This window comes from Lissotriton helveticus, chromosome 12 (assembly GCF_964261635.1).
Source record: "Lissotriton helveticus chromosome 12, aLisHel1.1, whole genome shotgun sequence".
Lineage (NCBI taxonomy): Eukaryota > Metazoa > Chordata > Amphibia > Caudata > Salamandridae > Lissotriton > Lissotriton helveticus.
In genome coordinates, this window is record NC_136073.1 from 93,760,032 (window position 1) to 93,904,210 (window position 144,179).

At 44.8% G+C, this 144,179-nt stretch overlaps 1 protein-coding gene across 1 annotated transcript; it reads right to left on the bottom strand.

Annotated features, from left to right (window-relative positions):
* Window positions 1-6,988: 6,988 nt before the first annotated feature.
* Window positions 6,989-88,745, bottom strand: LOC144797922 (extracellular calcium-sensing receptor-like). The gene is made up of 6 exons (XM_078668724.1): window positions 88,341-88,745; window positions 16,942-17,772; window positions 15,707-15,934; window positions 10,800-10,923; window positions 9,840-10,700; window positions 6,989-7,026 (listed from the first exon to the last, which is right to left on the bottom strand). Exons 1-6 carry the CDS (start codon window positions 88,743-88,745, stop codon window positions 6,989-6,991), a joined length of 2,487 nt encoding a protein of 828 aa, XP_078524850.1.
* Between the last annotated feature and the right edge of the window lie 55,434 nt (window positions 88,746-144,179).

Genomic DNA, 144,179 nt, shown 5'->3' on the forward strand with positions numbered 1-144,179 from the left:
GCTCTTGCGGTGCAGCGATAGGCGGCTGCGACAGGACTCTCAAAATGGCGGACGGCTCTTCAGATTTGGGCGTGGTCCACTAAAATGGCCCTGCGACACCTTGGAACTCGGACGCTTGTCTGCTAGAGCTTGGGCTCCATTCTCGAAAGCGTCCCCTCAGCCTTGAAGATTCTACAAAAGTCTTGGGGGCCCCCGACTCCCGCAGGCTTCTGGTGGGGAGCGGCTAGCATGATTGCTCGTGGAATGGCCACGACGGAGCTACGAAATGGTGGTGCTCTCATGCTAACGCCAGCTTCAGTCTGAAACATCCAGAAACACTGTAGACTACCAATTCGATCAGTTCCGGTAGCGCCCCAACGTGACCCGGTAGAGAAGAACTTGCCCTCCCCTCTTTGACTGATGGTTCTTGTTGCCTGTCCCTTCTGTTATCATTTAACAGAACTATTTAGCCTGCTGAAAGGGGATGTGTTCCGACCGCTGGTTGGTGGAGACATTTTGACTATATTCTGGACCTGCGTTGTCGCGTAATGCGTCATATGACGTGCCGCGTTAGCGCATCCGGAAGTGATCCGGGGCGCGGCGCGCAGCGCGTAACGTAAGCATAACAGGTCATGTGACTTGGTAATAAAACTTTTCATTGGTTCATTTTACTTTTCTTATTCTAATGATGAAAGGCTTGGTCATATGACCTAAAAATTACGCTTTTTATTACTTTCGAACATTATTTTTTCTTAAACATATGTTATAATGTTCCTGGTTAATGTACTTTCCCGGAAAATTTACAACTGTCCTGCAAGTAAAATATATTCATTTTTCGAGAAAAAGGGCGTTTCTTCGTCCCATGACGGAGCCGTTGAGCAAAAGAGGGTCGGCCTGCTGTCTTAGTCGCCGATACGCCTGAATATGAGATTCTTATCGATCACTTTATGTTGCAGGAGTAGAAAACACAACAGCCCTTGACCATTTATCTTTACTGCGTTCCTGCGTATTATACCTTTTACCCTTCATGTAATTGGACTGCTTTATTTCACTTGCCTTTTACTGATTCTAAAACAGTGACTATTATTAAAAACTTTACCAATGTAAATACTACTACCATGTTTTCTTTTAAAAACCTTTATTGTGAAAATGTCAGTATACAAATACGGGCCTATAACCACGTGGGCCGGCCACAGAGCAAACTGTAATCGTATATGATGAGTAGACATTTACACTGTAGAGGAACGTAACGGGCGGGCCATTAGGTTGCAAGAACTAAGGTGTCTAACAGTTGCGGAATCGGTGGACGTACATTTTATAATTAAAATACGACAGGGCCAGTTACAATAAAATTATCTAGATATACATTTGCGGGCAAGTACCATGGGTGACGTTAATTCGAACTTTCAATAGTACAGTAATCAATAACACATCAGAACTTAATATCAATAGGGATGTCGAAATATTCAATCAATTCTCGTCCCCGCCCGCCATGTGCTTCAAAACTGCATACGTATCTCGTGATATCAAGGTTGTGCAACCAGTACACAACAAGGAGTTACGAGTCCCATTTATTCCGGCGCCATTTTGGGCGAGGACGGGCAGGTCCAGGATATAGTCAAAATGTCTCTACCAACCATCGACTATGATGATGTTCATATGCTGTATTTATTAGAGTAACACTCATCTGTCCACATGAAATTAATTTGCCACAATCTAAACATGTCATTTTAATCTTTCCAAAGTTCTTCTAAATATTTGGGACCGTTTCCCTTGCCTCTGATGCTGTCAGTGCCACTTCTTTGATGAATGTACTGGCAGGTCGGGGGTTCTCCTCCAAATCTGTCTTTTATGCAGTACTATAATTAATCGGTGCCACCTCTCCATATGACGATGGATGGTATAGTTACCATAACTATATTTTTTTTCGGTTCCTCTGGAGAGTACATCGTGGCAGATGAAGCGTGTAACGTACCGGGCATTTACCTTTTTTTGCATGTAGAGGAAAGGAAAAAAAATTCGAGCGTCCGAGTTCTAAGGTGTCCCAGGGCCATTTTAGTGGACCAGGCCCAAATCCAAAGAACAGGCCGCCATTTTGAGAGTCCTGTTGCAGCCGCCTGTCGCTGTGGCATCAAGAGCGGCCGAAACTCAGCTGAATGGCAACTGAAACGGTAAAGGGGCGCCCCACTACAGCAGACGAGCCTCCACCTGGGAAGGCCCGTTCACGCCGCCTCCCCCCCCCCTTCGGGCACCCCACGCTGTTATTCGGAGCAGAATTGTAGGATGGCCACACCAGTGCGGCAACTTGCTAGACACCACCTCGGTGCCAACCGAATCTCAGCGCCTTGTGGTGTCTTCTATTCAGAAAATATTGTTGTGCTGCCTTCGACCTATTCGCCGCAAGTGCGCACGCAACTCAGCTGCATAGCGAGTGAAATACCAAGGGGCGCCCCACTGCAGCCGAGGAACCTTCATCTTGGGGGCGACGCACAGCATCACATTGCTTTCCAATGCAGTCAGATCCTCAAACAACCCCCACTGACTGACGCGAACTCACAGGCCAACGGAGCGCCCCACGCCGACTTTCGGCGCAGCATTGTAGGATGGCCACACCAGTGCGGCAACTTGCTAGACACCACCTCGGTGCCATCCGGATCTTGGCGCGTTGCGCTGCCTTTGGCCCTATTCGCACATCGGTCCGCTACTGACGCCACCTCACAGGCCAACGGGGTGCCCCACGCCGACTTTCAGCATTGTAGGATGGCCACACCAGTGCGGCAACTTGCTAGACACCACCTCGGTGCCATCCGGATCTTGGCGCGTTGCGCTGCCTTTGGCCCTATTCGCACATCGGTCCGCTACTGACGCCACCTCACAGGCCAACGGGGCGCCCCACGCCGACTTTCAGCATTGTAGGATGGCCACACCAGTGCAGCAACTTGCTAGACACCACCTCGGTGCCATCCGGATCTTGGCGCGTTCTGCTGCCTTCGGCCTATTCGCACATCGGTCCGCTACTGACGCGAACTCACAGGCCAACGGGGCGCCCACGCCGACTTTCAGCATTGTAGGATGGCCACACCAGTGCGGCAACTTGCTAGACACCACCTCGGTGCCATCCGGATCTTGGCGCGTTGTGCTGCCTTCGGCCTATTCGCACATCGGTCCGCTACTGACGCCGCCTCACGTGCCAATGGATTTTCTACGCCTTTTATACCCTATGCCGCATAACAGGTCATGTGACTTGTTTATAAAACTTTTCATTGGTTCATTTTACTTTTGGTTTCCTAATGATGGAAGGCTTGATCATATGACCTAAAAATAACACTTTTCATTGGATGAAAACTTTTTTTTTTTCCCAAACGATGAAAGCCCCACCTTGTTTCTGGATGTTTCAGACTGAAGCTGGCGTCAGCATGAAAGCACCACCATCTCGTGGCTCCGTCGTGGTCATTCCACGAGCAATCATGGCAGCCGCTCCCCACGGGAAGCCTGCAGGAGTCGGGGTCCCCCAAGACTTTTGTAGAATCCTCAAGGCTGAGGGGACGCTTTCGAGAATGGGGTCCAAGACCTAGCAGACAAGCGTCCGATTTCCAAGGTGTCCCAGGGCCATTTCAGTGGACCAGGCCCAAAAAGGAAAGAGCCTGCCGCCATTTTGAGAGTCCTGTGGCAGCCGCCTATCGCTGCACCGCAACAGTGGGCGCAACTCAGCTGAATGGCGGATTTTGACACAGTGGACCAAAAGCGGACGGAATGGCAACTGAAACGGTAAAGGGGCGCCCCACTACAGCAGACGAGCCTCCACCTGGAGAGGCCCGTTCACGCCGCCTCCCCCCCCCCGGGGCGCCCCACGCCGTTATTCGGAGGGCGGCAACTTACTGGACATCACCTTGGTGCCATCCACATTTCAGCGCGTTCTGCTGCCTTGGAACTATTCGCACAACAGACCGCTACTGACGACCCACCCCCCGGGACGCCCCACGCCGGATACCCAAATCAGTGCGGCACCCAGGCAACATCACCTGGGTGCCGTCCAGAAATCTGGACGTTGTGCTGCCTTGGGACTATTCGCACAACCGACCGCTACTGACCATTGTTCCTTCTTTTTCCCTAAAAATGTTTAAATGTTTTTACTGTTTTTGTTTTGTTGTATATATTTATAAGTTATTAAAGTTTTATAATCCTACTACTTTGTTGGAGTGCTATATATTTTTAATGTGACACATAATTGTAAAAACTTTGATGTACAAAGAGTCATCCCTGGAATCTTCCGCTTCAGGCTCGGTCCCCTCCCCAATCACAATACAGGAGGGTTTTCAGATAGTAGGAACGCGTGTGGTGTGACGGATCTCATCGGGTGTGGGCCTTGATCTGCTATAACTCCTTTGAAGAGGGGTGATTCTTTACAGCTGGGGCCATAAACTACATCTGCAGGGCTAGCTGATAGCCTGGGACCGGCCTGGACAATCAGACACCGAGGAAGAGGAGTGTCAGAGGGTGCGGTAGTGAATAGGGCGAAAGGGAGGTGTCGGGCGGGCACAGGGTGTGATTCTCAGGGAAGAGCAGCGCAGATGGGGGGAGGTTTATTGCCCATGCATAAGACAGAGAGCGGGGGTGACCAGTGCCTGGGGGAGATGCTTGCGAGGGTGGGGAGCCATGCTAAGGATCGACAGCGTGCAGAGAGTGGGTCTGGTCAAGGCATCTAAAATGGCTGCCGTGCACGACAAAAGTGTGGCATTTGAAAAAAGGCAAGATGGCGCAGACAATGTTTATCAACACTTCCTGATTTCCTTCGAATCGAACGTTAACAGACGTTATCTCTCCCACACTACCGGTCCCCCTGGGCTTAAACGCCGAGATGGTAGGGACTGCATCCCGTGGAGATAGGCCGAGACGTCACTCAGCAGAAAAAAAAGAAAAAAAAAAGTCTATAAACATACAATAAGTTAAAAGTCAATCATTCTTGTTTCCTTGTAGTATGCTCCCAAGTCCGCTTCCCGTTACGCGAACCGGGCGCACCACACCAAAAAAAACGATTTTTTTTTTTGGGCCCGCGGGGCCCTTTTAAAACCTCCACATCAAACCTAGGGGGTCAGGGAGGATCTATTATGCCCCCTTATGGTCATTTGCCCCTTCGCTTTGGCCTCCTCTTGTCTCTCGATCCTACCGAGAGACAAGATGGCGGCCGCTACGGACTGTTTGGAATGTTTACAGACGCCGGAGAGCCAATCAGCTTCGCTTCGCAAAGCTCCGTAACGCGAAAAGTACGCGAAGCGGAGCGCTGCCCGGAGCGCTGTTACAGAGATATATCTTTTTTTGAACGTTAATTTCTCAAAATCCACTGGAGCACATATATTGAGACCTAGCAAAGGCACATCGGGCTACCAGTCCCTACAATTTTGCCAAGTTTCGTGCAAATCCATTCAGCCGTTCGATTATTATAATTTTTTTTTTTTTGCCCCGCGGGGCCCTTTTAAAACCTCCACATCAAACCTAGGGGGTCAGGGAGGATCTACTATGCCCCCTTATGGTCATTTGCCCCTTCGCTTTGGCCTCCTCTTGTCTCTCGATCCTACCGAGAGACAAGATGGCGGCCGCTACGGACTGTTTGGAATGTTTACAGACGCCGGAGAACCAATCAGCTTCGCTTCACAAAGCTCCGTAACGCGAAAAGTACGCGAAGCGGAGCGCTGCCCGGAGCGCTGTTACAGATATATATCTTTTTTTAAACGTTAATTTCTCAAAATCCACTGGAGCACATATATTGAGACCTAGCAAAGGCACATCGGGCTACCAGTCCCTACAATTTTGCCAAGTTTCGTGCAAATCCATTCAGCCGTTCGGGCTAAAAGTGAGGACAACCGCCCTATGGAAATTAACATGGGAAAAACGCGTTTTGGGACCCCCCTTTTTTCTCGGCCCCCCCTTGACGAACCCCCCCCAAATTTTAGGGGGCTGCTCAGAAACAAAATGTTCCATTTTCCTGAAAATTTCAGCCAATTCCGTCCACAAACGCCAAAGTTATTAGACATAGAATTTTCAAAAATCCCATGGAGAAAAAATCCTAACTATATATACCTACTGGCGACTGCCAGTAGGTAATATATATATATATATATATATATATATATATATATATATATATATATATATATCACAAAAAGAGACAAGGTTGCCTTTGTAGGAACACCACACAGTTGGTAAGTATCTCCGTAGCTTTTATTGCAGGCTGCAGGCAAAACTTACACTCTCCTCCCAACAACCGCCAAATGCATTTCGGGCCACTGCCCTTGTTCACTGGCTCATTCAAAACAGTCCTCACAGCCAGGTGGACTAAATACCAAATACCCCGCCCATCGTTGCTTAGTGCTTTATGGGTATGGAAGTCCTTTCCCATTAATCCATGTGGATGCTGGACGGAAAGCTTGAAATAAAATTGTACTCCCCATGTGGGTTACATGGAGGAGAGACGTCGAAGTTCCTGCTCGTTTTTTGCCAGCAATATTGGATTTACCAACACCATACGGCTCTCAGAGTTTCAAGTGCCATCGGTCCGCTGTCATCGCGGCAGAGCGTCCCTGCGACGAGGCACGCCGCAATTAAATCACAAAAAGAGACAAGGTTGCCTTTGTAGGAACACCACACAGTTGGTAAGTATCTCCGTAGCTTTTATTGCAGGCTGCAGGCAAAACTTACACTCTCCTCCCAACAACCGCCAAATGCATTTCGGGCTCCTGCCCTTGTTCACTGGCTCATTCAAAACAGTCCTCACAGCCAGGTGGACTAAATACCAAATACCCCACCCATCGTTGCTTAGCGCTTTATGGGTATGGAAGTCCTTTCCCATTAATCCATGTGGATGCTGGACGGAAAGCTTGAAATAAAATTGTACTCCCCATGTGGGTTACATGGAGGAGAGACGTCGAAGTTCCTGCTCGTTTTTTGCCAGCAATATTGGATTTACCAACACCATACGGCTCTCAGAGTTTCAAGTGCCATCGGTCCGCTGTCATCGCGGCAGAGCGTCCCTGCGACGAGGCACGCCGCAATTAAATCACAAAAAGAGACAAGGTTGCCTTTGTAGGAACACCACACAGTTGGTAAGTATCTCCGTAGCTTTAATTGCTGCGCTTATACTTTGCTCTGTGATGTATAGTTATGACACCAAAAATTATCAATCTCGCCCTCTAGTGGGCCACATATACATGAGTGAAGAACTTTATGTTCATTTGTAAATACAATTGTAAATAAGTTGAAATCGTAACTGCAGCAGAATCAAATTGGGACTTTGTATGGATATGAAAAAGTTTTTTTCTTAAGTTTTTCTTCCGTTAATGTCAATGTAAATATAATAACAGCTTATATGATATAGAAGGATATGATGATTAGGTGGAAACTAAACCTCACGTTGCAACAATTGAGCCCACTGGAGGGCAAGAAATCAACCGAACATATCATGTATATGTGGCCCACTAGAGGGCGAGATTGATAATTTTTGGTGTCATAACTATACATCACAGAGCAAAGTATAAGCGCAGTAAGTGGCACTCTGTATAATGGTTGTAACAGATTGTAAATACCAAGGGACTACGTTATCCACAATCCTCTACCATTGACAGGAAGTGGTGGTATGTCATGTGACTTTGCACAAGAAACACCTTATAGGTGGTTGTAAGTGGAAGAGTATTGACCGTGATCAAGCCGTCTGTGAACGGTGAAACGCGTTGGTAACTGCAAGAAACTGTGGTGCAATAAATAACTGAAAAAGGAAAAAAGATCGCTCGAGTGCATTTTCATTACCTGCAAAGGTGTTTTGGAAATATATATATATATATATATATGTGTATATTTTTTTATTAATGCGTATGTATATTTTTATTTATATATATATATATATATATATATATTACAATATAATAGTTTTTGTACAGACATAAAATATTAAATATGGAAATAATATTAAACTTTCTTTATGTATAACCAATTGAAATATGCAGAAAGGATTGTGAGGCAAAATCACTATTGGCCAAAGGGATTCTTTCTGAGTATCAATTATAATCCCCATTAGAATTTATCAGTGTAATTATACATTAGGCTATTCTTAATAAATTCTTCATTTAGTCCACTACTCACCCAGGGAAATCTAAAGAGATAGCCATGTTCTTGAATGTTTAAATGTCTGGGTTAATTTGTCTTTTTGATTGATCCTTACTGCATAACATCTTCAATACATTGGTACTCTACAAACTGACTAGTTTAATTGCTTTTTTTTCTGACCTGCATATGTAAAGCCACACGGATCTGACACAATAAACATAACATTTCTTGTTATACAATTTGTAAAATCATCTGATTTGATCTTAGGCTGATTCATCAACTATTCTGCTTTATACTGATAAATTTACAAACTTTGCCTTGCCAACTGCAAGGGAAATTTCCTTGAGTCGTGTGCAGTTCTTATATTTTATTGATGGAAAACAGATAGGATGCATTTGGTAAGAGAGTATGCACTAGAATGTCTCTCAGATTTCTATTTCTTTCATTTACTGTTAGGAGAAGTTTTAACATTTAGGACTTAAATAACATTTAGGCTTGGCTGCTTCCGATTAATTTGGTTTGTCACAGTCTTTATAGTAGGATTCAAACTAGATATAAAGAAAATGTTGCTGTCAAGTTCTTCCTGTTATTGTTTTGTTTTTAAAAAGAACTCTCAAATATGGTTGTTTGTCCTCATTTTTTCAATTCTTAACTAAAGATTTGGGATAACCCCTGTCCAACAGTTTCGATTATAAATGAGTGCATTATGCACAAAAACATAATGAAGGTAAGCTTCTTATTACTGAAATTGGATAGTAACTACTGAAGTGTAGAAACACATCCCTACCTGATAGTTTTACATAAAGGTTTATGTCTAATTTCACCTCATACGGCTTAATACAAATATTAAAAAGAAAGCAAATCTATTTTCTATAAAACATGTATTCTATATATATGGCACATTGATTGATCCACTCCATAAATAGCTCCAGTTTGTCTTCATTCTCTTTCCATGTAAAGAAGATATTATTGATGTAACAGTGCTACCACTTCATACATGGAAAAAAATGGTGCTTTTTAATCAAGGGTAAATCATGTCACAAAATTATCTACATTCATAACTGAAAGGAAGACCAACTCCTTCAAGATTAATCTTGAGAACTCACAGTATATGTAGTTGTTATTATTCGCTGCAGAAAATAATCCACATATTTAGATAGTGGTTCCACAATACTATTAATTATGGAATGTATTGGCTGATATGGCTGTGTGAATTGATCCTTGTGGCTATTTAGAAAGCCATACAGTTGGGAAACAGTTGGGGCTGAATTATTTAGAAACAGAAATTACTTTGAGGACAACCATTCTTTCTACAGTGGAAACCTCTCTCCATAATTTCAACAGTCTGATAATAAGATCAGTATTAATTTTCAATGAATTTCATGCCGTCTTCTCTGATGGTACAGTGGTTCGTGGAAATGTCAACGAGTTAGAAGAGCTAACATTTACATCTTGGAAAAACTTATTTTTAAAAGCCAGAATCTCTATACCAACTTTTGCAGAACTAGGAATACATCTGGATGGCCTATGTAGGCCTTTCAAGTCTAAATGTCTATTATGCAAAATGTCATTTAAAAACCCCTTTTGTATGATTTCTTAAATAGGCGTTACACATGCACAGCGATTTGAAAATGATATCTGACCTAGGCTTTCTCCACTTCTGCTAAAATATATATATATGCATATTTCTTTTTCTCTTTCACTATTTATTGTTCCCATGACCTGTCATGGCCTTCCTACAAGATGGCCTTTTGAATTCATCTCTGGTCTCAAAAGGATGATGTAACATTTGGGGAAAAATATACAAAACACCAATGACAAGCTGGATGTCAAAATAGCAAATATCTCCATGGCTACCATGTACTTGCCCTTGGTGCTCAGGTAGGCTGGAATAAAAGAGATCCATACACTGAGGAAGGCAAGAATGCTGAAGGTGATACATTTGGCTTCATTAAAGGTGTCAGGCAGTTTTCTTGCTAAGAAGGCAACTATGAAGCTGATCATGGCCAGAAGGCCAAGATATCCCAGCATGCACCAGAAAGCAAGTGAAGAACCTTCATTACATTCTACTATTATGATCCAAGGCTGGGTATGGATGTTATTTTGTGAGAAAGGAGGGGAGATTAATAACCAGGTGACACACAAAATAGCCTGAAGGATGCTACAGATAAAGATTATCATGTAAGACAGTTTGGGTCCAACCCATCTTCGCAATTTACTGTTTGGTTTAGTTGCATTGAAGGCGATGACCACCATGATGGTTTTGGCTAAGATGCAAGAGACACAAACAGCAAAAGTGATACCAAATGTAGCCTGTCGGAACAGACATTTGTTTGGAGTTGGGTATCCAATGAAAGTCAATGAGCAGAGGAAGCACACAATGAGAGACAGGAGCAAGAGGTAGCTCACTGAACGATTGTTGGCTTTCACAATGGGGGTGTTTCTTTGATGGAAGAAAATTCCAAGAATGGCAGCAGGAATCATGGAAAATATAATGCTGATTGCTGCCAAGATAACTCCTAGATGTTCATCATAGGCGAGGAAGTCCACATTCTTTGGGATGCATTCATTGTGATTGTCGTTGGGCCACTGATCCCAAAGGCATTTGGTGCACTCCAATGAGTCTGAAAGAATAGACCCCAAAAAATCAAACCTTGCTCTTGTTATTTTGATTTTGTAGCAAATAAGATATTTTGGGTTCTTTTGCAATTTCATCAACTTACCAGTAAGGTTAGAAACTTCCCCTGGAGGGCAGGGTACACACTGGAAACAGCATACAGGTTTTCCTTCTACTGCAGATTTCCAATAGCCAGGCAGGCAACTAGAACTGCACACTGAGACAGGGACCTCAGCATAGAAAAGTAATTGACATTATTAGAAAAATAAATATGTAAGTAATGCTTTGTCAAGGTTGATCCTATTGAGCTTTGATATGATTACCCAAAGATGTGTGACCACAGTGTAAATCTTGATCAGACCACTGGCTGTAACACCTTTTATTCCAATGTCTGTAAAGATCCTACATATCATATTTTTGACTATCACTCATTGTGATTGTGGATGGATGTGTTGCCCTGGCAGACAATTTACTCATAAAGGACCAGATTCACACAACATTTTCTTTTCAGTTTGCTGTCTTCATGGAAATTCATGATAAGTCACACCTTGCCTTAAGTAGGACACAACTACTCTGAGAAGAATCTTTATAAATTAGTAACATAGCTAATAAATATTTGTGTTATATCACATTGCATTGAAGTTATTATAAAATAATAAATCATTATAATATTGCCAAACTAATTATGGGGAATCAGAGTAAGAAACTGAATGTCACAAATTAATACAGTCAATATTAATTCACGTTTTATCATAATGACTTATATGTGATGTTGCTTCTTTTATCATAGAAGGTATTACCTGGGTCCAAAGAATTACATTAGCCACAACGATTTATTGGTATGTTACATGTCAACCTTGATGAAAGTGTGGAAATTAAAAGGCAAAACAATTAAAAAGCACCAGCAAATCTACGCTTTCATTCCACTTTTCTAGTAGACTACAGTTTGTTACCTATATAAGTAGCAACAGAACATACAAGTCAATACCCCATTTATTGCCTGAATCACAGGACTCGTGTTTGTGGTGGAGAACCAATGTTTAGGGGCCATTTTGCTATGGAAAGTGTTAGAGAGCTGTGGTGATACTCCACTACCTTTACAAATTTATTAACACATCCTGTGGCATGAAGCCTTCTAGTGGTTGAATATCACAGGATTATGGAGCATACTTAGAAAGTACAAAATGCCTCTGACAATTGTTTTTTATGTTGGAAGGTGTCACTTCCTGCACAAAACAATCCTGCTTGCAACATGACACTAGAGTGATTGCATTTCCATTAGGCAACCACAAGTACACCAGCAATGGCAAATGGCAGTAATGTTCAATATATGGTAAATATGGTGAATTCCTGCCCTTCCAACTCGCATGCATCACAGCACGGTGGCTTGCTGCATTGTGTTGCATGAATGATAAATATAGCCCTTTGTTTCCACATTACCCAGAAATACTATTGCTGCAGGGTTGGCTAGATTCACATTCAGTACCCACTGTATATTTGCAGGGATGTGAACTGATTTCCTTCAACGCTTTTTTCCAAGAGTCAGAATCGAGATAGAACCATCACTTCCATGAATGTACATTTGTAGTCATAATATTATCTTCCTCTTTACATTGTGTAAATATTTATTGTTATGCCTTGGGCAGTCAATCTCTGAACTAAATGGTAGCAAGAAATATAAGCAGAGCCTCACAGTGATTGATTAATCCAAGGATAGTTTATGGCCAATATACCGGCTTTGGTTGGATAAAGTCCCTGATCCAGAATTTGACAGATGATACTCCGTCCAATAGGCTGGCTGAGGATATTACCTCTGTCATCCTGATGGACTACTGTCCATCAAATTTAGAAATGAACCCTGGCCCAGCGATCAACTCTGTACATTATAAGCCAAGTCAAGTCAAAACCACTTTATTCGATTAATTAAAATCATAAAAGTATACTAAACATTAATAAAACTATCTAAAACATGTTTGAAAGGTCAATTAATACAATTTCAGTCAAAATGACAGTTAAAACCCATTAAAAAAATAAAAATAATTACACAATTTCATTTCCATTCAAGCCCAACAATCCATTATTTGAATACATGATACAGAATATTTAGCTTCCAGCGTTAAGAGTCCAATCTTGATCTCCTAATTCTTATAGATGCAGCCAGAAAACTGGCGATACAGTACATAATTATGGGGGTTTCCATCATTAGCAAAAATAGCAATGCGGACTTATACTGCAAAAATCTCATCTCTTTCAGCATTGGTTTTACAAACCGATTCCGGGGTTCGGAATACCAGGGGCAAAAAAACAAAAAGTGTGCAGTGTCCTGGACGGACTGATCATCACATTTACATGGAGTAGAATTCTCAAGCCTACACCATCCTTTCACATCCCAAAGAACCATATGGATTTGATTGAAACGGAATTTTGTTAGTAACCATCTATGGAAAATGCCAATACAATTACGTAGGGGGCACACTCCGGGGGGAGATTAATAAAATTACTTCTCCTACTTGGGGCGGCAGTCGGATCGGTAACAGGCCCTGGCTTTGGGTGTACTACTGACCTAACAGGTGGAAATGGGGGTGGGACAGAAGGACCAGGGGATTCTAGATCTAACTCTGGTAGACTGTTGTGAGGCATGCGTTTTTTTAGCCACCTTGGCTACCTCCTTCCCACCACTCTCAAGGGGATCTATTCTAGTTGAGGGGAGTGGGGGGTTAAACTTATCTATATGGGCTAGCTGTTTCTCTAACAAACCTCCTAGTCTTTTTACCTCAGCGGTAACATTATCCAGTTTGCACACTAGAGGTTGGAGAGATTCCGCTAGTTTTGATTCGAATTTGGCTTCCAAGGTACGAATTAACAAGCCAAATTGATCTGGGCTCAGAATTATGTTTGTCTCGTTCTTACCCTCCAAAGTCGCAGTTGACTCAGGGGAGGTATGGTTATCTGGCAGATGGGTATCTGCCCTTCTTTTATAAGTGTACCTTCCCCCCCCTTTTGATTTGCTGCTTCCTGCAGTTTCTAACAGGTCTAGTGTGTATGTGGGCACGTACCACCTCCTCCTCCGAATCCGAGGGAGACTTGTCAGGAACTTCTATATCTGGAGCCCGGTGAATCAATGCTTCTACTGCGTTGGTTACCTCGGGTCCGATATCGGTGACAATGTCAGTCTCAGCAAGAACCTCCAGGGCGGAAAGACCCTCCATAGATTGATCCTGATCTGAAAGATTACCTCTACCCAGGGAAGCCCTTCTGTCATTATTGATCTTATTTACCATTTTTACTAAAAAATTGTCAATGGATCCCGCCCCCACAATAGCCTTGTCCTTCTTTGACCCCGGCATGAAGACTCGTATACTGTAATGAGAGCTAACCTATGCGCAGTCTAAGTCAATGGACTAAACACCCAATGTTAATGGCGCAGCAGTTACAATTAGTCATTCAGCACTTCCAGTCACTTTACCGAGGAAATGGAGGTCACCGGATAAATTGCACAGGGTCTCTGGCCCTGCCCTGCCTCCTCCTGCCCCTGACGGCCACAGACGGCCCGCCCTTTGCCCGGGCTTAGCCCCGGGCGCTCCCACGGGCGCGACTCGCGGGGCGAGATGGCGCGGGATGTTAAATATCGCCTCCTGGCGCTCTGCACCCGTCACAGGTGCGCCGCCGTCCCCGAGGCTTCTGGGGGATGTAGTGCCATTCCCCTCACAGCTGCCCGATGGCGTAGAAGCAACCCGCAACCGGGTCGAGGTTCAGGGAGTCTCCCAGTGCTCCCTATCTGCCAAAATCACCGCCGTTTCCCTCACGGCTGCCCGATGGCTTGGTGAGTCTTTGCACCCCCCATTATAAGCAACCACCATCACATTTTGCAACATATTTCGTGCATAGCCAGCCTATATCACATTTTTAAATAGTTTTTGTTATATAAACTGTGTCAGAAAAACAAACAAATTAATAATCCACCAAACCCTGCAATTTGTCTCCTAGTGTGTGGGGGCCTTATTTTGGTTTTCTGTCCTTCACTGCTAGGTTTTTTTCCTGGCAGAGACAGACAGAAGAAAATACAATTCACCATCCATTCCATATAAGTTGTGCAGTGCAAAGTCTTTCCTCTGACTGCCCTAATTTCATTGGTCCATTGAAGCAAGCATTTCTTTGACAGAGTCAACAGTAGTTCTTTCAACTGAATATTTAAGGCCCACCCATCTCTCAATTAGGGGGGTGGACCGAGAGTTTGGTACCACTTTTGCAACTGAATACCTTGTCTGCCAAACTCTAAATCAGGTTGTGTCAATCCCAATTATTGTTAAAGGACATGATGTCAGTTGTGTCCTGCTGGAATAATGCTGCCTTCATGGGTACATTGTGGTACTCACAGGGTTGGACCCTGTGATGCCCTGAAGAAGAGCTGAGGGGTACAGCTCGAAACTAGTTGGCTTTTCACTAGGGTCCTGTCCTGTTCTCATAATAGAATCGGCTCACCTAGTGAACCACCCCACTTTTAATATATCCGCTAGGAGCACGAATAAAGTTTTTTCCAGCCCATTAGTAGGATATTTTTAACTCACACCACTCCACTCACTTCCCCCTTTTTTCACATGACACCACACATAGTCTACAAATAAAAAGTGCTCCTACGTAGTGCCGTTAGTTGTAGCACGCCTCAACCCACAGCGGGTTGGGAAGCCCCTATGATGAAGCATGTCATCGTGAGGAAACTCCGATGAGTGAGGGGACTAAAGAAAAAAAGTTTTTACCCTCCACCCTCCCCCTTTTCCTTTTGAGACACATCCAACGCTGAAAGTGACTCATTTTTGTAAGCTAGGTGCTTTTGATCTGATATCTCGGATTGTTTTTGTACAGATAAGAATACTAGACATACTGTAGAATATTTTTTGGGTTGCATCGGGAGAAAGAGAGAAAAGGTTGTCATTGTACACTGGTTTATTAGTAAGATTGTGGGTGCTGGGTACAGTTTCACTGAGACAAGTCTTGATGTATCCTGTGCCTTACTTGTCTGCTGTTTGTAGGCCACTGGATTGTCCTGACATTGATTAGAAGGGACTCTCCTGGAGGAGCACTGGAGTAATAACCACCAACTTTCACATGGGTTAGGGTGTCTTCTTCATTCATCTGCCAGTTGATGATATCATACTGAGCAAGAGGATTTCCACTCTTGTCAAAATCCACTGGATCCCCTGTGGCTGTCTTATAGTGCACATTCTGGATGTAGTGAAGAAGCTGATTGACGAAAAAGTTAAATATAATTCACAGAGCATTCCAAAACAGTCAGCCTGAGCTACATTAGTGGTTGACATCATTGCTAGTACATCTTTTTATATATTTCTGTTAAATGGGTTTCAAGAAAACTGATCAAATTCTCAAAGTGTTTGACTTCACAAATTCCTCAAATATATTTATTAACTTTGGAAGCTTTCTAACTGTGAGGTTGGAAAAGTTAAAACAATTGGAGCAAACATGGGGCCCTACACTGCATCAGGAACAGTCCTCCTGCCATGTCATTCAAGGAGCTCACCACTCTGCAACAGTTTATGTGTTTTTTTTAGTGATGGCAAGATCAATCTTATTTTCGACTTTTGGAAGTCAGTGGGGCAAATTTCTGGCAGCATGGAAAGAAATTTGTGCGAAGCCAGATGACAGAGTCTGCGTCTTTGAACTGACACTGAGATGGCATGGCAATCAAAACACTGTTTTCCAACTGCATAATGTCCTCTCCACTTGGGTTGGGACTTACAGCTTTAGACAATATTGGCCTTGGATTAAGCCTGTCATTTTGCACTTACACAAAATCTGCATTTTTCTGAATTTTGCCAAGTACCTGTGCATGACTAAAATTCCATCCGTTACTAGGTTAAAGCATAAGTATATCTGCTATATTTGCAATTAAGGTCTCATGGTAAAATCATAGCTTGTTATGCCTTCCTCCATTGACCACAATTCACTGAATATTGTACTACAGAATAGTGTCCACGGAGGGCTTGTCAAAGTGAATATATTACAAGAAGTTTGACTGCATATATACATTATTTTGCAAACCAGCACATGTATTTTGCACAAAGGTCCATTTGCAAAATGTGTTTATTTCCAATCAGCAAGCAGTTTAAAAGAAAATTGCTGTTGATTATGGCTACATCTACGAAATGACCATTATTAGGTATACAGGGCCCTATCAAAGCAAGACAGAATTATTGGCTTGAAATATTTAAGTAAAGAAAGCACATTCTTACCTGCCATGGTTCAAATTTGAAGATCTCTGCACAGCTTGCCTGGAGGAAAGGACCTTCCCCTTGTTTGCAGCTCAGCAGATTGTGTAAAGCCATGGCAATGGTGTACACAGCAGTGTAGACATTGTAGGTGACTCTTAAACTGGTAGCATCATTGTAGTCAGTTTGGAGGGTGTCCAATTTCTCTTCACCTGTGCAAAGTTTGGTTTCATTGTTCCAGGGACCTATGTGAACCATTTGGTCCATCCACTTACAGTCAAATGCTTGTTCCCAGAACACCCTGAGTAGAACATCATTGGAAGATCGCAGTGGGAGGATGCTGTTGAGAAATTCATCAAAACCAGGCATTTGACCACTGTGGATTGCAAAGCCAATGGTGCCATTGAGGATGTTGGAATACTTCTTTTCTAATAAGAGAGGGGAGGTTGACCAAGACTCACTGGCAATCCAGATTTTACCAGTCACATTTTCTCTCCATACCTCTTCAATAATAGGTAAAATTTCTGAGTCAAGTGAGAAGATGACAATGGCGTTGGCAGTTGTATTCTTAATCACGCGTACAATGTGAAAAGCATTTCTGTCGGCTCGGCTCAACATTATGTTTTCAGAGAAGGCAACACAAGCCCCAGCTGAGTCAAGCTCCTGCTTTAAGATTTCAATGCCCTGCTGCCCATAGTCACTGTCGTCAGCCAGAAGCCCAACCCAGGTCCATCCAAAATGTATCAGCAACTGTGCTAACCCACGGGATTGAGAGTCATCACTAGGAATCGTCCGAAAAAATGCTGGGAACAGCTTCCGATCACTCAAGAGAGGACTTGTTGCAAAGTAGCTTATCTATTAATAGGAGAGAACTTGCAAGGTGTTAGTGAGTTTACCAAGGTTTAGGGACCAAAAAACAAATTTTCAAAGCTTCTTGAAATTAGCGGATTTAATATCTGACTCCTTGTGTTTATAGACACTGATGATATACCAACAGTTAATGGAAATTAGGAAGTGATAACTTAAACTATAAAGTCAGTGCAAGCTCATTGCTGTTAGTGGACTTTGTAAGCTGTTTCCTTCCTCCTTCTGTGGTACCTTAATTGCCCTGCAGGTTGGTAGTGACATATATAACATTGTAAGAATAGAGTTTAGCATCCACAGTTAGTTGCATTAGGGCTCAATGTTTGAATCTATTTTATGGACACAAACACTCCGATTGTGAGTTTACAACCGTCTAATAGGGTTTTTTCATATATCAAAAACATTTTAGGAGTCTATAAACATGTAATAAGTCCTTAAATGGAATTGTAACTCCATACCGATGTATTATTTGAAAGACACATGTTGTAGATGCCCAGTCCAAATTCCAATTAATGTTTTGTGACCAAAATCCAGTAGCCAAACATTGCAAAGTTACAGACTCTAGAGCTGGTGTGATAACCCATTCATAAAATTGTAGGGGTCCCCTTGGGGACCAATGACCACACCTAACCAAACATTTCAAAATAGGAAATGCAGCCATATTTTCTTGAAAGAAAATTGGCTGCAGTAAAAGGAAGCTTACTTTATTTAAATATCACCTCAGATATTGTGGTCTGCTGACCCTAGCAGGCCACCATTCTTGTGAGGTCACCAATCAGAGTGAGATAAAATGTGTAACCTGTCTCACTCCTATTCATGTGGTAGCTCAGATTACAAGCCACTTTGAATTGGAATTTTTCAAACAGACCAATTTAAATCACACTCAGAGCAGGGGAAGGCTTGCTGTGCTTAGAACCCCATCTGAGAAGGGAATCTGTGCTGAAACCTGAATATTCTATTCTATTTTATTCTATTCTATTCTATGAGCACTTATGTAGTGCATAGATACCCATAGGCATCCCAGCACTGTTAGTGCTGCACAGAGGCTTAGGAGGAATGTACAGATATTCATTAGAATAGAGACAGGATTTCGATGATCTTTGACAAGGGAGGCTCCTTACCAATTGAATAGAGAGAGAAAGGGAGACTGTTACACAGCTTGGTTGTGTTATATGAAACAACTTTCCCTCCAAATTTTGTTCTCTTAATAGCAGATATCTTAGACAAATGGGTGTTAGTGGAGTGCAGTGATCACCCAGGAATATAGGGAGACACCAATGGCTGAGTGATTGAAAGCCCTTTAACGTGCAGTGCCCTATGGATGATACAAAGTGATTTAATTAATATACTCTTTATCTCAGGTAGCCTGTGGAGGAGTAAAGCTTGTTGGGCGGATTGAAGTCTTGGAATATTGCGCAGAGTATGAACAGCAAACTTCTGTATTACCTGCAGTTGCTTTATTGTGACTTTGGGCACTCCCATGTAGAGTGAATTACCCTTATCCAGGCAAGAGAGGATGAGCGCCTGGACTACAAGCCTTTATGAGGTAGGGGGAAGAACGGGAAAATCTTGTGCAACATCATCCACATGCCATAACAGATAACGGCAACTTTTATGGCTTGTGAATCAAAATTGATAGACTTATCCAGCCTCATACCTAGGCTCTTTATGGCTTATTTTGGAGTCAGGGGGAGATTTAGGAAACTTGGGCAGGCCAAATTCAGGAAAGAATTGTATTGTTACCCAGGAACATAAGCTAAGTTTTGTCTCCATTTAATTTGGCACAAGATCGCTTTATCCACTTTGTAGGTGTCTCAAGGAAGGGGACTAATCAGGTGGATGCTGGACCATGATTTTGGGTGAGGGAAAACACCTGTTATGTATCGTCGCTGTACAATAATATTGAAGTCCCAAGGGGAGGACGATATCTGCCAGGGGTCTCATATACAGATTAAAAAGAGTAGGGATCAATAAGGAACCTTGGGGTAGACCACATTTATGGGGGAGGCTGTCTGATGTACAGTCACCCTAAATAATCTGAAAGGTTCTGTCTTCCAGAAAGGACTTACGCCAGGCCATCAATTCCAGTACTCTCTAATATTTCTGCAAGAAGGTTGTGATGTACAGTGTTGAATGCAGAGCTGTGGTCTAGAAGAATTATTGCTGATGACCCCCCCCCCCTTGATCTAAGACTCTTTTGTCTTCTTCCACCAATCCCAGAAGAGCAGTCTCTGTGCAGTGATAGGGCCAGAGGCCAGTCTGTGTGGAATGCAGAATATAATGCTTCTCAAAAAAATCGCAAAGCCCTGAATTGGTATGTTTTTTCAGTATTTTACTTAACCCAGGCAAAAGATATATTGGGTAGTAGTTTGCTAGATCAAGAGAATCCAAATTGGGCTTTTTTCGAAGTGATTTAACCATGGCGTGCTTCCACGCCACAGAGACATAGCCTGAGGTTAAGGAAAGATTCACCATTTCAAGCAGAGTAGGGAGCATCACTTCTGCCCCTTTGGCTAAGATGCATAGTGGGGCCAGATCCTTAAACAGCCTGATTTAATTTTGCCCCAATTATCTAAGAGGCTACCTGATGTCAGGCTGGGAAAATAAGTCAGATTGCTAGGATTGGTAGCCGGCCCATTTTCTTTTGGGCAATTGGTATTGAATTGAGAAGCAAGTTGGAACGTGTCATAAATAGTCAGAATTTTCCTTTGGAAGGGATGTGCCAAGTCACTGCACTGTGCAAACTAGACTTCCGAATTGGGACCGGAAGATGAGGGCTCTAAAAGGGTTTTCACTACACAAAACATTTTGTGCTGGAATTGGTTGCGCCATTGATGTTTATCACAAAATATGCAGCATGAGATTCGTAAATTCTAATAGTGTCCCAACATTTCTGTTTGGAGTACTCCCCATAGTCTCTTCCCCAAACCCTTGATGCCTTTTTGTAAACATGTGGAAGTTTCCATAGTTGAGGGGAATACCAGAGAGCTGATTTATCTTTGGCACTTCTACTATCAGTTTTTTCAGAATCACTGATTTAAGCGTGGACTCTAACCACAAGGAAATTTGGTCCTTTGCTACAGTAGAGTCAGAGACTCGATAAGGTCTGGAATTCTTGAGTACTTGTGTCCATGCTTCCATGGGCAATTTAGACTGTGCTTGCTCTTTCCAAGGGACTGGAATGGGTGTAGTGGTGGCTGACCTGAATACAAATTAGGCAAAATCAAAACATGATCAGACCAGGTGACATGGAGTGGAACTAAAACCTGTAACATATTATCCATAGAAAAACAGGTTTGCATAGGTGGTACTTCTCATGGGTGGGTCCTGACACCCTTTGGGACAATTAGATAGACATCAGATCCTGCAAGAACCCTGTAGCTTGGGCATTTGCTGGCTGCTCCAAGTATCAGATTAAAATCTCCTATTAAGGAGCAATTTGCTCTAGTAATGGCCAAAATTGATCCCACTTCCGGATGGGAGTGGAGTAAATTACCAATTGGCCTGGGAGGTCTATACAGCAAGATCCCAGAAAATGCAATTACAGAAAAAAAAGTAATTGCAGAAATGGCACTTTTGCAATCTGGGATATTTATGGGTTCCATAAGGCAGATGAGTTCTTTCTTAAGAGTAATTGCTAATCCTCCCCCTTCTTCTTCTCACTGTCTTTCCATAAAATATAATATCCTGGGGGGGGGGCATAACCTGAAAGGGGCCAGGTCCTGACTAAGCATGGGGTCAGGTTTCTATCCTCACAAAAAGCAAAGATTTCTAGCTTGGGAGCAGGGAGCAATCTACAGTCGATTGAAAACATACAGCAACTAGCTTTATTGTGTGTTTGTTTCATTGGGTCCTACAACTTGGAAAAGAACAAAGAGCAGTTTTTACTGGAGGTTTCTCCCACACTGGGATCAACTGAGTGATGGGAGTTTTTACTAACATTCCCTTGTAAAGCTAATAGTTGAGGGGAAGACTGAACTTGCTTACTTACTGGTCCCGTGTCCCATTTGAGCAGCATGGCCTCTAATTATATACAATGCACTCAAGAGGCTGGAGGGCTAACCAAGATGGCGACTCACAGGGTGAACAAGTGCAGTAATACAGCAGTGCAAACAAAGATTTAAAAACTATTTGTTTTGAAAGTACTGTTATTGTTTTAGGATTTTTATTAAGCACATATATCACCCGAGGGTCTCAAAGCGCTAGCCTAAACCCAAGAACATAGAAGGAGAAAGAATGAAGGGAGCAAGCAGAGAAAGGAGGGATCAGAACAGGCTGGTTTTAAGAGTCTTATGAAATATTCTGTGTGGGTTTCCATACATAGATCCAAAGGGAGTGACTTCCACTGGGTGGGGGCAAGATATGAAAAAGATCTCCCACCATTCCTGGCGGTATGGATCTTAAAAGGGATGAGAAGAAGTTTGTTGGTGGACCTCAGGGTTCTGGTGGGTGTTTACCAGATCAGTTTTTTTTCTTGCAAGATAGTGCGGTCCATTCCCATGAATGGTTTATGGCCCAAGCTGTTGTTGTTAAAGATGATACGTTTCCTAATGGGAAGCCAATGAAGAGCTCTCAGGCTTGGTGTCGAGTGGGATTGAGATTGTAAATTTAATACAAGTCTAGAAGCTGTATTTTGAAGGACCTGTAATTTGGTAAGTAGCTCCGCATTAATAGAGACCATTAGGGTGTTTCCATAGTCTAGCCGACTGATGATTAATCCCTGAGCCAGCGGCATCCGATATGCCAATGGAACCCATTCGAAAATCTTATGGAGACCTTGTATTAGTCCATAGAAAATGCCCGTCACATGATTAACATGGTCAGTCATGAAGAGGTGGTTGTCAATCATCACCCCAAGGTTACAAACCACCGACTTGGGAAATGGACAGGGGCCGAGATTGGGAGGCCAGAAATTACTTGACCACAGGGTTTGAGCTTTGGCAAAGAGGATAATATCAGTCTTGCTGGCGTTTATTATTTTTTTGCAGAGTTTTATATAGCGCGAACTAGACTCGAACCAAATCAGATATCAGAGCGCTTTACATAGCACCAGTTACGTTACACGAGGACACACATTCATTTTAGGTACGGGAGATTAAGTGATTTGCCCAGAATCACAGGAGGTTTTTGGCGTCGTTACTGAGACTCGAACCCAGATCCCCAGGTCCGAGGTCGAGCGCCCTAGCCGTTAGTCCGACTCCTCTTGCAGATGATTAGTTTGTATCCAGATGTGTATGTCGGACATACACTTCATAAATCGGAGTTTGGTATCCGTTGGATCTGGGCCTAGCGTGATTAGTAGTTGTGTATCTAGCTGGGGGTGCCATGTACAGATTGCAGAGCGTGGGTCTTAAGATAGAACCCTAGGGGACCCCTTGTCTATCAATTGGCTGCAGGAGACAAAAGTACCAGCGTGTACATTTGAAGCTTGATCAGTAAAGTAAAAACACAAGATTAATACAACTTTGTTTACTCCCCAATTAGCAGCAAACAGAGATTCCCCCTCTGTGCGATACTAGTGGTGCATCTGTGCATATACATGCCACCCAAGAAGCTGGAGCACTAACCAAAATTATGACTCACAGAATGAAAAAGTGCATCAGTAGTGCAAACAAAGAGTGTATTATTAAATGGCTCTCTTCAAGCCCAACATTATATGTCGGTGTTTGATCTGTACTATACGCCAGCTAAACTAACAAAATGGAAGTCAGGTCGGGGGACCTACTGTAGCCGCAGTAATTTAAATGCTGCAGATACGATTCATGTTTTTTTCCTTTGTCCGAAGCTCTCTAAATTTATAGGAGATATTGAGAGATATATTAAGGAAAGCTTGGGCATTGTGGTAAATTTAACGGCACAATTGGTCATCTTTGGTGTGGAAGAAAGTATACTGTTTAAAAGGTCGATAGCAGAAGAAGCTCTTGTTTTTTTATGCATGTCTGTATATAGATTCTGTATTACTACGCAATGGATAGATTCGGAACCAACACATTTTGTAAAATGGCAAGCGAAATTGCTATCAATATACCACCTTGAATCATCTCTGTATAAACTTAAGGGTATTAGACGGAAAATGTTCGGGCATAAATTATGGTTACCAATAGAGAAATGGATGGGGCAGTAAGGAGTCTGATGATGCTCATATAAGTGTACTTATTATTTCGCCTCTTGCTGTTTGTGCTCTACAATTCATGGATTAATAGTGTATTTACTTTGGTACTTATTTTCTTGTCTGTCTGCTGGTATCAAATCTCAATAAAAAAAATAAAAATAAAAAAAAAGTAGTGCAAACAAAGGTTTAAAAACTATTTGTTTTGTAATATTAAAATGACTCACCCCCCAGTTAACAGGAAACAGAGATTCCCCCTGTGTACGACACTAATGGCGCAATCTGCACACCACCTCTCATTATATAGAGGCTGCCCAAGAACTGGAGCACTAACCAAAACACTGATTCACATCATGAAAAAGTGCATAGTACAGTAGTGCAAACAAAGGTTTAAAAACTATTTGTTTTGAAAGTAAAAACAAAAGATTAAAATGACTCACTCCCTCCTCCCCAGTTAGTAATACTTCATGAAATAACAGATTCAGGTGACCCAATCCAATCATGGGGTCAGTCTCCTGCCCTTCTGAAGGTCTGCCAGCCGGCTCTGCTGCTGCTAACATAACCTGTGTGGCAGTTCACAGCCATCCCAATGAATTGAGATAAGTTGACAGAGAGCTACAGCAAGCCCTCATTGCCCCTCAACAGGGACACTGGGGAACGGAAGAGCCTGCACAACAACTATCTATTTGTAAGGGCGGGTTTAATTTCCTAAGTTTTTGCTGGGTCTTCTTTTTTTTGCTGAGTTTGGAGTCTGCATTGCAAGCACACTCACTTTCTTTGTTCATCTTTGTGGGAGCTACAACTACCCTGTCCACCATCATTACCCTCAGCAGTGTCAGTGTGAGACTCACTCTGAGACTTCATTGCTGAGGAACAACACTGATTTGGCTTGTGCACTAGCCATTTACAGCAGTTCAAATGTATTCTGCTTTGTACATCGGTGTGTCTCTTGCGTTAGTGGACCCACACACAGATTGTCCTTGATGTCTAGACATCCCTTCAGTAGATGTTCCTGTGCCCCTTGAAAAAACATTGACAAGTCTTATTTGCTACTCGAATCAGTCTTTTTCAAGCCATAATTAAGCAAAATAACAGAACCGGTAAAATATGATTTATACAATACTTTATAAATGGGAAATACTCAAGAATATGCTTAGCTTATGAAAATTTACCCAGACTAGCATAGAGTCACTGATCCAACATAACAGACACCTAGAAGTCATTTCAAGGAATATTTATGAAAGATTGTGCCTCCCTTGCACCACGCAAGGGTGATGCAAAACCTAAATGAGATTTAACAAACCACACAAGGCCATCCAGTGTTAAATCAGGAGTAATACAAGCCAGCACAAGTTGTTGCCTATCTTTACTCTGCCCCAGGGGGTGCCCCATGGATGGAGTGTGGGTGGTCTCACATATCCACCCATGGATTTTGACACATTCCCAGATTTAACATGAGTGTCAGACTTGGAAAAACATCAAAATGCTATGCCTTCCCAGGGAAGGCATTATGACAAGAAATCTCTTTAAAAACATGATACATTTAGTTCATCAAACAATAGAGCAAATGACATACAACATATCACATAAGCATGTTCTTAAATTGGCCTGATTGCACAGAAGATAATCCACAAGTGCAAACCATAGATAGCAAGCACTGGCCATGCCAATTGGTTTCGCCATATTAGTGTAATATGAAAATATGTCCTCGGTGTGCAGCTTTAGCGGCTGGTCCTAGCACCATGATGCCATTGGAGAACAGTTTGTGCTTTATCTATACTACTATTAGAAAGAGAGAACTTTGAACCTTTGAGGCGGGTAAACTCAGGAACCACAGCACCAATCCAAACACCCGATACATAGTTGTAATTGTCAGGGTCTGCAGATGGACATAGGCTATATAAAGAAATAAAATATACGTTCTTTAAAATATTTACGATTAAAAAAAAAGTAGTCCCTTTGAAGTAGCGCCGGCCGCGACGTGCGTGCTGACATCAGGAGCGCGGGGAGGAGCGGCGTACAGGAGCGCGAGGAGGAGCGGCGGACATGAGAGCGGGGAGGAGCGGCGGACAGGCGGGGAGGAGCGGAGAGGAGCGGCGGACAGGCGGGGAGGAGCGGCGGCTGAGGTAGGTGAAGCGGCCCGTGTGCGGCTCATTGGGGGCCTTGAAAGTGGTGGGTGCGCTCCGGGGGACCCACCGACAATGTCGGGGTGGGCGGGGGGCCTGAAGTCTGAGACAACTTCGGGGCGGGCGGGGGCCCAGAAGCCGAATTGCTCCCGGACAACGTCGGGACGGGCTGCTAGTAAATGTATAAATAGTAATGTTTTAGAATTTGCTTGTGGCAATGCTGATGGCAAAGGTGCAAAAGGATATGTTACTGGATCAACAATACACAGCACTGAGATACAGCCATAGTAGGGAAACAGGACAGGGGTTCACAGTAAGTGCAAAGCTACAACAGAGAAAGGCTGTGATCAGACACAGCACACTACAATAGTAGGCAGCAGTAGTAATCTTGACCTCACCACCTGGTAGTCTGCCGTAAAAAGTACCTGCGGGCAAAAGAGAGACACGACTGAATGTGTAAACGGGCACATGAGCAAAGCAAGTAGGTGGAAAATCAACAGTAGCTTTTAGCATGTGTTTGCTAACTGCCGCATTTTCTTTCCTAGGTGCTTCGATTATACAATGTAAACGCTTGGGACAGTTTAGGAGTTGGGGAGCTCCTTTTTTTGGGCATCTTCCAGAGGAGCCTCAGTCCCTGTGTAAGTCAGGGTACATTGGAAATAAAATGAGAACCAAACTCCAGCAACTTAATGAATGCAAGCCCCGAGTTAAAAATCTGCAACCGACTGATCTACGATAGAGATATTTCCAACTGAATAGGAGTACGCACAGAGTTGAAACAGGACTTGCAACACGGCACGGAAAGGGTTACCTCGAGAGAAGCAACACGCCTGGCCATTTATCTGTTACAACAATTTAGAAGAATGTGAGAATAAACCCCAACTGGTAAAACATTTGTGCATGCCGCCGCGAACCAGCCAACTGCTGGATAAACACCAGAGGCCAAGAAGTCACCGTGGAAAGTTTGATATGGAAGCACACAGGTCTAAATGCCATGCACGCAAGAAGCTCCTGTGATTTATATCGAAATAAAACACTATACACAAGACGAAAACTTGTAAGCGGCACCCGATCCGAGCACAAGATTGTGACACGACGCCGATAATTCTATCTTATTTCCCTCCCCCTCACCCACCCCCTACAACTGGGAGTTTCAATGAAGTTCACAAGCAAAGCTTTCATTCTGCAGGTTGCCTGGCGATTCTAATTGAATGTACGAATGACCTTCAGGCAATAACATTATTACTCCTGCCTTTGGGCCTTCTATAGCCTCTATTCTTCAACAGATACCTAACATGACTAACTTGGGTGTTAGTGGTCACAGTTGGGTGCGAGTAACTGCCCTGATTACCATTCAACACTAGGTGAACTAGAAAATCCTAGTCCATGTTGGAGTGTTTCAAGCATAGAATGATTACTACTTTCGTTGCAAATGTTTGTAATAATGTTGTATGTATGTAGGAGCAGTACTGTATAGCATGATGAATGTTTGTAATAGATCAGACCAGCATTGTATATCTTATATTGTGTATTTTTATTTCAGATTGTATTATATTTGGGACACTATTTTTAATCCTGAAGAAGGTTTTTGGCTGTGAACTTTATTACGCCTTAACCGAAACGCGTCGATGCAACCTTTTTGGGTGGAGAAACTCTAAGTCACTAAGGAATGATTTTCCTATAACTAAGAAATCAAGTATCTAAATTTGAGTAGGAATTATCAATTTATTCGTTCTATTGTTCTCTCACCCAATTTTTAATTGGAACTATTTTCCTATTTTTGTTGTCCCTTTTGTTGTAACATGATTTTCCGATGTATATAGAATGTTTTATTCACTCTGTTTTTAATATATACCAAAATAAAATGTACATGCTTTGTATGACTGCTTCATGTTGATCATTATCTGCTCCTAGTTTATGTTTTTGTATACAAGTGTTTACTGTGGTTTATTTAAAAGTTCACCCAAAGGGGAAACTTTACTGACATTTTGTCAAATCCAAAAACCAATGTGTTGTATATACCGGTCCCCTTACAAAGGAGCACGCCTGTAATAACCATAAACTCACCCTGCATGGTACATCTGTGCTGCCCGATCTATCTTGTGCAAGGGGAAATAAAGTTTTAGAATACAACATCTTGCTGACAATGCCCCCTGCCCCATCACGAGAAAACATACTAGAAAAAGCAGTCAACTGCGAGAGGTTTGCAGCACGCCTGGATTATTCCTTAATTATCTCTCGCTATTCAGTGAGTCCGGGTCCAGGCTGCACATCGCAGCTGATTGGCGGCAGGAGCTCAGGGTCATGGCCTCTGTGTCAGCACACGCACGCGTCTGGAAGTCACCACTGCGGACATAGAGAGGGGGTGCTCTGGGCAAGAGCCATGGGGCAGAGCACACATCCGAGACCCTGAAAGCAAAGAGGCAGTGCTATGGGGTGGGTGCAAACGCTGCGGACGAACCCACAAAGAGTGCAAAGCCATCAACCAATCATGCACCAAACAAGCACTGAAAATGCAATATGACTCTTATTTACGAGACTGCACTGTCTAGATCTAGAAGTGTCTAGGTCTGCAGGGTGCTCAACCAAATGTCCCTAAGGTTTCTAACAAAGTATATGCAATTAATTGCCAAATGCTTTAAATCAATTAAATTCCTAAAGTAATCAACTTAAACGCTCAATTCCTTCAAAAAAAGTTTTTAGTTCATTATACCTGAAAACATGGTTTAACAGAGCATATCATAAATCATTTCAGCAAAATCTGCTTTGGTATTTGTACAAATACCAAAGCAGATGAGATTTTGCTGACATTTAATTGATTTAAAGCATTTGGCAATTAATTGCAAATACTTTGTTAGAAACCTTAGGGACATTTGGTTGAGCACCCTGCAGGCCTAGACGCTTCTAGATCTAGACAGTGCTGTTGAGTTTCACGGGTTGTGGGCACAACCCTCAGCAGGGTTGCTCCCTAACATATAAAAATTGAGTATACAATTGATCACTGATACATATAGGAGTGCAGGTCACACATTTACAGAGCTCTCATTTACGAGAGACATATTGCATCTTCTACAGAAGGGTGGGCGTGAAAGAACGCATGGACAGGAGGGGGTGGGGGTGCTGCTGGCCTGAAAAGTCGCGAACTGCAGGATGGAACAGGAGGAGGCAGGGAAATGAAACTTTTTTAAAGGTAATGGGGCCGATAGCTGTGGAAGAACAATAATGGCGACATGGCCGTCAGGAGGCAGGATTAGGTTTACATAAGACAATCAGCATGCAGCATTTACGATTGCGGCCAATGACAAAGATAGGCAGAAAGTGGGTGGAGCTTCCCCCTCTATAGTTGTATACAGCATCTTTCGTCGAGACAGCGCCTGCGCTGCTGCCTAGCCGAAATCTAAAAACCTATGTGGTCCACCTTGCCTAATGGTAAGGTTCATGCATATCATAATGTAAATAGTAGCTAACGCTAAGTGCTGTCACAGACCAAGCAAACAATTGCCAATAAAAAGGAATAGATCAATACGTTCATTAGTAGACATAGTAACAGGCGAGGATAAAAGTGATGGATTATTTGGCTAAAACATACCTACAAGGACATAACATAAACCGGCTGATGGCAACAATGACTCCCTCACTGCAGCACTGGTGCCTGTGCAAACCATGCAGTGTCCTAGACCGCAACCATAATAGTACCCCACTACTCGGGCAAAATACCTAGTTAAATACTGATCCCGCCCACTACATAAAAAACTAAAAAGATGCAGAACTCTGATGTTAAAGTGGAAGACCAAGTCGGTTCTTAAACACAGCCACTGCCAATAGGAATCTGCTTATACAAAAAAACAGCCATTTTGCCTATGTTGTCGAACACAGTGGACAACAAAATAAGATATGTTCTATGGTGTCTAATCTGCGGGAACAAATGGAACATGATCCCTTGTCACTTGCTTTGAGGCTCGTCTTGTGTGTAGCAGTTTACCACTACAGTGCCAACCCTAAATTTGATGAAAGCATATTCACCCACTGTGGAAGGACCTCATCAGAATAGGGACCAAACTGAGGTGAAAATGTAATGGACAGAAACCTCCCAGTAAGTCTGGCAGCTTTCTTTATACACTCACTATTTATGTGCTCCCAAAATATTTTCTTCACAAGACGCTTTTTTCAAGGCAGAGGGACTGGTCCACAAAGCTTCCAGGCCAAGCCTTAGGAGCCATTTTTAATGTGGACTAGCTAAGGAACAATCATGTCCCTATCCAAAAGAATGAGTGCACAAAGGCCTTGTCTATCCGACTCAAGTTCAGGGCATGACCATAGCCTAACCAAGTATACCAAAGGTCTCAGAGCAGCAAAATCGCCAATACACTTTAAAGCCACGTCGAAAAACAAGGAGATTAGAGGCATGGATTCGGGAGGAATAATATGCATCGTATAAAATATTTTTCCTCTGACAGAAAGACTGTCCATAGAACCTGTGCCCCAAACCCCAACCCCATAAAGGTCAGCCGACTGGAAGGCAACCTTATAAACTGACACTACTGCTCTCTGGTTAGAATCCCTATGCATACTTCTGATAGCCGTTAATTTATGTCATAAAATAGCCCTGTACTTCTCAATATGTGATGACCATGTCATGGAACTGCTGGACCTTATACCAAGGTAATCGAAGTGCTTGACCTCCAAAAGTGCCTCAGACTTCAGTGTTAAGTTCCTACAAAAGGATCAGTGTGGCCTTAGAGTCATGAATGTGGTTTCCATGCATTAACCTCGAGCCCCTTATTTCTCCAGAACCACTGACATGTATTTATCAAGTTCTGAATGCCCATAGGTGTTCTGGAGATAAGGAGCATATCATCGGTGAATAGCAGGCTAGGGACGGCCACACCACCAAGTTTATATGCGTCATTGATGTAACCACAAAGCTAATTAAACGTGCCATTAATATAGAAGGAAAACAGTGTTGTTGGTAATAGACAGCCCTGGCGCACCCCCCATGTGACGTTAATCCTGTCCGCTAGTCTCCCGTCCCTACCTCAACAAATCTGGGCAAAGTTGTTCTCATGTAACCTCTCCAAGATTCCTACAAGCATTGGAGGAACCCCCATTGACATGAGAGTGGTTCAGATATTAGCACTAGGGACTAGATTGAATGCTGATCTTAGATCAATGAATGCAACATATAGATGATCTTTTAGAACTTAATGTACTTCCAGAGTATTAAGGAAAGTCTAATTATTTTATCCACAGTTCTTGCCTTGGATCTAAACCCAGCCTGGAACAGTGAGAGGACATCAAAGCTGGTAGCCCACGTCTGAAGTTTGGACAAGGACTGGTGGCAAATCACCATCTGCAAGATGTCTATAATGCTGATAGGCCTGTAATTACGTGGTTCTGATCTGGCATCCTTTTTAAAAACTGGAATAATCACTGCTCCACTCCATGAATCAGGGAGCGGAGCACCTGCCATGATGGAAGTGGACATGGTGTTAATGTAAGGTAACTAAGTCGTGTATGCATATGCTATGCTAATACATCCCCACGCGAGGCACTCCTAATGAAACAAAGTTTCAAATTGTAAATCCAATACGTTTTTATTGGTTCAATAAAGTTGTTCTTCAAAACAGGTTTGACATTGTCTTCATATCAAAACATTCATATAGTTTCCAAATGAGGAACAATCAAATTGGTAACTCCAATGCATTTCGGGCGGAGCCCTTTCTCAAGGAGTTCTGTAAAGAAGACGAGATAAAGTAAGGGTAGGATAAGGAAGGTGAAAACGCGGTTATTACGTTAAAAACGGGGGTGGTGTTTGTATACAAAACGGGGGTGAATGAAACATGGGCTGTCATGAAGTCATTTGCTAGAAAGTTAACGTGCCGATCAATAGGTGATAGTAAAAGATGCTGTGAAATCATTTATAGCTAAAACGGTGACCAAAACCAGTGCTCTCACCGAAGGGTGCATAATTACTAAAACGAAAAGCGGAAAAACGAACAATAAACGCTAGAAGCAAACTTAACATGCAAAGCGAGTTGTATACAAACACCACCCCCGTTTTTAACGTAATAACCGCGTTTTCACCTTCCTTATCCTACCCTTACTTTATCTCGTCTTCTTTACAGAACTCCATGAGAAAGGGCTCCGCCCGAAATGCATTGGAGTTACCAATTTGATTGTTCCTCATTTGGAAACTATATGAATGTTTTGATATGAAGACAATATCAAACCTGTTTTGAAGAACAACTTTATTGAACCAATAAAAACGTATTGGATTTACAATTTGAAACTTTGTTTCATTAGGAGTGCCTCGCGTGGGGATGTATTAGCATAGCATATGCATACACGACTTAGTTTCATTTAACGAGTGTTTTGGACGGAAACACAACCCACGAGTGCACCCATAAACTGCCAAGCTAACCTACACCCGTTTAACATCATTGTTGTGCATCACTCACCACCATATCGATTGTTAATGTAAGGTACCCATATCTCGATCTCAGAATGGTACACCTCACCAGGAATAAGGTCTAGCCTTGGTACTGTCCTCGGTTTTAGAGATAAAATTGCTTCCTTAGTATTCTCCAGAGAAAAAGTAATAGCATCAAGCATCATTCAATTTGTCTTAACCTGTGCGTGTAAGACAGGGAAATAAGGCACCTGGAGTTGGGAGAGCATAGAATAAAGATTAATAGAGTGTTTAACCCAGATCTGTGGATGAATATGATGGGCAGTAGAAGTCTGAACTTTCAAGCTGCCATGGGCAAATATATGCCAACAAGAGGGAATATCCTTCCTTTTGGAAGCTTCTAATAGATCCTGCCACTTGTTCTCATCCCAACTCTTCATACTGGCCTCTAGCACCTTTTTGTACAGGTTCCTTGCCTTGCAAATCTGCTGGGGGCACAGAGATCTAATGGCATTTAGTAGATTTGATTTGACTTGTCTGCAGTCTCAGAGAACTAGGGGGCAGATTCATAGGAGGTCCTCTTATGACTGCTGGCACCCACATCCACCTCAAAAAGACAGTTTAAGGAGGAGAACAAGTGGCCACGTATAATAGTAATGAGGATGCCATCTATATCAACATCCACTTATGGAGAGAGAGCGAAACTGTAGAGATTGTAGATAGAAGCAAGCCGTGAAGGACAAGAAATACTTTTAGTCCACTTAAGAGCCCTCATGGAATTTCCAGTGATTACATTCCCATGCAATCTTGACTGATCCAGAATCTCATACAGCCTTTCCTTAAGTGTTAGGTGGAGAGGATTGTGACCAATCTGTGGCCTAACAGTAACAGAAAAGTCTACCAACCATTGCCATAAGTCGAGAGATAACAATATGTAGCTGACCCTACCTTTGGTTATGCCGCTGATGAATTTTAAGCCCTAATATAGTCAGAATCTGTCTTGCCATTATAAGTCCGAGTCCTGTGGGCAATAGTGAAAGGGCCAATTGCACAGCCATCACATGGCATTCTTTTAAGGGGCAGAGTGCTCAATTCTGGAATACCCATGGCCGAATTCTCTATTTTTGTTACCAGCGAGATGTAGTCCGGGGGGCTCAAAACTGGTGTTAAAATCACCTGCGATGATAAGCTTTGGTTTGTACGTTAAGGACTTTAGGTGATTGTCAAGGACAAACAGTATAGGCGAGGGACAGTTGGAACACGCACTGCAGTTGTAGATGTTATAAATGTTCAAGCCCTGACAGACAACCCTAGGACATCAGATGACTTTCTTTGGAGAAGCTCAATATTATAATTGGGAATTTGACCCATATCAGGAGGTTCCCAGAGGAGCAACCAGAGGAAGAAGGGAGTGCGCCTTCTGAAAAGGTTATAAAGCCAGATCTAAGTAGTGGCTTTAAGGCCTAGGTCTCCTGGAAGAGGCAGAGATGGAAATAATCAATTAAATCACCCAATAATAAGTCAATGAGCTTTCCTTGTAAGCCTGCCAAATTCCAGGAGAGAATCTGCAATTGACCCCCGTGTTTTGATCGATCCAGTGCAGTGCCCAAAGGAGAGTCCCTACCTTCTAAAACAGCATCTGCCTCTGCTGCCCTTGGGGACAGTAAAACTATAGGGGCAGCTTCGATATGCAGAATAGGGGTACCTTGTGTTACTGCAGATTGCAGTCAGTCCACACCGCTCAATGGTCGTTCTCTTCTAGTGGCACACTCCCTTGATCGTAAATCACTGCCATTAGTGTTGCCAAACACTAGCTGAAACCTAGTGTCTGTGGTGCAGATATCTTGTGCCTCAATTGACAGCAAACCATCTAAGGTCTGTCTGAAGCCCCATGAGATGGTAATGATGTCACATCACTCAAGCTCTAGGGAGCATCTAAGGGCACTCAGAATATCTTGCTTAATGATCGACTTACACTGTTAGTTGCCCTTTAACCAAAGTAAAACTTTATTGTGGTGCAGAGATTAGCTGTCCTGAAAGCATTTTCTCCCCATTTTCGGTACATTGATTATTTATAAATTGTAGTGACCCTCACTAAGCCTCAGCTCGATTGGTTTCTCTGGACAGGTAAAGCCACAAGTGTCATTAAACATGAATACTGCCTGAACACCTCTTCTATAGGACAATCTAGAAATACTTGGGGCAGTAGTTTACTAGGAACTGCTAGACTAAAATGACCAGCTGCATTATGTCTACAGCTACAGATCCCCTTAGCAAGTGATCCAAATTGCCCTCCCTGAAGCTGAATGGTCAGAGGTAAAGGATCAGAATATACTGGTACTGACCTTCCAGTATCTAGATCTTCCCTGGTTCTAAACTCCCCAGACATAGCAGGGATAGGGGGTGTAACATGTGATGACAGGGACAGACTGACTACCGTTCTTTGCTGTAAATCTCTGGAGCTAGCATTTGCTTTGCAATATTCAGATTGCATTCCAGGGATTCGACCACCTCTTTTAGACTATTTCTTACAAGTTAGTTGTTGCGTCATGTGATAGAGTTGTAATGCTAGCCACTGTGCCTCAGTAAACAGCTACAAAACACCCTCCCATTGCACTTTCGATCAGATGGGTGCACCTGTTAGAACAAACCAATAACGATTATAGTAGGGGTGCAGGTGCAACTCCAGGGTGGGGGTCTCCATCTTTGCGATGTTATGTGCAGAAGATATGAATGTCTGTGGTTTCCTTCTGCCAGTGTGTACCCTATTGGGCTTCTACCCAAAACGATTCATGAAGGGTGACTTTTGCACTCTTTCGTGAACTGTGAGTTGCCCTATGTGTGGAAGGGTTTAGTATTATCTCACCCTCCTCTATCATGTCGTTAATTTGACTGAGGGTGCTGGAACCTCTGAACCTCCTAGCGCATTTGTTAGGTTTGTTGGCAGAAGGAGCAGCATCAGCAGCTTTCTGATTGCCCATATCCATCAGCTGGTCATTATAAGATGTGATAGCAAACAGTTCCCACCTGAATGAACTTAAGAGTCACTATACCACCCGTCCCCTGGGGTTAAGTGGTCCTATCGCCCACCGTTTACGCAGAGTTTGCTCATCCCAATAATCTAAGTATGCACCCAGTCAATATAATGATGCTGATGGTGTGGTACCAGGGGCAACCACATGTCGTACTAACATAGGTTTGTGAATGATGCGTTGTGGGCATTAAAGTTAATCTGTGTGAATAGAGTCAGGCAATAAACCAATCTTTATAACTGCTCAAGCTGCGCTTTACCCGTTTATGCCACCACAGAGACAAGCAGTCTAGCCCAGTATACTCTGATGGCACTGATGGAGCAAGGTGGCAAGACAAAATTTTGTGTACCCCTTGTAAAGTCAATGTTCCATAACGTTAATATTTACTAATGGTATGTTGTGTTAAATTAATCAACCATAGAGTAAGTTCAGTGGCGGCTGGTGACATTTGAAAGTGGCGGGCGTAAAAGTTGTGGACGGCGCACTGTGGCGAGCAAGCGCAGCCAGAAAGCATGAACGCATCAAGGGTGCACCTCGCATTTCTTCACATGACCCTTCTCCTGATGCCTGGTGGGACAGACATTAAACAGACTCAAAATAACCTCGAAATAAAGCTTTTTTTTACTTGACTTGGAAATGTATATCCGTGATCACCGCAAATCATAAAAGTTATTCTCTTCTCTATGACAGGTGCCATTGTAAATGCTTCCGCGGCTAAAATGTGGCATTTATCCGACAGTAACGCCTGGGCACTCGCATTTGGTCGGAGATCCGGATCTGATGCATCATGAGAGTTAATCTGTGGAAACATACTTTAAAACTTGTATTTGTGAATAAATTGTTCGCTGGCTAGAAAAGCTGTACACTCAAATCCGGTTAAATAATGTATGTCTCCACGGGCCACGCAATCATCTCAGTGCTACGGGGAGCACGAGCCTCAAAGGCAAGACATCGGCCCACAAAGACGAACACACTTTAGGACTCACTTCAAAGTCAAGGCACTTTCTCCCCTCCTGTCTCCGTCTCGTACGGTTATTACAAACACATCTCTGCTTTGCCTCTCCTCTCCTCCCCCGGAAGCGTTTGCCCTCTGTGCTCCAAGGCAACATTTTACTAAAACTTGGCTCCAGTTTTAACTGTAGGTTTGCACAATAAGAGACAAATGCGTTTTTGTGAGTTATTTCAGCTTGAATGTGTTGTGGCCAATGAAACTAAACAAACATTGTATAAAGGCAGAGACCTGGGTGCCAGGCAATATGGGTAGGGGGGTGGAAATGGTGTTGTCGCGCTGCGGAGAGGAGGAATGGGGGGAGGCGGGATAATTTTAAATAAAATAATAAAACAAAGTCAATAAACTTAACTTACCTTACCTTCCCGCCTTCAAGTTAGTTCCGACTCCAGACGTCCCGACTCCCGCGCCGTCCTGTTCTTGAATTTGTCATCACGCAGGAAGCCAGGCAGCCTCCCTCCCCTCCACCACAGCACAGCGCTGTGATTGGTTTGGCCGGCTGCCCCAACACCACGTCATTTCTCTGTATGCTGCAGCATACAGAGAACAGGGAGAGTGGGAGGGGTTACTCGAGGGCAAGGGGGAGTGGCTTGACCGCTGTTATTAATACAGTTAATACTGTCTGTTTGGACAGCCTCTCAGGCTGCCCAAACAGACAGTATTAACAATAGTGGGGAAAGCCACTCCCCCCTGCCCTGGAGTAACCCCTCCCACTCTCTCAAGCAGAAACTTCTGCTTTTTCACAGTGCGAGAAGGCAGAAACAAATGGTAGTTCTCTACTATTTGTTTCTGCCTTCTCGCATGGCGAGAAAGCAGTGAGGTGGCGCCCAAACGCCCCCATGGAGGATCCGCCACTGAGTAAGTTGCATACATTTTTATACACGGGAATACTAATTTTGCCTGCATGATGCTATAAAATTAACTAATATGTGTTGTTATCGTGTTGTGAATTAATGCACAGCTTAGATATAAACAAACACAGCTTAAATGTGCTTATTGTACACGTTTTGTGCTAAGAAGTGGTCGGATATGTAAGTATAAAGCGCATTTACTTAGCTTATTTGCTAGGTAACAACTAATGGGGAACATTAGTATGGTGGTAGGTAAACAGAAGGGTTTTAATTCCATATTTAACATGAATTTGTGTTTGTTTCTATGATAGTTCCAAAAGTGGCCCCTGAGGCCTGTAAGAAAATGGCTGCTTGGGTAAACTGTGAGCGAAAGCTGGACAGCGCAGGCACGCCTAAAGAGTGAATTGCCTGTACTCGGTTCAAGGATACCATGCCCCGGAACTTAGGATGGGTGCCAAACATGGACGATTGAATGTTCTGGTCCTGGGAAAAAGTCCAGAAGTTGCAAGTGAAGGAAGTGACTAGGCCATGGACTGTCCTAAACAAAGCCCCTTTATTTTTCTGCTGAATCATTGTGAAGATGATGTTGTAATAGTGAAAAGATGCTCAACCACCCCAAATTGTCCAATCAGAACCCGAATTGATAATGTTAGATACTTTTTAGATAGATTAAGTTAGGAAATTAGTGTATAAAAACCCCTGTTTTTGTCTAAAAGTCGTTGCTTTTCGGATTTCCACTTGAAGTGCTGCCCTACTAAAGATCGATTCCTGGATGTAAGAGAATTCTAATTCACTCTTTGTGTGTTTTTCAGGATATTAGGATAAGTTGAGGGTGTTAGTTAGGGATGTTAGGAGAGATTGAATTTGGAACTATCTGTTCTTTGCTAAACTTTTAACTGATTTCCAAATAAATGATTTTTCCTGAGCTCTAAATAAAATGATCATTTTGAAATAAAGCTTAAGATTTAACTGAATAAAGAATTAATCAATTCCTAAATGACAGACATATTAAAGTTTTGCTTTTAATAAAATTGGGAAAATGGAATTTTAAAGCTAGTCTTGTGATTTTCCTACGCCTAATTTTCTTTCTAGCAGATCCATTGCCACTATGGTGGTGCGTCTGAATAATTAAATGTTTGAATAAAAACATGGTAAAGTGTAATAAACTGTAGGTGAACATAATAACTGATTAGATAGGTTTTAGACATTGCGATTCACCAAAAGCCCTGAAGCCAAGTGTAAGTGAACAGAGTAAACGTGTAGTGTTATGGGCCCCACTGATGAACGGTTGTGTGTTTAAAGGTTTCAGGGAAATGGTAAGTACTGATTAGAAACGATTTTTGGAGTCCCTCTGTAGCAGTTATATCTTGGTAGCACAGTAGTGGTTGCTAAGGAAATTAGCTAGGGTTATGTATAAAGTGCTATATACAAATTGATGTATAGAATTATGACTAACATATGATGAGTTCGTATTACGTTATATGTAGTTTTGAAAAGGCTTCCAAGTGTTGAGTGAAGCTAGTGCCTCTGTCTGCAGGCAGGGGAAGTGTGGCAAGTAAAGTCGCACAGTGCATTGGTCTGTTTCAAAAAAGGAGTATCGCCGAATACTGCGGTGGTATTGTCGCATATCACTGCTTAAGGACATTAGGTGTGAAAGGATAAATGTATAGTGAGGACAGCCTATGAAATCTTAGCCTTCAAGCACAGGGATCATTGCGTATCCTGATTAAAACTTACTGCTGGGAGAGTAATAGGACTTAATCCGAGCTTGAAAGAAGGGTAAAGGAGCGGCGTCTACTTTACTAACCATAGAGGAATTCTGTGGTGGGTTAGATGGAAGCGCTGCCTACTGGTAAAACAGAGTTTATGTATATATGAATAGGGTTTTCTGTATGAATGTGTGTAAATGAAATTGCAATACGCGTTCTGGTGAAACTCTGGGATTGTCTCTAAGGAGGTGAAAAAGATCTCGGTATGTGCTTTCCTGGAGAAACGAGTTTGTTATTGCCTGATAGAAGGGTAAAATAGGGTGGTGCTATTTTATCAACGAGTCTAAAAATTCTGAGGAGATAAGCGTTGTCTACTCTGGTTACAGAATACTTGTGTGATTGAGAAATCGATCACTTTATTAGCGAAACAGGCAAATGGTATTGTTTTGTTTAAGTTACTAACTGATTTTGTAAAATACTTTGTATATACGGCTTCTTGAAAAAACCTTGTAAAGGAGGGTCAGTCTACGCTGCAGAAGCCGGAGCGCTGGTGTTGTCAAAAGTGTCACGCTGGGATTGGTCCTCGTGACCGAGACAGAGTATGAGCTGATTGGTTCATCAAAAAAAGCAGCAAAAGCTATTGGTTAAGCACTATAGTGACGTATCGTGCTGTAATTGGTACATTAGTGCAAACCGCGCTGTGATAGGTTGGTGTTACGGAAACAGCAATAGAATAGTAGCGATCTTTTGAAAGCAGGGACATTTACTGAAAATGTCATACTACTATTATGATGATGACAAGAAGAAACCTTCATGGTTTAAAAAACTGAAGAACATGTTTGTAAAGGACAAAGAGGTAGTTACGAGAGAGGGAAAAATACTTCCTTCGCCGAAGACACCTGCTTCTTATATGATAACGAAATATGGTCACCATACGTGTGTTTGGGTGGAGAATTGGGTACGGTATACCAAGGATGATGGTGTGTTAGCCTTTCCAGAAGGAGGATCTTTTGATTTGGCAATCTTGCGAAATTTGAGAGACAAAATGATGAAACTTGAACCGAGACCTAGACCAACTCAGTTTGAAGCATTGGTTGAGTCGGAAGATGAGATGCATGAAATGGAAAGTGAGAGGTTGAGCAGGCATATCAGACCAAGAGTTAAAGGTCGAGATTGATGGGGAGAAACCCATGAGACTAGAATGCGGAGATGGAGGAATGGAAGCATGTGTGATGGCATGTATCCAGTCAGATTGGTATAAGAATATGAGGGACAGAAATGCACAGAAAAGTAAAAGAATGTTGAATCGGGGAATCAAAGCTATGGTGAAAGAGAATCAGAGGATGCTGTATTAGAAGAAATATTAAATAGGAGACCGCCACCATATCAACCAAGTTCTTTATGGACTACCCCGAATGCCCCAATAGCAGAAGAAAGAGTTAATGAAACACCAAGACAACCATCAAATTTCTGAGATTTCCCTGAGAGAGTAGAGACAAGATATGTCCCAAGTACACAGATAGGAGAAGCTAGAATTACAGGTACTCCTGTACAGAGTAAGGACTCACATAAAATTGTGCTAAGTGCTGAAAGACGAAATGATGTGCAACCAAATATTTCTGATTATGAACGTTGTGCACATGAACTGATTCAAAACCTTACTTAAAAACATGGAAGCTGTAACTTTCCCAGTAACAATAGGACCTGTGATACCAGTATTTGAAAATCAAAGAATAAAAGAACCAAGTTTAACAATTCCGTTGCAACAGAGTTTGCAAAAAGTAAAAGAGAATATTTATCCTGATTTGTCAGAAATAAGGCGCAATGTAAACGCAAATCCACCAGAATTGACTTTTAATCAAAGTTCATTATGCAGATAACTGACAGGAACAGAATCTGACTCTGCAACCCCAGAGAGAAGTGTAGACAAAATAGATTTAACACAAACACCTGTAGGACCATCAGATAAAGAATCAACCCCCAGATGCATCAAAGTTATGTTTTGCGAGTCCTTAATAGTGAATTTTAAGGATTCGCTATGAAAGACTCGCAAAACGGGATTCATGTAGGAATCGCAAAGTTATTTGCGATTCCTACTGATTCCTTATTTGCGATTCGCTAATTGCGAATCGCAAATAAGGAATGGCTTTCCCATTCATTCCTATGGGCCTAAAGGTACATAGGAATGAATGGGGAGTCATTCCTTATTTGCGATTAGCAATTAGTGAATCGCAAATGTGCCGCAATTTCAAGGGTTATTCAGAAAAGGGGGTGGTGATGAACAGAGTGCCTGAATTAAGCAGACCACTTTTACCCAGTCCAAAGATCAGGGCTTGATCCATCACCGATTTTTAGCTCACTGCACCATCCCAGCTCAGAACTTGGCTATATGCAAATTAGTCTGTTCCTGTCCCAGTGCATGATGGGAACAGGGCAAACCAAACTACCAAGCCAATTCTTGTACTGGGAAGGAAACAAGCTTCCGGAGACCGGTTTCTGCCATTTCAGGCGTCGTCGGCCCGGCTTGCTTGAATCCTGATGGTGCAATGAGCAAGGGACTCACATCTGAGTATACCCTTCCACGCTTATGGTGGACAAAATGATTCAGAAAAGGGGGTGGTGATGAACAGAGTGCCTGAATTAAGCAGACCACTCTTACCCAGTCCAAAGATCAGGGCTTGATCCATCACCGTTTTTTAGCTCACTGCACCATCCCAGCTCAGAACTTGGCTATATGCAAATTAGTCTGTTCCTGTCCCAGTGCATGATGGGAACAGGGCAAACCAAACTACCAAGCCAATTCTTGTACAGGGAAGGAAACAAGCTTCCGGGGACCGGTTTCTGCCATTTCAGGCGTCGTCGGCCCGGCTTGCTTGAATCCTGATGGTGCAATGAGCAAGGGACTCACATCTGAGTATACCCTTCCACGCTTATGGTGGACAAAATGATTCAGAAAAGGGGGTGGTGATGAACAGAGTGCCTGAATTAAGCAGACCACTCTTACCCAGTCCAAAGATCAGGGCTTGATCCATCACCGTTTTTTAGCTCACTGCACCATCCCAGCTCAGAACTTGGCTATATGCAAATTAGTCTGTTCCTGTCCCAGTGCATGATGGGAGCAGGGCAAACCAAACTACCAAGCCAATTCTTGTACTGGGAAGGAAACAAGCTTCCGGGGACCGGTTTCTGCCATTTCAGGCGCCGTCGGCCCGGCTTGCTTGAATCCTGATGGTGCCATGAGCAAGGGACTCACATCTTAGTATACCCTTCCACGCTTATGGTGGACAAAATGATTCAGAAAAGGGGGTGGTGATGAACAGAGTGCCTGAATTAAGCAGACCACTCTTACCCAGTCCAAAGATCAGGGCTTGATCCTTCACCGTTTTTTAGCTCACTGCACCATCCCAGCTCAGAACTTGGCTGTATGCAAATTAGCCAGGTTCTGAGCTGAGATGGGGCAGTGAGCTAAATAACGGTGATGGATCAAGCCCTGATCTTTGGACTGGGTAAGAGTGGTCTGCTTAATTCAGACACTCTGTTCATCACCACCCCCCTTTTCTGAATCGTTTTTGGCCACTATAGGTGTGGCAGGGTATACTCAGACATGAGTCCCTTGCTCACTGCTCCATCAGGATTCAAGCAAGCTGGGCCGACGAGGCTGAAATGCCAGAAACCGGTCCCCGGTAGCTTGTATCCTTTCTGGTGAAGAATTGGCTTGGTAGTTTGATCTGCCCTGTTCCCATGATGCACTGGGCCAGGGACAGACTAATTTGCACATAGCCAGGTTCTGAGCTGGGATGGGGCAGTGAGCTAAATAACGGTGATGGATCAAGCCCTGATCTTTGGACTGGGTAAGAGTGGTCTGCTTAATTCAGACACTCTGTTCATCACCACCCCCCTTTTCTGAATCGTTTTTGGCCACTATAGGTTTGGCAGGGTATACTCAGACATGAGTCCCTTGCTCACTGCTCCATCAGGATTCAAGCAAGCCGGGCCGACGAGGCTGAAATGCCAGAAACCGGTCCCCGGTAGCTTGTATCCTTTCTGGTGAAGAATTGGCTTGGTAGTTTGGTCTGCCCTGTTCCCATGATGCACTGGGCCAGGGACAGACTAATTTGCATATAGCCAGGTTCTGAGCTGGGATGGGGCAGTGAGCTAAATACCGGTGATGGATCAAGCCCTGATCTTTGGACTGGGTAAGAGTGGTCTGCTTAATTCAGACACTCTGTTCATCACCACCCCCTTTTCTGAATCGTTTTTGGCCACTATAGGTGTGGCAGAGTATACTCAGACATGAGTCCCTTGCTCACTGCTCCATCAGGATTCAAGCAAGCCGGGCCGACGAGGCTGAAATGCCAGAAACCGGTCCCCGGTAGCTTGTATCCTTTCTGGTGAAGAATTGGCTTGGTAGTTTGGTCTGCCCTGTTCCCATGATGCACTGGGCCAGGGACAGACTAATTTGCATATAGCCAGGTTCTGAGCTGGGATGGGGCAGTGAGCTAAATAACGGTGATGGATCAAGCCCTGATCTTTGGACTGGGTAAGAGTGGTCTGCTTAATTCAGACACTCTGTTCATCACCACCCCCCTTTTCTGAATCGTTTTTGGCCACTATAGGTGTGGCAGGGTATACTCAGACATGAGTCCCTTGCTCACTACTCCATCAGGATTCAAGCAAGCCGGGCCGACGAGGCTGAAATGCCATAAACCGGTCCCCGGTAGCTTGTATCCTTTCTGGTGAAGAATTGGCTTGGTAGTTTGGTCTGCCCTGTTCCCATGATGCTCTGGGCCAGGGACATACTAATTTGCATATAGCCAGGTTCTGAGCTGGGATGGGGCAGTGAGCTAAATAACGGTGATGGATCAAGCCCTGATCTTTGGACTGGGTAAGAGTGGTCTGCTTAATTCAGACACTCTGTTCATCAGCACCCCCCTTTTCTGAATCGTTTTTGGCCACTATAGGTGTGGCAGGGTATACTCAGACATGAGTCCCTTGCTCACTGCTCCATCAGGATTCAAGCAAGCCGGGCCGACGAGGCTGAAATGCCATAAACCGGTCCCCGGTAGCTTGTATCCTTTCTGGTGAAGAATTGGCTTGGTAGTTTGGTCTGCCCTGTCCCCATGATGCACTGGGCCAGGGACAGACTAATTTGCATATAGCCAGGTTCTGAGCTGGGATGGGGCAGTGAGCTAAATAACGGTGATGGATCAAGCCCTGATCTTTGGACTGGGTAAGAGTGGTCTGCTTAATTCAGACACTCTGTTCATCACCATCCCCCTTTTCTGAGCAATTTCAAGGGTGGCAGGGTGTCCAAAGGACACCCTCTTGCACCCCTGAAACGGTAATGTTTCCTGGTGTTTCACACACACATGTCCCAAGGACATGTGTGTGTGTAATATACAACTGAGGAAAATGCACGAAAGTGCATATTTCTAAGTTTTTGCTATTTACCACGTAGTTTGAATTCGCGGTAAATAGCGGCCCCAGATTGCGAATTCGCAATCAGGGAATAGTCCATGCATTGCATTTAAGGAATTGCAATTTGCGAATCCTTAAATGCAATCGCAATTTGAGAACTCGCAATTATTTGCGAATTCTTAAATTGTGAGTGCATGAACCCTTGATGCATCTCAAATGCCATTTTTGCGGGCGCAAACGGGCGAATTTTGCGATTCGCACCGTTTGCGCTCGCAAACATGCTTGATGCATCTACCTGCAAGTGAATGGATTAAAACCTTAAAATTAAAAGAGCAGGAATCAAAAGTGTTGAATGTGGCTAAACTAAAAGTAGATATGGAAGAATTAATAATTGAAACAATTGGGACGGACAGATTAAAAACATACCAGGATGATGAGCTCATGTTTTTATGTAAAAGCATAACATGGAGAGCTTGTGATAATCTGTTTGTTCTCTCGATGGGTGGAATCTTTCCCCACACGAAGAAACGACGGATTAACTGTTGCTAAACTGTTCTTGCGTTAGATAATACCACACTTCGGGTTTCCGGTCAGACCGAGGCCCCCATTTTCAAAATGAACATATGCAGATGATCTGTGAAGCTCTGGACATTTGCCAGAAGCTGCATTGTGCTTACAGACCTGAGGCTTCAGGAGTAGTTGAACAGGTGAATGGAACAATTAAGAACAGAATTGCAAAAATGTGTTTAGCAACAGGACTAAAGGGGCCTGGTGCCTTGCCACTTGTCTTAATGACATTAAGAAGCATACCTGACAGGAAAACTGGATTAAGTCCACATGAGATTTTGATGGGCAGGGTGATGAGACAGGCCTATGTACCAGTTGATAAGTTGTTGACAATTAATGATGACATCATACTGGATTACTGCAAAAATCTGTCTGATGTGGTAACTTCTGTGCTCCACCATGTGGGAACTGAATCAAATTCCAAAGAGGAAAATCCAGCTCATTATCTAGTCCCTGGAGACTGGGTTCGAGTGAAAGTGCATCACAAGAAAAATTGCTTGGTACCTCGGTGGCAGAGGCCACGTCAAGTTATCTTGGTCAGTACTACTGCAGTTAAGTGTGCTGGACTGAAAAGGTGGGTTCATGCTAGTCACACCATTCGTGTGCCTGAACCTGAATACCCATACGACGGTGAAAGTACAACTGACTCTGATTCTGAAGCTGAACCAGAAAACACTCCAAATACTGAAGATCGACAGGAACATCGACATCTGGAAGTATCAGAAGCCAGTTCTGCGTCTGAAGGTGAAGGTGAAAGGGAGATTGTGGAAATACCAGATTCAGAAGATGAACCCGAAGATCGAGAATCGGTAAAGACAGATACCAGTAAAGACGCAAAAGAAAGTGAAGAGAAAGCTGTTGGAAAAGAGAAAAATAAAAAGCAAGCTGAAAACTCTGAAAGCAGAACGGAAATCCTGAGACTGGGGAAGAGGAAGTAACTCACGATAAGGATGAGATTCCAAGTACCAGTTATGAAGGTGAAAATAATAATCAATGATACAGCTGAAGATACTGAAAGTGAAACTGATGACAGTGCAGACGAAACTACATTAAGAAAAAGTCAGAGAAAAAGAGCTTGGAGAGTGGAGCATAACATAGTAGAGCCAAAGACTAAGAAAGTCTGCAAAGGAGACAACTGGCCTAAAGAAAACGGTGGATTAAGATTTAAAATAGTGAACAAAACAAAAGAACCAGAAGAGCAAGTGAATGAGATCACTAGCCAGAAGGAAACACTGGGAAAGAAAATAGTGACTATTCAAAGGCCAAAAAAGAGTAAGACGTCCGAATCAGAGGTATTAATCACCTGAGTGGACTGCGCCTTCGGCCTGGTCACCCCCACGCTCCTGTGCCTGCTGCCGCTGCCGCAGCCCCAGCCTCCCGAGGGCCGCCGAGCCCACACCAGCGTTTCCCGCCGCCCCAGCCTCCCGAGGGCCGCCGAGCCCACACCAGCGTTTCCCGCCGCCCCAGCCTCTCGAGGGCCGCCAAGCCGGCTCCAGCTTTTCCCGCCGCCCAGCCCGTGGCCCCGCCCCCCGACAGCCGATTGGCTCGCGCTCCCGCTTCCCCGCAGACCCTCCCGACCGGCTCCCTTCTTATGACGTCCCCAGAGCGACCGCGCAGCGGACGCGCGCAGCGGGAGCACCGATTGAGCGCCGAAGGTACGCCAAAGGTAAGCCCGTCTACGCCCGTCCGCGCCTGGACCGCGCCCAGCGCCAGGACCCCTGGCCCCCGCAGACCCCAGCCCACCCGCCGGACGTACGACGCCGCCACCCTCAACGCACTCAACGCCGGCCGAACCCCTGGATGCTACCGAGCCACCCCGAGACGCACCCACGGACCCTTCATCTGCCAGTCCTGCAAGTTCTCCTGCATCTGGACCTGCACTGCACCAGCGTCCACCAAGCAGAACACCAGCAGCAACCACCTGAAGTGCATCCTGCTCAACACCCGCTCCGTCCACAGACACGCCGTCGAGCTCTGGAACCTGCTCGACACCACAGACCCAGACGTCGCCTTCCTCACGGAAACCTGGATGAACGCCTCCTCAGCGCCCGACATCGCCATCGCCATCCCGGACGGCTACAAGATCATCCGGAGAGACCGCGTCAACCAGACAGGAGGAGGCATCGCCATCATTCACAGGAACACCATCCGCATCACGACCAACACCGACGACACCATCGCACCCGCCGAACACCTGCACTTCCAGATCCACGTCAACCCCAAGACCACCCTCAGAGGCACCCTCATCTACAGACCCCCGGGACCACGCACACAATTCAGCGAGGACATCGCCGACTTCATCAGCCCGCTCGCCCTCCCCTCAGCCGACTACATCCTCCTCGGGGACCTCAACTTCCACCTGGAAAACAACGACGACCGCAACACCACCACCCTGCTGGAAAACCTCGCAAACCTGGGACTCAAGCAGCTGGTGACCACCCCCACCCACCTCGCCGGACACACACTCGACGCCGTCTTCTCATCCAGCAAAGACATCGCCTTCAGCCACGCCACAGGACTCCACTGGATGGACCACAGCTGCGTCCACTTCACCTTCAGAAGAACGACGATCCACCACCACCAGCAACAGGTTGCCCGAAGAAGCTGGAACAAGATCACAGCCGACCAGCTCGCCGCTTCCCTGAGTCAGCACCCTCCCGCCAGCTCAGCGAACCCCAGCCAGGCCGCCGACAACCTCACGAAGTGGATCAGCAACTGCGCGGACGAACTCGCCCCTCTGAGGACCCCGCCCAGCAGACCCGGCAGCAAGAAAGCCCCATGGTTCACCGACGAACTCAAGAGCTCCAAGAAGAACTGCCGAGCCCTCGAGAAAGTCTGGAGAAGGGAACCAACACCGGACAACATGACCACCCTCAAGCTTGCCACCCGGAAGCACCACCAACTGATCCGCGCCACCAAGAAAACAGCATTCAAGGACCGGCTGGACAACAACGCACACAACTGCAAGGAACTCTTCAACATCGTGAAAGAGCTCTCCAACCCCAACGCCGGAAACAACGACATCACCCCATCGCAAGACCTCTGCAACTCCCTTGCCTCCAACTTCCACAACAAGATCGCGGACATACACAACAGCTTCAGCATTCAACCATCACACACAACGACCGCAGCAACGCCGCCCACCACCACCCTCCGCTCCTGGACTCCGATCAGCACCGATGACACCGTCCGCATGATGAACTCCATCCACTCCGGATCTCCAACCGACCCCTGCCCTCACCACGTCTTCAACAAGGCCGACGCTGTCATCGCACCCCACCTGCGGGACATCATCAACACCTCCTTCGACACCGCCACCTTCCCGGAGAGCTGGAAGCACGCCGAACTCAGCGCTCTACTAAAGAAACCAACAGCGGACCCCACCGAACTCAAGAACTACCGCCCCATCTCGCTCCTCCCGTTTCCAGCCAAAGTCATCGAGAAGACCATCAACAAACAGCTGGCCGCCTTCCTCGAGACGAATGGATCCCTCGACCCCTCACAGTCTGGCTTCCGAGCCAACCACAGCACCGAGACCGCCCTCATCGCTGCCACCGATGACATCCGAGCCCTGATGGACAACGGAGAAACAGCGGCCCTCATCCTCCTAGACCTCTCCGCGGCATTCGACACTGTCTGCCACCGCACCCTAGTGCAGCGCCTCAGCAACGTCGGAATTCAGGAGAAGGCACTGGAATGGATTGTCTCCTTCCTCGACGGAAGAACACAGAGAGTCCGTCTACCACCGTACAAGTCAGAGGCCACCGAAGTCATCAGCGGCGTCCCTCAAGGATCCTCGCTGAGCCCCACCCTCTTCAACGTCTACATGAGCCCCCTCGCGCCCATCGCACGCCAACACAACCTGAACATCATCTCCTACGCCGATGACACCCAGCTGATCCTCTCCCTGACCAACGACCCCGCTGCTGCCAGAGCCAACCTTCACGAAGGGATGAAAGATGTAGCCGAGTGGATGACGACCAGCCGCCTGAAACTGAACTCAGACAAGACGGAAGTCCTCATCCTGGGCTCCTCGCCCTCCGCCTGGGACGACTCCTGGTGGCCCCCCGCCCTGGGCACCGCACCCACACCGACAGACCACGCACGCAACCTGGGCTTCATCCTGGACTCCTCCTTCTCCTTGACCAGACAAGTCAACGCCGTCTCCTCGTCATGCTTCAACATCCTGCGCATGCTACGGAAGATCTTCCGGTGGATCCCCATCGAGACCAGGAAGACGGTCACCCAGGCCCTCGTCACCAGCCGACTGGACTACGGCAACGCCCTCTACGCCGGAACCACCGCCAAGCTCCAGAAGAGACTCCAGCGGATCCAGAACGCCTCAGCCAGACTCATCCTCGACATCCCCCGACGCAGCCAAATCTCCGGACATCTGAGAGACCTGCACTGGCTCCCCGTCAACAAGAGAATCACCTTCCGTCTCCTCACCCACGCACACAAAGCCCTACACGATCAAGGCCCGAGCTACCTCAACAACCGCATCAACTTCTACGCTCCCAAACGCCACCTCCGATCAGCCAGTCACGCCCTCGCCGCCGTCCCCCGCATCCGAAGAACGACAACAGGAGGAAGGTCCTTCTCCCACCTGGCCGCCAAGACCTGGAACTCCCTCCCGACCGACCTGCGCCTGACCCAAGACCACCTCTCCTTCAGGAAGAAGCTCAAGACCTGGCTGTTCGAGCAGTAGCAGCACCCCCCCCCCCCCCAAGCGCCTTGAGACCCTCCGGGTAGGTAGTGCGCTCTATAAATGTCCTTGATTGATTGATTGATAGGTGCTCAAAATATATGATATTAAAGTAAAAAGTCTGAAGTCCTGTAAGACGAATATTGTAAATATAGGAGAGGTCGGAGTTGACAAAAGGTTGAAGAAAAACTTGTTAGAAAAATTTAACTATAGTATATTTTAGAATAGGATTGACACAAGGTTGAAGAAAACTTGTTAGTGTACTGAGTGGTGTGCAACTTGTAAGTGACATAAGGTCGAAGAAACTGTGTTAGGGGAAAATGGCAAAGAATAACCATAAAATGAAATGTTCTATTTTTAGAAAATGGTGTAGATGTTGTTCAATATTTATGGGATTGTTGATAGTATTGTGGGTAATTTGGGCTATTGTAATTCCTTTCCAAAGCTTTTTAACGAAATTAAAACAGAATGTGAGTTCAAACAAGCCAAGTGAGAAAGGAAACATTCATGAGACTCATGTGTACAAACCAGAGTTGCATCAAGATAGGTCAATCAGTGATTTTACTAAAAACACCTTTTCAAAGTTGTTACTAGAATACATTAAAACCATGAATGTTGATGACTGCTATGTATGTGTAAAATTGCCAGCATCAGTGTCAGAAGGGGTGACCTATCACCACCTTCCTCTTACATATGGAGTAACTTGTAGTGTAATTTCAAGTTTATTTTATCAGACAGGGAAATTGGAATATCATTATTCCAATGTAGATGAAATATTTGCAAAATTAAGAATTGATGGAACGTTGAATAAAAGAAAACCTGCAAAGGAAATGGGAGAATATTTCTTAGAATTAGATGAGTTGACACATGAGTATGCTTTTAACAATAACTTGACATGCACAGTGAGAATTGAAGAGAAGGCATTTTTAAACATGATTGAGGAAAGAAGGATTGCTTACAATCGAAATGAGAAAATGAAACATGCAAAATTTAAATATTTTACATTTAATTATGAGAATATTGAGGATAAGAATGTGAATGTAGCCATTAATATAGATGCTCCAACGTTAGAGAAATTTTGTATTAGAAGAGACAATTCAATGTATGACAATTATTTTGTGGGTGCAAGTCAATGTCAAGACACCTATATAATTATAGAGGGTTGGGGATTTAAAGGAGGAGATGATCCTGTTTTTCCTAGAATTTATTTTATTTGTGGGAATAGAGCTTACTATACGTTACCAGACCATTGGTACGGGACATGTTATGTGGGTTTGGTTTTTCCTAAAAATGTTCATGTAGACAGAAGTACTAATGGAAAGCATGGGATAGGTAAAGTTCTAAGTCGAAAAAGAAGAGAAAGTGTGTTAGAAATAATAGGTGATGTATTTGGAGCACTAATACCAGAAGTGGGAATTTTGTTTAATGCAAATAGAATCAGAAAATTATCCACAAAAGTTGATCGATTATCAACAGACACAGCAGGAGGATTCCTGATGGTCAATACTGAAATGGTTGCTATGAGAGCTATGGTTATGCAAAATCGACTTGCCCTTGATATCATTTTAGCAAAAGAGGGAGGAGTCTGTGGGATTTTGAAGGTGCAACATTGTTGTACTTATATCCCAGATAAAAGTCAGAATATTGAAAAGTATATTATAAATATTACAGATTTGCATAAAGAAATTGAACCACTGGAGGTTGAAGGTGTCCTTGAAAGGCTGGGTAAAAGTTTCTCAGCAATTAAGCATTGGTTCCAAGAAATAGGTAGTTCAATTATAGGTAAAATACTAATACCGGTAACAATTTTAGTGATAGTAATTTTTCTAATAAGATTATGCTTTATATACAAAGGTAGAAGAGGTTTTAGAAAGTCAATAAGAAAAAGGAATTAAAAGCAACAGGCAAGAAGGAGAGAAAAGAATGAAATGGAAATGGAAGAGATAAGAGAAAAGATTTTCAAAGACTCAAAGGAGAAAGAAACTAAAGTGTAGATGACACTAAATGGAAGAATTCGAAACATGTTCTGTTAAATTTTTCAAAATTTTGAGAGATGTTTGGTGATAAAATCACCAGATGAGGGAATTGATGGAGCAAGGTGGCAAGACAAAATTTTGTGTACCCCTTTAAAGTCAATGTTCCACAACGTTAATATTTACTAATGGTATGTTGTGTTAAATTAATCAACCATAGAGTAAGTTGCATACATTTTTACACACGGGAATACTAACTTTGCCTGCATGATGCTATAAAATTAACTAATATGTGTTTTTATCGTGTTGTGAATTAATGCAGGGCTTAGATATAAACAAACGCAGCTTAAATGTGCTTATTGTACACGTTTTGTGCTAAGAAGTGGTCGGATATGTAAGTATAAAGCGCATTTATGTAGCTTATTTGCTAGGTAACAACTAATGGGGAAACATTAGTATGGTGGGAGGTAAACAGAAGGGTTTTAATTCCATATTTAACATGAATTTGTGTTTGTTTCTATAATAGTTCCAAAAGTGGCCTCTGAGGCCTGTAAGAAAATGGCTGCTCGGGTAAACTGTGAGCGAAAGCTGGACAGTGCAGGCGTGCCTAAAGCCTGCAAGTCAGAGTGAACTGTCTGTGCTCGGGGAGGTTCAAGGCTACCTTGCCCCGGAACTTAGGATGGGTGCCAAACATGGATGATTGAATGTTCTGCTCCTGGGAAAAAGTCCAGAAGTTGCAAGTGAAGGAAGTGACTAGGCCATGGACTGTCCTAAACAAAGCCCCTTTATTTTTCTGCTGAATCATTGTGAAGATGATGTTGTAATGGTGAGAAGATGCTCACCCACCCCAAATTGACCAATCTGAACCCGAATTAATAATGTTAGATACTTTTTAGATAGATTAAGTTAGGAAATTAGTGTATAAAAACCCCCGTTTTTGTCTAAAAGTCGTTGCTTTTCCGATTTCCACTTGAAGTGCTGCCCGACTGAAGATCGATTCCTGGATGTAAGAGAATTCTAATTTACTCATTGTTTGTTTTTCAGGATATTAGAATAAGATGAGTGTGTTAGTTAGGGATGTTAGGGGAGAATGAATTTGGAACTATCTGTTCTTTGCTAAACTTTTAACTGATTTCTAAATAAATGATTTTTCCTGAGCTCTAAATAAAATGATCATTTTGAAATAAAGCTTAAGGTTTTACTGAATAAAGAATTAATCAATGCCTAAATGTCACACATATTAAAGTTTTACTTTTAATAAAATTGGCAAAATGGAATTTTAAAGCTGGTCTTGTGATTTTCCTACGCCTAATTTGCTTTCTAGCAGATCCATTGCCACTATGGTGGTGCGTTTGAATAATTAAATGTTTGAATAAATCCATGGTAAAGTGTCATAAACTGTAGGTGTAAATAATAACTGATTAGATAGGTTTTAGACACTCCACCAAATGTTACAGCATTTCTCCATTGCGATTCACCAAAAGCCCTGAAGACAAGTGTAAGTGAACAGAGTAAACGTGCAGTGTTATGGGCCCCACTGACGAACGGTTGTGTGTTTAAAGGTTTCGGGGAAATGGTAAGTACTGATTAGAAATGATTTTTGGAGTCCCGCAGTAGCAGCACAGCAAGGCAAATGTTACCACAGATAAATAAAATGGTAAACAATTAACACAACAGAAGGAATGGGTGAACACACCACTGGAACAGTGCACATCAAATTAGTGTTTATGGATTGTGGGTAAAAATGCACTTCACAGAGTCACTCAATTTAATCCATGCAAAGATGTACGTGACTCAGCAGAAGCAAATGGTCTTCCCTCGACCAGATAGTGACCCAGAAGATTGTAGGCACAGGGAGGGGATATGTCAGATAGATAATGAGGACAGTACCTTAAGATGTAAAAAATAATGGTCCTGTAACCGCAGTGAACATCCAAGGCCTTTTTTAGATTTTGGCAGGATTGCATTGGAGTGTGCTTTTTTGGTGGTCTAACCGCATGCCTACCTGGCGATCCCCTCACCTGATTACGAGGCTGGATTTCAATGGGAGAGATGACTGCCACAGTCCCGCCAACTCTTCCAGAACTTCGCTTCCCACCCTGACAGCGGGGTGTACGGCCGTTGGCTGGAGACGAGCTAGGACTCCCACAGTGAGTATTTAGATGTGGGCTGTTCCTAACGGAATTACAATGGGAATCCCACCCACTTCAAGTCCGCGGAATGGCACAAAAGTGAAGATTATAACTCACTTTTTTTCGGGGTACAGTATGTGGTTTTGTCCATTTCACCTTAATCTATGCCCCCTATATACTGCTGTACTTTGACGGCTACAGACCAGAATGGAATCAAAGGTAGGTGTCCATGCTGTATGCGGGTATACATTGCATGATGTGTGTAGGTTAGTGGAGTGCGAGGTTGTATGTACACATATGCACACTACAGATATCCTACAAACATATGTACACATAAACAACATATATATTATTTATGTATAAAAAAACATACTTACCTGTCTGCCCCACACCGCAGTCGCCCCCATCCGTACTCCGCTGTTAGGACACTGCCAACCCATCAGGATCATCCAAATCGGCTCAGTGGTATCCTGCCTGTATCAAGATGGCAATGGCAGGATCTTCACCAGCATAGGATCGGTGACAATTGCTACGGCGGTCTTGCCTGTATCACATATACATTTAAATATGGCGGGTGGAAGACCGTCGGCTCGGTGGAGTAATCAGTCCCCCCACCATGGCGGGTCGGCGGATGGACTACGAAAATCTAAATCAGCCCCCATAAGTCGTAGGACCACAGGGTGTGGCCCAGCCCAGACTTTTTCAGGCTCTGATGGGTATGGACGGGCCAGCATTTGACCTGAGATTTGCCGGCCCATTGGTATGCTCAGGCACCAGTGCGCAGGCTTGCCTTCTGGCGTGTGGACTGTTGGCGGCTTGACTCCCCAGATCCTGGCTTGGACTTGGCATGAAGTTCCACCCCGCTCGTGGAGTTTGCTGATTTTTTCCGACTCCCCGCTCCGTGTAGGGTGTGTAGCTTTCCATAAACTCCCCTCCACATGGCATAGCAGAGTTTTTCTGTCACTCACACTCGTCAATGTTTAGTTGGCGAGTCAGGAAAATCTTGCTCCAGACCACCTCCCAGTGGGATTTCTCAATGCAGGCAGTAGTGGATGGCCATTACCGCTTGAATTGAGAAACCTTCCATTCCTGTTGAGGAAGCTGCTGCTCGAGTAGGACATTTAAACGAGTGGCAGAAAAAAGCAGTACCCTCTTGCTCTGTGCATGGTGCAGTGGGTGCTGATTTTCCAGTGAGGAACAAACACCTGGAGCTAAAAATCAGCTCAAACGCCATTTCCTAATGCACTCTGATGCTTGTGGAACTCCACGTAGCATGGCAGCGTATTTTGGTCACTTCTCAGAAATCCGCATAGCAGATCTCCAAAAACCCCATCCAGGTCTAGTCCTGGTAAGGTCCAAAGATATTAGTGACCCCAAGGCTTGTCTCCAATGTACTCCAGGGAGCCAGATGCATAGGAGTTTCTAACGCTGCTGGAGGAGGCCAACCTCCTCAGGCACCGATGTGCAGGCTCACATCCTAGCGCATCGACTGTTCGGGGTTTGAGTCTCCGGGGACTGGTAAGGTCCACAGTGATTAGTGACTCCAAGACTAATCTCCAATGATACCCCTTGCAGTTGTGATTTAGTAATGGAGGATGCAGAGTCATGAGAAATGAGCAAGTTCTGAAATGCATTGACGCTATATACAAAGGAATATTCATAGAGAATATTTGTTTTTAAAATTTGTTAAAATTGTGACGTGAACTGGGAAGAAAGAAAATAAGAAAATATTCTAAACTATTTAATGTGTTCAAACTCCTGACTGGTCTAATTTTTTGTGAGGCAGTAGGCATAAGGAATGGAGCAAAGCATACTCAGACAGTTAAGATAAAATGCATAGACATTTAAATATTATGTTGCTATACCATTCAAGTTATTAAGTACTTCTTTCCTTGGGCTACCGCTTAATGTGAGTACCGCTGCATCACTGTGGTAGCATTTCACGGAATTATTAGTCAGGTTCTATTACTCAGCAAATATGAAAATGGCAGGATTGAGGACCCATATAACAAAGTGAAGACTTTTGCAACCATTGAATTTTCTAGAAATATTGTCTGAGCAGGGTACAGAAAAAAACACCAATAAAACTGGTGGGGCTACCTATAAAAGGCAATCATGAAGAGTATATGTGTGCAAATGTCTGGGTTATAAGTTGTGCTTATAAAATATTTTCAGTTTTTTTCCCATACACAAATGTGCTTGGTGAAAAAAGGACTGAAGAAAATCCTGTGAAAACAATGTGGAAGCAGAGATTCAGCACATGGTTTTCCACTGCACGAGTAAAACCTTGTGATCCTACTGGGAAATGCTCTGTAGAAACATGGATATGCCCAGTACTAGATTCTCGGTAAGGAAGATTCTGTGCGGATTTTCTGACATAATTTATCAATGAATTCTGATATTGGGCATGAGTGTAATAAGCTTTCATTTATGCCCATGTACTCAACAATATTATACAATTCAAAGAGCTGCATCTAAGAAGCACATATAAATCCCACTTGAGGAAATTAGTCTTTGGATATGTTCTATCTTGATATAGCATTTGTTTATAGGATTCTTGTATCACCTATATAATTGGAAACATAGAGCCTGATTCAAAAACTGCATTTTTTGGAATGTAAAGTTGTACTACAGTAGCAGTATTCATGAACTAAAAAATGCAATTCACAAACTTACATGCGTAAACATCCACCTTCACCTCTCCTATATTTTCTTTGTTGAGAGCTATGCAAATGTAACTTTACTACTTAGGGGCTAATTATGATGTCGGTTGGAATTCCCTCTGACCAACATCGTCGCGGATGCGGAGCTGATTGACCTCCGTTCGGTGGTCCTGAAACGCAGTTAGGATTAGGATGCCCGAAACCGCCCTCAGCACAAGCTCCCATTGTGAAATGGAACTTTTTGTACATCCCTGCACTGTGTGGCAGGCACCTCATGGGATGTGAACCTTAAGGTCAGGGGGCCCTGCTAGGGGCCTCCAAAGTTGCTCTCCGACAGCCTTTCCATGTCAGAAAGGCCAAAATGTGACGACTGTCAGAAACTGACATCATAATCTTGACTGGGGAAACGTTGCCTGTTAGGAATTATGTGCAGCTTCTGACTGGCCGGTTTACACTCCAACCACCGACAATATAATTTGGTGGTCGGAATGTTAACCAACGATGTTCGTCGGTAAGCCTCTGACGAATGGTCAGAGGGTTACTGACCGACATCGTAATATGGCCCCAAGTAGTGAATGTGGTGGGGGTAGTAGAAAATGTACACCAGCCCAGATTTCAAGTACAGAAAGCCACTCCCCGGTACAGAAATCCACTCCAATAATATATATATATTCACTGTAAAAACCATAGGTTTCAGGGGCGTTATATTTAGTTGGACATTTCACTTGTACAAAACCATAGAAATTCCCCCGCTATAGTTAGTTCAGCTAACTATAACTCACGCACCCGGAATGCACTGCTGATGACGTCACATATTACATCACTCATGACATGGTCATTGACATCACTCATGACATCACTGATGACATCTCAAATGACATCACTGATGACGGAGTGGCAGGCCTCCTCCCACCCTAATGTAACCATTGATACACACACTCAAAAATACAAAATAACATTTTCAAAGCAATTGACATTACAATACCAGTTACAACACACCTATTCATTAATTCCAAGATCTACACACACATCCACTCATTCACCAACAGTCCCTATACAGTCACTCATACATGTACTCACTCATCATATGTACTCAAACACCTATACATCCTGCTACACACCGCCATTCATCCATAGAGTTACTCACACATAGTCACACATGGAAACAAAGTAACAAACATCCATTTAGTTGCAAATACAGTTATACACACACTACCACACTTACTTCTACAGAAATGTACACATACTTACTCTCTTAAACAATCACTTATAGAAACACCTGCTTATTTGTACAGAACCTATTCCAATCTCTCACTCACATATACTCACTTATATACACCAATACTCACATACAGTAGTTTAAAAAATATGTAGTTACTCATAAAGACACTATTGAGACAGTCATTCACTCTCTAACACACCCATACACACACTCATCTGCCTATACAGTCCTGCACACATGCTGTCTTTAACACATACAAACAGTGAGTCACTCATTCATGCATCTATGCACTACGTACTACCCCCACCAAACCATACAGACACTCATACTGATACTCAAAAAACAAACTAATAACCCATATAGACACTCATATAGCTACTCACAAACCCATGCAGCCACTTATACACAAAGTGAGAGACTGATACAGATATTTACATATTTAAACAGTACTCACTAGTAACAACTGACCGGAGCTGCACCCCCTCCTCTCCAGCTCATTGATACTCTTATGGGTGAGTACCTTGCTTCTCAATTCCGAATGATTGATTGATTGATTGAATTTATGTTGAACCCTGTCGTATAAGGCCTTTGACCCCTTGAAATAACACCAATGAAACTCAAACCTGCCCCACAGCACCCTTTAGAGACATCATAGGGATCATCAACCCGTTGTAAGGGAGGGGCAGGGTATTCCCTAATTTATATTGACAGTAGACCAACAGAAATATATCGAACAAGAGTGCATTTCATACCTATATCATGCAGTTTCTTACAACAGATATGCTAATTTGCCCAGGGAAGGCTGGGGGACAGTGAAGCATATATGCATAAAATCAGGAGGTGGCGTGTTATGAAATTATGAACAAAAATATGCACACACTACATCCATAATTGTTCCTATGTTTTTCCAGTTCTTAACCACTTCGACGCTGATGACGAGCTCAGCTCGTCATCAGTTGCGCTGCTCGCACGCTGATGACGAACTGAGCTCGTCATGTAACGCGGCTTTTAGAAAAAAAGCCGTGCAGCGCGAAAATAGCCGCAGCGCGCATGCGGTTAAACACAACGGACATGTAAGGAAAGAATAACTTTGAGAGATGAAGACTTTGTGTTGCACTTGCCTGAGGCATCCTGTATAGACCCAAAACATGAGCCATGAGGATTGATCGCGTAGAGCCAGCATCACCCACAATCCCTGCTAGTGGCTTTTGTTTTAGACACCGATAATTAGCAGCTGAAAATCTTTGTCCAGTCAGTATCCTCAGTGTTCCCTCGAGGGCAAGTTGCGGGGCAAAGCAGCAGTCATAAATCTCAAACCCCAAGGTGACATTTGGTAAAAGATCTGGGTTTCGATTGATCTCTCCTATGGCGAAGAGCATGGCTTGGAGCCACTGATAGTTCTGGTGTCCAATCCTAGGTTGTGAAAAACAGTGGAACCATATTTATTGACCTCAAATTTAGAAGATGTTGCAGAAAAAGAAATATTTATGAACGCCTTAGTTATGTCACTCACAAGTTATTAAAAGATATGAAGAAAAGACTCCCAAGAACATGATGAGGTGGAAGGCTATTGCTTTACTTATTCATGAATCCTCTGTATAGTTAATTTATTCACCAAAAACCTCTTACACTTCTTTTTTGTGCTATAAAAATATATGCCTCTTATTATTTACTTATCAGTTTTAACAATGAATTGATAAATAAAAATCTACTTGAAAAGTATTTATTTCTTAAGTATTCACCCCTTGATGTCTAAAGACGTCAGATCAAAATCTTGGCAAAGCCACTCAGGCATCTTTCTTCCCAGTCCTGTCTTATCACTTTCACATTTGGCTGTGCTAGTACAGTTTTCCCTCAAATCCATGGATGCGAATTTGTAACAGAGTAGCCTGTATACCTGAAGGTGGCATATTCTATTTAAAGCTGTAGAGCACATTTATCAAGGGTTTTCATTGCCAATCAAGGTCACTTTGCACGGCCCTAGGTGGCTTGGTTAATCCCGAGTAATACAGAGCAGCGCTAGTCACTGCCTTGCATTACTCTGACTCAGGGAAGTGTCTTTGAGTGAAGTGTGGGTGTTTCCATGTATCCACCCATAGATTCTAGTTTTCCCAGATTTATCAATACTGAGAGACCTGGGAATGTTTCAGAATGTAATGCATTCCCATTTTTGGGCGTAACAAGGAGAACTATCTTAATTTATCCTCATTTCTTTTCTTTCGACGCACCTGTAGAAAGGTTAAACCACCTCAGTATTGTTTTTGTCCAGGAAGGTGTCCCTTCCTGCACAAACACAATCCTTTCTTGCATTGGCACTAGGTAGCAGTTTGTGATAGATATGGTGCCTTCCTGCCCTATCCCTTTCATGCAGCATAGCACAGCGAGATGTCTGGCTGCATTGTGTTGCTTGAAATAAAGATAAATACAGCCCTTAATGAGGATATGCTTACCCTAAGTCATGATAGAGTTGGAAATGTTCCCACAAAAACCATCAAATGATTTGTAGAAACAAAGTCATGATAAAGACGATGGAAATTATTAACTAATCATGATAGGGTGGAAAATCTGCCCACAAGAAGCATAAAGTGAGTTACAGTAGCCATGTCCTGATGAAGTCCATGGAAATTATGGTGCAGCTGAAACGCTGCATCAACAGGTTTGAGAGGAATCTGTGCTGATACATCCTATTTCGTTAAGAGTGTACAGCAAGCAGGAGCCCAAATGGGAATGTAAACAGACAGGATTGTGTGGAAAGATGTCCGAGTGGTTTTTCCAAGACTCTGATTTGATATTTGTCGACTCGGAGGCCTGCGTTGTTTGAAAATATTTTTTTTGTAAAATAAGATTTGTATTGATCAATTTATTTGTTAAACTGATAATAGAAAATAAACAGAGACGTACTTTGTAGCACAGAAAATACTTTTGAGCCGTTTTGGAGAACAAATTAAATAGCGCCAAAACAACACACACAATTACAGTAGTAACACTACACCATAATAACACATCAGAAATCCAATACATCAACACAAAAAAGACACACACCATAATGACAATGTAATTCAAAATCAGACCACAGCACACACAAAACACGTGCCAATACAACACAACATGATCATTCAAGAAAACATCAACACGATAATAATAAGAAAGCACTAATACAACACACTAATGCACTAACATAACACACCAACGAAAAACACACCAGCACCACATAAATCAACATACAGCAAACCCAAACGTAACATTCACAAAAGTATCAGAATATTGAAACAATGCAGCATAAAACAACAAGGACTGTGCTGTGTATTACATTTTCCCGGCTGGTTATCTGCACATGCCCTAGTTCTTTGAAACAAAACTTAACAATCGTTAATTTGCCCCTGCGTGACTTCGCTGCTCTTAAACCTACTCCTTTCTGCCCCGTCCTATGTTTACAATTTTGCTCGCAGCTCGTGTTTTTCAATGATGGCCCCTATGGTAGCTTGAATGTCATTTTTGACACGCAGAACCAAAGTTGCCTTTTTGCCTTAGGACTACCCTAAATATTTAATGTGCCTCGTGGCTAATGATATAATTCACTATACCTTGGTACACATGCTACTATGCATTCCTTCTCAGGCGCATCCTGGTGCCATCTTGCTCACCTTGTAAAGCGCCATGACATCTTCTGGTGTTAAGAAGCGCTATATTAAAACTTAAGTACATTCAAAATAAAGCCTACTGGTGCAGGTCTAAAAATGCACCTCTCAAGCCTGTCTGGTGTCTCCGCAGGGAGGATTCGTGTTAGAAGCCTTACTCCTGGCCTGAAGCTGCCTCCCCTATGGAGACCTCTAACATGGCTGAATTGTACGGTCAGTATCGAAGAACAGGCACAGCACAGATAAAGAGAAAATGTAATGTGTTTGTAGGTTACTAATTCATCTCATCACAGATAGTGTATTTTTACTTCTTCACTAGCCATTATTTCAGGCTGTGATGGAGGGGCCCAGCCTTTAGGCCATGAGTTCTCACAAATAACCCTGTGCTGGGGAAAGCCCAAGGAGGGAGACAGGGTGAGGTAGGGGTTCATGGGAACAGAAAAGAAACACACACCTCCTCAAAAGATTAGAAGGAAACGTTTTCTTGGAAGTGTGTTTGCACATTTGGCTGCAGCCTAACTCAGACTTTGCGCATTCTATAAAATATTTTAGGTTGATAGTCTATGTTATACTGCGTGTAATACATTTTTAAACAAATTACCTGTGTATTCACAATGCTTACTATCATAGGATGGGACCTAATGGCACTAAAAATACTCCATTTCGTTTCCCCAGTGCGCCAACAATGTTTCAGGATAACAAACCCTCCGTTTACACTGAATTCTGTAGAGATCAAACTGCCCTTTCCTACCAAAACAATATATTTCCAGATATTAGTTTAACTTACATACATTTTTTTTCTAAGATGTGAACATTACAATTTATATGCAGTTCCTGTAGGTTAAAGACCAAGAAAATGTTTACAGAACAGTTTGTTCTTTTTAGCTACCTGACACTCTGGTCACCTACTCACACTCGCTAACTCTGCCCTGATTTACTCCTGTTTGTAGTTCCCATGCTATTGCTGTGCACTTCAAGACTGTTCAGGTAAACTATCAGCCATGAGCCGGTTTTCCTTGCTGAAAGTAAAAGCTGAACTAGAAGTAGACACAAAGGGGGAGATCTACATGAAAGTGCCGCTGGGTGGCACCGCAAGTCCTTTGTCTGCGCCACGCTGCGGCACTTTCCAAGCACAGAAATGCAACATATTTACAAGAATATGTTGTATTCTTGTGCTCTCCCCTGCACTGGTGCACAAACAGCTGCCAAGCGCCGGCACAGGCACCCTTGCACCATGGTGCAAGGATGCCTGCGCCATGGGGAGAATATTTTTGTGCAGGAAGGGGCACCATCCTGCACAAAAATAATCACTAAAGGCTTTTTCCTCTTACAATGCGTGCTGTAGAATGCAGCACGCATTGAAAGAGGAAAAAATAAGGCGAAATGAAAACATTTCTCCTCACACCTCTAGGGTGGCGTAGCATTCAGACGCATCTTCAGATTTACGATTTCTCGTAAATCTGGAGATGTGTCTTGTTCCATGGGTATTGCTTGGGAACACCCACAGCAACACCAGCCGCGGCCCGTGGAGAGAGTAACGGTGGGGCAGGAAGGCGGGGAGGGGGAGGGGCAGGGTGGAGGGTGCTAAAAACCGGCATATGGATAATGGCAGGTAAGTAAACAGTTTAATTAATAAAACGAATTTCGTAGCGCGCATTGCATCGTATTTTGCGATGCAGGGCATGCTACGAAATTCATTTAATTAATTAAATTGTTTACTTACCTGCAATTATCCATATGCCGGTTTTTAGCACCCTCCACCCTGCCCCTCCCCCTCCCCGCCTTCCTGCCCCACCGTTACTCTCTCCACGGGCCGCGGCTGCGCAACACCCATGGAACGCACCTTCAGCGCAAAGTGCTGCATGTGAAGGGGCTGTATTTACAGGGAGAGGAAAAGTCATGCCTTGTAAATATGGAGGAGCCCCTTGCACCACCAGTACGTCACGAAAAGGGACGTACTAATGGCGCCGGGGGCTTGCAAATCTGCCCCAATGCCTATATCCTGAAGATCACAAAATATGTAACCTTGTTACATCGTTTTCTATGATTTCTGATTATGTGATTTGCTTCTATAACAATTTCAGCTTGTTCGATGAGCAGGAAAGTCTAACTTGCAAAACAAGCTCAAATGACTATACAGAAAAAGCCCAGAATCACAAACGTTGCTTGATTAGCAGCAACAAAATAAAATGGAATTCGAGCAGCCTTATTTCTGAGCTGCAGTTTACCATGTTCCCAGAATAAGGTTTGCGGTCGCAATTAGAGTTCTTCCGAGCCTCCAGCTCAGACATTTGTGGTTCAATTGTCCACTGCTTATGAGGGAACCAAAAGGAACTTTAAAATAATGTTCTATAAATGTACTGTATCAAACCGATGCAATTAATATACTTACGTCAAAGCAATAGGATGGAAGAATTAAGAAAAAGGCTTTACGTATTTAAGTCAATGTTAACATTCATCCGAGACTGGTCCAACCTCACGATTGTCTCTGCTGCCTTTACAGGAAATAAATCACGTGTGATGTGACACTAGACTGACGATAAATGGTAAATTGCACAAGTGCAACGGGTGGTCGGTTTCAGGGGTGAGCTGTGTTCAGATTCGAGACAGTAACAAAGGTTACAAGGATACAGTCGCAGTATTGTTGAACGGCGTGTGAGCACAGCGCCTGGACACCTCATTACAGTGGTAAGTGTTAACGAGGCACTAGCCACAGAAAACAAACGTGTGCTAAGAACTGCTAAGAGGAAGTAATAGCTGGCGCGTCAGTGGATGAGAGATGAAAGTTGGGTGATATTCAAAGTGTTTACCAAATATAATGAAGGCTAAAATAATTAATCAAATATAAGATATGATGTGTCTACGAAAGCCTTTTTCACAGGGAATCGCAAATTAACTTTATTGAGTGTATCTGTAATTTGGAGTGAAAAGAATAGTTTAGGTCCCTCGGTCACTGGGTGACATAGAAGTATGTTCTTGAATGAGCATACAAATGTAAATGTATTTATTTTCATAATATGCTATCACGATCATGCTCCCAATATAGGTGAACTGTTGAATGATATCGAGATACAAATAGATCTGACAATGCTCCTCCTTTCTGACCGACAGCATCTCCTGTGATTTCAGTTGTGGTGCCCTGCAGCACAGCAGCTTTCCCAGGACAGAGATCCTATTAGCAGCTGTCCTGATGTAAATCATTATTATTGCACATCTCTTGCAGCTCCCATACAACTCCCTTGATGTTCCAGCCCTGTGACCTACACAAGCCACTTTTGAATTGCCTGCAGCACACACTGCTAGTTCTTCTCCAGCATCCCCAGAACACAGGTCTGCCAACCAATTTTAACTCTGACCTGAATCATATGCTGTCATTTCAGCCATCAACCGCACACACAACCCTGACAATGCATCAGCCCTGACAATGCATCAACACCCTGCTGCAATGCTAACTTGCCCATCTAACCCAATACTGAGCTTTCCGCACTACTCTTCTTTTCATATAGATTTCAATTTTTTTCTGGGGCTTCACTAATCTCACTAGCAGTTCTTCCCTTCCATGCTATATTGAATAAAACGGCACGCCCTGATTTCCACTTACAACCTAACCCGCTGTCTCGAATGATGTAGAAGCTCAAACAGCCCACACCAAAAAATGACAGTGGGGAGGAAAATGTATGAATCTCTTACTTTGCACAAGCAACGGGTGAAGGTTGAGCGATGAATGTGGCAACAGGGTAGGCATTGGGCATGTGGACTGGAAAGATCCCTCCGATCTGGATGTCTCCCTCTTCGTAGACCCCGGACACTTGGGTGCTAGGAATCCGGCACTGAGGCATCAAACCCTGGCCAAGAACCAGGCAGCAAACAAGGAAGAAGAGGAGAGTGCTCCGGCACTGGAGACGGTCCAGACAATAACTTAATGACGTCATTTGATCACCATAGGTGCGCCCAAGACCAAGGTTCTCTGCACGCGGTTTTAACAAGACTATTCCTTTTATGGTAACTGTGGTTAACTGCTCAATTGGAGAAAAAAGAAAATTAGCATTTGGAAAATGTTAATGCAAAATGTTCAAAACGTGTAATCAAATCGAGCCCACATGAAGGATGAAAGATTTTTCAAAACAATTTAGAATATACAGTTCTTTATTTCCCAGCATGCATCCCATTTTATCTGACATCAAATATTGGACACAGCTCCTTTAAATATTAACTGCAACATATAACAATAATATTAACCTCATACAAAGAAATTGTAACATTGAAGAATTCCTATTCTAGAGAAAAGCCAACCAGGAAGGTAAAAGAGTCTTCAGCTTCAAATCTCTTTTACCACGGTTCAAAATGGCAGCCACTGTCATTTGTGTATGTGTTAACATCCCTCACACTGCTCTGCTGACGATAATGGAACTGCTTGTCTCCCTGTGCTTTTATGCTGTGGTGCCATGCTCTAGGGAGGAAAAAGAAGATTGCAATTGAGAGGTAGGCTGCTGGTTAGAGTGATTGCCTCAACTTTTTTAATTAAAGAAATTGACAATTCCTCATGAGAGGTTAATTGAAGGTCAGTACCATCTGAGACTTTGAAATCCTCTTGAAAGGGAGCATTTGAGCTCGTCTCTTCGGTTGTTTATGAAGGCAGCCATTAAACCCTTGATCAACAGACCCATCTAATAAAACAGTGCTGGTTAGAAACAAAATATATTTAAAACATGTTGAACCATCGTCTATGAGTGGCAGATCCACACAATATATAAATAACTCTCAATAACGTAGACCCAAATTTATTACGATTTTACGTTGGGGTTTCATCACCCTTTTATTGCTGCAGCCTTGACACAAAATGCATTTTTGTATTTACACAGCCACACAAATTCCAATTTAGATGGATTTGCAGGGCATTGTAAAAAAAAAGGAATGTTTCGGGACCTTGCGTCATGTAGGTGTTACACGGGTGGTGCTTGGGTGCCCCAATGCATCTACTTATGTATTCTGACGGAAAACCATATTTACAGACTTGTAAACATAGATTGCTTCAAAATGGTCTGCCTACCTGAGGCAAGTGTAATGATATGAAATATATTTCATTCTCCTCATCTTTAGATCTAACGTTAGCCAAGACCTTTTGATTTCCCTAACAGTATATGTACAATATTCATACTTAAAGGGGCTTTCGGCCAGCCCACTTCATCCATTGGTCTGTTGTTCTGTCAAATGCAAAAACAACAGTTGATGGACAGAATGCAGAACAATGTCATACATTCACCACAGTACAGAGATATGGCCTAAATCCATCGTTTTTTTGCTCATCACACCACCCCAGTTCAGACATGGCCATAAGAAATCAGCCTTGACCCTGTGCCTCATGGGAACAGTCCAGCCCGAACTGCCAAGCCTTTCTGCCCTGGACCGGAATCAAGCATCCTAGGACCGGTTTCTGGCTATCAGCCGTCTTCAGCCAGGATAGCTTGAATCCAGTGGCGTGGATAGCACGGGACTCACGTCTGAGCATACCCGTTCCACTCGGGGTGACAAATGCAAAGACAACAGTTGATGGACAGAATGCAGAACAATGTCATACATTCACCCCAGTACAGAGATCTGGGCCTAAATCCATCGTTTTTTTGCTCACCACACCACCCCAGTTCAGACATGGCCATATGCAAATCAGCCTTGACCCTGTGCCTCATGGGAACAGTCCAGCCCGAACTGCCAAGCCATGTCTTCCCTGGACCGGACTCAAGCATCCTAGGACCGGTTTCTGGTTATCAGCCGCCTTCAGCCAGGATAGCTTGAATCCAGTGGCGTGGATAGCACGGGACTCACGTCTGAGCATACCCGTTCCACTCGGGGTGACAAATGCAAAAACAACAGTTGATGGACAGAATGCAGAACAATGTCATACATTCACCCCAGTACAGAGATCTGGGCCTAAATCCATGTTGTTCTGTCATTCACAATTTGCTACTGAGGTTCCGTGACAATTGTAAGTGATGTTTTCGACTCGCACGAATATGGTCGAGTCTGGTATCTAAGAACCGCAAATGACGAGTTTAGTAAGTGTGCGCAGTTTCGCTGTGCTAACTTAAACCGTTCGTTTAATATGTGGGTTTTTCATCTGTACCCACGGGTTCCATCTTAGATACGGCATCCATTTTGTCTCTTGCCCTCAAGTAGCCAGCGAACGGACACTGTCCGCTTCGTTACCCTGGGACTCTCAAGATATTTGTGGAAGACACATGTTCTTTGTAAAAATCTTTTACGATGAGTGGGATGATACTGTAAGGCAGATGGCCCCGCTTGAGGCTCATCTTGCCGTGCCGGTTTATTGTCTCAGCCGTGCATCTCATTAGGCACGTCCCTTTGATGCCTGTATCTCGTGTTTCCCGATACCTCCCCTTTTACACCCTTTTCGATCTCCCCACTGTCTCCATCTTCCTCTGCACCTGTCTTTGTCCCTATTTCGATCTGTTTTACTGCCGATTGGAATTCACTAATGTTGGGAAGATGGGTTTTTACAGTTGGGAACCGCCAAATGTTTCCGCACTTATGTTCCGGACCTTATGTGTACCAAAGTGACCAAAGCGACCCCTCTGAGGGATAATTATGGGAACCAGGTTGTAAACTTTTGTGTACCATGTTGTCCTATGAGTAAATTCTGTATAAAAGGAGCGCTCCACAGAACCAATTTGAAGCAGTCTCCCCAAGTTGCACGTGTTGTACTTGTTGTGACTTCTGTGTTCCCTGCAGTAAATAAAACCTTGAATCTTTGACGCCGAAGGAAGTGTCCCGTGTCTCTGTAGTTTGTGCGCCGAAACAGGTATCCCATGAAGGTTATAGGTGTTGTTCCCTGGCACCGCTGGTACTGTTAAAAGTCCAGTCCTTCAGTTGGCGCCCAACGTGGGGCGACTTCAGCGGTACCGGTCCAAAGCCTGATGATCGTGAGGAACTTCGTGTGAAATCTCCGAGGGAAGGTGCACCCCGCTTCATCGATCCTGTTGTCGAAATAAGTGGCCCGAAGTTTTTCCCTGCGAAGATTCCCGCCTCCTGACGGCTGCGACGGACCGATGCCCTGACTGTCGACCTGTCTTCGACGCCCGGCGTAGACCTTATGTACAAGCGAGACGATAGACGGGCCTTCCTGGAGACGCCATTGAAGTTCTGAGTTAAGTATTTGTGGGTCGCTCCCAGTCCTTAGTGGTTGTTCTAGCTTTTGAAAGCTTTGTTGTTAGCCTTTAAGGCTTTGTTGTAATAGCTCACCGAGCTTTGTAATAGCCTCCTCAGGCTTTGTGGTTAGCTCTCCGAGCTTTGTAATAGCCTTAAGGCTTTGTTGTATTGCATGGTTCCATTGCATTTGTGGTTCTTAATATTGGTTCTTAGTATTATTTGACAGTTGCAATTGCCAAAAACCGAGGGTTTTGACTTACACGAGGTTTCATTGCTTCGATAATCCTTGAAGTTTGATACTAGGTTAGTGTGCACGATGCCTAGCCATAGTGGTTTGTTTCGTATTTTCAAATGTTGCGCAATGGATTCCCGGTTGGAGGACTCGTGTCCGATACCTCCAGTTGGAACTCCGATACATGATCTTTATAGTCGACATGGGGTGGGTCCTATAATATATAATGATTACTGGGTCCGTTATACAAAGAAAGACGGTGACCTTAGATGGCCACCACATGGAACTTTTGAACTTTCGATTTTAGATAATCTTGAGGCTAAACTATTTTTAAAGAAAGCTAGGCCAGCTATGTTTGATTCCTTTCGGATATGGCGTAAAGAGGCCAAGCAGAAAGAAATCAAACAACTTAAAAAGGATCAAAAGCAAGAGTTCGTTCCTGTAATGCAAGCTATAAAAGAATATAGACAAGACAAAGAAGAAAAGGACATGGAAATCTCTACTAGATTGCATCACATGAAAATAGATAAATGTTACCCAGTTTTACCGAATAAATCAGAAAAGAAAGAAGAAGATTTGAAGGAGGATTCCTTGTTATCATATTTGATGAAATCACCACCTCCTTATGTACAGGGTGCTACTGCTCCTGTAGTTGCTCCTGTAGTACCTCCTGTTGTACCTCTTGTTGCTCCAGCGGCTGTGGGTCAGCCCGCTGTTAACCCTACGTTTGTTTCACCACCTGTTCTCGTTCCTACTGCTCCTGTACCTGTACCTTCGCAGACTGTTGTTTCTGCTACTCCGACTACCTTGTCTGTTTCTACTATGCCTTCTTTCACTTCCAGTGTTGTTGCCCCTGTTTTTCTTTCCCCTTCTGTTCGTAAGCGTGTTCCTAACTCTGTTGCTACCCTTTATTCACCTCTTTCTGGTCCGTTATTTTCGTCTGATTCATCTGAAACTCCTCAGAGACGGAGTCAGATCCCTAGTGGTAGGGAGAAAGAGACGTTAGTAACAATGGCACATAGGTGGATAAGACATCCTGCTAATTACACTCCACGTGTGGTCTTTGATACGTTTTCTCAGTTTAATGAGCCTACGCAGAGATTCGTATTTGAGGAGATGTGTAACTTTTTGAGGGAAGAGTGGTACAATGATGATGTAGATAATGTACCGTCCGACATAATTGAACTTCAGAGTCACTTTTCAAATGGTATGATTATAGGAGACGATGTACGACGTGCCGTGGAACGCTTATTAGCGTTCAGACCCACAGCACATTCTCGGGTGTCATTAGATGATACCACTGAGAACTGGAAAGCGGTTCCTGGTCAGTATCCCATGAGAGAGGTTCCGCCACTGTGGGTGCCCGGTGATCCTAATGCAAACCCTCCGGTGCTACCGCATTTTCGAAGAGTGTGGATACATCTTCCATGGAAACGATCAGAAGTTTTGCAAGTGAAGCAATCCTTGCCTGATCCGCGTAAAAATCCGGCTGGTTATTATAAGGAGTTATCACAACTGATAGAAGCTTCTATTATGAACCTTGCCGACATCGACATGTTGTTTGGCAACGTTGTACCGCAACCAGTTTGGGCTAAAATTCGTCAAGCCAACCACGCAGTTGAATTAGGGGGTGATTGGGCTGCACTGCTAGCAGCTGATGCATTACAAGTCGGTGGGGCCAAGCTTGAACAGTTGATCTTGGATTTGCCTCAGAAAATAATTACGCTCATGAAAACTCTCATGCCAGCGATGAAGGTGAACTGGGATAAGTTATCAGCTTGTAAGCAGAAGAAAGACGAGAGTGTCTCAGATTTCTTTACAAGGTTTGAGGAAGCGTTTGTCGACCACAGCGGCCAGGACATGGGCGCTGAGGGAGGCCAGCGGTTATTCGTTGACAAATTCGTGTCGAATTTGTTGCCTGAGCTATGCAACAAATTGAAGAATTCAGAAAGTGCGTGGGCAGTTTCAACCCCTGCGCAAATACTAGCAACGGCCCAGTATTATGAGAATAGGGAAAAGGAAGAAAGTGATCGTGTAGAAAAGAAAACTAAGGAGCTCAAAACGAAGGTTTTGTTGCAGCAAGCATACCCTCCACGATCAAACCAAAATGATTCACAACAGCAGTATCGACCACGAGCACAGCTCGATAGGACACAGCCGCGCTCTGACAACTTTGATTACAGATCTTCACTTGGGTATAATCAGTGCGCATATTGTAGGAAAGAGGGACACCTAAAATATGATTGTCTTGCTTTACGAGACCATCTAAATGGTGTGTCAGCACGAGGAAATCGTGGCGGTGGTCCCCAACAAGCACCACGTGGTAGAGGTCGTGGTTCATCACACAATCAGAGTGATCGTTATCAAAATCAATCAGACGCAAATAATTGTTTTGACCAGCGCAATGCGGGGTCAGTTCGATCTGCACAGTATAATGTGGATGATTATTATGCAGAGCTTGAGACTGTTGTAAATGACCACTACTAGGACAGCCAACGACAAAGAGAGGGAGTAGTGTCAGTTCCGGTCGATCAGAGTGGGCCTTACGTTGCAGTGACTACATCGGGTGTAGTTGAGCCTTTTCTGTTAGACACTGGTGCGACGAAAAGTTCCATCATGCATTCGAAACTCCCTGGAGCACCTTTGTCTGGCTTAACGAACGTTTCCGTTGGATTCTCTGGCGCCCCTGTTAGTAACCCAGTCTCTAACCCTTTGCCTCTTATGATTGGACCTCGTGAGCTAACGGCTCCACTGATTCTATCTACAGGCTGTGGTGAAAATCTTTTGGGCCTGGATTTGTTGAAACGATTATATGCAACATTGTATTGTTCCCCCGAAGGAGTGGAGCTTACATTAGGACGGAGAGTGATCTCTCCCATGTATTTGTCAGTCGATAAATTCCCACCGGAATTAAGTTCCCTCCCTGCGTCCTTATGGGCCACAGGTCCTAATGATGTAGGCCTGTTAGACATTCCACCCTATGTGATTCAATTGAAACCAAATGCGCGATTACCGCGTTTACCTCAATATCGTATTTCTCTTGAGGGCGAACGAGCGCTGTTAGCAATCGTTCATGATCACATTGTAAAAGGTGTTGTTGAAGAAACTCGTGGAAACGTGTGCAATAGCCCTGTATTGCCGATTCTGAAATGAACTGACTCAACTAAACCTCCTGTGTATCGCTTTGTTATAGATTTGAGAGAGGTAAATAAAATAGTAGTTCCGCAATTTCCTGTGGTCCCTGACATTACGGCCTTACTAACAATGATTCCGGCAACTGCCTCCTGGTTCACAGTGATCGATTTAAAGAATGCTTTCTTTAGCATCCCAATTGCAGAGGAAAGCAGAGACCTATTCGGATTTTCATTAGGTGGTCGCAGTTTTAGGCTAAAACGCGCTCCACAAGGCTATTGTGAGAGTCCGTCAATCTACAGCCAAGCACTTAAAGGTCAACTTGATGCCTTTGTATTACCAACGGGTGCAGCTTTGATTCAATACGTGGATGATCTTTTAGTGGCAGCTGATACAGAAGCTATTTGCAAAACGGCTACAGTATCACTGTTACGCTATCTACATAACTTACACCACAAGGTGTCGCCTTCAAAGCTACAGTATTGTTGTCAAGAAGTTACCTATCTAGGTCACTTATTGTCAAAAGAAGGGAGAAGGTTGACCCCAGAAAGAATTGCAGCGATTTCCCGAATGACTGTGCCAAAAACTCAGAGAGATGTTCGTGCCTTTTTAGGTATTACGTCCTATTGCAGACAATGGATTCCAAATTTTTCATTGTTGGCGAAACCATTGATAGCCCTTACGTGCAAGGATGTCCCATCCCCAGTACCTTGGTCTGAAGAATGTCAGAAAAGTTTTTCGGAATTACGTGATGCGCTGTGTTCGGCTCCTGTGTTGGGTACCCCTGACTACAGTAAGCCGTTTACACTATACGTTCACGAGAGGGATGGTTGCGCGTTGAGTGTTTTGACACAACCTTTTGGTGGTAAGCAACGCCCATGTGCCTACTTTTCTTCGACTTTAGACCCAGTAGCAAGAGCTCTGCCAAGTTGTTTAAGGGCAACAGCGGCAGCTGCGGCGTCCATTCGACAGTCCGCAGGTCTAGTCATGGATAATATGCTCACGGTAATGGTTCCGCATGCAGTCGACACTCTATTGAACCGAACGAAAACTCAACATCTGACAAGTGCAAGATTGTCTGGATATGAGTTGACGTTGCTGGCCAGTCACATACGGATAAAACGATGTAATGTGTTGAATCCAGCAACATTGCTGCCGATCGACACAGAATCAAGTGATGAAGCAGTACATGACTGCTATCTCAAAACTGAAGAGGAAACTAAGGGTCGCATTGACCTAAAAGATACTCCATTGACAGACCCCGATGGTACTTTGTATGTGGATGGTTCTTGTTTCAAGTTACCGAATGGTGATGTGACAACTGCGTATGCTGTAGTTACATTGAGAACGATTGTGGAAAACGCAAGGTTAAGTCAGAATTCGGCTCAGGCTGCTGAGTTAATTGCTTTGATGAGAGCGTGTGTGTTGTCTAAAGACAAACGGGTGAATGTGTTTACGGATAGTCAGTATGCATTTGGTGTGGCACATAGTTTTGGACGACTGTGGAGAGAGAGAGGATTCCTTACGTCACATGGCACGAAGATTCAGCATGGCCAGCTCGTGAATGATCTTTTGGATGCACTTACGTTGCCTAAGCAAGTGGCGATTGTTAAATGTAGTGCGCATCGTAAGGTGACGGATGATGTTGGTCGTGGTAATGCGTTTGCGGATGAGACTGCTAAGGAGACTGCCCGGAACCTTAGCACTCGAATGTATGTGACGAGTTCGGTTAGGTGGCCTGCAGAATCAAGTATGTGTGAAAACACTATCGAGAGTGTGAAAGTAATTCAGAATGAGGCCACCGAGACTGAAAAGACGAAGTGGAAAGAAAGTACGGGAAAGTTGGATGCGAATGGTTGTTGGATTGACTTATCGGAACAGAAAAGATGGATGTTGCCTGATGCGTATGTACTGGCTGTTGTGACTATGGCACATGGGTTAGCACATATTAGCGCGAAAGGTATCTGTAAATTGCTGTTTCCTGTGTGGAAGAATGATGGTATTACGAAATGTGCTGAACGCTTGGTTAAGAATTGTATGATATGTATGTTGTACAATCCTGGTAAGGGAACCCCAACTCCTTCTGGTAGTTTTGCTCCCCCTTCATGTCCCTTTGAGGTGATCCAATTGGACTTCATCCATATGGAGCGATGCAATAACCTGAAATACGTTTTAGTTGTTGTTTGCGCATTCTCCCGATGGATTGAGGCCTATCCTCTCAAAGACAATACTGCTTTGTCCACTGCGAAAATCCTACTGAAGGAATACTTTCCTCGGTATGGAATGCCTAGAATTGTGTGGTCAGATAACGGAAGTGAGTTTGTGGGGAGTGTAATGAAGAGTGTGTGCAAGGGCCTTGGAATTAATCAGAAATTCCATAGTGCCAATCATCCTCAGTCAGCCGGTTTGGTTGAAAAGTACAATGGCACCCTTAAACTAAAACTAGCAAAGATTCAGGCTATGACAGGTCTTTCGTGGCCTGACGCTTTACCCTTAGCATTGCTGTCAACAAGGGCAACTGTACACTCCCGAGTAGGGCTCAGTCCCTATGAAATAGTGTTAGGTCGTCCTGCCAATGTTTGGGGGGTCCCTAGACCGGGTGCCTTTTGTGATCTTGAGTATCCAATGTTGATCGATTATCTTCATGACTTGACTGCTAAACTGAGGTTAATTCACCAACAGGTTCACGAAGCATTGCCGACACAGACGGAGGGTACAGGCCACCAGCTCCAGCCCGGAGATTGGGTGGTAACGCGAAATTTTTCGCGCAAGAACAATTTGGATCCCAGGTTCACTGGACCCTATCAGGTCCTCCTTGCCACGAGAACTGCAGTTCGTCTTGAGGGGCGGAAGAATTGGGTGCATGCCACCCATACCAAGAAAGTCCCCATCCCGTTGCCAGCAGACTCGTGGGTGAGGAAAGGCATTGCATCAACTGAAACCGAAGGATTGCCGACGTTTGTACCTTTCAGCGACGCACAACCTGTCGGAGAATCCTCAGTGCAGCAAAAAGGCATTGTTGAACACTTGTCATCAGAAGACTCAAGACCAGAACATTCAGCTGATCAACAGGGCGTTGTCCCTTCAACGGATCTTTTGTTTAACGAACAGACACGTCCTGGGAAAACCCGATATTTTTTGCGATCCAGCACTAAAGACTAATAAAAAACCCCGTTCTGTCCCTTGACAAGTGCATTATCCCGTTTTCCATGATCAGTTTGAACACTCATACTATTGTAATTATTTTGTACATATTCATTGAGCTTCGTTCCTTACACTTTTTTTTTTTCCACAGCTGAGAGACATTGATTTCGCATATATATATATATTTGTGAAATAAAGGCCGTAGGGCCGCGCGCGTACTTCCTTCTGGTTAGTAGGTCTTGACGCTAGGTTAAAGACCGTCGGTTCCTGGGAACTCCTAGGAATTGACTATTGCTACACAGAACGAAGTGCGTCAAGAAACGTTGCGGACGGTCATAGGGAATGGCATTTTCGAAGCTGATGGACTTGGAAAGAGCTCAAGCACAAAGATTCAAGCTGCAGCAACTCAGTCGTACCAAATGTTTTGTGTTCCAAATATTCGTACTGTTTGTGACTGTTTCTGCGTTATCGGCGGGTGGAGTATATTACACGATGTCTTACTTCTTGCCTTCTACCATACCTACTCCTACCCCTGACCTTAAACTCACCTCCACTGTTTCTCCTCATTCTTTTCACATTTTACCTGAACACGAGCAGGCTAGACGTGCAGAATTCCGCAACAATTCCTTTATTCAGCTCCTTCATCAGCATCAGTTAGTGGTTAACACTACTAATTGTTGGGTGTGTGGGTTGATGCCGCATACTACGGATAAGGGAATTCCATATCTGGTGTTACCGTATAGTTCCCAAGGGTCTGCTCGAGCATTTCAAACAATGTTTCGAAGCGCACTGGGTTTCCACCCCATTCGAGAACCACGTTCCCCCTACTCTGGTCCTACCTCGTACCAAAAATCTTTGTCTATAGCAATAGAGGATTTAGATAGTGATATCTATGATCCCTCGCTTATCCCTGAAGAAGAGGTACAAGCCTATAGGGTCCTAAGTAGAGGCGAATATAGTGTGTTCACTGGTGAAAAACAGCTTAAAAGCTCGCCTCCGATATGGGTCGTACCCCACATTGGCAATTTTTGTTTAATAGGTCGCGGCCGTAGATCGAAAGCCCGACTTGGAGAGAGTGCTTGCACTGAAAATTATATTTTGCCAATGGTCTCGTCCCCTGTGTTTTTGGCTGCCAAGGGTACATACTTTATTTGTCATGATCGTGCGTATGCATGGTTGCCCTCTGACTTCATGGGCTCATGTTTTATCGCAAACTTGTTGCCTCCGACGTTTACTGTAGATGCAGATTATCACAAAAATAGAGTTGTGAGAGGCGTAATTAGCGAAGAGGATACTGCCGGTCAAGAGGCAGGAGACTTTTTCAAGGGTTTCCTCCCATTTTGGGGACCTATGGTTAATAGTAGGAACCTGAGACAGTTGACTCGAGTGGTAGAATCGACAGCTAATATTACTGCCAGTGCCCTTGGTAATATCACCACAGAACTTCAGGCGGATAGACTTATGATGTTACAAAACCGTATGGTTTTAGACGTGATCTTAGCAGATCGAGGTGGGGTATGTAAGGTGATCCATTCGAGCTGCTGTATTTTCATTCCTGATAACGCTCCGACTGTCTATCAAGCCATCTCGAAGTTGCATAAGATCTCCGAATCCATACACGTGGATGTAGGGGATTGGACGCTACTTGGATGGATTTGGGGCCTGATGTCGACTTGGGGTTGGAAGATTCTGATGATCATTGGAGTTGTTGTAGCGTTCCTGTTCACGTGTTGCCTTTATGTGCAGTGTGGTCCTGCCTTATGTGGCCTCTGTGCTACAACGTGTATGAGACAGACACCTGTTACCAAGGGGTCTCGGTTGGACAGAGCTATGCTACAGCAACATCTCGATGGTCTGATGAATATCGAATATGATTCCGACTAGTGCTTGCCTACATGAGGGCAAAAGGAGCGTCTGAGGTTCCGTGACAATTGTAAGTGATGTTTTCGACTCGCACGAATATGGTCGAGTCTGGTATCTAAGAACCGCAAATGACGAGTTTAGTAAGTGTGCGCAGTTTCGCTGTGCTAACTTAAACCGTTCGTTTAATATGTGGGTTTTTCATCTGTACCCACGGGTTCCATCTTAGATACGGCATCCATTTTGTCTCTTGCCCTCAAGTAGCCAGCGAACGGACACTGTCCGCTTCGTTACCCTGGGACTCTCAAGATATTTGTGGAAGACACATGTTCTTTGTAAAAATCTTTTACGATGAGGGGGATGATACTGTAAGGCAGATGGCCCCGCTTGAGGCTCATCTTGCCGTGCCGGTTTATTGTCTCAGCCGTGCATCTCATTAGGCACGTCCCTTTGATGCCTGTATCTCGTGTTTCCCGATACCTCCCCTTTTACACCCTTTTCGATCTCCCCACTGTCTCCATCTTCCTCTGCACCTGTCTTTGTCCCTATTTCGATCTGTTTTACTGCCGATTGGAATTCACTAATGTTGGGAAGATGGGTTTTTACAGTTGGGAACCGCCAAATGTTTCCGCACTTATGTTCCGGACCTTATGTGTACCAAAGTGACCAAAGCGACCCCTCTGAGGGATAATTATGGGAACCAGGTTGTAAACTTTTGTGTACCATGTTGTCCTATGAGTAAATTCTGTATAAAAGGAGCGCTCCACAGAACCAATTTGAAGCAGTCTCCCCAAGTTGCACGTGTTGTACTTGTTGTGACTTCTGTGTTCCCTGCAGTAAATAAAACCTTGAATCTTTGACGCCGAAGGAAGTGTCCCGTGTCTCTGTAGTTTGTGCGCCGAAACAGGTATCCCATGAAGGTTATAGGTGTTGTTCCCTGGCACCGCTGGTACTGTTAAAAGTCCAGTCCTTCACTACTGCCCACTACAGCATGCAGCATGGGTCAGTGCTTCAGCCTACTTCACCCAGGGCTAACTTCACTTTGAGTGACTGCATTTTGCTCTTTCACAAGGAGCACATTCACACACAAGGTAGTTCTTTTCAGTGTCAGTGTTTTTGTTTTTACTTAATTATTACTTTAGTGTTGTATTTGCGTTTAGAGCCTGATGTGATAGAAGAATGCTTTCTACCTGCTCTTCAATTCACTATCAACCCCTTTACCGCAGCGGCAATACCGCTGCGGTGCGGCGGCTTTGATGAGTGGGCGGGGCAGCGTCGGACAACCGACGTGCGAAGGAGTGCGCGCGACGGCCATTGGCCGACAGAAGCACGCAACGGGTTAATGTCAGCACAGGGCGCATTCCAACTACATCAGTCCCTGTCTCCTGTTAATGCTGCAAATTCCTTTTGGAGTGGCCTCTGATTATCTGACTACTAGTAGTTCACAGCATACAAGATTGTGTTCATTTGAAACTTGCTTAATGAAGTTAACCTCCTATTACTCTGCAGTAAATGAAGAGCATGTGTTGCTGCTCCTGTACGTCAAGCAGGTATATATTTTAATTTAGGACTACAGTGATACTTGTAAACCAATTTAGTCAGTATGTGCTGCTTATATGCGTTTCTAGTTTGATTTCAGCTCTCTTTAATGTCATGCTTGTATAGAGATTTAACTAATATTTTACTAAATAATATAGTGAATCTATCTATCTATCTATCTATCTATCTATCTATCTATCTATCTATCTATCTATCTATCTATCTATCTATCTATCTATCTATCTATCTATCTATCTATCTATCTATCTATCTATCTATCTATCTATCTATCTATCTATCTATCTATCTATCTATCTATCTATCTATCTATCTATCTATCTACCTACCTACCTACCTACCTACCTACCTACCTACCTACCTACCTACCTACCTACCTACCTATCTATCTATCTATCTATCTATCTATCTATCTATCTATCTATCTATCTATCTATCTATCTATCTATCTATCTATCTATCTATCTATCTATCTATCTATCTATCTATCTATCTATCTATCTATCTATCTATCTATCTATCTATCTATCTATCTATCTATCTATCTATCTATCTATCTATCTACCTACCCACCTACCTACCTACCTACCTACCTACCTACCTACCTATCTATCTATCTATCTATCTATCTATCTATCTATCTATCTATCTATCTATCTATCTATCTATCTATCTATCTATCTATCTATCTACTTTATTTGTCATGATCGTGCGTATGCATGGTTGCCCTCTGACTTCATGGGCTCATGTTTTATCGCAAACTTGTTGCCTCCGACGTTTACTGTAGATGCAGATTATCACAAAAATAGAGTTGTGAGAGGCGTAATTAGTGAAGAGGATACTGCCGGTCAAGAGGCAGGAGACTTTTTCAAGGGTTTCCTCCCATTTTGGGGACCTATGGTTAATAGTAGGAACCTGAGACAGTTGACTCGAGTGGTAGAATCGACAGCTAATATTACTGCCAGTGCCCTTGGTAATATCACCACAGAACTTCAGGCGGATAGACTTATGACGTTACAAAACCGTATGGTTTTAGACGTGATCTTAGCAGATCGAGGTGGGGTATGTAAGGTGATCCATTCGAGCTGCTGTATTTTCATTCCTGATAACGCTCCGACTGTCTATGAAGCCATCTCGAAGTTGCATAAGATCTCCGAATCCATACACGTGGATGTAGGGGATTGGACGCTACTTGGATGGATTTGGGGCCTGATGTCGACTTGGGGTTGGAAGATTCTGATGATCATTGGAGTTGTTGTAGCGTTCCTGTTCACGTGTTGCCTTTATGTGCAGTGTGGTCCTGCCTTATGTGGCCTCTGTGCTACAACGTGTATGAGACAGACACCTGTTACCAAGGGGTCTCGGTTGGACAGAGCTATGCTACAGCAACATCTCGAGGGTCTGATGAATATCGAATATGATTCCGACTAGTGCTTGCCTACATGAGGGCAAAAGGAGCGTCTGAGGTTCCGTGACAATTGTAAGTGATGTTTTCGACTAGCACGAATATGGTCGAGTCTGGTATCTAAGAACCGCAAATGACGAGTTTAGTAAGTGTGCGCAGTTTCGCTGTGCTAACTTAAACCGTTCGTTTAATATGTGGGTTTTTCATCTGTACCCACGGGTTCCATCTTAGATACGGCATCCATTTTGTCTCTTGCCCTCAAGTAGCCAGCGAACGGACACTGTCCGCTTCGTTACCCTGGGACTCTCAAGATATTTGTGGAAGACACATGTTCTTTGTAAAAATCTTTTACGATGAGGGGGATGATACTGTAAGGCAGATGGCCCCGCTTGAGGCTCATCTTGCCGTGCCGGTTTATTGTCTCAGCCGTGCATCTCATTAGGCACGTCCCTTTGATGCCTGTATCTCGTGTTTCCCGATACCTCCCCTTTTACACCCTTTTCGATCTCCCCACTGTCTTCATCTTCCTCTGCACCTGTCTTTGTCCCTATTTCGATCTGTTTTACTGCCGATTGGAATTCACTAATGTTGGGAAGATGGGTTTTTACAGTTGGGAACCGCCAAATGTTTCCGCACTTATGTTCCGGACCTTATGTGTACCAAAGTGACCAAAGCGACCCCTCTGAGGGATAATTATGGGAACCAGGTTGTAAACTTTTGTGTACCATGTTGTCCTATGAGTAAATTCTGTATAAAAGGAGCGCTCCACAGAACCAATTTGAAGCAGTCTCCCCAAGTTGCACGTGTTGTACTTGTTGTGACTTCTGTGTTCCCTGCAGTAAATAAAACCTTGAATCTTTGACGCCGAAGGAAGTGTCCCGTGTCTCTGTAGTTTGTGCGCCGAAACAGGTATCCCATGAAGGTTATAGGTGTTGTTCCCTGGCACCGCTGGTACTGTTAAAAGTCCAGTCCTTCACTACTGCCCACTACAGCATGCAGCATGGGTCAGTGCTTCAGCCTACTTCACCCAGGGCTAACTTCACTTTGAGTGACTGCATTTTGCTCTTTCACAAGGAGCACATTCACACACAAGGTAGTTCTTTTCAGTGTCAGTGTTTTTGTTTTTACTTAATTATTACTTTAGTGTTGTATTTGCGTTTAGAGCCTGATGTGATAGAAGAATGCTTTCTACCTGCTCTTCAATTCACTATCAACCCCTTTACCGCAGCGGCAATACCGCTGCGGTGCGGCGGCTTTGATGAGTGGGCGGGGCAGCGTCGGACAACCGACGTGCGAAGGAGTGCGCGCGACGGCCATTGGCCGACAGAAGCACGCAACGGGTTAATGTCAGCACAGGGCGCATTCCAACTACATCAGTCCCTGTCTCCTGTTAATGCTGCAAATTCCTTTTGGAGTGGCCTCTGATTATCTGACTACTAGTAGTTCACAGCATACAAGATTGTGTTCATTTGAAACTTGCTTAATGAAGTTAACCTCCTATTACTCTGCAGTAAATGAAGAGCATGTGTTGCTGCTCCTGTACGTCAAGCAGGTATATATTTTAATTTAGGACTACAGTGATACTTGTAAACCAATTTAGTCAGTATGTGCTGCTTATATGCGTTTCTAGTTTGATTTCAGCTCTCTTTAATGTCATGCTTGTATAGAGATTTAACTAATATTTTACTAAATAATATAGTGAATCTATCTATCTATCTATCTATCTATCTATCTATCTATCTATCTATCTATCTATCTATCTATCTATCTATCTATCTATCTATCTATCTATCTATCTATCTATCTATCTATCTATCTATCTATCTATCTATCTATCTATCTATCTATCTATCTATCTATCTATCTATCTATCTATCTATCTATCTATCTATCTATCTACCTACCTACCTACCTACCTACCTACCTACCTACCTACCTACCTACCTACCTACCTACCTACCTACCTACCTACCTATCTATCTATCTATCTATCTATCTATCTATCTATCTATCTATCTATCTATCTATCTATCTATCTATCTATCTATCTATCTATCTATCTATCTATCTATCTATCTATCTATCTATCTATCTATCTATCTATCTATCTATCTATCTATCTATCTATCTATCTATCTATCTATCTATCTATCTATCTATCTATCTATCTATCTATCTATCTATCTATCTATCTACCTACCTACCTACCTACCTACCTACCTACCTACCTACCTACCTACCTACCTATCTATCTATCTATCTATCTATCTATCTATCTATCTATCTATCTATCTATCTATCTATCTATCTATCTATCTATCTATCTATCTATCTATCTATCTATCTATCTATCTATCTATCTATCTATCTATCTATCTATCTATCTATCTATCTATGCAACCCACCCCATGCATGCATCCCTCTCTATCTAGCTATTTATCTGTGCAACAATCTCTATCTAGTACTCTTCTGCCTACCTACCTACATGTTTGGTGGTCTATCTACCAGTCTGCATGTCGATCTACCTATCTGTCTAACTAACTACTCATCTATCAACCAATCAGTCTGTTTACATACATGTCCCTTCCGCCACAAAAAAGTATCATGATCACAACGCAGTCACCCTTTTGATGTGTTGCAAGGGGGTCTGCATTGGCAGTAGTTTGCCACAAGTACAGAGCAGAACCACATCAATTCTTCGAAAATATGTTGCAGTTCTGCTCTCTCTCTTTCATGCAACGCAGCACTTGCTGCACTGCGTCGTTGAAAAGCTAGTAAATACACCCCTTAGTATTGATAGACAACATACATCATTTCACCTTATTACATGCCAATTATTTCAAGGATCTAAACCAGAAAATGCTTGCCTTACTGGAAGCAGTGATGATCACTGCCAACAGGTGGCCCTGCCTACCTCATCTGGTCTATTAATTACAATAGTGTCTGTATTACAAACACTGCTCCACAGGGGCTCTGTATTTTTACAGAAGAAGACTCAGGCACTTGTTCCGTAATACAGATAGGATTGGTACCAATAAAGTGCTGACACTATTTTTAGGGGGTGTTTCCTCATTAGCACAGGTGTGTTGCCCATGCTATTGAGGGCGTAGCCCCATGAAAATGAATTGAACAATTAGCTTCCACGCCCTCCCCTTATTATGAATGTGGGTAAAGAGGCAAAGAGTCATCAGGAGGCACACTGATTGTTTTGCACAAAATCGTGGTGCGAAATCAGTTTTCCCCCCTAAGTGCAACCCAGCAAGGGTGGAAAAGGTGTCCCATGGATACCCCAGATATCCCCCAGCAAGCAGGAGCAGTCAGTCATTGCACCTGCATGTAGGAGGAACTCTGTCTTCTCTTTAAATCGAACCACTTGGTATTTCAAAATTGTGCAGCCATAAGGTGCAAGTTTGTGGCTTCCCTGGGGGTAGTGCCTTACTTGTAATAGTCAAGTCAAATAGCTTTATTTCGATATAAATATCATAAAAGCATCAGACAATACATCAAATAAGAAGGAGAGAAATACAGGCTATTAAAATTGATAAAATATGACAATACAATATTTTAATTTCTAATTAGAGCGATAAAAAACTATGAAACATAATTAAAAGTGGAATGTTTCATGTTTTATATTGGGGACAGAGTATAGCGATTCAAGATACAATTGTCCTCCTCATTGGTTTCGCTGTACATGTTCACAGAGACTCTGGATCAAGATCATCTTGCCCTTCGTATAGCACTGTGCCTGATTATCCAGGCATGACCCAGGAACTTGGTGACTCCACAAACAAAGAGGGTTCTCGGATCAGATATTAAAATGCTTAAGGCAACTTGATGGTCGAGAGTGCCTAGTTGTTTGCAGATCGGCACAAGCCACCTAGATCTAGAGCTTGAGTAATCTGGGCAAGCAAACATAAGATGTGCATCATTCTCTTTGGAAGTCCCACAGGAAGGGCATTCTTCAGTAGTCTGATGAGGGGGGACGCGACTTCACGGTAAATTTGCGGACTGGAAGTGAGCCAAATCTGAATTGGGTATATAATGCCCTGTCCCTTGGGATCTGAATTATATCCAAGTAAGGTTCGAGGCCTCTAGATAGTTTGTGCTGGAAGAATTCTACCGTAAGCCCCCATGTTTGGGTTATTGAGGTCTCTAGCATCTATCCAGTCCCAATAGATCTGTTTGAGATCTACCTTGCTTGATGGATTTTAAGGGTAACAGGATTCCTTAAGGCCAAGGGTTATCATTAGTGCCTTGAGATTGGAAATACATTTGATCCCCTTGTTGGTGTCCATACCCATTAATTCTGTGAATGCCTCTGCATAGTTAGCGAGATCCGGGCTACTCCTAAGGTGGGCCCAATAAAGGAGTGGGCGAAGTTTGGCCAGAGCTTTAAAATGGCGCCTGCCCAGGTAGTATATCAAAGGGGTTAGAGGGATGCCCTAAGGTAACATATTCAAGTCCCTAAAGAACTTGTGTTCTGACCTACTAATCTCATTGAGGTTGTCAAAACACCATAGCTCGGCGCCATACAGAGCCGAGCTAACTGCCTTTGCTCCATACACACTGAGTACCGGGGCAACAGGTCTACTAAATGATGAGCGATGTTCTATGCTCAGTGCCCCGGTAGCGCATTTGTGATTCAGGAGCATTTTATCAAGATGGGGTCTCAACTGCGCTTTTTCTGAGAGGCGTATCCAAAGGTAATCAAAGGTGGTGACTCTCTCTAGGTGAGTCCCCTCTAAAGTGATGTTATTCCTGAATGATTTGTGAGGATTGAATGTCATAAATTTTGTTTTAGATGTATTTATGATCAACCCCCAGATGTTACAAAAAATTTGGAACCTGTTCAAGAGTTTTTGCTGGGGTCTTAGAGATCAGCAATGTGTCATCAGCAAACGGAAGAGTCGGTACCTTGTTTCCTGCCAGGGCCGGGGCATCAGCTGGCATTTCTTGCAAAAAGCTTACCACCCCGTTCACACATAAGGAGAACAGGGTGGGTGCCATCACACAGCCCTGCCGAAGTTCCCTGTTTACTGGAATCTTTTCGGTAAGCTGCCCTTGGTACCCCCATCTTATCTGAACATAGTTACCCTCATTAAGCCTTACTTAGAGGTTAAGAATTGATGGAGGGATACCCATGTCTCGCAGTGTTTCCCATAACCTATTCCTGGGGACCAGGTCAAAGGCAGTCTTTAAGTCGATAAAAGTGAGATAAACACTACGTTTACCGATCACTACCACTTTCCAATAAATCAAGAGGAGCCTGATGACCTGGTCCACTGTTCCCATGTTGGACCAGAATCCTGGCTGGTATTGAGAGAGGATATCCTCCTCCTCCGCCCCTGATTGATTTATCTGCAATACAACCCTACCAACTATCTTCTGCATTGAATCTATGAGGCTAATTGGCCTATAGTTGGAAGAGTCCTCCCTAGCTCCCTTCTTTTAGATTGGGACTACCTCCGCACCCTTCCATGATTATGGAACTGGACATTCTCTGGAGATGGAGTTAATAAGAAGGAGGATATACTCAGTCCATTTTTCCCGATCATCAAGGAACAGGTCTCCAGGGAGGCCATCTGGTCCTGGGCCTTAGCAGGCACTATCCTACTTATGGCAGACTCGACTTCATTCGGTGTGAATGGGTCACTATCGCCATTCCCAAGATTAGTTGGGAAATGGGCGTATTGTCTAGCCACACTAGCGCCGTTAGACCCGGAGGAAAGTTCACCAAAATGGTCGTGCCAGACCCGAGTTGGGATGTGATTGGAGATTTGGTCTACTTCCCCTTTGTTTGACCTTCTAACCAGTGTCCAGAAGAGGTTAGTGTCCCTTGCTAAACTGGCATTTTTGAGATCTTGCCAGCGGGTCTCATCCCAATCTAGCATTGCTTGGCGCTGGGTCTCTCTGTATTCTTTCCTTGTGGCTTTAATGGCTTAGCCATTCTTGGCTCTGATAGCTACTACCAAGGCCTTCCTCTTGAGTCTCACTCTTTGGTATACCAGGATTGTGGTCTTCTTGGTTGTACTACAGACTTAATAGGCATGTTGGGCACATAAATATGAGTGTTGATCTGTTCAATAGTGCGTGTATGTATAGTGAGAGCATTAGTAGGCCCAGCTACTATTCCTTCTCGTAGCTCGTTGGTGTTCTTGTGCATTCCTTGTCTAATGGCTTCTAATTTTGCGTCTTGTAATCCAATCTTGTGCCATTTTAGGGCTCTTCTAGAGTTTGAGGGAATCAGCTCTTTAGTCACAGAGTGCATGAGGATGGTTGATGTAGGGAAAGGAAGTGCCCATGGAAACCTCATGGACATGCAGAGAGGATTGTGATCGCTATCAGTTGTGTTTCCCACCTCCATATCTAAAACATACCCCCAAAATGCAAGGTCGACAAGGATATAGTCAATACGAGATGGGCAAGTTACTCTATTGTAAGTGAAGGCTCCCTGGACATCTGACTTGGTCCTGCCATTCACTGTCCTCAAACCATATTCCACAGCGAGTGCATTTAATTGGATAACCACTTGTGACCATCTTTTTACCGGAGGTATAGTTAGTAGGGGAACACCCCATTTTTGATCATCTTCCTCCATCCCTATTATGTCCTCTGTGCTAAGAGGCTCAAAAGTGCTGTTAAAATCACCTTTGACTACTACTCTAGAATGGGACAGAAAATTTGACAAGCTTTGTTCAAGGAGTATAATGGTGGAGGAGACTTTACCCCCAGCTGTTCCCCTCATGTATACATTGAACAAATCCATAATTTCCCCCCTTTGGGCCCTTAATTGTAAGCCTCATAATGACTGGGCTAAAGGTTTGATGATTGGAAATTCTGCATTTAAGGGCAATTTTGACCCATACAATCAGCCCTCCTTTGGGGCTTCGCTTCCCTATGGTGGTAGCTGGAGTATGATAACAGCTGTAGCCCGGTTTATATAAAGGAGCCAGGCTCCACGTTTCTTGGAAAGCGCAGATGTCATAGCCCTCTACTAGATCATTCCAATGGGGTAGTGGTATTTTACTACTAAGGCCAGCGAAGTTCCGGGAGATAATTTTTAGCTGCTGGGAGAGGGATAGATCTTGAGTTATTACTGTAATGGGTTCAAGAGGGGGGATTAGGTCATTTATTTATTTATTTATTTATTTATTTTTAAGATTTGTAGAGCGCAACAAATACCACAAGTGGTGTCTCGGCGCTGAGTTAACAGAGAAAAAGGCAGCACTCCCTGTAAATTATTGAGTAAATAGCCATGTCTTCAGTTTCTTTCTGAAAATCATCAAAGATGGGCTGCTTTTTATGTGGGTAGGCAAAGAGTTCCAGAGTTTAGATGCGGCCACAAGGAAGCGTCTGTCTCCCCATGTGACCGTTCTCACCCGTTGAATACATAGAGCCGCAGAAGAGGCTGATCTTAAGACTCTGTTAGGGACATATCTACACAGAGATTCCCTGAAAAACTCAGGTCCCAAGCTGTTTAATGCTTTGTAGGTTATGCATAAAGCTTTAAATTTAGTTCTCTTCCTGACCGGGAGCCAATGAAGTTGGTGTATAATGGGGGAAATGGAAGCAAACCTTGGGGTTTTGGTCAGAATTCGTGCGGCTGCGTTCTGTACCATTTGTAGTTTGTTAAAAACCTGCTCCTGGGCATTCAACAGAAGCCCATTACAGTAGTCCACCTTGGACAACACCAAGGAGGACATGAGGGTTTTTCCAGCCGATAGAGGAAGGAATGGTAACAACTTTTTCACCTTACGAAGCGTAAAAAAGGATGAGGATACCACCGCGTTGGCGTGACTGGTAAAGTTTAACTTGTTATCAAACAACACTCCCAGATTTCTGACCTTCGGAACCGGGATAGGTGGATTACCCATCTCCGAAGGCCACCAAGTTGGAGACCAAGATGGCTGTAGATCTCCAAACACCATTACCTCAGTCTTATCAGTGTTTAGTTTTTTAGCAGTTCCTATCCATCCATTGACTAATTGCTCTCATGCCTGACTGGAAGTTAGCTGCGACCTCACTCCCGTTTTTTCTCACTGCCAGCACCAGTTGAGTGTCGTCTGCATACGAAGTCACTCCTATCCCAAAGGTTTTGATGACCCTCGCCAAGTCCGACACATAGATGTTAAAGAGTGTCGGACTTAGCGAGGATCCCTGGGGGACTCCGCAGGGCAACATAAAGGTCGGCGAATAGAAACTTCCCATCTTTACCGAATGCTCCCTGTTCGACAGAAAAGAAGCCAGGAGTTCGACAGCTTTGCCCTGTATGCCCATGGCGGTGACACGGTCGATCAGAGTGTTATGATCGACCGTGTCAAAGGCCGCTGAGAGATCCAGCAGAATCAGGACTGCCGTGCCACCCTGGTCCATGATCTGTCTGATCTCCTCAGAGGCCTTTATAAGCTCTGTCTCCGTGCCATGGCCTCCTCTGAGCCCAAACTGGGTGTTGTCAAGCATGTTGTTCTGGTCAATGTAGCTCGCTAGCTGTTTATTTATTACCTTTTCAAGTATTTTGGCAGGGAAAGGCAACCCTGCTATCGGACGATAGCTTTTTAGTTCTGAGGTATCAAGAGTAGGTTTCTTCAAAAGTGGCTTTATTATAGCTGATTTCCAGCTTTGAGGGTAATTCCCTGATTTACAGGTTGTATTGAAAATATTTTCCAATATTGGGGCCACCACGTCGATGGATAATTTTATAATGGCCGGTGGACAGGGGTCCAGAGGAGAACCCGACATGGTGGCTTTAATGAGATCCTTTATTTCTAGCAGGGATGGAGGGTTAAATTCAACCAAAGAGGGAGTAGTGGGTGATATGTTGTTCAGTGAGCTCGAGGGTTCCACTTCTGTAATGTTATTAAATTTGTCAAAGATTTCTGTGACCTTAGTCCTGAAGAAATCAGCCATTTTGATACAGAATTCTTGATTCGTATCTAAGGTTGTGGGAGTTGGAGTGTTTGATAATATTGCCACTACCTGGTATAGTTGTTTGCTGGAGTTCTGGGCCAACTCTATTTGTTCGCAGAAGTATCTGCTTTTTTCCGTTCTTAATGTCTTTCGATAGCCTGACCATTTATAGAGGTGTAGTCAATGACCAAGGGAAGGACCTGTGACGGCTGCACTATCCGGGTCACATGTTGTAGTCAATCGTTAGATTCTAATGAAGACGAGACTCTTATGGTCTCTGTCAGGTGGTCATCAATTGATCTTTCTGAAGGTGGTGCTACTGGAAATCTCCTAAGCTGTATTGCAGAAGAGGTAGCGAAGCAGGTGCGAAACTCAAGTAAGAAAAGGTTTTCAGTCAGGTCAGCATTAGTCAGGGTAAGCTCAATATGGTCCAATGGTTGTGTGCGTGATGTACATCTCCTGGCCTTGACAATATCCTCCCGTATGAGTGAGCGGCATCCCCCGACGTGACAAATCCAGGGTATTGACTTATTGATTGGTGAATCCTCGCTTTCATAGCCAGCCACAACGTTTAATTTAGAGACATTGCCCATGAAAACTTTTTTTGCTTCTAGATAAGAGGTTTGCGATGGATAATTCCTTTTTGGAGGATTAGCAATCATTGGGCGCATTGGTATTGGTGTGCTTAGAGAGGTGGTACAGTGTACAGGGGCTTGCAAGGAGACTGGGTTCCAAGGACAAGATTTTAAGGCTGCAGGCTGTCCTATGATGGGAGATGGAGATACTTTATTATGCATTAATGGGGGGAGTGCAGATGATCTACCACCTATATAGTTTCTTTTATCCTGAGGAGAGGGATAGGTTTGCTGGGCCTGTGGGTGCTGTAATAGGGCACAATGGGCCAGATGTATAAAGATACCATTTTGCGATTTCCCAATTGCAAATCACAAAGATTTGCAATTAGGAAATCGCAAAATGCCATATATCAAAGTGTGTGGAACACCTTTTGTGATTCCTATGCAGTCACAAATAACCTACCTCATGAATATTAATTAGGTAAGACGCAATTTGCGACCCCCAATCATGAAGATGGTAGTCTGTTGGAGTCAGTAGACCCCAATGTTAGACCACAATGTCTGTGATCACCTTTAAATAGAGCAATCGTTTTTTTTAAATGCAGCTCGTTTTCCTTAAAGACAAATGGGTTGCATTTAAAAAAGAAAAATGAAAATATTTATTTTCATTTTTTAATAGCAGGCAGTGGTCTGTGGAACTACTGCCTGCTCATAAAAAATGGTATTACAAACACTCATAAAGGGGAAGGGGTCCCTTGGGGACCCCTTCCCATTTGCAAATGGGTTATCACCTACTTGAAGTAGGTGGCGAAATGCGAATGTTTTGCGATTGCAATCGCGGTCACAAAACATTCGTAGATACAGATATGATTCAGTATTAGGAAGGGATGCCCTAAACACGACCCTTCCTAATACCGAATCGCAAACCCAAATTACGATTCATTAACAGGTTACTGAATTGCAATTTGGGGTTGATACATTTGAAAGGCCTTTCTTCCATTCGCATAAAGGCCAATTCTGCGAATAGGCACATTTGTGAGCAAAAAAATGGCACATACATCTGGGCCAATGTTCCTGTTTGCACCCATGTACATGTTTAGTGGTGTGTCGTGGCTCAAACAGGAACAGCTTGCCCATTAGGTAATACAGTGGAAAATTGATTTTAAATTCAAGCATGTAGAACCAAATTCAAATACATTAAATAATTCAAATGTCACTGCAAAGACAGGTGATTTCTTGTGTAAAAAAAGGGTCAGTATTCACTGTGAAAATGTGGTGAAGCCACTTTGCATTTTGGGCCGTTTCCTATTGCGGGCACTAGGCCTACCCACACAAGTGAGGTACCATTTTTCTCAGGAGACTTTTGGGAATGCAGGTTGGGTGGAATTTTGTGGAACCACTCAGATTTCAGAACTTTCCACCACAGAAATGTGAGGAAAATGTGTTTTATTTTTTACAAAGTTTCAGGTTTGAAAGGGAATCTGGGTAACAGGACCAAGCAAGATCCAGACAAGTGACCCCATCCTGGTTTCCCCTGGGTGTGTAGTTAAAAAAAATGTATAGGTTTTCTAAGTTTCCCTAGGTGCCGGCAGTGCTAGGGTTCAAAATCTACAGCTAGGCACTTTGCAAAAAAAGAATCAGTTTTCACTGTAAAAATGTAGTGTGTCGTTATTGCATTTTGAGCCATTTCCTGTTTCGGGAAATGGCCCTACCCACACAAGTGACGTACCATTTCTATCGGGAGACTTAGGGTAACACAGAATTGTTGAGCAACTGGTATTACCTATTGACTTTCGATACATTTCTGCCTTCCAAATGAAAGACGATGTGTAAAAAAAAAGTCACTATGGGGCATATGTAGGTAATTTTCATTTTGCGATTCTCAAATTGTGATTTTTAGAGAATCGCAATTAGAGAATCGCATAACGAAATGTAGGTAGGATTAGCAATTTTTTTTTCGAATCCCACTTATTCCGTATTTGCGAATCGCAAATTGAGATACGCAAATAAGGAATACCTTCTTATTCATTCCTATGGGCTAGGAGGCCCATAGGAATGAATGAGAAGACATTCTCAATTAGAGAATCGCAAATTGAGAATGCAAATTCAGGGTTGTAAGGGTGTCAATAGGACACCCTTTTGCACCCCTGAAATTAACATGTGTGCACATGTGGCGCACATACATGCCCTAAGTGACCCACATGGCACTTTGAAAAATGCCGAAAAGTTTTTCAAAGAAATCGCTAAATACCACCAACCTGAAGTTGGTGGTATTTTGCGATTCCTTAAGCCAAAATTTGCACAACTTGGGTGCTTCCTACATTGCATTTAAGAAATCGCAATGTGCGATTCCTTAAATGCAATAGCAAAATAAGGAATCGCAAATGTTGCGATTCCTTATTTTGCATGTGGGTTTTTGTGTGCTACATAGCACACTGCCCTAATTCTGCGAATTTCAGAATTTGCAAGCGCAATTAGGCTTCCTACATATGGCCCAATGTCCTATAATTCTCATGCTAGTATGGGTACTCACAATTTCGGAAATGTGCAAATAGCTACTGTTTCTAAACTCTATCAGCTACATTCATGAACGTAAAATCGGCTCGCAAAGGGCCAGATTTGCAGAATCTGGCCCTTTGCAAGCGCAAATTTTGTATTTGGGATTCATCATCCCAAATGCAAAAAACGCTATTAGCGAAATCGCATATTTGCGAGGAATTGAATTTAAGGAATCTCTATTTGAGATTCCTTAAATGCAATTCATGACACTTTTAAAATATGCGAATTCGCAATTTCCAGCCGCTATTTACCACGAATTGTAACTTCATGGTAAATAGCGAAAACTCAGAAAAATGCACTTTAGTGCATTTTTCTGAGTGGTACGTTACACACACACATGTCCTTTGGACATGTGTGTGCGCAACATCTGGCTACATTTGCTTCTCAGGGGTGCTACAGGGTGTCCTTTGGACACCCCTGGCACCCTTGAATTCGCTTCCTTATTTGCGATTAGGAGAGTTATTCCTTATTTGCGATTAGCAATTTGCTAATCGCAAATAAGGAAGATGTAGGAATCGCAATATTTTATGCAATTCCTACATGAATCCCGTTTTGCAAGTCCTTAATAGCGATTCCTTATGAATCGCTATTAAAGACTCGCAAAACGGGTCTTTGATGAATCTAGCTGTATATCTTTCATCCAGATTTTTCATTAAATATATTTTCCCAAATGAATTGCTATATACCCAGTATATAATAAAAAAACATTGCAAGACGCTGCTCGGTTATTGGCTCTGGGGTTGCTTTCAAGCATCTGTCATTATTAGAAGAAGTTACAGTTGAAAACGGTGGCACAAATGGCTGTTTCTTTCCACTCATTTTCAGTTTTCCTGTTTTCAACAGTAGTTTCTATCAAGAAACCTTGAAGGATCTACACAAATGACCCCTTGCTGAATTCAGAATTAATTGGCAGAAGATTGAAAGCACAAAAAATAGCAAAAATAGGCATGTCCCAGTAAAATGCCAAAACTGTGTAAAAAACATTGGTTTTCTGACAAAAGTCTGTCAGTCCCTGAACGCTGGGAAAATTGTGATTTCAGCACCACAAACCCTTTGTTGATGCCATTTGCAGGGAAAAAAACAGGTGCCTTCATTTGCTGCACGTTGTTCCCATTTAAAAAAAACAAAACACGATTTAGCTGTATTTTGGCAAATTTTAGGGTCCCTATGGGTTTGTGAGGGTCTGTGAATCTAGGGTAGACGGCACATGATAAGAACTGTGGTTAAAACTATCTAAGTAGTTCTCAAAATAGGGCACATTATATGATCCCCAGGTAGAGTTAAAAACAGGGAAGTGTGAGAAAGCTGTAACTAGTGTATTATGGACTGTGACGGTTTCCATATGTGAAATATTTTTTAAAAGGCAAACATGTTTTATGTCTATTGGTCCAGGAGGGATGGGGGGCATTCCTTTGGTTTGTCTTTGTTCGCCCTAAGTTGGCAGGGTATGCTCAGACATGAGTCCCTTGCTCACTTTGCCACTGGAGTCAAGCAAGCCCGGCTGAAGACCGCTGTAATGCCAGAAACCGGTCCTATGAAGCTTGATTCCGGTCCAGGGAAGACATGGCTTGGCAGTTCGGGCTGGACTGTTCCCATGAGGCACAGGGTCAGACTGATTTGCATATGGCCATGTCTGAACTGGGGTGGCGGAGTGAGCTAAAGAATGGTGATGGATTAAACCCAGATCAGTTGACTGGGGGTGAGTGTTTGTATTGTCAATGCTCCGTCCATCATCACCTTTGGTTTTTCTTTGTTCGCCCTAAGTTGGCAGGGTATGCTCAGACGTGAGTCCCTTGCTCACTTTGCCACTGGAGTCAAGCAAGCCCGGCTGATGACGGCTGTAATGCCAGAAACCGGTCCTGGGAAGCTTGATTCCGGTCCAGGGAAGACATGGCTTGGCAGTTCGGGCTGGACTGTTCCCATGAGGCACAGGGTCAGACTGATTTGCATATGGCCATGTCAGAACTGGGGTGGCGGAGTGAGCTAAAGAACGGTGATGGATTAAACCCAGATCAGTTGACTGGGGGTGAGTGTTTGTATTGTCAACGCTCCGTCCATCATCACGTTTGGTTTTTCTTTGTTCGCCCTAAGTTGGCAGGGTATGCTCAGACGTGAGTCCCTTGCTCACTTTGCCACTGGAGTCAAGCAAGCCCGGCTAAAGACGGCTGTATTGCCAGAAACCGGTCCTGGGAAGCTTGATTCCGGTCCAGAGAAGACCTGGCTTGGCAGTTCGGGCTGGACTATTCCCATGAGGCACAGGGTCAGACTGATTTGCATATGGCCATGTCTGAACTGGGGTGGCGGAGTGAGCTAAAGAACGGTGATGGATTAAACCCAGATCAGTTGACTGGGGGTGAGTGTTTGTATTTTCAACGCTCCGTCCATCATCACCTTTGGTTTTTCTTTGTTCCCCCTAAGTTGGCAGGGTATGCTCAGACGTGAGTCCCTTGCTCACTTTGCCACTGGAGTCAAGCAAGCCCGGCTGAAGACGGCTGTATTGCCAGAAACTGGTCCTGGGATGCTTGATTCCGGTCCAGGGAAGACATGGCTTGGCAGTTCGGGCTGGACTGTTCCCATGAGGCACAGGCTCAGACTGATTTGCATATGGCCATGTATGAACTTGGGTGGCGGAGTGAGCTAAAGAACGGTGATGGATTAAACCCAGATCAGTTGACTGGGGGTGAGTGTTTGTATTGTCAACGCTCCGTCCATCATCACCTTTGGTTTTTCTTCGGGCATTCCTTCATTACTGTAGGAGAGTAGGGTCTGCTATCCTATGGTCACCCCAAATTTTTGCTTTTTGCTTCACTGGTTTTCGACTACTGAGGCTGTGGGCCTGCTGATCAGACCCCCAGCCTGCTGTTCTCTCACTAAATTAATGACACATGTGCTATAGGCACATACCAATTGGAAATGGACTCCTTGTCAGCCCCTGTAGAATGCACTATAGGTGCACAGGGCACAGGAGCCACTAAGGCCTACCAGGGGCTGCAGCATATCTTTTGCCACCCCTGGCTGGTTCTTAAATTGACACAACTGGCTGATCACTCAGCTGGGGTAAGGTGGTGTACACACCCCTTGCTTAGATATAGTATACCTATGTCTAAACCTATATCTGGACACATGTAAACCTGTGAGCCACTCCTATAGTCAGGCCTCACCAATCCTGGAGGCTGGGTGCATGGTTTTATGTGAGATGGAGCTCTAGCATGAGCTGAGCCTGTCTGCAGCCGTCGGGAACAAATCCCTAAGCTGTTTCAGGATAATGCCATACCATATACTATTAAGTGCCTTATAATCCTCGCGGTTATTTAGCAACTTTGGTTTGGCTTTATCAAAACATGTCGTGTAAGGTGTCATACGCTTTGGAATACCATCCCCTCGCCAGTTCTGGCGACGGGGATGGCATTCCACCCCTCTAGAGGGGTAAGACATGTTACTTCACTTTAATGCGGTTGATTTCTCCAAAGGCCTTAAGATCCACAAAATGGATGCCTCTGCCACAGACAAATGTCTGGACCCCTGGAGCTGACCGAAACTCAGTCAAGGGGGTCCTGGACAAAGGGTTTCCTGTCACAGGAGGGTGTCACCGCCCTCCAGACAGGAGATAGTGTATTGTAGCAGGGAGGTTTGAAAGAAACCAGACACTGCCTGGGGCGCACAAGGCTGCCCCTTGCATAATCCGGCCAAACCGGTTCTGGGGCACTCCAGCCCTCGTGCCAGGGCGGCCTGGATCAAAGGAAGGGGGTGTATCCACCCACTTCCTGGGTCCCACCCATAGGAGGGGACCTAGCAGGTAATCACGCCCACCAGATTCGAATAAGAGTGGGAGCAGTGCCAATGCACATCAGATTTCCTGGAAGAAACATTTGAAACGATATTCTGGACCCTTTGCCCTCCATCTCAACGTGGAAGCCCGAAGAATCTCCCTTGTGGTCAAGGAGTGACCACCCTGCAGCAGCAGGCACCATCCAGCCCTCGACATCTACTTAGTTGCAGTTCCCGCCGGAACTCGAGCGACTGAGATCGACGAGATCAAGCCTGCCCAGCTTCTAACAGCCCGATCCACAGTCCCTGCAAAGCTGAGACCCGTGGAGGCGACCGGAAGCGTGGGGCACGCCATCTTGAAGTGACCACGAGACGCTGACCGTGCAGCCCACGAGTGACCCTCGAAGCTGTGCACCGGGGTTTGAGAAGCCCCCACCCTGAGCTACTCCTGAGCCGAAGTTCAGCCCTCCACACTCGACGAGTGCTGCGTGGGGCCCTTTGGCACGATTTGGCTCAACGCGTTGGCCCGGTCACTTGCCAGCTGGCTTGTGGTCCCTGTGCCGACGAACTACCTAAGAAGACTTGTGATTCTGGTTGCTCCAGATCCACACCAGCTCCCCTGAAAAGGAGCCCCGACTCTGACCTTCCTGGTCTGAGTGAGAAGCAATCTTCCGATCCCGCGTGGATTGCTCTTACCAAGGCTTGTTTGCTCCAAACTTGAAGCCGACTGCACCGACGGTGAGAGCCTGCGTGGGACAGATCGTGACCTGCTCCTGGACGTCGCAGATGCCCCAGAGCCCACGTGACAGCGGAGAGAAGCTCCTCGACGACCACCTGATTGCGCCCGACATTGCCTGGTTCCGTCCTGGTTCCACCCTGGTCACTGCTGAGTGACCCAGACTCTGTCCCCTCTGCTTTCAGGTACTCTACAACTTGAGTCCACCCTTGGACTCCACCGGACACTTCATCTTTAACCCGCCTGCAGCCCTTTCAGCTTCAAGCACCAAGAGCCTGCGTGTCAAAACCCGACGCCACTTCGACCCTGTGCACCCACTTCCTGTGGGTGAGGTAACTTTGCTCCGCCGGTGTTCCCACACTGGTGCACACCTCTAGGGTCTGTGTGTTAAGTTTTGTTCCTCTAGGTTCAGCGGAAGTGTCCTTAAACTTTAACTCTTTGACTTTTACGCACCATTGGTTAACATTGGTGCATGCGTGCGCTTTCCGCACATCTCCCGAATCCCGAGGGCCATTCCCGACTTCAGCATTGCTTGTCCTGACTGCTCCCAGCGATTCCCTAGGCCCTAGGCCTAACCACTGCTCGAGTGGCATCTCTTATACCACTTGTTTAGTATATGGTTTGAGTGGCCACCCGCCCTCATCCATAATTGTGCAACTTTGTATGTTTAAACAGTGCTTTTGATTTAACGCTTGTGCCCCTTTATTCATAAAGAATACTGGGGATTGTTTTTAGTAATAAACACATATATTTTTATAATATATACTTGTGTGGTGTCCTTTCATTTGGTATTACAGGATTGTATGTGGTAAAACAGCTCGCTTAACACGACCTCTTAAGTTAAGCCTTTAGGCTGCTTAGTCCATGCTACCCCTAGGATAGCTTGTCTAATAAGGTTGACTTACAACCAGACACCATAAGGGATTGTTTGGTCAGGTAGTAGGTGGTTCCAGAATTGGAAACATCCCATACCAGGCCAACTTCTCACATTGGTGAGCAGCGGTGCGGATTTGAGCTTGCTGTTGTTTTACCATTACAATCTTTATATCAAATTGAAAGATCACATCAAGTACCTCTAGGTACATATAAAATCAAAAGCTTAGCCTATTAAGTTCTACTGAACTTAGTAGTTGTAGGTTGAAGGGAGTAGCACACCCCTGACTACAACTCACTAGCAAGGTCCAGTAGGAAAACACTTAGTGTAGGTAAGTGCACCACTTACACCTCACTAGTAACCATGTCTGACACAGGAAAAGCCTCAGGGTCTGCTCCTGTGACAGTTGACCCTACCCAGGCAACTTTTGGATATGACAAACTAACCCGCAGAGACTTGATTGCCTTGTGCAAAGCAAGAGGGTTAAAAAGGGGCAGAAGCCCCACCTGCCTAATCCTGGTGGAAATCCTAGAACAGGATGACTTAGAGAAAGCAAAAGCAGCTTCCCTAGACACAGGAAATGGAGAGAACCCCCCTGTAGTTGATCCCCCTGAAGAGGAGGATGATGATGACTTGGATGAGGACTCAGATGTTGAGGACTTAGAAGTACAGGATCAGGGTAGCCAGGTTCCAGTTGGTAGGCTTAGCCAGGCCAACTTGGACCTACTGGGGAATGGAGAGGGCCAGCACCTCCCCAGAACCCAACATGTGATTCTCCCAGGCAACAGAAGAGTGAGATCTCCCTCAGGGGACTCTCATCTTTCTAGTGCCTCCAGAGAATCAGAGAGAGGCATGAGTGCTTCTCAAAAAGCTGAGCATAGGGCTAGAATGAGGGCTGTCAGACTCCAGATAGAGAGAGAGGAGGTAGCCCTGAGTCAAGCTAAGCTTACCTTAGCTCAAGCTAAACTTGCCTTGGCAAGAGAGCAGAAATTAAGTGGCTTAGATGTCACTGGTGGCAGCAATTTTCCAAGAGAAAAAGACAGGGCCTATGACAATAGAAACCTGACCAAGATTGTGCCCCCCTTTAAAGAAGGGGATGACATCCACAAATGGATGACTGCTCTTGAGAGAGCCTGCATGGTACAGCAGGTTCCTGAGAATCAGTGGGCTGCAATTTTGTGGTACTCCTTTTCTGAGAAAGGGAGGGACAGGCTCCTCACAGTTAGACCTGAGGATGCCAAAAACTACTCTGTTTTGAAGAGTGCTCTCATTGAAGGGTATGGCCTAACCACTGAGCAATACAGGTTGTTGTTCAGAGACACCCAGAAAGCACAGACTCAAGACTGGACTGATTTTGTGGAGTGTGCCACTAAGGCTTTGGAGGGTTGGTTACAGGGAAGTAAAGTTTCAGACTATACAGGATTGTACAATCTTATGATGAGAGAACAGATCCTTAATAACTGTACAAACCAGCTGTTGCATCAATACCTTATTGACTCTGATCTGACCTCTCCCCAAGAATTGGGAAAGAAGGCAGACAAATGGGTCAGAACAAGGATTAAGCAGAAACCCCAGAACCAAGGTGGTGACCAGAAGAAAACAGACCAGAAGGGTGGTAACCAGAATCAGAAAGATAAAGAAAAAGACCAGAAGTCTTCGGGCCCCCAAACTAATAGTAAGGAGGGTGGTTCCCAAAATGGTAACAAGAAGAAGAAGAACAAAGGTCCAAAGACACCTTGGTGTAATACCTGCAAATCAGTTTCACACTGGGGCAGTGAGTGCACCAAGGCAAATCCAGTTCCCACCACTACAGCTCCTAAAGCAACTGCAACCCCAAGTACAGTAAGCAGTGGTGGAACACAGTCCAAGGGTGTAGCTGGGTTGACCCTGGGTATTGAAGTAGGATCTGGCCTAGTCAGAGTCCCTACACAGGCAGTTCTCCTGTATGATGTGGACATTGAGTTGCCCACTGCAGTAAGCCCCACTAACCTGGGCAAATACAGGCAGACTCCCTTAATTAATGAGAAACTGGCTCAAGCTTACAGGGACACATGTGCTAGTGTCACCATGGTGACCCCTGGCTTTGTGGACCCTGGACAGATTGTACTAGGAGAGAGCTACCTAGTAACCAATGCAAGCAACTCCACTACCTCCCATAGTGTGGCAGTTGTGAACTTCTCCTGGGGAGGGGTTGATGGCCTAAAGAAAGTTGTGGTGAGTGCAGACCTACCAGTAGACTGTCTGTTAGGCAATGACCTTGAAAGCTCAGCATGGTCAGAAGTGGAGTACAGGACTCATGCAGAAATGCTAGGGATTTCAGAGCATGTCCTTGCCATGACAAGGGCTCAGGCTAAGAAGTGCCTTCCTGAACCAGTGGTGGATCTTGAGACAATAGACCAGCCACAACCCAAGAGAAGGAGCAAGAGAGGAAAGGCCCAGCCTTCCACCTTGCCCCAGGTTGAGGATCAAGTTTCAGAGGAAACTGATTCTGCAGTCCAAGAGGAGACTGTCTCAGAGGAACTTGAACCTGACCAGGTTGAGTTTCTGGGGACAGGGGGACCCTCAAGGGCAGACCTGAGGCAGGCTCAATTAGATTGCCCTTCCCTTGAACCCCTCAGACAGCAGGCTGCTGCTGAGGCTGCTGGGGATGCCCAAGGTACCCATACTGTGTATTGGGATGAGGGACTCCTTTACTCAGAGGCTAGAGCCCCCAAGCCTGGCATGACCAGGAGGTTGGTGATACCTCTGCAGTTTAGGGGATTCCTTCTTACCTTGGCCCATGATATTCCCCTTGCAGGACACTTAGGCCAGAACAAGACGTGGGACAGGCTTGTTCCACACTTTCACTGGCCTCACATGTCAGAGGATGTCAAGGAGTTTTGTCGCTCCTGTGTCACTTGCCAAGCCAGTGGTAAGTCAGGTGGCACAACAAAGGCCCCCCTAATACCACTACCTGTGGTGGGGGTCCCCTTTGAGAGAGTTGGAATTGATATTGTGGGTCCAATGGACCCCCAAACAGCATCTGGGAACAGATTCATACTGGTGGTAGTGGATCATGCCACCAGGTACCCAGAGGCTATTCCCCTAAGGACCACCACAGCACCTGTGGTGGCAAAAGCCCTCATTGCAGTTTTCTCAAGAGTGGGCTTTCCTAAGGAGGTACTATCAGATAGAGGGACGAATTTTATGTCCAGCTATCTAAAAGCAATGTGGAAGGAATGTGGAGTAAACTATAAGTTTACCACCCCATATCATCCACAATGCAATGGGCTTGTGGAGAGATTTAACAAGACGCTTAAAGGCATGATAAAAGGATTACCAGAGAAGCTCAGGCGGAAATGGGACATTCTTTTACCCTGCCTGCTCTTTGCTTACAGAGAGGTCCCACAGAAGGGGGTTGGCTACAGCCCTTTTGAACTTTTGTTTGGCCACCCTGTGAGAGGTCCATTGTGTTTGGTGAAGGAAGGATGGGAGTTACCTCTCAAAAAGCCCAAACTAGACATAGTGGACTATGTACTTGGTCTCCGCTCCAGGATGGCTGAGTACATAGAAAGAGCATCCAAAAACCTGGAGGCCAGCCAAGAATTGCAGAAAGCTTGGCATGACCAAAAGGCTGTGCTGGTAGAGTTCCAACCAGGACAGAAGGTGTGGGTACTGGAGCCAGTGGCTCCAGCAGCACTCCAAGACAAATGGAGTGGACCCTATCCTAATATTGAGAAGAAAGGGGAAGTCACCTACTTGGTAGACTTTGGAACACCCAGGAGCCCTCACAGGGTAATCCATGTGAACCGCTTGAAAGCATTTGTGGACAGGGAGGACATGAGCTTGCTCATGGCCACAGATGGGGAACAGGAGGAAGAGAGTGACCCTCTCCCAGACCTGCTTTCTCAGAACCCTGATGATGGTTCAGTTGATGGAGTAGCCTTGGCAGGCAGCCTCACTGACCAACAACAGAGGGACTGCAGACAAGTTTTGCAGGCTCACAGGCAAATGTTTTCACTCACACCCAGCCAAACTGACTGGTGTACCCATGTTGTGGACACTGGTGACAGTCTGCCTGTCAAGAATAAGATCTACAGGCAACCTGATCATGTCAGGGATTGCATCAAGGCTGAGGTGCAAAAGATGTTGGAGCTTGGAGTGATTGAGCCATCAGAGAGCCCATGGGCCAGCCCAGTAGTCCTGGTGCCAAAACCTCATACCCAAGATGGTAAGAGAGAAATGAGGTTTTGCGTGGATTACAGGGGTCTCAATGCTGTCACTAGGACAGATGCTCACCCCATTCCAAGAGCAGATGAGCTCATTGACAGATTGGCTTCTGCCAAGTTTCTGAGCACATTTGATCTGACAGCTGGCTACTGGCAAATCAGACTAGCTGAGGAGTCAAAAGCCAAAACAGCATTCTCTACCCCTAGTGGACATTATCAGTTTGTGGTAATGCCCTTTGGTTTGAAGAATGCACCTGCCACTTTCCAAAGGTTGGTGAACCAAGTCCTTACTGGGTTGGATGACTTTTGTGCAGCTTATCTAGATGATATTGCTGTCTTTAGCTCCACCTGGGAGGATCACCTGATCCACCTGAAGAAAGTTTTGGAGGCCCTGCAAAAGGCAGGCCTAACTATCAAGGCCACAAAGTGCCAGATAGGGCAGAGTAAGGTTGTATACCTGGGCCACCTAGTAGGTGGGGGCCAGGTTCAGCCACTGGAAAGCAAAATCCAGGCCATACAGGACTGGGCTCCTCCAGTTACCCAGACACAAGTCAGAGCCTTCTTGGGCCTGACTGGGTATTACAGAAAGTTTGTGAAAAACTATGGGTCTATAGTGACACCATTAAATGACTTGACATCCAAGAAGATGCCAAAAAAGGTTCAGTGGACAGTTAGCTGTCAGAAGGCATTTGAAGACCTGAAGAAGGCCATGTGCTCTGCACCTATCCTAAAGAGTCCTGACTACTCCAAACAGTTCATTGTTCAGACAGATGCTTCTGAGTTGGGGGTGGGAGCTGTACTCTCACAACTTAATCAAGATGGTCAAGACCAGCCAATTGCTTTCATTAGCAGGAGGCTAACCCCAAGAGAAAAACGTTGGTCAGCCATTGAGAGGGAGGCCTTTGCTGTGGTTTGGGCATTAAAGAAGTTGAGGTCCTACTTGTTTGGAACTCACTTCCTGGTGCAAACAGACCATAAGCCCCTCTTGTGGCTTAATCAGATGAAGGGTGAAAATCCCAAACTGCTCAGGTGGTCCATTTCCCTACAGGGGATGGACTTTACAGTGGAGCACCGCCCAGGGACTGACCATGGTAATGCAGATGGTCTCTCCAGGTACTTCCACTTAGAACATGAAGACTTATCTGGTCAAGGTTAGTTTAATGTCCCTGCGTTTGGGGGGGGGGGTTGTGTAGGAGAGTAGGGTCTGCTATCCTATGGTCACCCCAAATTTTTGCTTTTTGCTTCACTGGTTTTCGACTACTGAGGCTGTGGGCCTGCTGATCAGACCCCCAGCCTGCTGTTCTCTCACTAAATTAATGACACATGTGCTATAGGCACATACCAATTGGAAATGGACTCCTTGTCAGCCCCTGTAGAATGCACTATAGGTGCACAGGGCACAGGAGCCACTAAGGCCTACCAGGGGCTGCAGCATATCTTTTGCCACCCCTGGCTGGTTCTTAAATTGACACAACTGGCTGATCACTCAGCTGGGGTAAGGTGGTGTACACACCCCTTGCTTAGATATAGTATACCTATGTCTAAACCTATATCTGGACACATGTAAACCTGTGAGCCACTCCTATAGTCAGGCCTCACCAATCCTGGAGGCTGGGTGCATGGTTTTATGTGAGATGGAGCTCTAGCATGAGCTGAGCCTGTCTGCAGCCGTCGGGAACAAATCCCTAAGCTGTTTCAGGATAATGCCATACCATATACTATTAAGTGCCTTATAATCCTCGCGGTTATTTAGCAACTTTGGTTTGGCTTTATCAAAACATGTCGTGTAAGGTGTCATACGCTTTGGAATACCATCCCCTCGCCAGTTCTGGCGACGGGGATGGCATTCCACCCCTCTAGAGGGGTAAGACATGTTACTTCACTTTAATGCGGTTGATTTCTCCAAAGGCCTTAAGATCGACAAAATGGATGCCTCTGCCACAGACAAATGTCTGGACCCCTGGAGCTGACCGAAACTCAGTCAAGGGGGTCCTGGACAAAGGGTTTCCTGTCACAGGAGGGTGTCACCGCCCTCCAGACAGGAGATAGTGTATTGTAGCAGGGAGGTTTGAAAGAAACCAGACACTGCCTGGGGCGCACAAGGCTGCCCCTTGCATAATCCGGCCAAACCGGTTCTGGGGCACTCCAGCCCTCGTGCCAGGGCGGCCTGGATCAAAGGAAGGGGGTGTATCCACCCACTTCCTGGGTCCCACCCATAGGAGGGGACCTAGCAGGTAATCACGCCCACCAGATTCGAATAAGAGTGGGAGCAGTGCCAATGCACATCAGATTTCCTGGAAGAAACATTTGAAACGATATTCTGGACCCTTCGCCCTCCATCTCAACGTGGAAGCCCGAAGAATCTCCCTTGTGGTCAAGGAGTGACCACCCTGCAGCAGCAGGCACCATCCAGCCCTCGACGTCTACTTAGTTGCAGTTCCCGCCGGAACTCGAGCGACTGAGATCGACGAGATCAAGCCTGCCCAGCTTCTAACAGCCCGATCCACAGTCCCTGCAAAGCTGAGACCCGTGGAGGCAACCGGAAGCGTGGGGCACGCCATCTTGAAGTGACCACGAGACGCTGACCGTGCAGCCCACGAGTGACCCTCGAAGCTGTGCACCGGGGTTTGAGAAGCCCCCACCCTGAGCTACTCCTGAGCCGAAGTTCAGCCCTCCACACTCGACGAGTGCTGCGTGGGGCCCTTTGGCACGATTTGGCTCAATGCGTTGGCCCGGTCACTTGCCAGCTGGCTTGTGGTCCCTGTGCCGACGAACTACCTAAGAAGACTTGTGATTCTGGTTGCTCCAGATCCACACCAGCTCCCCTGAAAAGGAGCCCCGACTCTGACCTTCCTGGTCCGAGTGAGAAGCAATCTTCCGATCCCGCGTGGATTGCTCTTACCAAGGCTTGTTTGCTCCAAACTTGAAGCCGACTGCACCGACGGTGAGAGCCTGCGTGGGACAGATCGTGACCTGCTCCTGGACGTCGCAGATGCCCCAGAGCCCACGTGACAGCGGAGAGAAGCTCCTCGACGACCACCTGATTGCGCCCGACATTGCCTGGTTCCGTCCTGGTTCCACCCTGGTCACTGCTGAGTGACCCAGACTCTGTCCCCTCTGCTTTCAGGTACTCTACAACTTGAGTCCACCCTTGGACTCCACCGGACACTTCATCTTTAACCCGCCTGCAGCCCTTTCAGCTTCAAGCACCAAGAGCCTGCGTGTCAAAACCCGACGCCACTTCGACCCTGTGCACCCACTTCCTGTGGGTGAGGTAACTTTGCTCCGCCGGTGTTCCCACACTGGTGCACACCTCTAGGGTCTGTGTGTTAAGTTTTGTTCCTCTAGGTTCAGCGGAAGTGTCCTTAAACTTTAACTCTTTGACTTTTACGCACCATTGGTTAACATTGGTGCATGCGTGCGCTTTCCGCACATCTCCCGAATCCCGAGGGCCATTCCCGTCTTCAGCATTGCTTGTCCTGACTGCTCCCAGCGATTCCCTAGGCCCTAGGCCTAACCACTGCTCGAGTGGCATCTCTTATACCACTTGTTTAGTATATGGTTTGAGTGGCCACCCGCCCTCATCCATAATTGTGCAACTTTGTATGTTTAAACAGTGCTTTTGATTTAACGCTTGTGCCCCTTTATTCATAAAGAATACTGGGGATTGTTTTTAGTAATAAACACATATATTTTTATAATATATACTTGTGTGGTGTCCTTTCATTTGGTAGTACAGGATTGTATGTGGTAAAACAGCTCGCTTAACACGACCTCTTAAGTTAAGCCTTTAGGCTGCTTAGTCCATGCTACCCCTAGGATAGCTTGTCTAATAAGGTTGACTTACAACCAGACACCATAAGGGATTGTTTGGTCAGGTAGTAGGTGGTTCCAGAATTGGAAACATCCCCTACCAGGCCAACTTCTCACAATTACCTAAAGTACAGTGTATAGGAGTAGCTTCTACCCTACACCAGGGCTGTTTTGCGAGTGGTGATAAACAGTGGGAAGAGCCCATTATGTGTATCTCATGGGACATTCATTGGTAAACTGTACCTGGTAATGAGGTCCCTAAATGAGTATACAAAATTCAACCTTCACAAAAACAAAAGGATTGTGAAGAGGTTTTACACATACAGTAAACATATGTCTAGGAGTTCTGTGCCATTGCATCCACCTCCTTGCAAGGAATACAGGTAAAGTTAGGCAGTCACTTAGTTTGTTACCATGATATGTTGGGAGCACAATAGTTACTCTGTGGTAAGTTAAACAAAAGAAAGTTGCAACACCTTAGGCAAATTAAACAATAGCAAATATTTTCGATATTTATGAGGTGGAACATTGAGAAAGAACACATATCTTGGGGTAGGGCCAGTACTTTCATCAGAATATGTAAACATTGACTGTCAAAACAAGACAAACAAACAAACAAACATGGACTCCATTTGTTATTATATGGCCACCAAACCTAACCTCATAGTGTTTCACAAAATTCGGTAAGAAAAGGGCTTACCCTATGTCTGCTTATTTCTAAATACCATAGTTAGAGGCAGAGTACCACCTGACAACTGCAGTCACACTGAACAATGATTATAGTTGAGAATTTGTGGTGTCTACATAATCTCAGAGATGTGTAGCCATGGCACGTTATAAACGTGTAATATTACTCACATGATCAGAGGCGGAGTTGCTTATGAGACCTACCCCTCTCTTCCCAGCTGGAGGTTGTGTGCTTGGTGGGAGCCAGCTTTATATGAGCCTAACCCCCAGATTCATCATTGTCCTCTTTTGCGAGTCCTTAATAGCGATTATTAAGGAAACGCTATTAAAGACTCGCAAAACGGGATTCATGTAGAAATCGCAATATTATTTGCGATTTCTACTGCTTCCTTATTTGCGATTAGCAATAAGGAAGGAAATAAGGAATGACTCCCCATTAAGCCCACAGGAATGAATGGGGAGTCATTCCTTATTTGCGATTAGCAATTTGCTAATCGCAAATAAGGAAGCGATTTCAAGGCTGCCAGGGGTGTCCAAAGGACACCCTGTAGCACCCCTGAAATGAAATGTAGACTGATGTTGCGCATACACATGTCCAAAGGACATGTGTGTGTGTAACATACAACTTAGAAAAAAGCACTAAAGTGCATTTTTAAAAGTTTTCGCTATTTACCACGAAGTTACACTTCGCGGTAAATAGCGGCCCCATATTGCGAAATCGCAATTTCTAAAAGGTTCATGAATAGCATTTAAAGAATCTCTAATTGAGATTCCTTAAATGCGATTCTTCTCAATATAGCGAGTTCTAGTATAGCCATTTTTGCATTTGGGATGATGAATCCCAAATGTAAAAATTGCGCTCGCAAAGGGCCAGATTCTCAGAATCTGGCCCTTTGCGAGCCGATTTTAGTATGATGAATCAGGCCGTAAGTTCCCAAGATAGGGAATGGTGCACCACCCGTGAAGTGAGAATAGTTTTTCAGAAAATCATATGGTCTTGATCATGTTGTCTTAATGGATTATTTATTTTCATAAGAATCCAAATATAGAAATTTGCCAGCAACCACATTTCATTCATTTGAAATTAACTTCTTGTAACAATCAATCATAGCATTCATAAAGCGCACGACATACCCGTGAGGCTCTCAAGGTGTTGGGGGGGGGGGCACTGCTACAGTTCGAAGAACTAGGTCTTCAGAAGTCTCCTGAAGGTTAGGAGGTTTTCGGTCTGCCGCAGGTGGACGGGGAGGTTGTTCCATGTCTTGGCGGCGAAGTGGGAGAATGATCTGCCACCGGCGCTCACTCTTCGGATGCAGGGGACGGTGGCAAGAGTGAGGTCTGCAGAGCGGAGCTGGCAGTTGGGGGTGTAGAGGATGAGACGGTTGTTGAGGTACGCTGGTCTGGTGTTGTGGAGTGCCTTGTGTGCGTGGGTGAGGAGTTTGAAGGTTATGCTCTTGTTGATGGGGAGCCAGTGCAGGTCTCTCAAGTGGGGTGTGATATGGTTGCGGCGGGGAATGTCAAGGATCAGGCGTGCAGAGGTGATTTGGATGCGTTGGAGCCGTTTTAGGAGTCAAGCCGGGGCTCCGGCGTAGAGGGCGTTTCTGTAGTCCAGTCTACTGCTGACGAGGGCCTGGGTGACCGTCCTTCTTGTTTCAGTGGGGATCCATTTGAAGATCCTGTGAAGCAGGCGGAGGAATTTGAAGCAGGAGGAGGAGACGGCGTCGACCTGCTTCGTCATGGAGAGGGTGGAGTCGAGGATGACCCCTAGGTTGCGAGCATTGTCAGTGGGTGTAGGGGGTGCTCCTAGTGCAGTAGGCCACCAGGAGTCATCCCAGGCTGAGCGGGTGGGTCCGAGGATGAGCACCTCTGCCTTGTCCGAGTTCAGCTTCAGTCGGCTGTTTATCATCCAGTCGGAGAAGGCCTTCATTCCTTTGTGGAGGTTGGTTTTGTCGGTGAGGGGGTCTTTGGTGAGGGAGAGGATCAGCTGGGTGTCGTCGGTGTAGGAGATGATGTTGAGGTCATGTCGTCGTGCGACGCTAGTGAGTGGTGCCATGTAGACGTTGAATAATATTGGGCTGAGGGATGAGCCTTGAGGTACGCCGCAGATGATCTCAGTGGCTTCGGAGCGGAAGGGGGAGGCGGACTCTTTGTGTTCTGCAGGAGAGGAAGGAGGTGGTCCAGTCCAAGGCCTTCTCCCAGATTCCGGTGTTGTAGAGGCGTGTTCGTAGTGTGCGGTGGCATACCGTATCGAAGGCGGCTGACAGGTCCAGGAGGATGAGGGCCGTAGTTTCTCCGTTGTCAAGCAGGGTCTGGCGGTGATGAGGGCAGTTTCGGTGCTGTGGTTGCTGCGGAACCCAGACTGGGGTGGGTCCAGGATGCTGTTCTGCTCGAGAAAGCTGGCTAGTTGTTTGTTGACACCTTTTGGATGACCTTCGCCGGGAACGGGAGCAAGGAGATGGGGCGGAAGTTCTTGAGGTCCTTGGGGGCTGCCTTGGGTTTCTTGAGTAAGGCATTGATCTATGAGTGCTTCAAGCTGTCCGGGTAGGTTGCTGTCTCGAAGGAGATGTTGGTGGTTTTCCAGAGATGGGGTGCGATGGTGCTGCTGGCTTTGTTGAAGATGTGGTGTGGGCAGGGGTCTTCCGGGGATCCGGATTGGATGGTGTTCATGATCTTGATGGTGTCGTTGTCATTGATGTTGTTTCAGGCGAGCAGGCAGTTGGTGCGGGTGGTGGTTGAGGGAGCGGGGGTCTCGGCGGTTGCCAGGGTGGAGACGGCGTAAAAGCTGACGTGGATGTCTGCGATCTTGCGAAGGAAGAAGGTGGCCAGCGAGTCGCACAGGTCTTGTGATGGTGGATGCTGAGGTTGGAGAGTTCCTTTACGATGTTGAATAGCTCTTTGCTGTTCTGTGCGTTGTTGTCTAGGCGGTCTTTGAAGTAGTTCCTTTTGGCCGATCTGATGAGGTGGTTGTGTCTGCGGGTGGCGTTCTTGTGGGCTGTGTAGCTTTCCGGTGTTTGTTCACGGATCCAGTTTTTTATAGTTTTCGGCAGGTACGCTTGGAGGCCTGGAGGTCTTCAGTGAACCAGCTGGTTCTCTTGCTGTTGTGGGTGCTGGGGGGCTTCTTGAGCGGGCCGAGGGTCTTGGCGCAGTCATCGATCCATTGTCTGAGGCTGCGACAGCGGGGTCGGTTGGGTCTGCGGGTGGGTTCTTGGTGAAGGCGGTGGTTAGCTGGTCCTCGGTGACTTTGCTCCAGCTGCGGCGAGGCATCTGCTGGGTGTGGTGGTATGTGGGGGGTTTCTGGAAGGTGAAGTGGATGCAGCGGTGGTCGGTCCAGTGGAGTTCGGTCGTGTGGTTGAAAAAGAATTGGGAGCTTGCTGAGAAAATGGGGTCCAGTGTGTGGCTGGCGGAGTGGGTGGGTGTTGTGATGAGTTGTTTGAGTCCAAGGTTGGAGAGGTTGGCGATCAGGTTGGAAGAATTGGGATCATTGCTGTTCTCGAGGTGGAAATTCAGGTCCCCGAGGAGGATGTAGTCCGTGGAGGCGAGGGCGTCTGTGCTGATGAAGTTGGCGAAGGCGTCGTTGAGCTGTGGTCAGGGTCCGGGGGGTATGTAGACGAGGGTACCTCTGAGGGTGGTGTTGGGGTCGGTGTGGATCTGGAAGTGCAGGTGTTCGGCAGTGCTGAGGGTGTCGTCGGTGTTTGTCGAGACTTTGAGAGTGTTCCTGTGGACGATGGCAATTTCTCCTTCTACTCCGTTGGTGCGGTCTTTGCGGGTGATCTTGTAGCCTTCCGGGCTATGGCGATGTCGGGTGCCGAGGAGGGGTTCAGCCAGGTCTCTGTCAGGAAGGCGACGTCTGGGGAGGTAGAGTCGAGTAGGTCCCAGAGTTCGATGGCATGTCTGCGGGCAGAGCGGGTGTTGAGAAGGATGCATCGGAGGAAGTTGGGTTCTTCGGTAGGTGGGTTGGTGGGCCGGATGCTGGTGAAGCTGCAGTTCCGGCAGGAGAAGGGTCCTTCGGTGTTCTTCGGGCGCTGTGCGGTGAGGGGAGCGGCCTGACCTGCAGGCAGGGTTATGGGTCGCTCAGGACTGTAAGTTACAATATGGAACACATAAATATATATACACAAAACGCACAAATATATTCCTATTTACATGACACAGTACTTCGGTGACAGAGAATGTGAGTAGTCAACTACTTACACAACAGCACGCACTGTAGTCAACTACTTACACAACAACACGCTCTGTAGTCAACTACTTACATAACAGCACATATGTTCTCGAGATACTAGATTTGCACTACTTTTTTAACTTGAGGGGACTGTGCTGTCCCCTCATCAGCCACAACATGGTTACTAAACTGTTTATCTTGGTATGTGCTGATGCTGCCATGACACCGCACACATGGGGCGGCATGTGCTGACGCTTCCACTCGAGCAGCCACGGTTTGTTCTGACGCTGCCCCTACATCTATTCCAGAGACACAGATCCATCCGTGTCTCACTGTGCCACTACGGAACCCTATCGACCACCGCCCGGGATGTGAATTACGTCTTGGGCTCATCCATTCTCTGCTTGGCAGCTGGCACCTAACAACTGCTGGTGCTGCAGTAGCTTGTGCACACCCAAACAGACCTATTGTTGAATCAAACACAAAGGGAACACAGCAGGGGATTGCAGTCACTGCGTCAGCCGTTGCCTGTAAATGTATTCTGCATGAGCCTAAGTTCCCCTCTGGGCATCACTGTTGGTTGTGTCACTTCCCCTGGAAAACTCTGCAAACTTTGCGAAGGGAGCAGAGTTCACCGCCCAGGCTTAATAGTGAACTCCCATTGGCACATACGCAACACAGACCGTACCGCTAAGAATATACCAAGCCCGACTTTTGCATTCAAATGGAATTGAAACCTGAGGAAGTTGTTCTGTTAGGAATTAGATACCCCTTCTCTGTTTCTTTTAGCCCTGGAATTCTGTGCCTTCCTGGATGATAGGATTCTTATTTTCCCTTTCGCCCCTAATATTTTCAATAGTGTGGGGCTGCCAGCATTTCTATATCCCCATGAAAAGGAATTGCATTCTTCATGGTCTCTGTGCCTGAATTTCTGATGTGTTTTGTTTGTGATACTTTAGAATCACTGTTGCCTTTCTTCCAGCCTCAATCTGGTGTTACCTCACCCAACATGGCACCCGCTCACCTCCAGCCTCCTGGCCTATGGGTGTGGACAGGCATGCCAGCTCCCTTCCTGCCTCATTTCCATGTGTTTTTAAATGACCTAATGCTTATATTGGAGGCACCTGTTAGGGTCTCCTCCAGCTGTTTGTAAAGTATATTGCCAACCTTGTTGCGCACCATCTAGAAGGTAAACAGTTTAGATATAGGTAAGGAGAGATACTCCCCATATACAGTGGAGGGTGAACGACTAGACGCAAGCCCATGCCTAGTTTTCAGCATGAGCGTAGCTCCTTAGGCTGTAGGTTGCCCCCTCCAACTTGCAATATCTTGCTTTCCCCACTCCGTGCTATTTGGCCGAGAACATTAGGGGACCTCGATGATCTTTACCTAGTATCACCTCCATCAAGCCTCACTGTTCTTTTTTCTGTCAATTTTACTCCATATTCACCTGTAGAATTCCGACACCACTTGCCCTGTGGTTATAGCCATCCTGAACTGGTATGTCAGGGCTATGACATTCCCTCTCTGGTTTTTGTACCAGTACAAGCTATTCTTGTACTATCAACTTGTTCTGCAGCATGTACTGCACCTGATCCTGTGTTTTTCTGGCCAGGCTCTCTGCAGTTTTGTTTCATTTTAATGAGCGTGCATGTTTCTTTCTCCCCATAGCTGGTGCAGATCCATCTCTCCACGCACCCTTTGGGATTCTCCACTGGATCATGACTTTTGACATTTAAACCTATCTTTGATTGCCCCAAATCCTTTGCCCAAACCACCTCTTCAGTGTTTCCCCTCATGTTATTTGTTATTTGTGTGTCATGATTCATTTGTCACTACCCACTCTTCTAAACTCTGCTGCATTCAGCATGCTTTGACACTAAGATGGAAATGAACTATATTCACTCTATATGGAAAGTTTTGGTTATTGTACAGCATGTTATTGAGTCTTTCTATGTTTCATATTTTTTAGTTTCATACATGGGTGCACACATTATACTCGTTGTTACACCTTACAGGACTCTCATGTGACTGCATGACTTTTCTGGAAAGGAATGCTGTTCACACCTGAATTCGTGAATTACGAAGTGAGAGCTTGTGCTCTTTAAATACGGTACGTGAGGATATTTCGTTGTTACAATACATAATAGAGGGTATGGCCAATTGAACTTTGGGGCATATTACCAACGATTAGCGATATTTATCGCTAACGATGCTTAGCAACGAATTTTTTAACGCTAAGCATCGCCGGAAATTATTGCAGAGATAACTTGCTACTAGCAAGGTTTATCTCAGAAGTGATAAAAATCCTCACGCTAACTGTCAAATGACAGATCATCGCTGGAAAACCAACGATAATCTCTCGAAGTTTGGCGTTAGCTTGATGATAGGGGCTCACAAACTTAGCCATGGTATCCACCTTCCATAGGATATCATGGCTAAGTCAGGAAAATACCAGGTGTAAAAAAAGCAGTGGTAAACGCGGTTAGCGCTGCTTTTTTATCACTAACAGGGTTAGCGAAATCCTTGATAATAGGAGAAATGTCGCTTAACAACATTTCTCCTATTATTTTTCTCTGGAACGCCCCCTTTGCATTTCATTAGAGATGCAAGGGGAAGCGTAGAGAAAAAGGGTGCTAACATGCGAATTTGCGTGTTAGCACCCTGTTGCTGATAGGGAGATAATTTTATCTCCGCTTTCTTGGATTTTAAAGCCAAAAAAGCGGAGATAAATCCCTTGATAATATGCCCCTTTGTTCTTATAGTTTGTGTTTCGGTTGCGACATCGGAATTAAGTTTGGACAGTAAGTTCAATTATGAGTATGCACAAACTTATGCTGAATTGCACACATTGGCTTTGGTTGGCTGATATGATGTTTTCTTTAATAAACAGAATAATGGTGGACTGAACCATTAGTTTTACACCAGGCGGGTTTTTAACCTACAGTTCAGAGTAAGTTGCATTTATGAAGGTTTTGCACACGCCTTCTTGCACAAGTGGCGGTCTTTCTTACACGTTTTTTCACATCCATGAACACACATCACAGCTGTTTTTTTTAGCTAGTATGCATTATTTATATTGATGTGATGACTTTGAATTGAGTTGTATTGAGCTATGGAACTGTAAAGTTGAACTTGTAGATCTTCTAATGTGCTGAATTAATTGTTTTATTTTGATTATGTTCTGATTTACAGTGTGTCCCCTGACGATGACAAGTCCCAAAATGCATTGGGCTATCAACATCTGCATTGTCTATTTGAAAATTAAGCATATCAATGTTTTCTGTAAACATCAAGGTGTTTTTTAAATTGAGTACTAAATAAGTCAATAATTTCATAAAGAATAAAAGGAACTGAATGTTAATCGTGTTTTAAGTTAATGTTCAAATTATAATTAGCAGATTGTAAATCTTTAATGGCAGTGCATGCCTGAGTCTAGCAGGCAGTTTAGCAGGCTAGCCACCACCCACAGTTCACACCTGAAGGGCATACCAGGGTGGTAATTTCACTGGGTACGTTGTGATCTAAGCACACATCCTTTATTAAATACTATTTTTGTTTTGTTTTCTTTCAGTAATTTGAGCCTTTACCTTTTCAGATGTTTTACTTTTGCTTAGCTGGCTCCTGTCTTCCCCCCTCTCCTTGTTCCTCATACCCGCATTGTATTTCGTAGCGCCCTGAAAAACGTTTTGCAGCATTTGGTTTGCAGTAAAACGTGCATTAACGCCACTGTAAACTGAATGTGAATAGATGGCCACATTACCTATGCAAGACCCATAACCAAAAGGAAAACAAAAAATATAAGCATGTTCTGCTGTGACATGTATAACTTGAAAAAAATGTGATTGAATTGTCTCTCTAGATATTACGTTGTATGCACTATCACAACTATTTTTGGGTCACACCAATATTTATATCTCACAAGAACCTCCTTTGCAAGAAGCAGAAGCCACACGGGGAATTATAGGAAGCAGCTTTTATTCTCCATTAGGGCGGATGCATTTCGGCTATAAGTGAGCCTCGTCAGCGCCCAAGCAATTGTGCAGCTTCCAGCATTGCGAGTGTCCATCTTGTCGCCCTCTTATTTACTGAGGGCCACGCTCCTCCCACTGGTGTTGTTATTTCACCTGATGTAGATAAGCACTCAATATGCATGGACCACAACACCCAGAATGCACGGTGTCTGGCCCGGTAAGTTGTTTTGCGGGGGGTGCTGTTCAATGAACGTTCTTTGGGCGATGGCAGGGCAATCTGAAAGTTTTCCAATTACTTGCTTGATTCGATGGTAAACGCCGCCTCCTCCAGTCCCCAAACCGTTCCAATCTCCGAGCTTCAAGGATAAATCCCGCGGGGGCAGTAACGGCAGTGCGTACCGCCCAGGAAGAGGTTAATAACCTCTCCACCGCTTTTTCACCCCAAAGCTCCTCGATATCTGTGAATGTGCAGTGTATGCAATGGTTTTGTTTTGTGTTCTATGTTGAAATATTTTTAATAGTTTTTGATGTGAATGAGTTAAAACGGACGAAGTGTGAGTGATTGATAGATGAGTAGGTACATAGGGCCAGATGTAGGTAATCTCAATTTACCTATTCTTAAATACCGAATTTTACCAATTCGGTATTTAAGAATAGGTAAATGGAATGTAGATAATTTTTCAGTAAAAATTACCGAATCGGTAAGATTCGGTAATTAAGAATCGGTATTTACCAATTCGGTATTTACCGAATCGGTAAATAGCGATTCAGTAATTCCCATTCATTCCTATTGGCCTGGAGGCTAGGCCGACCTCAATCCGGATAGAAATTGTGGATTGGGCCTGGTCAGCGCTTACCTTCGGACCGAAAAAAAGCCTTGAAGAAAAATGTCTGAGAATCAATTAATCAATCAATCAATCAGGGTTTGTAAAGCACAGCTACTTGCCCATGGGGGTCTCAAGGTGCTGGGGGGCGGGCCAGGGGGAAGGCTGCTGAGACATCTGAGCGCAGGGGTTCATTTCAAGAGCCAGGTCTTGAGACACTCATGAATTGGTTCAGACTGGGATTGTCTAAGGTAGAGTAGCAGGGTGTTCCAAGTCTTGGCCGTGATTTAGGAGAAGGGCCTTTATCCAGTTCTAGTTTTATGGATCTGAGGGACGGTGGCAAGGGACAGGTGGGTGAAGTTTAGGTTTCTCGTGGGTGCTTGGAATGAGACGTGGAGGTTTCAGGTATGCTGGTCCTGTGTCATGGAGGGCTTTGTAGGCATGCATGGGGCTCTTCAAAGGGATTCTTTTGTTGACAGGGAGCCAGTGAAGTTCTTAGAGGTGTTCGGTGATATGGCTACAGCAGGAAATGTCAAGGACCAGTCTGGCTGCCGCATTTTGAATGTTCTGTAGTTTCCTGAAGAGACCCCAGCATAGAATGTTTTACCGTGGTCAAGTCTGTTGCTGATGGGTGCATGGGTGACTGTTTTTCTGGATTCAGTGGGGATTTATCTGAATGTCTTTTGAGGCAAGCCAAGCATGAGGAAGCATGTTGAGGGAACAATGCTGATCTGGCAGTTCAATGTGAGCGAGTTCAATATGATGCAGAGGTTTTGTGCATTGTCCATGTGGGTGGGTGGGGTACCCAATGCAGAGGGCCACCAGGAGTTGTCCCAAGCAGAGTGGGTGGGTTCCAGGATGAGTACGTTGGTGTTGACTGAGTTGAGTTTGAGGCAACTGTTTTTCATCCAGGTGACAAAAGCCTTCATCCCACTGTGGAAGTTGTTTCTGGTGGTTGTGGGTTTGTTGGTGAGGGAGAAGATCAGTTGGAGTCATCGGCGTAGGAGACGATTTTCAGTCCGTAGTTCCTGATCATGGCTGTGAGAAGGGCCATGTAGACATTGAAGAGAGTGGGGCTCAGGGAGGAGCTGTTGGTGACTCAGCAGCTGATCTCTGTGGGTTTCGAGAGGAATGGGGGTAGTCTGATTCACTATGTTCAACTGGTGAGGAAGGAGTAGATCCAGTCTAGGGACTTGTTGCAGATGCTGGCGTTGTGGTGTGTTGTGATTAGGGTGCGGTGAGAGATGATGTCAAATGTGGCAGAGAGGTCCAGAAGTATGAGGGCTGCGGTTTCACCCTGGTCAAGGAGGGATCAGATGTCATCGGTGGTGGCGAGTAGTGCAGCCTTGGTGCTGTGGTTGTTTCTGAAGCCAGATTGGGAGATGTCCAGGACATGGTCAAGCAAGTGTCCTGTAGCCTGGGTTGGGGCGGTGACTCACTGCTTGAGTCCTACATTGGTGAGGTTCTCCAGAAGGGAAGCTGTGTTATGGTTGTTGGGGTTGTCCAGATGAAAGTTGAGGGCCGCCGAGTAGGATGTAATCAGTGAATGCGAGAGCCCAGTGGGTGATGACATCAATGATAGTTTCAGTGAAAGGCGGGTAGGTGCCAGGTGCTCTGTATACAAGGGTGCCGTCTATGGTGGTGTTTGGATTGGTATGGATCTGGAAGCTGGGGTGTTCCATTGTTGTCGTTGGGTCATCTGGGTGGGTGGTAAGGCTGAGGGTGTTTGTGTGGACGATGCCTTCTCCTGGTCGGTATGGGCAGTCCTTCCGGGTGATCTTGTAGTCATCGGGGATGGCGGTAGCAAGGTCTGAGCCAGAGCTAGGGTCTGTCCAGGTTTCTGTGAGGAAGACAATTTCATGAAAGACGGAGTCGAGGAAGTCCCACATTTTTGTGGCATGTTTTTGGAGGGAGCGCTTGTTGAGGAGGATGCAGCTTAGGCAGTTGGGTCCACTGTTGTTCGATTGGGTGGCAGGAAGAGCTGGAGCGAGGAGGTTGGACAGGGTGCAGCTGCAGTTTCAGCAGGAGAAGGGTCCTTGGGTGGCCTTCAGCGATGCAAGGTGGCAAGAGGGATGGTGTCTGGAGTTGAGGGCAAGGAGGGTGCTGGCATCATATCCGTGGAAAGTCTGATGACCAGGGCCCATGGTGCTGGGCACAGTCCAGGCACAGATGTTGCCAATGAGCTTGCGGGTGACACGCATTTGGCATGCCAGTGGCCACCATTAAATAGTGTGCTGGGGCATCTGACAACTAGGAGGCAGAAAATTTGGAGAGCAGGAAAGTGGCACTGGAGTGGGGAGGGGCAGTAGGGGATCACAGTGGCAGGGGCAAATGTGGGAAAGGCCAAAACAAGACAAAGAACAAAAAGTGCTGCAGGGACAGAAAGAAAAAGCCAGAAAAAAAGAGAGACAGAGGTTAGTCCAGCAGTAGAGCCATGACGCTCAACCACTAGACCACCAGGGATAAGGGAAGAAAACAGTAAAGGAAGAAGAAAGCAGAGAGAAAGGCAGATTAGAAAAGCTGGAAAAAGAGACAGAGAGCAGTCGAATAGCAGAGCAGTGACTCTCTACCACTGGACCGCCAGGGATGAGGCACAGGCAGGTGTCTGCGGGGGATTAGTGGTCCTCAAATCTCTGACCCGAGGGTCTGGAGTTTAGCAGCAGGGAGCTCAGAGGCAACAGCTACAAGGCGGATCTGAGCAAGGAAGCGAGCAGTCCACTGAATGGTCAGTGGACTTCACCTTCACAGTGCAGTGGCTTCCATTATGTAGTGTGCCGGCGGGCTGGACAGCTGGGAGGCAAGAAATGAGGGGAGTGGGAAATAGGCACAGAAGTGGGGCAGGGCTGCAGTCTCCCTTGCCTTGATTGTTATAGAGGAAAGGGGGTAAGTCGAGTTTTTATACTTTTAGCCTGACCTTAATTGGGAGCAATTATTCTTAACAAAGAGCAGTTGTGGTGAAAGTCATGTTCTTGTTTGGAGGAGCCCCAGGCTGCCTGACTATTCCAAAAAATAGAGATAAAAAAAGATGTTTCCTGAAGATAAAGAGTGTTGAAGTATAAGTACTAAGTTTAGTAAATGGTGAAAAGTATACAAATGGAACATAGTGGTATGTTATCCAACTGGTCTACATAATGATGCCAGCAGTTTACAAAAGGTTTTGTACAATCCTTGGATTATCACTTTAGGACTGGCTGATTTCCATGATCTTATGAAGAGTTTCTTGATTTAGGGATTAGTAAGTTAGGCAACCTTTAACGATGACTATATGCAATTAACTTAAAGATCATTACATGTCATGACCTCAGAGTTACCCAATGGCATGACCTTAAGAACGACTACATGCAATAGGCAAATTATTTCTCAATTTTAATATTTTCTATGTACATGTATACTCACATTTTACTACGTCTTGAACATGAGTTTAGATAGAAACCATGTGGCCCTCTTTGTAGTGTCACTGCCAAAAATTTTTTTACTTTCATCCCTCCTGTTTTGTGAATTTGTTTTCTGTTGGCAGTAGGACTCCTTGCACTTTTCCATAGATGAAGGTAACTTTTTGCAGTGTAACTAACATTTCCCAGTTTTTCACAACCAGATAACACACTTGGCTCTTTGTGCTTTTAGATGCTTAAAGCTTTGAAATTGCAAATATCCAGTTCTACTAATCAGATTTTCTAGTTTTGGTGTCAAATAATTTATTAAATTCTACTCTATTTTCCAAATTGGTGTTGGATTTTTCTTGTGTTGTGTTCTCACTTTATTCCTGTTTGTGTGCTGGATAAATACTTTACACATTGGCTCTAAGTTAAGTTAAGTTAAGGCTGAATGCTTGCTGTGCCAATTGAAGTAAACAAGCCAAGGCGATAAAAGTATGCTACTTTGGGCAGAGAAACCAAGTGTGTGAAAAACACCAAATTCAACACATACAACAAACTTTTAGTATCGTGTGATTTATTGTATACAAATGGTAATACATTGTTTTAACTTTTTCTCATTTGTTTAAAATACATTAATTTTCCATCAATAGCACTTATTTGGATAAAAATAATTATATACAATACAGGTGTCAGAAAGGATTCACCAGGCATTGTTGTGACTGGTCTTAGTAATTCAATGAAGACACAGATCTGATATATATCCATAATTATAAACTCTAATGTATTTAGATTCATTAAGTCATGTCAATTGTTGTAGACAGTCTTTTCTAATATCTTATATGAACAATTGGCGTGATTAAATTATGAAAACTGGCGGTAGGTTAGCACTACCCGTGTTTCGGCATTGCCTTCTTCAGGATTCCATCTCAGTGAACGTTATCTGAAACTGTGTCTAATGGGGTTCAGATATTTCAAATAGTGAAAGGGCTGTCAACACAATAGAAAATCTATCTCCTTAAGTTGGAAACAGAAAGGGATCATCTATTTCTACTGTACATGTGCATTAATGTGTTTTACTTCAGGGTGCCTGGTAAGATTTTATTCCAGTCAATCCAAGATGTGGTCAGGAAAGACTGCGAGAAACCTCCGATAAGCAGAGGTAGGTAGAATGAATGGACAGTAAGATTCTAATAAGGCAAGCTGTCCGCAGGCATTTTGTTGATCTGTTCCTAGATATGGAATGCGTATCAACCGGCAACCAGCGTTTCATTTTGTTGTGCTAAGGCACCCAGGGTTAAGCACAATTTAGTGATTTCTGTGGTTTACCCTGCAAGGGTTTGTGGCTGATGCTTGATAACGGTTCAAACCCCACCTCAACAATAACCCAATCCTTCATTATTAATGCTCAGTGGTAGGATGTAGTACTTGTGTTTGTGCAATGCCATTCAGTTATTTTGTGCAACACTAAGATCCAATTATAAATAACTTGATACAAAGGGGTGTATTTACAATGCCCTTGCAGCACATTAACACATCCAGTTCATCATTTTTATGATGCCCCAGAGGTACAGTGTGCCTGCCCTATTTACAAGGCCACCTAAAGCCACCCTGCATGTCTTTTTATGACCTTGTAAATTTGGTCCCCTTTCAAGCATTGCTCTGCATGAAAGGGGCATTCCATGGGTGTTGTTCTCAGTATTCATGCCTGAGATCCTGAATTAGCACATTATCTGCAGACAGCACACTTTGCTGGAATATTGGTGGTAGTGCCCTCATTCAAGCAGGGGACTTCAATACAGAAACTGATAATCTGATGCTAATCTAGCTATTGATCTTCGAGGCCCTCCTCCAATGCCTCTCTTATGTCTCAAATCGCTTCTCTATACTCCTTGCCTGCAGGCCAATCAACATACAAATTAACAAATTAACTGACCAGGGGAATGTTTGATCCGTTTCTGATAAATGAGCAACTGAAATTGTCACATATACTTTGTCTAACCACTCAAAATGCACAGAGAGACCTATGTAAGCCTATACATGCCTCCTTTAGGTCTTAGTTACAGAAAGGTGGGGGCCTCATGGATAAGATCTTTGCTTCAAACCCATTGAGCGCTTCTTTGAAACTTGCATTTATCACTGCTGTTGTGCCAATTATATATTCATCACAATGATGTGCATAATAACCAGCTAGGGTTTTGTCAGATATGGCATATGGTAATTGTTCTAGAGTTACTGGCTTTTGAGACGTACCAAGTAGACCCCAACATGGGGTAAATATATCATTATTCATCAAAAGTATAATTTTATTTGAGGAAATTATCAGGAGGCAGTGAACCATCTAATAGGTGTAAAAATATAAATACCATGGCCAAAGATATTTATCAGTCCATAACAGCTTGCAGCACCCTCAAGTCTTGTAACCACTGTTGAATTTGCATGCCATCTTCACGTACTAACCATAACACTCAAATAAGTGTGACAATGTCAACTACTCCAGGTCATGTCTAGCTGTAGGGATGGCATGTGAGTGCTAGTTTCAATTTTTTGTGGGGGTGAAATTGACATGCTAAACACTGTAAACCAAAATGCACGTGGTGGACTCTCGTAAATAAGTTCCAGTGCTAAGCACAAATTATGCACTGACAGGTGGTCAAAAACACACTCTAATATTCGTAAAACTGAGCAAAGAAATTGTGATTTACTGTGCTGATTTTAGTAAAGCAATTCTTGGAATAAACACAGCAAGCATAATAGAAACTAAACAATACGTTTTTGAGTAGACTTAAGAAAACCTTTCAATGACTCAAAGAAAACTACTGTAGCAATTGAAGTGCAGTTGCATTTGGAGTCCCAATATTCCTTTAAGAGAAAGGATGTGGCGAATCATTTCGTATAAAACCCCAGACTGTCAGACATGGGGCCTTTCGCAAATAGGATAAAGGGGTCTATAAATGAGTCCCACCCCTTTGTAATGGGAATATTCAGTACTGATAGTTAAAGAAGGGAAAGCACAGTTGTTTGTATGCAGCAGCTCATAAATCACATAAGGTGGTTTCTCCCACTAAATGCCTTGTTGCTAGTGATATTTTGAAAGAGGAAGATTACACTTACCAAGACACGTTAGGCCTGTTAGAAAGTCCACCACACAGCTTGTACATTCTTAACTTTCACTACAAAGTCCCACTTTCTATTCCAGGTTACAATTATCACAGTAGTAATATAAATTTCACTCCATAAATTTGTCAGGCAAAACATGGCAGAATTTGTCTAGGGAAACTATTGCACATCCAGAGTTCTGCAGTTCAGAAAAGAGGAAATCATTCCATATTACAATTGTAGTCCCTATTCCAAGGTGAGGACTGAGGATTTAATATCGAACCCAGTAATTTTTTTACATTTATAACACACATATCAACTGATGGCCTACGGGTGTGGGCCAATCTTAACCCCCCAAAAAGCTGTGTTTTGAAGGCCCTTTTAAAGGAAGTCAGTGAGCACCCGTGGTGTCACTCAGTCTTAAATATACCACTAGTAAAATCCCATTTTGATAGCAATAATTAGTAAATTTACAAAAAAGTGTATTTTTACCTTTGTGAATCAGACCCTCTGTCTCCTCTACAATTTAATTTGATGGTGCGGTGAAAATAAAACGTTCATCCTGGCTTAGTGTATTGCTAACTGGGAGGTTTTTAGAATTCCTTTTTTTCAAGGTATTTGGGTGCTAGCTTGTCTATGCATTTTGATATTAGGCAGGAAAAGTAATTCTGTCTGGAAGGAATACACAAATGCCAACTACCAGCTAATCACATCCATGGTACCCATGGCACTGGCAGCAGGCACCAAATGGTCATGAAGAGAAAATACCAGCTTTCTAAAAGTTGCTCAAAAAGGTACCACACTTGGCTCTCCCTGCTGTTGCACTGCTGAAAGGAGGAAATGCTCCATTGTGACCCATATTATCCAAGTAAACCAAGTAATCTGTACACCAACTTGTAAATGTCACTTTTAGCCATGTTCTTCGTTTATTTATAGTTGCTTAGCTTTCTAAAAGTGGCATTTTCAGAAGTGTGAAAATTCCACCTGTTTCCAATCAATAGTTATCATTTATTAAATGCAATAAGGTAACCCAATGTTATCCAATGAGAGAGATACAGAAAAACTAATTTAGGAGCTTTTTATTAGCAGATAATGTAAAATACAAAAAGAGCAGCCCACCAGTAGCATTCAGTTTACAGGCCTTAGGTACATGTAGAACCACTTTACTAGGGATGAACTTATAAATTTCATTTCCAATTGGTGTAATCTTTTTTACCATGTTTAAGGAGAGATCAAAAGTAGGCATGGGTGGTGTACTTCGCTCCGTTAGTGGAGTTTGCAGAGTTTTGTGCACTCTGTACTTCGCGGAGCTCGCGGAGTGCAGAAAACTCAGTTTTGCGATGTGCAGCTGAGTTTTTTCCCCGCTCGCAATCATGAACGGTAGCATTTTTACCCAAGTGGCAGGAATACCAGCACAAACTGCAGATCCACTGCACTCAGCCACTCGCGGAACTTCAGAGTGTTTTTAGTAACTTCGCGGAGTTCCATGTCGTAAAACTCTGTAAACTACACTCAGGCCTGATCACAAGCATTGTCCCACTGGTGAGCAGTGGTAAAGTGCAGAGAGTCTTAAAAGTCAACAAAAATGGGTTCAGAAAACAGGAGGGGCACAGCGAAAATGTTGGCAGTGATTCTGTAGAGACGTCCAGGTTCAACAGGGACTTTTCCTACCTTTTGGTTCTGAGACTTTTGATCTCCTCAATGGGACATATTTCCACTTTTAACAATTCCAGCATTCCAAAACTCTATACATTATTTACTCATGGTCACTACAAGTATATATAATATTAACTCATGGTCATCACAAGTCAATACACTCCAAAATCATGGTCACCACAATTCTGTACACTGCTACCTCAAGGTCCCTACAGTCCTGTTCACTGATAACTCATGACCTTTGACAGTTAGCTCATGGTACGCTTCCTTCCAAGGCAATGATACTCCAGGTCACATATATCAGCAACAGACATCGGGCTAGTCAAGAATGTGCACAACATTAGGTGATTTTGGATGAAAGATAATGACGAGGGAGATGGTTTTAACATACAGTTCTACTGATTGTTTCAAAATGCAGTTCATAGGGCACTAAAGGTCATGGTGTAGGACCATTGAGAGTTAGGTTTTATATAAATATTTGAGTTGCATGAAATACAGGAATTATTATGACTTTACTTTTTCTATAGTTTAAATTCTTATTTATCACTTTTCTCCACAAAAAGTATGTTTTCTATCACCAACAACTCTAAATATGGGAATGCATATTTTCTCTCGCAACTTCTGTGATCTTCAGTGAAAATATACACATCTTCATAAAATTCAAAGGTTTGTATTTTCCAAGTCTTTGATTAAAAAATATGACTTTTGCAACAATTTGTATTGCAAAATGTGAACATTCTTAGAAAAAGTGCACCTATATTTTAAAATGTGTGTAGGATTTAGTTAGGATTATCTCACAAGGAAGTGAAGTATATTGCAGTATGCACAACTTTGAACAATAAATTACAATGCGGAAACTTCACGAATTTCAAAATCTGCAAAAATTAAGTATTTAAAAAAAAGTAGCTGATGTGTAGAAATGCTTGCACACCAATGTTAGAGTATTGAATAGAGTAATCCTGTGGTACTGTTTCTAGCACTCATAAATGCTTTTCTGATTAAGCCACACACAATGTACAGCGCTCTCAGTTTCCCATAGAATCTCTGATTGTACCTGTGCATTAAAGTACAGTCTTATTCAATAATGCTGTCAATTAGGGAACTCCAGATGCGCCTTCAGAATTAAATGGTAATTTATGTCTGTCTCCTGCTGTATTCCCATTGGGATCTACTGTAGGTTTATAAAACAGCTCCAGGCAGTGAACATACACACTCATCTTCCAGTGCTCTATGTGCATGTGATTAAGAAGATAATAAGAAGATAATTGAGCCACAAATCTAAAGGCAGAATTTGGAGTTCTGTCCAAATAATGGCTTCATATCCCACATCTTCATATTAATTGAAGTTCAACCACACAGATGTTACTACCATGAAATGTCACACTTCTGAGATTGCCTCTGCTTCGGTACCACTATGATGATTGAAAGAGCAAAAGACGTTATCACCAGACCTGACAACAGCTTAAAAAGACGTGACCTTTGAAGAAATCAGAAGACTTCAAAAAGTGTTCAATTTCATTGTGGTCATTCATTGATTCTGTTGAAGAACACTAAATGGAGGACTGGATGTTGTCCTATTCTTGCCTCAACAAGAGGTTCCTAAATTCCCTCTACTGCCTGTCCCAGAGAAGCCATCAGAAAGTCACCCTATACTTGCTGATGTCTTGCTTGTTGTCAACCCCTGCTGTCCAACTGGCTGGGATCCAAAGTGCTGAAAGACCTGGATTTTCAACACATGGAGATATTATGATAGGTGGGATCTTTCCAGTTCATGTTGATGCAGCCAAAGCTGAAACTGTGTTCACAGCAAAGCCGGTAGTGACCAGCTGTCAGACGTAAGAGACTCTATGTTTACATTGTGCATGAATGAGTTTATCAACTCACTGGAATATTAATGACCCTCATAGTAGCTAAGGAATCCTTGTTCAAGGGCTCAGGTACAAGGGTGAAGCTACACATCCTCCTAGGTTTTGGGGTAGATGAACACAAGATCCATATAGCCTTAAGGGTAAACTAACTTCTCAGCTTTAACTGTTTACAGAAAGGAATCCACAGTCTTATTGATGCTATGTCTAACCTGAGTTTAAAATGGTCCTGGCGTTGACATCATGTAGGGGCCACCAGGGATTGCAGCTATGACTCCTGTCTGGCCCCTTGCCACCCTTGGCTCTGCCTTTGTAACCACTGGTCTCAGTGCTGGCAAAATCTGTGGCAAGAAAACAGGGGTGTCTCACATGTACAGCATCAGGCTCCAGCCTCCAAGTTGATTTCTGTTCATTTTTTACTTCATTGATAGTAAGTAGTCATCTTTCATTCACTATTAATACAGTAAATAGTGGAGCAGAATAATCTGGAACATGCACCTTTGGGAAAGTAACATTAGTAAAATAAAAACTTTTCAATGTTTATTGTGTACATGCATGTGGGTGAGACTGAGTTTCTGTGAGAAAGCATGTGTATGCATGAGCATACATTTATGTTGGATTGTGTGTGTGTGTAAGTGAAAGTCAGTGAGTGAGTGAGTGAGAAAGTATAAGTGAGTCAGAGTAAGAGTGGGTTAGAGAGTATGAATCAGTGAGCCACTGTAAGAGTTAGTGTAGACGACTGAGTGAAAATGAATGAGCTCAAGTGAGTGCAAATTAAGGAGCAAGAGGGAGCGGAAGTGGGTAAAATTAGTGTGAATAAGTGAATGTACATAAGCATGTGTGAGAATGTGTTTTTGTGCTTTTAAGTCTTCTGAACTACCAGGCATGCTTCTTGGTTTTAGAGTCACCCATGCAAAAAGCTGCCACTACCATACTGGAGGCAATACTTGCATAAAGGATACCCACGGCAAAATGCGGGCACTGGTACACTGAAAGTGAATGTTTACATGGGTTGTGGGTGGAAAAATATAGCGTTGCCATGCTAATGGAAATTCTTGTCATAAGTAGCAAGCTCGACAAAATACTGGGGCTGGCAAATTAGAAAGATTTCTTGGAATAAATTGGGATAACCATAGCATATAAACAGGGGATCATCCATGACAAAATGATGTCCTCAATATAGTGGACATAAGCTTTGACATAAGGGTCACCCAAAGTACATGGGTGACAGTATTGGCAACATTCTAGCAGGTGGTATGTAATATTTGGGAAAAATAGGGACCCATGACAAAATGCTGGTCTTAGCGATGGAGGTAATTTCTCGAATATTGGACCAAAGGACATTTTAAAAAGAAAATTGGGACTGTCAGATTTCATTAGCTTGGCACACCATGATAGGACTTCAGTATCAAATGTGTTGTTTCAGAGACTATGGCTTTTTAGAAAAGATGGAAAAGGGGAGATTATCCCAACCACCTCAGAAACCCCACTAGAAGATGTCAGACTCACTTACTTTGCTCACTTATTACAATTTAGGTAAATGTTCCCCAGACATATTTTGTCACCATCTTAATATAGACAATATCTAAAATTGACATTTGTCTGATTTGTGTTGTTATATTAATTATGCTGTTATTATGGAACTTCAGCAGTTAATTGTGAAATCATCCGGGTAAGGGTCATGTGACATCACTTCCTAGGAAGATTCAGGATCAAAGGTCATATGATGTCTCTTCTTGTGACGTCATTGTGGTCAAAGTGTGTTTGATGGTATTTCCACTACCCCTGGCATTTAGGTGAATCTACTTCCATTGATACTCAACATTAAGTAAGGAAAATATATTCACATTTTTTAACAAACGTCTGCATAAATGGCAGTCTATTCTCCTTTTCCTCCCTCAATTTCACCTTTCATTAATCTCAGTGGTTGTGTGTCTCAGAGGTCACTAAACCGCTTATTTAGGCTGAAATGTACTTACAACACAGCTGCCTCATTTAGTTTGGGCAGTGTAGTAAACAATGAGTTAAATCCCACTACTTGTGAAGACTGACGAAAACACAAGATGTGTGCTGAATGCAGTGAAGAACTTGCAGGACTTTTCCATAGCGTTGGTACACTAGAAGCAGAACAATCACAGTTAAACACATTGGGGCATATTACCAAAAAGTAGCGATATTTATCGCTAAATAGGCTTAGCAACGATTTTTTTATCGCTGCCAGTGGCTGGATATGTTAGCGGAGAAAACATGCTATTAGCAACGTTTTTCTCCATTGTGCTAAAATATCCAGAGATAGTGGCGCAATGCGTGAATATCGCTGAGAATACAGCGATATTCACGCATTAGCGGCGAAATGCTCTTAGCCATGTTATCCACCTCTCATTGGATAACATGGCTAAGAACTGGTCTGAGCAGGCGTTGGTTTTTGGCGAAAGCGGGAATATTTCCATCGCTACGCCTGCCTTGCTAATAGGCGATAGCGACGTTAGCGACTCCTTTCAGTCGCTAACAGGTTGGGTAAGCCCACTTTGCATGTCATTAGTGATAAATATCGCTACATGCAAAGCGGGCCCCAAACCGCTCGCTATCGCCTAAAAGCTGTCGCTAACATCAGTTAGCGACAGCTTGCTAATAGAGCGATAGAATTATCGCCGCTTAGCGGCCGAAAACGGACGGCCGCTAAACCGGCGATAATTGCCTATCGCCACCCTTGGGAATATGCCCCATTGTTATTTTGACATTTTGCTGCACTCCTTAATTATTTGGCCCAGTGCATAATTTGAGAAAAGAAAAAAAAGTGCATGGGCCCAAGCCTTTCTTGGAAACCTGCTGATGGGGTAGTTAAACTCCAGGGTTGCTAAATACTGTAGCTGGCTAGTTTTTATTCCCCTTATGCCTCTTTCATCCACTAACCTACCACGTCTTGTCTCTTTCTCTCACTAGCAGGTTCATTTTCATCATTGCTGTCTTCATTTATTACAAGTTGATCATCTTTCTCGTCTTCCTTTTTTCTTCCTTCTCTGCTTTTCTTTCTCTTGCCTTGGGTCAATTTGAGGTAATAAGTCCTGTTCCCAAAAGATGAATGCCAGCGCCCACCACCTGCAACCAAGGCACTGGATTTGTTTGAAATATTGTAGCATCAAACATCTACGTGAAATGCGGTTTTTGGATCCATTTCCTTAATAATATCTTCATTGACAGTGTTATTATCTGTTCATTGCTAAAGTGTTAAGAATATATTCTAGGGGGCTCATTTATGAGCACTTGCGTCACTTTTACACCGGTGGTGCGTTACTTTTTGTCACGCCCCAGCGGAGCACCATATTTAAAAAGTGACGCATCTAGGTATATGTGTCACTTTGTAAACCCCTGCGCCACATTATACCTGCGCCAGATATAATGTATGCAAGGGGGTGTTTTGACGCAAGAAAGAGTCATAGAAGTTACGCAGAGATATCTATAAGATTTCACTGCGCCATTTCTTGGACACTAATGTGTCAAAATCTTACGCCTGTCTCATGGCAGACGTAAGACTGACGCAGGCACTAACAGCCTGGGACTTGCCCATATGAAAGAACACATTGCTGGAGTTGCGTCACTTTTGTGACACACTCCAGCAATGCGTCACTTTTGTGCTTACAGATACGTCAGAAATACTGACGTATCTGTAACTCCTTGCGACATGATGCGTCATACTGTAAATATGATGCATCGTTAGTGTCACAGGGAGAGCGCAGTGAAAAGTGACGCATCACTGTTTTCACTCAGCAATGCGTCACTTTTCGTAAATGAGGCCCTAGATATTTAAGACCGTGATAGGAAGCCTGTTAAGGGCTGTGGCATAACCAATGTGGCAGGCGCATTGCGCAAGGAAGGAAATTACACCCCCTCCCCGTCTGATCTGTGGAATGCAGTGATAATTAGAGTTCAGTGAGCACCTCAGGCCACAATGCTCCGGTGCCACTGCGCCTGCAGCACCAGGGAAAGCTACACCCCTGGTCAAGGGATATTCCTATTGCGTATCATAGGGTATCCCAAAATTGAATCAGGCAGCTGTATGAAAGGTGATCATTCTTTATACCCCCAAAAGTTTGATCAGACTTGGATTGATAGTGATACAGAGCAGCATCAAAACCTGAACTGTAATATTAGTTATTGACATTAAAATTCATCCCAGAAATGTGACTGAGGCTAGCCCTAGAGCAATCGCTGTATCAAATAACTTTCGTAAAAACTTGAAGAATTAAACTGTGTTAAACTTAAGGGATCTTTTCACATGTGTATCCGTTTACAAATGTATATGGTTACAAATGAATGGGTCGTTTTACTAAAAGAAAAATAGCTAGAAACTTAAATTGGTCCAAGCTGGCCCAAGAAACCCTCAGAACTGAACGCATTGCACTGTATGTTTTAATTATCCACGTTTGTCGTGGCCTTCCCTGAATCTGTGCTGTGGCAGGTTTTATGTCGATGAAGAGGCAAGAGTGAGTAGTAAGAACTTTTTTGTTGGTTAATTAAAACCCTTACAATATAAAAACACTTGCAGCATATTCTTTAAAAAAAAGCACTATATAAAATTACAGAAATATACAAAATTAACGTTTTACTTAAAACTCTGCAGAGCTTCTTGGCAGTTAGTGATCAACTCAGTACCAGGTTGGGGACAGCAGAATAATGATGGTTGGAAAGCAATTACTTGACCCAAGGATAGAATGCCGGGATGCCATAATGAGGAGTGGCTGGGAGTGCCGACAACTTCCAGCAGTTTTTGCACCTTGGTGACAAGTTTTGTTAACCCGATATTCAGCTTCGTGTTGTGCAGGTTTAAGGCTGCTATTACGGCTTGGCGGCATGATCGAATTCCGAGCCTGACGATGAGCATTGAGGTAAGAGTGCAGTGACCCTGTATGTTAGCCAGGGGGTGCTGCAGCCAGTGAGCTTGTGAGTGTCTGATTAAGTAAATGTCTAAGGAGGAAGTGTTTGAGCGTGGATGATGTGACAGTCTTTTTGAAGATTGGTGGTTTCATGAAGGGCAGATGTGAGGGCAGATGTTTGATTCCATTGCCTACCTGACAGGCAGAGGAAGGCTCTGGCGTGGGATGGGTTTCCAGAGGGAATTACCAGGATTGTGAGGGTCAAGAGGGATGCATGGATGAGCTGCACATTATTGTGAGTGACCCCAGTGACTTCAGCACCCTGCATCAGGTCTGGACGTGACAATATACTGAAGTTGGAAACCAAGGCTTTCTTTTGCTTGTTTACCTTACATACTGCCTGGGGTATTGTTTATCAACATGGAATTAGATCTCCCAGCAGCCAGCGAGATGCCCTGCCTGGGTCACTTTTGTACGAAGAAGTACATAAGTAGAACAGTCAGCAGTGTGAGAGCCATAAGAAGAATCTATGTAATAGAGAAAAAAAATCTGTCTTGACAAAAACCTTCAAGCCGAAGCTTACTTCATAGAAAAGGTTATGGTATGGTACAGTATGGTATGGTAAAGTTTGGCTTAGTATGGAATGGTACTATACTGCCTGATCATGAAGCACAAAGGCCACTTCATATTGCATCTGATGAACACAACTAAAAGGAAGAGTGGCACTCATTAGAAAAAATCCACAGATATCAGAGGGCAAGCTGGTGAGTTCATAGTTGACCTGGTTAGTGAACTATAGGGGCCAAATGTTTGAAACACTGGTTGGAAAAATCTGGGTGCAAAATAAGACAGAGTTTTTGTGAGCAATGTGGAATTTTGTGAACTGACCTATACACTCATATACTTATTCGCAACATGTCAAATCATAGTGGGTTGCAATCTGACCTTATTTTATATTCATGGCATAGGTCAAACATTGTGACTCACCATGTTTGGAGGCAATCACACTTGCCTACTCACAAACTTTCTTCTCACATTCACAAAGGGGGGGAGCTCCAGGGGGTTCCCTTTCCTTTTGCAAATAGCTTACCACCCCATTGTGCAATTTGAGTTTATTAAATTCAAAAAGCCATTTAGCAGTTGCAAATCCTATCATTTAGCAATTCACAGGGTTTAAGACCACTAAATGGTTTAGTATACGTAAAAGTGTCATATTTGATACATTTTAGGTGGTTTGCATGTGTAATGAGAACACACGACAAAATTCCCACTGACAGAATGTTTATGGGATATATATATATATCTACCTTCTTAAATCCCTGACAGAATGCAAATAATTCGTCTTATGATCTCAACTATATTTTAGAATGGTAGCAAGTAACTTGAGATCTTTGTAATGGCAGCACTCTTTCCAGCAGGCCCTTAAGGCGCGACAAGCAGTCTTCATGTTGTTGGGACTAGCCACTCCGTTTCAGTGAAAACGTTGTCTGCCTACAGAATGCATATTTATTAAAAAAAATTCTATCTTAGAAATGCGTTCAGATAATGTTAATAGCACAAAGTGTAGCAAACTACACCAGTTTGTCTTTGGGCCATTAGTATGGGTAGTTTTGTGGGATAATTTGCTGCATCGATTTCCTGCTAGGCATCTATCATCTTTGAAATGCATCTTACGTACATGTTGGGTGTCTGTGGAACAGCAGGTGGTATTGTCTTGCTCATGACTGAGAGTGCTTTTAATTGTACAATATCAAATTGTAAAAAAAACAAATGCTACAAACTGAACAGCAGTGTCACCTGATTCTGGAATCTACAGTCTTGTCATTTGTATGTTATCTAGGCCATGTTTATATATGGTAATCTATGGTATGGCATGGTATGGTGTGGTATGGTACAGTACTGTCTGATATGGTGAGGTAAGGCACTGAATTGCATAGTATGGTGATGTATGGTATGGTATGGTATGGTGTTGTGTGGTACTCTATATTATAAAAGTTTGTTTTATAATGTGTGGCTTGAAATGAACATAGCAGATGCTATCCTCCAAAGAGGAGAATGTGATTGAGCGTATTCTATTTCATTCCTTCACCATGGAAAGCTTACAAAGTAGGGCATGAGGTACTGGAGAAGGAGGAGTGATATTCTTTACCCTCAATTGATTGGCTGTTTGGTGTATCATTCTGCCTCCTATTGAATGATTGTATTACAATATATGAGAGACTATTTTGGTTTTTAATTTTGTTGGCACAAAGGGTGTAGACCTACTGAATTCTACAATACAATGAATGAATGAGGTTATCTCCTTTCTCGTAACTGGGTGGCATTCTTGTCTGTCTCAGTTTGATGCTCCTGATGTAATGGTTTCCTCCCTATTCTTGTTTGTGACCCATCCCTTGAGCATAGATTCTTGAATTTTGATTTATTTAAATGACTTCTATATTTCTACTGCTGATGTCAGTGTGCATTTCTTTTTGTGCTAAATAAGAGTGCATGCCTTTTTCCCTCCCTCCATATCATTCTCTTCCTACATCTGTAAGAAAACTCAGTTGACTCATCCATTCCTTTCCTTCTTTCATCTATAGCTGCCCGCTTAATTGTTTTTCAAAATATATATTATATTGCTTTTGCAGTTGCCCTACAAATACATATTATGGACCGATTCCTTCAGTTGTATGACAGAATACTGAGAACAGCAATATCGAATTACACGAACATTGTGTCAAAATATCTTCTACAAATTTACAGAGTTTACATACTTTGTAAGCTGCCAAAAGTACCAAAATGTGTCAAAAATATTGTGGAGCAGAATATCAACCAATTAAAAGTTAGACAATTAGGCGTGGCTTGAGCGGCGATGTGAGCAGACGTGCTCTTGTGGAGCTCCCGCCGCCGTTGGCCTAATCATATGCTATCAAGGCGGATTTTGGGGTACCCAGACTCTCCCCGCAATACCCCTGAGTGCTAGCAGGCTGTAGTCGGGTTTCCACGAGCAGTGACTCCACGGAAGTGCCCTGTGAGACGCCCTGTGCGAGCGGACGGCTTGGCGCGGACGGAACCCGCCTCTCCGCCATCTTGGTGCACTGCGGAGGCGACTTGCTGCCGGCTCCGGACAGACGCGGTGGGCGCCGACGGACATCTGCCTGCCCTCTTTTGCCCCTACAGCGAGGTGAGACTGGCCGGACTGAGTACGCACGGACCCACCTGAGGGGGGAACAACCTGGCTGCGTCTCCCTGACGGCTTGAGCGCCTGGCGCGATCGGCGCCCGCCTTTTTGAGACACTGAAGCGGAGGTCCAGGGCTTGCTGTCCGGGCTGGGGACTGACCTCTGGGCGATCCCGCTCTCCGCTGCATTCCGAAGAGAAGGGGCAGAGCTGCGACCGGGGGCCGGACGGTGCTCTGGTGTAGGCGGTGCCCCGGGGCACGTTTCGGAGCAGACGGCGCCCGCCATCTTCCCGGCCTGCGCATTGGGTGTGCAGAGCCACGGCGGACTACCACGGCGGAGAAGCACGGCGGTGGGCTGCCGATCTTAGCAACGTCCTGGTGCTGTCTTTCCCTCTACGATCCCCTGCTGGCGCTCGAGCGGACCAGGTCTCAGCGAGCTTCCCTCGTCATCGCCGGCGAGGAACAAGAAGAGGCGGTGCACGGTGCCCTGGCGGTGTGGGGTGCCTGCTGCTCTGATCAAGCGGCGTACTGTTGGCGAGGGCTACCCCTACAGCGTTGACCCCTGACTGAGGGTCTGGAGCGGAAGGATCACCCTGCGCCGGCTCAAACGGCCACGAGGTACTTTTGCCCGGTGGGTCCCGGACTGCTTGAATTGCTTTAGGGGGGGTGTTGGGGCCCGCTGTTGCAAGGGTCGAGTGATCGGAACTTTGGGCCCTTGAGTACCCGGGGTGCGGGCTTACTCTCGGGGCTCCACGCCTGTGTGCTACCCCTGTGTGCCTCCCCTTCCCTCTTGGCCTTGCAATTACATGCTATTTCGAGTGGGGGACCCAAGCTGCAGCGGCGATCAGCGGCCTACAGCAACCTCTCCTGACCACGACGGACGATGACGCGCACGGATAGAGGCGCCAGGGCTGATCCAGCGACGGCCCCCAAGGATAACACTGTGACGGCCATGTGGGGCAAAGCGGGGGCACCGACGGCCGGGGAGGGCCCATCCCGAGGGGCGACGGACTCTTCGCCGGTCACACAGGCGTTCATGGTCGCCTTTATTTCGGACCTCAAGGCAGAGATCGGCTCCCTGAGAACTGAGGTACATTCATGCTTTACCGAGCTTAAGAGGGAGGTCACGGAGCAGGGAGACCGTGTGGATAGCCTGGAGAGGACCATGGACACGTGCACGGAAGACCAGGAACATCTGTGGCAGCGCTTGACAGCCCTTGAGGAACAAAACATTGAGCTCCAGATCAAGCAGGAAGACTTGGAGAACCGGGGTCGGCGCAACAACCTCCGTATTCGTGGCGTGCCGCTCGGCGAAGAGGGGAAGGACGTGATGGACTACGTGGCGCAGCTCCTCCATGAGGTACGGGGTGATGAGGATGTATCACCCCCCACTCTTGACCGGGCACATCAAGTGGCGGCCCCTGCGGGGAGGTCGGGCCTTCTACCGGACATTCTCACCAGGGTGCATTTCTTTGTAGAGAAGGAGGAGATTTGGAAGTGCGCGAAGCCTGACCTTCAATACAAGGGCCATAAGATTCAAATTTTCCAGTACTTGGCGCCCAATACCCTGAATACCCTGAAGCGGAGGCGTGCATTCCGTCCGGTGACGGAGAAGTTGCGGAGCATGAACATTCCATACCAGTGGGGCCATCCCTTCGCGCTCATCTTCCAGTGGGAGGGTAGGCGCAAAGCTTTGCGATCATACAACAAGGCGGCGCGGCTCCTCAATATCACGTCTTCTCCCCCGGAGAGCCCTTCTAGACCTTCGTCCCGTAAGAGAACGCCGACTGGGCCGGACTGGACCACGGTGCCACGGAGGCGACGCGCACCGCCTGTTGAAGTACCCACACACAGCCAGGCTCGGCAGGACGTTATAGCCCACATTAGAGCTCTAGAGGAAGCAGAGGCCGACCCTGAGGAGCGCTCTCCCAAGGTGCGTCCTCCTACGCCGTGAAGATGGCATCACACTTGCTGCACTCCTCTTGAGGTACTGTTCTCAAATCTCCTTCTGCAGACAAGGGGTTAAATGGTGGAGGGGGGGTCGGATGGGCTCCTGATCCCTCTGTGCTGGGCCTGGGAGGGTGGGGGCTCCATACCTCCTAGTGCTTTCTGCCATGTCCCTCTTGAACTGCCCCCTGGGGAGTGACATCCCGAAGGACATTCGAACCCGAGGGTGTAGGATGCCCTATCCTGGGGACAGTGAACTCTGGCCCTGTGGCCGCACTTCTACGGTTCATGTTTCCAGCCCACCCGGCTGATGAATGTTTGGTTTATGTACTTGGCTATCTCTCTCTTCCTCTTTTTCTCTTTTCTTCTTTCTCTTACCTTCTGTGCGGGACCTGGGAGGGTGGGTGGAGTGGCGGATGGGGCCGGGAAAGGAGGGACCCTTGTCTGGGGTGTATGGATGGTGTGTGACTTGATGGGGATGGTTCTGATTGCGAATCTTAGGGTTCCCTGCCATGGCAAGTAATGTGAATAGACCCCTAAAGATCCTGTCCCTTAACGTTAAGGGCCTTAACTCGCCCAATAAGCGCAAGCAGATATGGCATTACCTTATGCGGCATGACCCAGACATAGTTTTCATGCAAGAGACCCACCTTCTTCACGCTGACACTGGGCGCATGGCACATCCTAGATACCCTCTCCAATACTGGGCGGCGGCGGACACAAAAACGGCAGGGGTGGCGATTTTGTGCAAAGCTGGCATCAGGCGGGGGGAGGATAGGCTCTTCCGAAGTGGTGATGGCCGTTTCCTTAAGGTGACTGTTGAGGTGGGACTTCGACGTCTTACACTGTGCAATGTGTATGCCCCTAATCTGGCGCAGGATCGTTTCCTCCGAGACCTCTTGCGCGATCAGGTACTTCAGGGTAGCCCCTCCATCGTCCTTGGGGGAGATTTTAATTTGGTGTGGTGTCCGAGGATGGACCGGAGTGAGGGCTCCTTTCACGGGCGGGGGCGATGTCTCTGGCGCTTCGCAAACAGATTGGCGACCTAGGCTTGTTTGACGCATGGCGAGACTTCTCCCCGGATAAGAGAGAGTACTCTTTTTATTCGAGTGCCCACCGCTCTTATTCTCGCATCGATCATGTCTTCCTGTCCCATGACCTCCTTCAGGATGTGGTGGATGCTGGGATGTCGGACATATCCATCTCGGACCATGCACATGTGGAGCTGCTCCTCCGGGATCCGCGGGACGCCCCCCCCCCACCGAGAGCGGAAATGGTATTTGCCACCGCACCTCCTTAGAGATGCAGCATCTGTTGAGGACATTCGCACAGCCATTACCTCCTATTTTGAGTACAATGACCTGCCAGAGACGCCTTTTCCGGTGGTCTGGGACGCCTTTAAGGCCACGATACGGCCACATTACATCCCTTGCGATCGCGAGGGCACGAGAGAGGAGGGTGGTAGAAGACGGCTTGGTGAGGGACCTGAGGGTCGCGGAGACGCAGGATCAGGAGGGATCCACCTTGAGGACACGGCGCCGCCTGGCGAATCTTCGGGGCCAGCTGCGACTGCTGCGTGCGAACAGGGCTGAGGGCTCTCTTTTGGCTCTGAAGCAGTTGCACTGTGACGGAGGGGATAAGGTTGGGAAACTCTTGGCGAGACGGCTGAGGGTCAAAGCGGCCAGATCCCATATAGTGAACGTGGTGCTCCCTGATGGGTCTCGAGCGACGGCGGCAAGGGACAAGATGGGGGCGTTCCGGGATTATTATGCCTCACTCTACACGGCGGACCCACCGGCCCCCGCCCTGTCGGAAGAAGTTTTGGAGCAATATAGCGGGACGAGGCTGCACCCCCTTACGGCTGAACATCTGGAGGAGCCGATAACGCTGGAAGAGATAGCTTCGGTCTTAAAGAACTGAATCTGGGGAAAACGCCAGGCCCTGATGGCTTGCCGCTCTCCTTCTATCGCCTGTTCCAATCTCAGCTGAGTCCCTACCTCCTTCGGCTCTTCGCCTCTTTTGATGATGGTCAGGGCCCTTCCCCGGACATGGGGATGGCGGAAATAGCCTTACTTCCGAAGCCTGGGAAGGACCCCACGCTTTGCTCGTCGTATCGCCTGATTGCGCTGCTCAATACCGACTTTAAAATATACACCAAGTTACTGGCTAAGCGATTGGACCCCCATATGCCTGACCTCGTTGACCCGGACCAGGTGGGCTTCATTCGTGGCCGCCAAGGGGCCGATAATGTGCGGAAAATTGCGCATTTGGTGGGGAAGGCGCACCATTGGCGTATCCCGGCGTGCCTCCTCTCGTTGGACGCTGAGAAAGCGTTCGACCGCATGGACTGGTCATTTCTCCGGGCGGTCCTTTGTAAGGTGGGGCTCGGTCCAAAGATGGTTGCCAGGATCATGGCGCCTTATGCTGCGCCGAAGGCTAGGATCCGCGTGAATGGGAGGTTAACAGACCCGATCACCATCGGGAGAGGGACTAGACAGGGCTGCCCTCTCTCGCCCTTATTGTTCGCCTTGGCGATAGAGCCTCTGGCGGATTTGATCAGGCGAGACCCGGGCATCCACGGCATTTCGATGGGTGGACAAGTCCATAAAGTGGCGCTTTACGCAGATGACCTCATCCTTACACTTACGGAGCCCGACAGTCTTTACCGGCGCTCCACGCAGCGCTCTGCTCCTTCGAAGGCGCCTCTGGTCTGAAAATCAACCACGATAAATCGTGGGTACTTAACCTTACGATCCCTCCGGCCGATGTCCCCTCGCTAGAGCAGTTATGCCCCTATCGCTGGACTGATCGCCATATTAGATACCTCGGACTATACCTGACACCCTCCCTGGAGGATTGGTCGGCACTCAACTGGACTGATTGCCACAGATCCATCCTTGATGACCTGAGATGCTGGAAGCCACTTATCCCTTCGTGGCTGGGAATGCTAAACGCAATCAAAATGTCTATCCTGCCTAAACTCCTTTATCTGTTTCAGTGCCTTCCTACACCTATCCCCTTGCCAAACATCCGAGCCCTGCAAAAAGACTGCACTAACTTTATATGGGGTGGTAAGAGACCCCGCTTCTCTCAGGCACTTCTTATGGCCCCGCGAGATCGCGGAGGGCTAGCATGCCCTAACCTAGTGGATTATTACTGGGCTGCTCACCTGCGCTTTGTGGTTGAGTGGGGCACCAGGCGGAGCGAGAAGGGGTGGCTCCATATGGACAGGGCGGTTACGGGCCGTACCATCTCGAATCTGGCTTGGACTCATAAAGCAGGGCGGTCCCCGAGTGCATATTTGGCGGTGCCCACAAAGACAGTACTGAACGTGTGGGACAAGATAGCGGTACGGAGAGGTCTCACGACTTTTCCCTCCCCGCACACCCCTATTGAAGATAACCCGTGGTTTCCACCGGCTTACCGCACCAGAGCCTTTTGTAAATGGACGCAAGGTGACTGCAGAGTCCTTACGGATCTCTTTGATGGGGGCACCCTTAAGTCTTTTGCCCATTGTAAAGAGGAATTCCGACTTCCGCCTGAGGCTGAGTTGCAATTTCTCCAATTGCGCCATTGGGCCTTGACGGACGCGGTATACCCAGGGGCCACCCGGGCCTTTACTCCGTTCGAGCGTCTAGCCCGCTCCTGCACTGACACGAAGGGCCTAATCTCCCAGATATATCGGATTTTGCAACACCCTCAGGCTCCCCCCTTGCAGCCGTACCAGCAAAAATGGCACGCGATGCTGGGTGCCGATATCGCCCTGACACAATGGGCTCGCCTGTGGGGAGATATCCCCAAAGTATACCGCAGCATACCGCAGCAAGAAAACGCGTACAAAGTAATGACACAATGGTATTACACACCACAGCGCTTGCACAGAATGTTCTCCTCTTCATCTCCCGGTTGCTGGAGGTGCCATCATGTGCCGGAGGACTTTCTACACATCTGGTGGACCTGCCCCCCGATCGCTATCTTTTGAAAGGATGTTCTGAGCCACATAAGAGGGGTTCTGGGGTTCCCTTTGCCTGATGCCGCTAGTACAGTATTGCTGGGAATCAAACCTGCCAATTTGCTTGCTCTGACCTGTAGTGAATGGAATATATCATTGCAAATGCTGGGTGCTGCCAGACAACTTATTGCCCTGTACTGGAAAAAGGTGGAGGCCCCCCCTTGCTGCATGGTTTGGGAGACTCTGGCATGTCATCACTATGGAAATGCTTTCAGCAAGACTACAGTCTCGCACTACACGCTTTGAGAAAGTTTGGCAGCCCCTGGTGACTTATCTGTGCAAAAGTGAACATGCGAGAAACATGCCTCCTAAGCTGCGGGCGCTGCGTTTAGTGGATGATGCTGTGATCCCCTTTTCCCCCCGTAGTCCCCTGAGATAATGGCCCGCGAACCCGGCATGGACCTGCTGAAGGGTGCCTCGACGATTGCTCCTCTCCGGGTCCTATCACTCCCCCTTTCCCGACTTTTTCTTTTCTGCCTTTCTCTCTGCTCTCTCTTGACACTGTCTCTATTCTTTTGTTGCCTTCCTCTAGGCCCCCGGTTATATGTTGGACCGCCATGGTCCGATGTTTGTTTACGTTTTGCCCACAGGTTGCTGCCCGACCCTCAGGGCTAGACCTTATGCGTGGTGACAATTGGGCGTGGTGGACTGCACACAATGCTCTTTCACGCGGCCGGCCCGATTGGGTTGTAGGCAGAACGCTGTGCATAAGACTGAAGAAATTGCAGATCATGTACACACAGTAAGTTATTGCACTTAGAGTTATGTGTCGCGGCCGGCCCCTTGGGGGTTGTAGGCTTACCGCTGTGTAAGTGTCACCTTTTTCTTTGCGTATCCCCTTCTGGGGGTGAAATAAAACAGATGTTGAAATAAAAAAAGTTAGACAATTGCATTATTAACATATATATGCATATGCGCTTCATTTCTTTAAGCCCTGGGGAGGGCAGGTCCTGGGGCAATGCTCAATTATCATGCGGGGCCCGAGCGGGTGGGCCCCCACTACCCCAGGGACCACCACCTCCCCAGGGCTTCTTTTTAGAAAAAAGCATGTGGGGTGCTCTTGCCCCCCACACAGCCCCAGGGACCGCCACCTCTCCGGGGCTTTAATCTTTAAATGCTTGGGGACTTGTGGCATTTCTCCACCACTCTGCAAATGCGACTACTAGTTAAGCAAGTATTATTCATTCATTATTCATTCATTCATACTAGTTAAGCAAGCATTTTCAATGCAATAGATCTCGCATTTGCGAGAATTAGAGCTATTGGCGCTGTAAATGTAAACAGTTTTTTACCAATGCTTTTTGGAGTGGAGTGGACGTACATTGTTAGTAGTGGAATTATGTGGTATGTAATGCAGTAAAAGTAAGTGGATAGGAAGTAGTATTGTAGTAGTAGTGGTATTTAGTGTACAGGAATTATGTTGAATGAGATTATGTGTTATGGAGAATATTTATTTAGTATGGTAGTCTGTGTTGTGGAGAGGTTAACTCAGGTTTAATCTTCCTCGTTTCCATAATAGCTAAAGTATAAACTCAATGAGGCACAAAAAAAGAAGCAACCACAGAGGTGCACTTCTGGGCCTAGTCAGAGGTATGAGGGCCACTGAAAATTTGCGACTGTTCAGCCATGCCGATTTCTGCATAATTAAACATTTTCCGCATTTGCCACATAATCCATCATCTGTAGCAAAATCTGCAGATTTGAACAAAAAAAGTGTTTCTAGCTCAAACGGCTCAAATGTTACCAAAAATGCAACAACATGTGTTACAGCATGTTGCAAGGCCCTTTGCAAAGCTGGAATGGTCATGTGTAACTTATTGTTAAATGTGGGTGTTAAATTGGTAGTAACCTCTCTTGTTTCTTTCTACAGCTCTCTTCCCTTTTTGTGTACCTCACTGTCATGTTTCTGCACCTCACTTACCTTTCCATACTTCTCTTGCCTCTTCATGTACCTCTCCTGCTTGTTTCTGCATCTCACTTGCCTGTTTCTGCACCTCACTCTCTACTTTCTGTACATCTCTTGACTCTTCCTGTACCTGCCTTGTCTCTTTATGCAGCTCAGTTCCCTCTTTCTGCACCATACTCTCCTTTCTGTACCTCTCTTTCGTCTTTCTGTATTTTACCTGCATCTTTCTGTAACTCTATTTACTCTTCCTGCACCTTACTTGCCTCTTTCTGCACTTCTCTTGCCTCTTTCTGCACCTCATTTACCCCTGTCTGCACTTCCCTTGCCTCTTTCTGTACTTCTTTTGCCTCTTTCTGTACCTCTCTTGTCTCTTCCTACATGTTCATTAGCCTCTTTCTGTACTTCCCTTGCCTCTTTCTGCAACTCTCTTGCCTGTTTCTGCAACTCACTTGCCTCAGTCTACATCACACTTGCCTCTGTTTGCACCTCACTCTCTTCTTTGTGCACCTCTCCTGCCTATTTCTGCGCTTCTCTTGCCTCTTTTTGCAACTCTCTTGCCTCATTCTGTACCTCAAGTGATTCTTTCTGCACTTCTCTTGCCACTTTCTGCAATTTTCATGCCTCTTTATGTACATCTATTGCCTCTTTCTGCACCTCACTTGTCTTTCTATGAACGTCTCTTGCCTCTTCCTCACTTCTCTTGCCTATTTCTCTCCCTCTCTTGCCTCACTCTGCACCTCATGTATCTCTTTCTGTACTTTTTTTGCCTCTTTCTGCACTTTTCTTGTCTCTTTCTGTACCTCTCCTGCCTCCTTCTGAACTTCTCTTGCCTCTTTCTGTAACTATCTTGCCTCATTCTGTACCTCATGTGCCTCTTTCTGCACTTCTCCTGCCTCTTTCTGCACCTCTCTTGCCTGTTTCTGCAACTCACTTGCCTCATTCTGCACCTCACTTGCCTCTTTCTGCACCTCACTCTCTCTTTCTGTACCTCTCCTGCCTATTTCTGCGCTTCTCTTGCCTCATTTTGCAACTCTCTTGCCTCATTCTGTACCTCAAGTGATACTTTCTGTACTTCTCTTGCCACTTTCTGCAATTTTCATGCCTCTTTATGTACCTCCATTGCCTCTTTCTGCACCTCACTTGTCTTTTTCTGAACGTCTCTTGCCTCTTCCTCACTTCTCTTGCCTCTTTCTCTCCCACTCTTGCCTCATTCTGCACCTCATGTGTCTCTTTCTGCACTTCTCTTGCCTCTTTCTGCACTTTCCTTGGCTCGTTCTGTAGCTCTATTGCCTCTTTCTGCACCTCACTTGCCTCTTTCTGCACTACTCCTGCTCCTTTCTGCACCTCACTCTCATATTTCTATACCTCTTTTGCCACTTTCTGCACCTCTCTTGCCTTTTCTGAACCTCACTCTCTTATTTCTATACCTATCTTGCCTCTTTTTGCACCTCTCTTGCCTCTTTTTGCACCTCTCTTGCCTTTTCTGCATCTCTCTAGCCTCTTCCTGCAATTCTCTTCCCTCTAACTGCACTTTTTGTGCTTCTTTCAGCTCCTCTCTTGCCTCTTTCTGTACCGCTGTTGCCTCCTTCTGTACTTCTCATGCCTCTTTGTGCACTACTCTTGCCTTTTTCTGTACCTCCATTGCCTCTTTCTGCACCTCACTTGCCTCTTTATGCAGTTCTCTTGCCTCTTTCTGCACTTCTCTTGCCTCTTTCTGTAGCTTTATTGTCTGTTTATGCACCTCACTTGCCTCTTTCTGTACTTCTCTTGCCTCTTTCTGCTCCTCCCTCTCTTCTTTCTGTACCTCTCTTGCCTCTTCCTGTACTTCTCTTACCCCTTTCTGCACCCCACTCTCTTCTTTCAATACCTCTCTTGCCTCTTTCTGCATCTCTCTTGCCTTTTTATTAACCCTGGGCATAATACTACACTACACTAACGGAGCATGCAAAGTTTGTACTAATTCACACTTCGCAAATTGCACTTAGTACAGTACCAACGCTGTGCTTAATCACGTAGCGTAGCAGCCAAATCAACAACATCCTCAGATGCTTTGAAAAAGCAATGTTATGTGCTTAAAAGCATACAAACAACTTTAACTATAACTTTTACAATGAAAGCATTAGGCAATGAGAGAGCTGATGATTTTGGGGTCCCCCCTAACCTAGGGGGAGGACCAAGCAGATGCCTTGAAAACAAAGAGCATAAACAAAAAGCACATTTTGTTGAACTTCAGTGGTGGTCCCATCCTCTTAGGACCACCCCAAGCACAGTTATTGGCAAAACAACAATCCCAACCAAAGGCCCTGCAAAGTATTATGGGACAAAATTAGAAGTGAATATTATAGTATCCAATATCAAAATTATTCTATAATAGCTGCAGTTCACCTTGTCGTTACTAGAGGTCCCTCACGAGTCAAGTGCAAAGCATTGGAATTCTTCTTACCTCCAGCTGCAGTTCCACTAGTCGTTACTAGATGTCCCTCACCAGTCAAATGCAAAACCATTGAAACTCTTTCATCAAGCATTTGCATTTGACTCGTGAGGGAAATCTAGTAACCACCAGTTGAACTGCAGCTCTTTGTAGAATTATTTTTATATTGGATACTATATAATATTCACTGCCCATTGCTAATCTCATCCCATAATGCTTTGCAGGGCCTTTGGTTGGGAATGTTTTTTTGCAAATAACTGTGCTTGTGGTGGTCCTAAGAGGATGGGACCACCACCAAATCGTTTAATAAGATATTCTTTTTGTTTTCAAGGCATCTGTTTGGTACTCCCCCTATGTTAGAGAGGATCCCAAAATCATCACCTCTTTAACTGCTTGCTAATTTTTCAGTTTCACTTTTGTGAAAGTACTATATGCACGTTAGCATATAAAGATAGAGATACTTATTTTATCATAACTGGCATTGTGTAGGATGCCATTTGCAATTATTCTGCAATTTTTCACAGTGCAGACAAGTACATAGTGTCATCAGCTACGGTACGCAGACCACGTATACAACGTGAAGTTCAAGGTATACTACGTGAAGCTACGTGTAGTGCTGCTACGCAAACTATGCCAAGGGTAAGGGTGGCAACCTGCCAGAAGTGGGTGTAGCCTCAATGGTTGGGACTATGTTTCTCTGCTCAAAAGGCCAACATTTGCTGCAGTGGATCAGAAACGCACCCCTTAGTAAAAATGCAATGTGCAAAAGAAAAAAGCTACTCGCTAGAGCAAAAGCAGTTCACAGATTATCCATTTCTGATAAATAAGGTACCGACCTGGGGAGACGCGGCGCAAGCAACCTCCAGTCTTTGTGGCCAGCAGCAGGGACTTCCAGGCCCAGGAACCAGCGGGGGCCGCGGAGCACACC

Coding starts and splice junctions, on each gene's coding strand:
- LOC144797922 (XM_078668724.1), bottom strand. CDS start 88,745: ATGGCTGATTTCTTCAGGACTAAGGTCACAGAAATCTTTGACAAATTT. Junction 10,924..15,706: donor GGCCTACAAACAGCAGACAA/GTAAGGCACAGG, acceptor TTCTATGCTGAG/GTCCCTGTCTCAGTGTGCAG. Junction 10,701..10,799: donor GGAAGTTTCTAACCTTACTG/GTAAGTTGATGA, acceptor CTATTCTTTCAG/ACTCATTGGAGTGCACCAAA.